The 144179-nt window shown below is 44.0% G+C and overlaps 2 protein-coding genes and 1 long non-coding RNA gene across 4 annotated transcripts; 1 reads left to right on the top strand and 2 right to left on the bottom strand.

The window, feature by feature from the left end:
* Positions 1-37942: 37942 nt before the first annotated feature.
* On the bottom strand, positions 37943-51258 carry LOC137847805 (uncharacterized). The gene is made up of 3 exons (XR_011091080.1): positions 50963-51258; positions 40139-50835; positions 37943-39999 (listed from the first exon to the last, which is right to left on the bottom strand). It is a non-coding gene; the product is annotated as an uncharacterized lncRNA (long non-coding RNA).
* A 162-nt stretch (positions 51259-51420) lies between these two features.
* Positions 51421-91149, top strand: RAD23B (RAD23 homolog B, nucleotide excision repair protein). The gene is made up of 10 exons (XM_068666338.1): positions 51421-51622; positions 67162-67243; positions 70015-70094; positions 72111-72358; positions 75765-75820; positions 79459-79586; positions 84641-84764; positions 85789-85916; positions 86883-87059; positions 88942-91149. Exons 1-10 carry the CDS (start codon positions 51557-51559, stop codon positions 89053-89055), a joined length of 1203 nt encoding a protein of 400 aa, XP_068522439.1. The 5' UTR covers positions 51421-51556; the 3' UTR covers positions 89056-91149.
* Positions 91150-137246: 46097 nt separating this feature from the next.
* KLF4 (KLF transcription factor 4) lies at positions 137247-141598 on the bottom strand. 2 transcript variants are annotated; one of them, XM_068667101.1, is made up of 4 exons: positions 141196-141596; positions 140132-141086; positions 139868-140032; positions 137247-138374 (listed from the first exon to the last, which is right to left on the bottom strand). In XM_068667101.1, exons 1-4 carry the CDS (start codon positions 141289-141291, stop codon positions 138199-138201), a joined length of 1392 nt encoding a protein of 463 aa, XP_068523202.1. In that variant the 5' UTR covers positions 141292-141596; the 3' UTR covers positions 137247-138198. The 2 variants fall into 2 exon arrangements, with proteins under 2 accessions (XP_068523202.1, XP_068523201.1); XM_068667100.1 differs by having other exon boundaries at positions 139868-141086; positions 141196-141598.
* Between the last annotated feature and the right edge of the window lie 2581 nt (positions 141599-144179).

Below are 144179 nucleotides of genomic sequence, written 5' to 3'. Positions count from 1 at the left end.
TTTTGATAATCAAATTAAAAGCTACATATGGACTGCTCAGCTCTGCCCAGGATGGAGCTGGGAGCTGGCGTGTGTGCTGCTCTGCTGTTAGCAGAGGTGCAGGGTGAATCCCTTGATCTCCAGCAGTGCTTCCAAACTGGGGCACGTGAACCAAACTGTTCTGCCCAGCGGCTGTGTTCGGAGGCCCACTCGCAGACCCAAGGTGCTGTGACCTCAAAACCCTGCCAGACAGCTCCACGCACATACCTTGTCTCAGCAAGGATGTGAGAGGTGGGCATGGGGGTGTGGGCGTTTGTCACAAAGTCACATAACTCCTGCCTTTAGTGACTTTCAAGCAAATGCCAGATACCTGAGGTTTTGCAATCCAATAGAAACAACTTAGCAAAAATGGACGTTAAGTGCAATGTGATTGGCATATGGACTTTCCTCTAGCTGTTGCATGCATTAAAAGATCCCTTAAACATGTTGGAGCATGTGTGTCTCGGTGCACTAACATCACACCTTTTGTCTCAGTCTAGACAAGCCTTTTCTTTAGCTTTCCAACCACTCCATCAGAAATTCCACATCCTGAGGAGAGCGGTGCCCTGGAAGTGTCCTCACCAACTCGCAAAATCCTCTGTCCATCTCCTTTATGGAAGCGAGAGCCTTCACTCTTTGTAGCAGATTTTCAGTGCAGTACAGAGCTTCCTCAGCAAAACTTGAGCAGCTACAGCAGAAACTGACACTACAGAGAGAAGGAGAGATTTAGAAGTGAGGGCTGCTGGCGCATGCCTGCTCAGTGACTTGATTTTGCTGGGTGTTCCGTAACCACAGACATAAAAATATGCATCACAAAGAAAACAGGACAGAAGGGGGAGAAAGGAGAAGAAAGCCAGTCCTTCAGTATTCCCAGGGAACAAAAGGGGCCCTTTTGCTTCTGCGGCCTCCTGCAGCAGAGCGCCAGCTTCATCTGCATGCTGCTGCTCCTGTGCTTTTGTTGCACATACAGTTTGCCATCCTTTGTTGGTTTAAGTGATGGGAAAGGTATGTTTTTATTACGTGCACTCAGATGCTGTGGAAAATGTGATAGCTCACAGAATAGACCTCTGCCAGTGAAAAATAAAATAATAAAAAAAGACAGTGTAAGCCCCATATTTGCTTGCACAAACTTACCCTTTAAGCTCTTGCTGTCCACTTTGATGCTGGGCTGAGACTCCTTACTCAAACCCACTTCAAAGCTCCCACTTTGACAGCCTGTGCTAATGCAAGAAATCTTTCCCTAACACAGCTGAAATACCTCCATGCAGCGTGCAATCAGCCGGTGTGTTACAAGCATCCCCCTGCTTGGATGGGGGCAGGTTTAGGCACAAAGACAAAAGCAAACAAAACCCAATCACAGTTATTTCTGTAATACCAACATTTGAAAACACAAGTAAGCTTAGGGCTCCGTTTTGCTAGGACTCATAAGGTGCATGATAAAATGAAGGTTCCTGGTCTCTAGAGACAAGAGGAAGGATGGCAGAAAGTACCACACAGGTTCACTCCTGGGCTGGGTAACTCAGATACCTTGTAGTTAAGCAACTTGCCTAGTTTTACACTGGAAAATAACAACAACAGCAGAAGTGGGCAGAGACTGGAGATGAGCTGGGGCAGTTCTTTAAGTGTAAGGAGTCATTTCAGCAGGATCTGGCTTGCTGCTAGCCTGTCTCACCCACATGGCATTTTAATATGCCACAGCTTAATGCTACTGTCTCTTTCATCCGTGCACTCATACAAGATTTTTTTTTTTTTTTTTTTTTTTGCTTCATAACTCATAGTTTATCTCATAACTCCTGTGTTAAGGAAGTCTAACTGTTTCATCAGCTTGCAGTGGCTGCTGCCTATTTCATGTCAAGTGACTGCTGGTTATCACCACAACAGCTGTATGTATGGGCGTTTATTATGGGCACTCATTGATTTTTACCCTGACATTAGCTAAAGCCTTCAGGTCAGTTTGCTGCTGGGTATGCATTGCAAGACTGATACCATAGCTCAGCCCCCTTGGCAAACATCTAGGATAGGGTCCCAAAACAAATAATTTTCCACCTCAGTTCTCACTAAACTAGGATATTATTCTGCTTTATAATAAATAAGACAACCTCTTTCTCTGTAGTAATGCACCTTTAATCAATCAAACGAACACTTAACAACTTTCCATCTGACAGCCTTTGGCCACAGAAAAGTACTCACTTTACTCACCATTTCAGGAAGAAAGACCCTGGCAGGTCTGCTGGGCAGAGCAGATGAGGAAAATACAGGTTACATTTTACACAGGCTAAGTAGCAGATTTGTGTTTTGCGGCCATGTCCAGGTCCTGCCCGAACATTTTCACCTCTACGTTATTACTCTGGATTGCAAGCTGGAGACAACGTCTGAGCAACCACAAACTGAAGCACACCACTGGCTTTGCAGACTTTTGGGTCTAAAAATAGACAGGGAAGGTTAATACAGGCTAAAAGGGAGCAAGGCAGCTAAAGTGGCTTGCCAAATGTCACCCACCAGATAAAAAGCCTCATAAATACAAATAAAGAAGGTAGCCCAGTAAAGTAAATTGCATTTTAACAGACTTCTAGTCTTATAGCTTTTAGACCTTCTTTTTTTCAAAGCCAAAGACTCTGCTTGTCATCTTACTTCAACTAGGACATCCCCCGCGGTCAATGAAAACACTCTTGTGCTTGCCTAAAAGTTGATGAAGTGGCCAACAGCTGTAAAAGACATGGAAAAATTCCCTACAGAATCAGAACATAGATCTGATTTTGACCTTAGTTGCAGAGATGGAAATCAGAGCTATTCTGCTGCAAATGGGAAGAAATCCCATTAACTGAAATAGAAAAGCATTGGTACAGCTCAGGTGATTTCTAGAGTGAGATGTGGAAGATGACAGGGAAAAGAGTGCACCCTGGGACAACCTTGGTGAGGATCCACTGGGGCACCCTCTTGCCATGTCCATAAATGTCCACGAGTGCTGCTCATCACCTCTGGCACAGGACTCATTTGACTTACTGACTCATTGAGTCATTGACTCATTGCTCCCAGTGTGGAGCTGCCTGGTTGCTCAGCCAAAGCCACGTCCCGGCTGTCCCACTTGCCAGGATAAGCTCTCTGCACACTGAGCGTGCTGGTGGGCTAGCTCTGCCAAGGCACTTGCACATCTGCCTTGTCTGGCACTGTGCACAAATTTGGAGCTTGCCCCCTCCCCGACCTCCCCTCCCTGTGCGGTCTGCACGGCCCGGTGCCAGAGCATGGATGCAGCATGGCTGTATTGCTTGGAGAGCTCCAAGGGTAAAACAAAACAAAACAAAACAAACAAAACAAGGAGAAAAAGAAAACAAAAGAAAAGAAAAAAAGTCCTACCCTCTTTTCTGATAATGGGATGGTGCCCAACAGATGCAACAACAAGAAATTAAACAGTGCTAATTTGTTGATTGCTTACACTGCCACGAACACGTCCAGTAGCAGATTTATAACCTGACTGCATCCCAGCTGAAAAATCCCAGTGCTTGGAAGAGGAAAGGCCCTGAAGAGTGACCCATCTCCATGCCTATTTGTACAAGACATCTCTTTTCCTCTTCTGCTCCATTTCAATGGGTACCCTGAGCAGGAAAAGGAAAAGGAAATGAGGCAAACCTTGAGGAGGACAGAGGCAAGTGCGGGTGGAAGCAGGGCAAAGGGAAAAGGATGCATCATCTGAACAATGCACGGGCTGGGCAGATGCTGGGTTCAAGGTGTGACGAAGGCTGCCTGCTCACCCGCAGGAGCAGGAGTGGAGCTGGGGCCTCAGAAGGACAGCGCTACTGCAGGAAGCAGCAAGAAGGAGGTCAGTGTACCGACCCTTCCATTTTCTGGTCAGGCAGAAGGAAGCGAAGTTTCCTCTTGCTTGCTGCAGGCCAGCAGCAATGAGCCCCCTTAGGAGTGGGGAGAAAGCAGCAGTGTCTTGTTCCTGTGGTGTATCTTTGGATTTCAGGTTGGCTGCTCTGGACCAGAATGACTCCCATGTGCTTCCTCCCTGGGGGCTGCAAAATAATGGACAAAAAGACAAAAACCTGAATCTAGAAGTGCTGCATCGATGAGGGCACAACATTGATTTAGTTTCCCTTTTATTTAAAAAAAAAAAAAAAAAAAAAAAAGTTGAATATTGGCTCTTAATACCACAGCGAATAAAAAATAAATAAATGAGGAAGTGCCTAAATATGGCAGAGGGAATTAGTTATGGGAACTGTCTCAAGTATAAAGGGAAGCTTTTACTGAAATTCCCACTGGGAGAAGTGGTATGAGCATTACTCTTTCTTATCAGTATCAGCAACTCCAGTGATCAAGTGGGAGGATCAAGAGGAACTCAAGATTCCTGCCAGTAAGGATTTGGCTTGCTTGTGAATGAGACAGGAGGACACCAAAATTAATGATCTCCAGGACCAATCAATGTTAAATACATGCATATGTAGGAAGGTGTTGCTAACAGCCCATGGTAAGAAACAATGCCATCACAAGCTTGTTCACTTCGCTCTGAGGGAGAAAAATGATCAGCTCTTGCCCCTATTCTGGCTCTTGTTTATTTGCTCTTCTCTTCCAGGCTGGCTGTGCTGAGCTGCCAGCGGAACTGGAGATCACAAAATCACATTTCTCTCCCCTCTGCATCCTGTTGCCTGCAGAAGGAGTGCCAGGTTCTGACTGACGGGCTGCTCTGCCAGGTACTTGCGAAGCAGAGAGGCTATGCCAAGGAATAAGCAGCCTGTCTGAAAACTGAGCAAATGGATCAGTGTTTGGCCCTAAACAAGGACATTAAAAATATTATTATGTGTGAATGTAAGAGCTCATCCAAGTTTTCACATTCTGAAATCCTGAAGGGAATTATTTTTCTGATTTCAAGGAAAAGGACTGTTCTTCAAATGTGGTATCGGTTTCCTGATCCTTTATAGGCACCCCAATTATCATGTTGTGCAGATGAGAAGATTGCGATACGTTGCAAATGTCAGGCTGGATCTGGATTAGGTGTAGGCAATGACTCTGGGCTTGGACTGGGACCAAAGCAAGACTAGGGGTCGTGTTCACAGTCATCAGCACTGATTTTTACAAGCTGCTCTCAGAAGCAGTTGCCGGCAGGAAGCTCTAAGGACTGTTTGATCTCCCAAGATTGTCTCTACCTGGTATGCTGGCAGTTCTGCAAGATAGCATTTTGCTAAACTCTTGGAAGAGTTTCAGGAATTTCTACAGAAAAAAAAAAAAAAAAAAAAAAAAAAAGGAGGTCAGCCCATGAAGCTGGACTGTAGCAAAAATGACAGAGGCAAGTGTAGAGGATTCGCATCTGGAATTCACCGAGGTGTCTTGGCAAAGGCATTGCTGTCCTGCAGAGGTGATGTGGCTGTGTCTGCATGGCTCTGGGCAAGCTGATTCCTCTGTGTGCAAACTGCATTGCAAAGGTCTGTGTGTAGGAGACCTTACCAGGTGCTCGTACGGCACCTGGTCTCAAGCAGTGGCTCCAGGACCACTCTAACACATGCCCATGAAAGACATGGACAGAGCCCTGTCCTCCCCACTTCCATTTGTTTGCTTTGTGTTGGACTTCAGGAAGGAAGCTGGATCCTTGAACTTTTAAGCACCCTGTCTGAACTGGAAGGGGGGCTATTGAGAAGTGTCCTTATCTGGTTCACCTACAGCTGCCAAGGCTGCAATCCCAACAGAAGGCAGGCTTACAAGAGTACAAAACTGAGAAGATTATTAGTATAGTGAAAGGAACATTAAGGTATCCTCACTTCAAGAGCCTTGAGTAACTCCACAAAGATCTCTTTGCCTGAAATCACTACATTATGCTGCTGCTTTTTCACAGCCTGTGAAGTAAAGAAACCCACTGCAAAAATAGCCTGGCTAAAGGTCAGGAGGAGGCACAGGGAGGGGGGCTAGAATTAATTCTTTTGGAGCACAGTACATCCTATGAATGGGTCTCCTACCAGAAATAAGTACAGGATATCCAGCACACAAAAACATCTTTGCAATGGGATTGGTGTGCATGGGTATATCCTGGGACATTTGCTCCAGCTACTGGGTGCCCTTGAGGCTGAGAATGGCTTAGAGATGGCCTCTACTTTCTCTTGCTGGTGGGACAGTCCAATGGCTTGTTAAATGCAAATCAATGTCCTAGTCTGGCCTGAAATACAGGAGACAAAATGACTTCAGCGCTTTTTCTGAGATTACCTTCACGGTGTGGATTTCATCTGATGGTTATGAGCTACTGAGCTGAAGTGGCTTTAAGAACAGCTTGAAGTTGTTGCTCCTGAGATGGAAGTTGCCATCTCTCATTGAGCAGCAGTGCCTGGTGCTCTGACTGCTCCTACACTGCGGCAGAGCTAGCTGAGTGTAAGATTCCTGCAAAACCTCTGCCAGGGAGTAATAGACACCCAGGCATTTCCATACGGAGTGTGGCTCTACCAGACACAGAAAAAGAGACAATTCTCACTTCAACTTCAGGGTTAAGTGGTTTGCATTTTGTGGGGAAAAACAAAACAAAACAAAACAAAAAAACAAGGAAAGGAAATAAGAAAAGCAAAGGGGACAGTTAGGTGATCCTGTGCTGACTCATGTACATCCACTCTCTCATGACTAAGGTCTCATCACTCCCAAAATCTGAGGCCAGACAGTTTCTGTTTTGACCTTGAGACATCACAAATGCCAGGGCATAGAGCACAGTTTCTCGGAGAAGAGAGAAACTAGGAACTCTTACTAAGCAAGGAAAAGAGGTCTGTGTGTGGCACAACATTTATAGCTTTATCCCTTATAGCTCTGTTCACAGGAAAATGGTGTGACAGGTTCCTCCTTGTCTGCCAGGAAGAAAAATGTGCAATTATCATGTCCATGATAGCATGGGGCCCACCTGCATATCAAGCTGCTCTCTTGTACTCTATCTTTATCCAGGCCTTCAATATTTATAGCTGTCCAAAACAGGAAACACTTTTATTTGTTTATAGTAGTGTTGAGCCATCTTTAATGTATCCTTCTGAAGTTCTAATATCATGAGGATTTTCATAATATGATCATTTCCCTCTTTCTCTCTTTTTAATGCAGGCTCATGAGATTGTCAGTATCATTCTTACGCTGGGTACCATACATTAGCTATGCAGCACCAGCTGTCAGTGTGCATGCTCTTTCCATGGCATTTTGCAGCAAATGAAAGGCCTCATTTCTTTTTTTGCTGATAGAAGGTACTTGGCATTACTGTGCATTCACTGCAGGTAAAAGCATCTGACATGGCTATTAACACAGAGCATGGCAACTTCTGACCTTTTGGCAACCACTAGCTTCGGGCTACCATGCCACAAAGTGGAAGTGCATCTTAATTTCCTTTCTTAGGACCTCTGCCAGGTGAATAAGGCATTGTTGTGTTATGTCTTCCTTATGTCTCAGAGAATTTCTCTGTCACTGAAAGGGCTATAGCTGATTGTCTCTACAGGGCACATTGAGGGAGAAGGAGACCAGAGCATGTGCCTGTGCCATTCTACATGTGGTCAGTATTTTAGCTTTGCCTGTAGTGACCACACTGGACTGTCAGTGGTGGCAGCTGAGACAAGACACATGACCCCTTCTCCTGCCATGTAAGAAGAAATCTCTGGTAGCTAGAGACTGAAAACAAGCTACACCTCAGCCCATGCCAAGGTTGAGACAGGACACACACCAGAGTCTTGAAAAACAGTTTCTCAATAAAAGGCCAGCATCAGGTAGGCACAGCACAGAGGACTAATAATGAAATTTGAGACCATGGGTGTGATTATCCAGGTACGGCACACTAACCAAATTGTACTGATCCCCCAGAGCAGTTCAGTACTGTGGTAAAAAACTGCCGAATCTTCATTACTGGCTGTTGTTTGAGAACTGTCTCACCCTAAACACGCAGTCTCTGATACCTATGACAAGTTTTGCTGGATGTCTTACTTCGACAAATATTGTGAAACATCATTCCATTACTGCTGACTTGTGGTTAGAAAGTAATACCACACAATCTATTCTGGGGCGCTTCAGCTTAATCTGCAGCCAAATTTTGCTAGACAGATGCAACTTCCAGATTTGCACCTGCAGAAGTGAAACCAGATTTTGTTCCAAGACCGTCACTGAACAGTCGTATTGCATAGTAAGGGTGCAAGCTGCACTTGCTGCACCGTGAAACCAACATTGTGGTGCATTTCTGGATGCTGCAGAGTATGAAAACCAGCACAATGCAACTGGAGAAGGACAGGGTCAGATCTCAGAATGTGCTATTTGTCTAGTGCTGTTTTATCAAAAATATTTTTACTATAGAAAGGGAGGTACAGAGGACAAAATGTTGGCAGGTTCGGGAGCAAAAGTGCCATTAAAACTGCCTGTTATCTGGAAAACCAGTACTATTGGGCAGAAGCAGGGTACTTTTTTTCTTTCCAGGTTGAAAATTCTGCCATCTGTAAACTGCATAGCACACACAGAGATCTAGGCTAGACCATGACTTGCTGCAGTAAAATGCCATGCATTATTTGCTGTCTGCTTACCTAGACATCTCATGGAATATCAGTAGATTTTCTTGTTGCCTGTTGCCCTGAACAACCTCACTGTTGATGTGTTTACTTCTTCCCAAGGGGAGATCGAAAGATCAGCTCCTGCTCTGGTCAATGTTACCTCTTAAGAAGAGCTCCTTGTCTTACAGATCAAGACACAAACTGAGCTGTATCTAACCTTCATCAGCTTGACAAGAGTCACTGCTCACTCAGCAGTGACCTATGGGCTTTCTGAGGCTTTGAGCCTTACAACACTGGGGCAGTGGAGTCAGTTTTCAGCAAGGTTTAATACAGTGTATCAGAAGAACAAAAGAACTGCAGACCAAAATTGTACTCTTTTCCTATGAACTTAATTTGTTTGCTGTTTGATTTGGCTCCAAACGACTTCCAACCAATCAGTCTGTCAAGTGAAATGGCTGAAGAAAACTTGAAGAACTAAGTTAAACCTGGAAGAAGTCAAATGTTACTGAGAAAGAGGAAACCACAGAGGAAAGCAGCAGGTTTCATTCAAATGAAGGATGCTGACACGGATTTCAGGTGGTAAGACCCCTCCTCCTTTTTTTTTTTTTTTTGTCTTTTTGTTTTTGCTGGGACAGTTTTTCAGTGGCTGCACCTGTATGTGCTGAGAGCACAGCATTCTCTGAAGGCACCTCCCCAGCCTGTCCTACAACAGAAGTGCCCCCCTACTTGTACACCGCTCCAGCTCTGCCATCTAGGACAGGGGCTAGCTGTAGGGGTGTGCTGTGCCCCATCCTATTCCTGCCTGAAAGATCACCTTTGTGCAGTCTGTGGGCTTTTCTTGCCCTTCTGTGATGACTAGGTCGAGCAGAGTCAGGTGTTGCTGAAGTTAGACTCACTATGATGCTGTAGTCTGTGTGGGTCATCACCTCAGTGGAAGAGTGGCCAATAATACAGAACTACAAAATTTCAGAAAACCAGTTTTCTTTTCTCTGTGGACAGGAGCAGTGATCAAGAGAAGCAGGGAACTAAGCATGAACTCACATGGCTCTGGCCATGAAAGCATGGTCGCAGGTGTCCCTGGAGGTTCTCCACGGCCAGGTGTCCCCTGAGGTAGAGTTGTTATCTCTATCCTCCACTTTGGGCAGAGGTGGACTAGGCAGATGAAGAGGAAAGCATCTTCCAGACCATGGGATCTTTACTGACCCATGGACCACACATAGACTCATGTGAGCAAGATTCTGAAAAAGTATCTTCATGTAAGCTTAGTTCTGCTAATTCTCCCAATTACACTTTTTTTTTTTTTTTTTTTTTTTTTTATCTGCCCAACTGTCTTTTATTTAACAAAAATTACATTGCTAAGGATGACATAGCAGCATAGTGCTCCATCAGCCAACCTACCTGAGCAATGCCAGCTCCATCAGCCCAGATGCACCAGCACTGAAATACTCAGCCTGGCTGGAGACGTTGGCAGAAATCACCATGGTTTATCTGTTCAGCTTAGCCTTTCTTGTCAGAGTATTAAAATCTGCTAGACAAGATCTCATATGTTGCCAGCTTCCATTTAAAAGGAGCACTGAATTTTGCTTCACTGATCCTCGTCTGATAGATCTGTTAGAGCATACATCTCACTCCAGTGCTTTGTAGTTCTGATTTGCTATTTCCAGAGTTCTCAAATTCCACAGTCACTGCACATTCTGTAGGTGTAAACCTGAGATTTTTTCCACCAATTCTAGGTGATTACACCATCTGAAAACCTGGCTTTTAAAGTTGGACATCTCAGCATTTCTCTTGTGGCTATATCTGTTGTTTTTTGTTCTTAAATTGCTGCTGGAATCAACAAGATTATTTCATGTTGGTAAGATGTGACTTTTCCCTAACATCCAAATTAAGATGTGGTATCTGATGATGAAATGCAAGGCCTGATATTTGCTACATGAGAAAGATACCTATTTTAAATGTCAATTTGTAATATCTTTACTATCCATCGCTTGGACAACTGCATTCTCTTATTTTTGCTCTCATATAAAGGTCAAATTGTACTAGTGAATACAAGACCTCTACAAATAGTAGGAGCTAACACTCTGCATGACTAAATGCCTGATAGAGACAACACATCACTTAGAGCAGATCCAGACATAGCAGCAGAGTTTATAAACATCTTGGATCAGATTTTCTGATATGCCTGTCTGCAGGCAGCTTGCCTGAAGGGCAGAAGAAGTGGCATAAATGGCTTTTCGCCATCGTCTCACACTATATCTTCCCCACAGCTTTATCTCAGAGTTCATCTTATCTGAAACGCAATAGCACTTATGACATTAAAAGCATGTGTGCTTGCATCTCAGCACAGTCTTGAACTCACAAACAGTTGCTGCTTTTAAAAAATAGCATCTTATAAAAACTGTTCAATGGTCACACAAAAAACAAAAGAAAATGAAGGGTTCACATTTGTTTTAATCTTCTCTAAATTCATGGTTCAGAAGAGACATAAGGGAGGCCAGAATCAGGATTATCATGGTGTTTTTTTGTTTTATGGCACTATTTAGAACAGTTTAATCAGGAAAGCTGAGCACCAAATTGCATTACAGACAGCTTCCAAGAGCAACTTTTTGTTTTAAGACCGTAAAAGGCAAAAATAATCTGCCTTCTTCTATGTGATCAAAGACCCAGCATAAAAAGCATCAGGAGGACTTTAAATGCCAGTTCCTGTACTCCCAATGTGTGTATCTTGGACTCTTTCCAATATGGGAGCAAGATGGATTTTTATTTTTATTTTCTTTTTAAATGGAAGAAAGCTGCCAAAATACATAAGGAGAAGGATTAGAGCCAGTTGCTTTTTGTTGGTTCTTGGGTGGGAATGTTGCCAGGCAAAGCCTTATGCTGAATTCCCAGGGAATTTCACTTTCAAAAGCCAGCTTCTGGATTTCCCTCATTTGGGAAGCTGTCCCTGAAAGGGATATTCATATCTAGCAATCGGCTCAATGCAGAATTGTTGTGCTGGCAAATTGGCTGTTGGCTATTCAGACGCTGCTCTGCATAGCAGGCTTTGCTGATTTTTTTTTTTTTCTTTTTTTCTCCGGGTTGGGATGACTTGTGAGCCAGGCATGTTTCAAAAGCACGACTGCAGAGCACCCTGGGTAATCCAAAGGGTACTCTCACAAAAGCAGGAAGACAGCGTTGCTCTTGGTATCAATAGCTGCTAACACTGAATCTCCAGAGTTGCTTGCCAAGGCTGAACAATGACCACAGACACATTATTTCTGTCTTCTTGGAGCCTGTGATGGTGTTGCAGCTGTTAACCTATAAAGGGACAGAGAGCTATCTCTTCCTATTAATTTACCCTGTGCCAATCATTCTGTCTGTCCTGTCTCTCTCCTTTACTTTGCTAGGTGGGGGAGAAAGGAATATTTTAAAGGAAGCTGCATCTTCTCAAAATCTTTTTTGCTACATAAACAGAATCAAAGGATGTGAAAAATCAGACAAAAGATGCAATTCTGGGAACAGGTTTCAGGTGCCAATGGTTTTGTCAACTTCAAATACACTCTAGGGACAAATCACACTTAATATTTTTCATATGTGAAGGAGAAACAAGAGATCTTGAGAGGCTTCCTGGAGGTTTTGAAATAAAATCCAGCACTGTAGAAAGGCTAGACCCAAGACGAAGGATTAAACAAGGGCTCTGGAGTTCTGCAGTTCCAAGCAATGCAATGTATTTTTTACATGATTATGGATAAATCACTTCATGCCTTTGTATTTCTGCCTGTAAAATGGGTGTAATAGCATTTATGTATTGTAGGCACATTCTTCAGCTGTTTTGAGATGTTCAGATGCTGCAGCAATAAGAACAACAGAAACAGTGCTAAAAATAACAATATATATAGCAGATACTGCACAGAAAAGCTCAGCAACTTGCCAGACATTTCAAGTTAGCTTTAGCAGATAGCAGAGAAAGAAAGCAAGAGCATACATCACTAGCCAAGCATGAAAGCCACATAATTCACTGCTAGCCTAAAAACTTTGATTTTGAAATAAATTATTTCTCTCTTCACTAGTATGAGACATTATTTAGCTTTGTAACAAAGTCCAAATGTTCTTATTACTGCTGAACCCTGATGCTGAAATGTAGCTCTTTTAAAGTTAGCAGTAGTCATTTGCAATACAGTAAGCAGATGGAGACCCCATCAGAAATCAATGTCCCATTGTAACAGGTCCTGTGTGTCTAGACAGTCAGAGACAGTCCCAGCCTTTGAAAAGATTACAGGCTGAATAGACAAGAGAGACAAAAAATGTGGAGAAGAAGCCAGCAGACCACAAATGAAGTGTTGTGCTCAGGTTCCCAGTGCTGGTCCCTGGTGAAATGGAGATGAGGATATGCCTGGGGGTGCTGTGGCTGAGTGCCTCACACTCTACCTCCCACTTAGGGCCCAAAGTAAGGACTGCTAAGGGCTCCTGCTGCCAGAGAGAATAACAACGAGAGAAAGATAACTGGATCAGCCAGGGATTCTGCAGCTGAGGGGAGCCTACATGATATTTACCAGCTGTCTGCAGGAGGGAATCGTATTTCTTTTGCACAGATGGATGTGCACATAATCACCTTCTGAAGAAGCAAAACAAGATTTCTGAATCCTACCCAGGTTTACCTAGAGATTACATTAAATCCAACAATGTTTTTACCTGCACCTGAATAACTGTAATTAGCAAAAATCGATCTATGAATGCACACAGAAGCACCTGCAGGTGCACTGGACCTGCTGTAAGTAGGTCATGATACTTCCATGAAGATGGTCTGCATGACCTCCAAAATGTTTTTCTAATTTCAACCAAACTCGACAATGATGTTCTCGTTAGATTTGTGAAAATATGTGTATTGACAGGGAAGAGAGCATCAGTACCAGTATGTCTCCAACTCCATGAGCTTGTCCCACTGGTTATTGGAGCTTCCATGCAGGAAAACACTGTTGTGTTTCATGTGTTCGTGGAATGGCTTTTCAGTAAATTCATCCAGTGTACCTTGCCTAGATTCAATGTTTCATTACCTAGATATCTTATTTTCATTGTCAATAGGATTTAACATTGCCTAGATCATTTTTTAAATTTAATTTCTATTTCAGATACTGTTTTTCTTGTTAGAATATTATACTGAAGTCTTGAGAAAAACCTGAGCCCAGGAACAGTCCTGTCAATCTTGGTAAAGCCACTTATTAACCAACAATGATCGGTAACAGCCCCAAACCAGTAACGATGCAAAGAAGTACGATTTGTATTTATCTTGCTGGTCCAGGACCTTCATGTTGTGTCAACATGGTACACTCTAAAAAACTCTGCCTTTTGAGCTGGGAATGTTTCAGGAACGTGCCATTACATGTGTAAGCAGTACCTACAATACATAGGTATGAATGAGTGATAGCATCTTCTGCCTCATTATTTTGAACATAGTAGGGCTTCAGTGATTCAGTTTTTTCATAAAGAGGTCTTCAGATGGATGAATCATTGGTTGGCTCTTTGCAGTATCAAAGAATGTAGGAGAGGCAGCTTCACATGCACGATTGAGTTAATAGATCAGACCTACCCTGCAACTGTAAAAGTCAGTCACGTCAGTGCTGATGCTGAGCACGCACAAACATTTGCTGAAAGCTTTGCTTAGCAGAATGTACTATAAGGGCACCGTGGTTTCTTTTCTAAACAAGACACCGGGCCATTAACACACATTCCTGATGTGTTCAAGTGTGCTGGTTCAGACTGTAGGATAATTATCCACAATGCTGTAGTTTTGGTCTAAGACTTTAAAAAAATCTAATTTTGTAACAGTTCCAACATCTGAGCTACATATGCATTAAAGAAAACTTGCTATAGACACATTAAAAAGAAACTATGCCTTTTTTTACCATTATTTTATTTTATTTTATTTTATTTTATTTTATTTTATTTTATTTTATTTTATTTTATTTTATTTTATTATTTTATTTCATTCTGTTTTGTTTTGTTTTTCAACTTAGAAACAGATAACATGTCTAGGTTCTAGGAGATGGTTTTGGGGAAACAGATACTTATTAGTATAAGAATATTAGTCATAGACAAAGAATCCATCTTTCTGAGTGTATAATCATATATTTAACTCTAAGAGTATGTTTCAATCCAACTGGATCGTATACCAAATAACAGGGTTTTCTTGATTGGGAAAGAACACATAGTTCTTACACACAAGTCCACTATGTTCTTTTCTTATCAATGTGTGCGTGTGTGCGTGCAAAACAACCTGTGAGCCACTCTGCATATAAATCCTGTTTAATATTAGGGACTCTCTATAGTATTTTATATCACATTGCAAATTCTGTTCTCATTGTTGTGTTTGCTTGTCTCCTCTGTGACCTTTTGCCTCCGGATTCAGCTAGAGTCCCCTGGGAGGTGACAGAAGGGAAAAAAATCTTTAACTTGGCTAGATTTAACAGTGGAGGGTCATTAAATCCTGGTGATCAGCTATTCAATTACAGTCCATTTAATCATACAGCAGCAAAATAATTGGCAACGGCTCAAGGCAAACTAATTGTTCCAATCTGAAACTCGGCAGGGTGACAAGTGAGCTAGGGATGAGGTGGTGATGGATTTTGAACATCTGACAGGTTAGATCTGGGAGGCTCCTGACAAGGAGACGAGTGGCAATCCAAGAAGGGCTCTTTCTTCAGCCACATCAAAAATGAGAAAGGACTGGGTGCAGAAAAATGGCTGGAAGAAGGAGAGAGAAAGGGTACTTTCAGGAAGGAAAGGGGAGAGGAGGAAGGTTGGTCTGTTTAGAAGCGTCTAATCTAAACCCTGAGGTTCCTCTGCAACAAGGGCACAAAGGCAGGCCAACGTGTACAGATTGCCTTTTTTTGTTTGTTTGTTTTTGTTTTTATTTATTTTTATTTTTCCCCTCTGTATTTCCTGTATCAGCCAAAAAGTAATTAGGATTACTGGAACTTGTGTGTCCTGGGAGAACTTGGACAGAGAGCTCAGAGAGCTCCAGGGCTTGGAGCTATGGGAAGAGGAGTTAGCTGGAGCATATTGGGTATCAGCCCTGGTCATGGAGGCTGGCCTGTGAAACTATTCTGCCACAAAAATTTCAGTGGCAAGGCATGTGCAAGAGGCAGACACAGAGCCTGAAATCATACCCAATGTGGATCAGAGAATTACAGAAACATAGAAAAGCTTGGGTTGGAAGGGGCCTTAAAGATAATCTAATTCCACACACGGCCTGTCATGGGCAGGGACACCTCCCACCAGACCAGGCTGCCCAAAGCCCCATCCAGCCTGGCCTTGAACACCTCCAGGGATGGAGGCGCTCTCTGGGCAACCTGTGCCAGGGCCTCACCACCCTCAGGGTAAAGATTTTCTTCTTATATCTAATGTAAACCTACCCCTCTTTTAGTTTAAGGCCCTTACTCCTTGTCCTATCACTACATTAGTTTAAGGCCCTTACTCCTTGTCCTATCACTACACCCCCTGACAAAGCATCCCTCCCCAGCTTTCCTGTAGGCCCCCCTTAGGCACTGGAAGGCCGCTGTAAGGTCTGCCCAGAGCCTTCTCTTTTCTAGGCCCCAGCTTCCTCAGCCTGACTTCATAGGAGATCTGCTCCAGACCCTTCATCATCTCTGTGGCCTCCTCTGGACTTGTTCTAACAGGTCCGTGTCCTTCTTGTGCTGGGGGCCCCAGAGCTGAACGCAGCGCTCCAGGTGGGGTCTCAGGAGAGCAGAGCAGAGGGGGACAATCACCTCCCCAGCCCTGCTGGCCATGCTGCTTTTAGTGCAGCCAGGATGCGGTTGGCTTTCTGGGCTGCAAGCACACAGTGCTGGCTCTTGCAGAGCTTCTTGTCAACCAACACCCCCAGGTCCTTCTCCCCAGGGCTGCTCTCAGTCCATTCTCCGCCCAGCGTCTATTTGTGCTTGGCATTGCACCAGCCCAGATGCAGGACCTTACACCTTACATTGACTCAGTCTACTGGGACTAAAAACGGTTGTTGGGTGAGCATCAGAAGGTTTGTGGCAGCACAACCTTTTCCTTTATGTAAGATAAGTACACTAGTGCTGTCAGGTGAACCCCCTCAATTGGCTGCAGTGCATCTTAGATAAGCAAATATTCAATAATGGAAAAAAAAAAAAAAAAAAAAAAAAAAAAAGATTAGTTGGAAATAATTCTGGGTCAGAATGGAAATTCACATGTTCCTCACTAAGACCTCAAATGTCAGGAGACATGCCAAAACATTTGAGGGAGAGTTTTGAGGACTAAATTTCCTGGAACTGAGGTATAAATGCTTGCCTAGCTCTTTCCATGTAGTAGCACAAAAGCTTTCCAAAATGCAGAGACAGATGTACCAAAACAACACAGCCATAAAGTAGAAATGATTCAAGTGGGACCTGTGAAGAAGTTATCACATCTTGTTCTAGAAGGCATAAGCTGAGTAGCTGCAAACACCAGAAACAGGAACAAAATCTTACCATTTTTCACTGTCCCTGGAACAGAAGACAATAGCCTTTGCCAGAAGCCAAAGGTTGAACATTGTGAGCAAATTATTCAGAATAAGAATTTCAGTGTTTTGGGGAACAAAAACTCTTTCTTTACAGAATCTGATGTGGACTGTAACTGAGGAACACAGGATCGGGAGGGAAGAAGTGAAATATAGAGGAAACTAAAGGGATGAGTAGGCAAGCTCAAAGGCAAGCTGAAGAAGTGTGCGTTAGATGAGTGGACCTGGGAGTCCTGGTGACCTGGGAGTCCAGGCTGACCATGAGCCAGCAATGGGCCCTTATGGCCAAGAAGGCCAGTGGGATCCTGGGGTGCATTAGTGAAAGTGTAGCCAGCAGGGAGGTGATCCTGCCCCTCTGCTCAGCCCTGGTGAGGCCACACCTGGAGGATTGTGTCCAGTTCTGGGCTCCACAGTGCAAGAGGGACATGGAGCTACTGGAAAGAGTCCATCAGGGGGCTACAGAGATGATGAGGGGGCTGGAGAACCTGTTCTACAAGAGGCTGAGAGAGCTGAGCCTGATAGCCTGGAGAAGAAGAGTGAGAGGGGATCTGCTCAATGTATAAACACCTGAATGGAGGCTGTCAAGAAGATGGGGCCAGACTCTTTTCAGTGGTGCCCAGCAACAGGGTAAGAGGCAATGGGCACAAATTGACCGATTTTATTTTATTTTATTTTATTTTATTTTATTTTATTTTATTTTATTTTATTTTATTTTATTTTATTTTATTTTATTTTATTTTATTTTATTTTATTTTATTTTATTTTATTTTATTTTATTTTATTTTATTTTATTTTATTTATTTTTTTTTTTTCTCAACATAGAGACTTGGGGGCTGGTCTCACCCAGGAGAACTGAGGCAAGGAGGGGACAGAGTACTTCTGTCTTTCCTGCAGGCATCTGGGGAATGGTTTTAAACTAAGACAAGAGATTTAGGTTGGAAATTAGGAGAAAGTTTTTCTCTCAGAGGGTGGTGAGGTACTGGCACAAGTTGCCCGGAGAGGTTGTGGATGTCCCATCCCTGGAGGCATTCAAGGCCAGGCTGGATGCAGCTCTGGGCAGCCTGCTCTAGTGGTTGGCAACCCTGCCTGGAGCAGGGGAGTTGAAATTAGATGATCCTTAAGGTCATTCTATGATTCTATGGTATGGTTCTATGATACTTCTACTTGCTAATGTAGCTGTAAGAGCCTTTCTTGCTATGTTTGACATCATTTGCTAGTTTGAGCTCTTTCTGAGCTTTCACTTTCCTGACCACAGCTGCATGTGCCGGAGCAATATCTCTGCATTGCTTTGCAGGAGTCTTGCCTTTTCGATCTCTCTCATATTTCTCTTCCACACTGAAGCTCTCCAAGTAGCTCACTGTGTAGGAGTCTGTTTTCTTGTTATGGCCGTTCTTTTTTCTGATTAAGGGTGTGGACCCCTCTTAGGCTTTCAGGCCATCTCTGACAATCTTCCAGCACTCCTGAACTCTTCTGCCCTCCAAGAAAATCTGTCTCCCATTGCATCTCCCTTAACCCTTCTGTGAGGAAGCTAAAATCTCCCTTTCTTGATCTCAGGGTCTTTATTCTGCTACTTGTCTTCCTCAAGCCCCTTAGGACATTACACTTCACAATCTTATCATTGCTGTAGACCAAGCTGCCAAAAAGTATTCACTATTTGTGAACAGTAGGTCCAGAAGACCAACACTCCCAGACAGTGTATGTAGTATATTGCCTTAAGACACACTATGTCCTGTACACGGAGGTGTAAATCATTTGTGCAACACTACGTTGCTTTCCCAGCAAATGTCAGGGCAGATGAAGGATTTGTATCTGCTTGCATGTACCACATGTGTGAACTGCTGATAATGAGATGAAGGATCTTCTGACAAAAGGATGTTTTCCACACAAAGAAGCACGGGAACAGAGCCTGCCCTGGATGACTGTGCAGGATTTGCTGCAAGCCTGCATGCAATTTCTTGAGTAAGATGAAATAAAAGGGCAAAGAATTCACCAAGTGTGTTTGAAAGCCTATCATTTGTAGAAAGAGGGACCCAGTCCAAAACTATAGCTGCGGGTAAGCTCTCAGGACATGGAAACGTGCAGGAAAAAATACTATTTTCACTTACAATTAAGTTAGGAGAGTAGGACTCTGAATGAAAGCTACCAGCTGAAGGAACAGAGAAGGTCTTTTAATTGCCATTTACTTTGTACAGCTGACACTGAAAGAGACAATAAAAGCTGACTGAACCTTGCCTTCTAAGCTTAGTCATAGACAGGCTGCACTGCCTCCATGACAAAGAAAGAAGCTGGGGACATCAGTACAATTTGGCTGCAAGCAAGCCTCACCTCCGTTTGACCCTCCCTACCATTTTGCTGACTTTGATGATGGCAAAGAAAGAGCCTGCAGCTGAAATGTGCTAGCAAACTCATCTTGTTCTGCAGCAGAATTGGCAATCTGGGTATTACAACCCTCCAGCTCGCAGAAACGCGAGCTGTAGGAGATTCATCTGAGCAGGAATTCTGCCAGAACAAAAGGAAACACATTGTTATGTGCACTGCAGCAACAGAGAGCTCAGGTGGAGATGTCTGCCCATTCTGAGGTGGTTAAACTCCTCCCTGTCCCAAAGAGCTGGCCACCCAGAGCAAGCCAGCAGACTGGAGGAGTGGAGCTGGGGAGGAGCTGCCCTCTATGGGGGCCTTGAGAAGGTTTTGGATGGGCTTCTAGCTTCCAGAAGCAAACTACTACGTCAGCCACACAATTGTTTAGATTGGCAATTTTCAGCACACAGTGAATGCTTATCAGGTGGTATTTCCCACTTTTTTTTTTTTTTTTTTTCCCACAATTGTTAATTTTATTTACCTTGGTGGTGGACTATCAATAAAATAAACATATTGGTGAAATAAGTAATTAAGAAATCTAAAATCTTTTAGAAGTGTCCTTCAAGAATAAGTATCATTTGTCTTCTTGGAACGTTACACAAGTATGCAACAATGAAGATATGCATTAAAGGAATATTATTAGCAACTGACATATTTTTATTTGTTTACTAAGTATGTGATAAGTTAAGCATTCTGTATTTCTGAAAAACCTATGCCATTTTATGGGCATAGGTAAAAAAAAAATATTCCATATTTTGAAACAAAATTGTGTTGACACAAGCAAAAAAAAAAGATACTGAACTTTACAGTCAGAATATTCATCCAAAGCATGTTTCCATCTAGGGACAAATTGTTTTCAGGGTTGTCATTTACAGACAAATTCCCTAGAGACTTCCCTAATTAGAAAAGCTCTGAAAGAGTTAGAGTGTGAGAAGAGTAGAAAAGATAACCTTAAAAAAAAAGAAGTACTATAGCATGGTACCACTCAGACTGTCATCCTTTGAGGTGAAGTCTTACAGAATCATTCTGTCCAAGGTTGTTTGATCAACATCTTTGGGAACTTTTATCCCTCAGAGAAGCGTCACAAAAAGTCTTTGAAAGAAGAACATTTGAATTTGTGATGCAAATGGAACTGCTTGATCAGCATCCTGTAGGACACATTGCCTAATGTGTCCTATTCCATTTTTCTTAGTGAAGTTCTTCACTAGTAAAGGTCTGTGGCGGATCACTTGATAACCGGCAGACATAAAAAGGTCTTGCTGGAACAACAAATTAAGTTGAAACTAGCATGTCTCTGCTCATCTGCAAAGCCAGTTGCCTACTTAACAGCAACGTTTGAAAAAAGAGAATTAATTAGCAATTGATCTGATCCGGTGAGAAAATAAAAGGGCAGTGTCCTGAACTATAAGTGGAAAGAAAGTATAGTACAGCCTTCTGTAATTGTGGGAATCATTACATCTCTCTGCATATTTCATAATAACTCATGCATCTTACATAATTAAACATAAAGACTGTTGAATTCACATAGAGGGATAAGTCGTTCTCCCAGGTGGTATTAAGTTAGCTAAGCACTTACTCTATAGTTTCGGTGGGTTACCATTGAGTCACTTAAATCACTTCTGAAATGACTCCACACTTTTTTAGTCAAAGTTAATCCTTAAGGTGAGATGTTTCCTCAGAAGCAAAAGAACCTTTTTATATTTTGAATGATTATTTCTGAAGTGTAATTTCATTCTCCTTTCCCAGGTGACAACTGCTTTTCTGCCTTCACTTTGCAGAAGACAAAACCTGTCCTGAACTTGTAGCAGATGCATCTCTAGGAACAGCTACCCCACCATCCTTGGGATTTATTTTGATTCTCACTGTCCAAGTGGGTGAAATCATTAGTGGAGTTTGCTACTTCATCTCCCTTGCCTCGTGAGCAGGACTCTAACAAGAAAGTTCTGGTGGCTTTATGAACAAAGTCTAAAATATTCTGCCAGTCTGTTTGTGTGCCCGAATCACTAATTCTCCAATTGCTGAAGAAAATTTACTATAGCAATCTGACTAATATCTTAGTCACCTGGAAACTATTTGCAATCCATATAAACAGAGAACAAGTAAAAATGACTTATCCACTAGATAGTCATTCCTAGTCAGTCTAGGTCCAGTTTAAGAAATTGGGTAAGAAAGTCAGGCAGACTCCCACTGCCAGAAAATAAAGCTTGCTGCCTGATTTATGGGGACAGTGGATTTTCACCTCTGCTATCTTCTTAATAGTGTCCCCTGTTAATGCCGAGATGACACAAAAAGATATCTGAGTACCACAAACAGACTTGTTTAAATAGCACAGCTGACTGAAAATTAAGTTTGACTCAAACCAAAACTGAAGATAAATAAACTGAAGATAACACCTTTCAGTGTTCAGATTTGAAACCAAAGAATGAGCCCATTGATGATTTAATTGGTACATGAGGAAACATACTTCAATATCTTTCTACTATAGGACTGTTATACATGCATATTACTGTGTTCAGAAGTAAAATCCTCTATTGAAAATAAGTTCCATGGAACTGAATAAAATTTGACCCCCATCTCACATGTAACTTAATATTCCTTTGGTTAGATGTATTAAATTCTATTAAAAAGGAGAAAGAAGAAGAAAGAAGGAGAAGGAGAAGGAGAAGGAGAAGGAGAAGGAGAAGGAGAAGGAGAAGGAGAAGGAGAAGGAGAAGGAGAAGGAGAAGGAGAAGGAGAAGGAGAAGGAGAAGGAGAAGGAGAAGGAGAAGGAGAAGGAGAAGGAGAAGGAGAAGGAGAAGGAGAAGGAGGAATACTAATTTAGTACTCCTTGTTATCTTGACACCTATTAGAAATGTTTACTTGTCAAGAAACTGCCATAAGAGTCTTTCTGTGAAGATTAGTATCTGCAATATTTGACACAGACAGCCAGCTGTCTTTTAACATCCTGGGAATGAAAGAGCATTACAATTCAAGTGAAAATTACAATTCCTTTCCCATAACAAAGTATAGGAGTTAGAATCAGCTCAAATAAACATATAATGGTGTAAATTCATTTTTTTTTTTAGAGCCTACATGGTCAAAATAGGCTTTCGTATCACCTTTTATATTATTATTGATAAGTATAAGCAGTAGTTTTGAACTGGGTATTTATAAGTTATTGTATTCTATATATAAACTGGGCCACCACTGGGAAATCTAATATCAGGAAGCAATATGAGTTAGAAGTTTCAAAACATGTGATTAACAGCTGCTATGTCACCTTGTCAGTATTCACAATAGCTAGAATACTGAATATATTTGGAGTATGGACATTCATTTAACAGTGAACTTGAGAAATGAGACTCAAATTGAGGAATAAAACATAACTGCATATGAAAGTAATATGACAAATTCTTCTTAAATTTATTATAAATAGAACGAAGAAGAAATTTAAAATTCCCATTTTGATAGGTTCAGGAAAAGATCCCCAACTTATAAAATCATACAAATACACTACCATCATAAGTTTCTAAATTAACAGCAGACTAAAGTTTTCTAAAATAATTCCTTTAGCATCTTTTTAATTGAATATATCAAACAAAAAAAGAATCTGTGCAGGATCTGAGAGTATGAAGAAAGATGACCTTTTCTAAAGCTTAGATGCCATCTGCTGGATGGGTAAAAAGAATGCAATGAGCCTGACACTTCTAAGTGATAATTCTGTCACATGGAAATCTGAAGATGGACTGTCCCCAGAACTGCTGGTTCCTAACAAGATAACATCAGAATTAGGAAAAAAAAAAAATCCTTCTTGGGACTGGGCAGCTTACTAGGGAATGGAAGAAAAATGAATACAAGAAGACGTAAAACTGCAAAGCGACATCTTGCTTCCATTCAGAGAGGGAGCATCCATTTCAGGAAAGAAGAAAATGGGCACCAAATTCAATTCTTTTGAAAAAGAATTTATTCAGCAAGACTCCTTTCAAGACAGTGAATTTTGGGCCCTAAATCTAGCACTTAAGCTTTGCTTTGTGCAAGACAGCTTACTCCTTGAAGGTGAGAGACATAAAGAAGAACCTAGAGGAAAACTACAAGGACAGATGATCTAAGATTTGTGTTTTAAAGTATGGGATGATTGACAAATCAATCTTCAGAGATAAAAGATTTCTGAAGGAGTTTATGTCCTTTGAAGACAAAAAAGAAAGTGCATATTTTTTTAGTTTATTTAACTGGACTACAGTTTTCCACTCTCTGCAAATTTGGACTTTTGCACTGATGAGCTTTAAATACTTCAATGTATGCAAAAGCAATAACCCTTTCATGATTCTCCCTCTTAAAAGAAGTAAATGCAGCATCATTTGGGGAAGAAAAATGAAACAGTGCAATAAATGAGCAGTAAAATTTGGGAATTTTCCTCCTAAAGCAACAATCAGATACTTGAGGAATGTATGTTATGGCATGACCTAGCTATTTTTTCAAACCCAATAAATATTTGCATATTAGAATGGACAAAATCATCACTTATCATATTAAAATTACATTCTTACTGTAGAGGTGGCCACCATTGACTTTTACCCTTGTTTTCTGCAGGGAATGCAGACATCATTCTTCCAGCTGATCAAATTCATCTTTATTGCAGTCCTGGTTGTGGAGATCAGTGGTTCTTTTGGATTGTCCTTTGCTCTTTTTTTTTTTTTTTTTTCCTAGCTGGAAATGAAGAGTGGCATCTGCCCTGCTGGAAGTCTCTGATGAGACCACAGCATTGCTTGAGCCATGGCAACCAACTGCAGGTATTCTCTGTGGCTGCTGTGCTGAACAGCTACCCCTAAAAATTGTTGTGTCCATGCAGAAGGCACATAGTCTGTCCTGTCTCCTCAGCAGGTCTAGGTAGTTTGCTGCATGTGGAGTGCATCAGATGGCCTGTGCACATGCAGAAGAGTGCAATTCACATGTACCGTCCGTGATGCCTCAGGTGGAAACATGTAAGCCCTGTCTCTTGTAAGAAGCACACTGACGAGGGTTATTGCCAGTTTTGTTCTTTTGCTTCTCCATGTAAAGTGCTAACGATCATGCACTGGTATTGCTACACTACCGGCTTCACTCCATTTACCCTTATCCACCCACCATTGCTCCTTTGTATACGTGTGAATATCTGTGAATCCTCTTCCTCTCTCCTCTCACAGCAGCCATGCAGCAGCAGTGAGCAAGAAAGAATAATTTGTAACTGCTGCTACCTTCAAAAGTTTCAACTTCTGTCCCCAGTGCAGGCTCACTTGGACAACATGACCTCTCTGCTGCTTCTCGCTGAAGCTGGGTTCAGCTCTGCTTGCTTTGCCTATTTTCAAGTTTGCCTCTTATGCCTAACTTCTAAGAGTTTCTGGTCAGCTTTGTAGCTCTGAAGTCCTTCTCATCATCTTCTCTTTCACTCAGACCAAACCAATTATCCCTGTCGGTCATTTTGCTCCCCAATTATCTTATTTGTCTGTGACTATTGTAGCAGAAAGCATTACTGTAACCACCAATATTTGTAACCAGACATGCAAGAAGTGAATACTGCCCTAAGTCCTGGAATGGAATTGCCCTGGTTGTTCTGTCTTCTCCTTGATCTTAGAAAACACCATTTAGCCAAGAAAGTAGAGACAAACCCAGCAATACCTATCTGATTTTCCCCTTCATTGAACTTGTCTTCCGACAAACAATTAGTGGATGATTGTTATTTCTTGTTCTCAATGCTGGTGATTTAATTTGCTTCTTCAATTTAATTATTATTTTGTTTTAAAGTTAATTTTGAAGTCTGCACTTTGAAAATCTATTGAGTTCTCCCCACATAGAGAACAGAACCACACAGAGCTCAAATCAGAATTGGTACACAAGCAATTATGTTGGGCAGGATGAACAGGCAAGCTCCCTGATTTCCACTCAGATGCTCTACCCACTGGTCTAAGCCACCTCTTTTTGCAGTGGAAAGTTTGGGGACACAGTGGTGGAAGAGAAACTGATTGTCTGAGAGTAAACAAGGAAAAACATGCTGTGAAATCCCCAGAAACTTTTTTTTTCCCTTCCTTTTTTCCATATTTCATTGTAGCAGTAGTCATGTGAAATAGAGCCAAACCTGGCATCCTTGCTTGTTCTGTAATCACTCTCTGCAGTACAGACAGAGCTAAAAAGCTGTAATGGGAAGGGGCATATGAATTAAATGTTACATATCCCCACTTCGGTTAGCACTAGAAAAGGCTTTACACGAGGAGTTCAACAGTGACACAACCCTGTGCATCAGCTGAGCAGGCAATCCACTGGGCGCTTTGCTGAACTCAGGTTTGTAGCAGCACCCTAGGGCAGGAACCGATACCTGGTGTTGGCACTGGCCCCAGTGAGGTCAGGAATCCTGATGATAAGCTGAATATCAGAAACACAGTACACTAACTAAAGGTTTTACACTAAAGTGTTCAATGCTGTCTTCTCAGCCAGACTGCTGTTCATGGCTTCAGGAGGGAGGAAAGGTCCTTTTGAGCTAAGAGAGCTTGCTTTTAACTAGAGGCTGATTTTTCTTTTTTCTTTTCTTTTCTTTTCTTTTTTTTTTTTTTTTTTCCTCTCCAAGGTTGTCAGGGGGAAGGAACAATCTGTCCATCTGTTTCACATTTCAGCCTTTCACAATTCTGTAATTACTCCTTCTGCCCCAGCAGAATTGCTTGCTGAACCTTGAAATTTGGCTGGTAAGTAGTGCTCAACTGGAATGTGTACTACAGCCAGCTAAGAAGCCATACAGATCTCTTCTAAAAAATCAGAGCTGAGCATGCTTCTCAGTCACCTAATGAAGCAAGGCACACTCCCAGTGAGCCTGCTGCCCCATTAGCATTTAGACACTTGCTGTGACAGTTTACATGTGGATCTCTGTGACTGTCTTACTAAAAATGACAATTTACTAGGGACAGTAGAAGTGCAGAGCAGGGACGTGTGTGTGTGCACCCATCTAGGTGAGGGGGGCGCCTGGACACAACAGTATCATTCAGCCCAAGTCATATGAAGGGATCTAAAATCTGTGCTTCCAATCACAGCCTAGGATATACCACCTTCCATTATATTCGCATAAAAACAGTCCTGAGTACCAGGAGCCACCACAAGTTAATGGATGTTATGCTGACCCTCTTAGCACTGCAGAAACAGTATTCATGTGACTTGGTGTCATCTTAGAAATAACTAGTGACTCTGGAGAAAATGCGGAGAAGAGCTGCAGAGAGCTCTGTAATGACAGAGCATCAATTAGCTCAGAAGTAAGTTATGAGAGAAATACTTCAGGGTCTGTTGTTCAGACCTATTTTAATGAAAATTTCCTTTAAGGACTGTGTTGCAAAAACTGGAAACACCACGCAGAAACTTTGTGGCTAGCTCAAAGTTTACAGGCAGTGTCCACATGCAAAAAAAAACAACAAAACAAAACAAAACAAAAAAAAAAAACAAAAAAAAACCACTGAATTCAAGAACTGGAATAAAGTAAATAAATAAGAAATTGTACTGGATTTTTGTGGGAAGAGCTTAGTAGCAGGGGGCTGCAGGGGTGGTCTCTGTGAGCAGAGCCCAGCAGCTGCCCCATGTCAGACCAGAGCCAGCTCCAGCTACTCCAAAAGGGACCTGCTGCTGGCCAGAGATGGGTCAATAAGCGAGGTTAGTTGAGCCTCTGTGAGAGCAGATTTAAGAAAGGGAGAAACTACTGTGCAACAGCAGCTGAGAGAGAGAGGAGTGAGAAAATGTGAGAGAAGCAGCCCTGCAGCCCCCAGGTGAGTGCAGCGGGAGGGCAGGAGGTGCTGCAGGCAGGCAGGCAGCAGCAGTTCCCCTGCGGGCTGTGCAGGGAGAGGCCCCTGGTGGAGCAGGCTGTCCCCCTGCAGCCCATGGGTCCCCCATGGAGCAGATCTCCACGCTGCAGCCCCCCCATGGGTGGAGGAGCCCCCGCTGGAGCAGGTGGATGTGGCCTGGAGGAGGCTGCGGCCCATGGAGAGCCCCCGCAGGAGCAGGCCCCGGGCCGGAGCTGCAGCCCGTGGAGAGGAGCCCACGTGGAGCAGGGGCAGAGAGGGACCGAGAAGGAGTGGTGGAGATGAAGTGCTACAGACTGACCACAACCCCCAGTCCCCCTGTTCCCCTGCGCTGCACGGGGGGAGGAGCTGGAAGAGCTCAGATGGGGGGAAGGAAGGTGGTTTTGGTTTCTTTCCTTTGGTTCTCACTTGTCTAGCCTGGGAGTAGTAGTAGTTAGGCCGGAAATCTTCCTGTCTCCCTATGCTGAGTCTGCTTTGCCCATCACGATCCTTGTTGAGCGATCTCCCTGTCCTTGTCTCAACCCCTGAGCCCTTTGCATCGTATTTTCTCTCCCTTTCTCTTTGAGGAGGGGGAGGGAGAGAGTGGCCGTGATGGAGCTCGGCTGCCCACCCACCGAAAAGCACTGCAGCTGCAAAGGACTGGAAAAGTTTTCAGAAGCAACAAGGTGCTTAACAAGGAAATGTATAGTTTCCTTTTTCAGGCTTCCTAAATAATTGGGCTTATTTCCTATTCCCAACTCGGAGGAGGAGAATTGTTGATTTCACCTTCTTTTTTCTTCCTTGGAAATCAAAGGTGAACAGCTCTAAAAGGAAGGGGAACGTATCAGAAGCAAGCTTTTTTTGGCTTGTAATCCTTTCTTAAGGAAAAGATTTCTCACACACCTTCCACAGCTGTAGGGGGGCAGAGAATAATTTTGGAACTACTCCAATTCAAGTCAGCTTGGGGAGAGTGGTACTTCTCTACTTGTTTCTGAGACATTCGCATTAGCAACAGAGAGTGTTGTGTTGCCGCTGCCAGGGGCCTACGGTGATGACTTCAGAAACAGAATTGAACGATGTCACTGTGACACCTTGGTAACAGCTGCCTCTGAGCAAGTGTAGCGAGGAGGGACAGAGAAGTGTGCTGGATGAAACCACGTGAGGACTTGTGGATCCCACGTTGAGGTGCATCGAGAGGGCCCACCCTTCTGTAAGTGTTTGGATGCTTCATTTTAGTCTTCTGTAGTTTGTGTAAAGTCCTTTCACAAGCATGAAGTTTGGTACTTGGGCTCAGTGATGTAGCTGCACAGAGTGAGAGGTGCAACATGTGGCTGAGGGCCTCTGCACGTTCTCTCTTTCCCACACACGATCAAGAAAGAAGGGTAGACAAATAAGAGTGTGCTGTGGTCCTGCCATAGACCTCAAGTACTACAGCATAAACAAGAGACTTAAAAGTAGCCCATCACATGAAACTTCAGGACAGCAATGCACTTCATCAGCTGCTCTGGCCTGTTGAGTGGAGTGTCTCAGGATGGCGTGTATGAAGATGCACTCCATCTGCTTTCAGATTAACACTTGCAGTGAGCAAGCTGCCTGGCCTTAACATTTTTCATTTCATTTTTCACCCGACTTTTGCTGGTTCTTCTTGGTCTAGGAAAAAAAAAAAAGTGACCTCAGATCAAAATAGAAGGATTTCCTTTTCATTAATTCCATGTTCTTAACTTGACAGATTTGGTTATTGACGTAGAAGGGACATATCTGGCCTGACTGCAACACCCATGCTCGCAGTGTGGGACAGTTCTCATAAAGGTGATTCAGGGTAGTTTCTGGAAACGAAGACATCAGATGGCAAAGGTAATCTCCAAAATTTTTTTTATTTTTTTTTTTTGTGCTAATGCAGAAAAGGCAAGTAAGAGTAAAAGTAAGAGTCCAGATAGTGTAAGAAGCAGCAGCTGTGAAGGAAACTTGCTTCTGGCTGATATGGCTCCATATCTAGTTGTGGAGGTCATAGTGCAGGTGGAAGCATGTTCTCGTCCAAATACTTAGCTCTCTGTTTTCACAACAGGTCGAGCAGCAGAATGTCTTTGAAACAACTGTGCCTATGACCAAGTTCATGCATCGTGGTAGACAAGGTAAAAGCTCTGGACAAGCAAAGGGGAGGGATGGATGGGCATGCAATACGATCACTTCAATCTTATCTCTCTAAGAAACCTTACTGAGAAAACAAAACAGAACAGAACAAAACAGATCTACACCAATGCACGCAGCATGGGTAATAAACAGGAGGAGCTGGAAGCCATCGTGCAGCGGGCAGGCTACGACTTGGTTGCCATCACGGAAACGTGGTGGGACCAGTCTCATGACTGGAGTGCTGCGATGCCTGGCTATAGGCTCTTCAGAAGGGACAGGCAGCACAGAAGGGGTGGCGGTGTGGCTCTCTATATTAGAGAGTCTTTCGATGTTGTAGAACTCGAGGCTAGGAATGACAAGATCGAGTCCCTTTGGGTTAGGATCGGCAGGGACAACAAGGCTAGTGTCCTGGTCGGGGTCTGTTATAGACCGCCGAACCAGGATGAGGAGATGGATGAGGAGTTCTACAGGCAGCTGACAGAAGTTGCGAAATCGTCAGCGCTTGTACTCGTGGGGGACTTCAACTTCCCTGACATATCCTGGAAGCACAACACAGCCCAGAGGAAGCAGTCTAGGAGGTTTCTGGAGAAAGTGGAAGATAGCTTCCTGACGCAGCTGATTAGTGAACCTACCAGGGGTGGTGCCCTGCTAGACCTTCTCTTCACAAACAGAGAAGGACTGGTGGAGGATGTGATTGTCGGGAACAGTCTTGGGCAGAGTGACCACGAAATGGTGGAGTTCACTATTCTTGGCGGGGCCAGGAAGGGAACCAGTAAAACCACTGTATTGGACTTTCGGAGGGCTGACTTTGGGCTGCTCAGGACACTAGTTGGTGGAGTCCCATGGGAGGCGGTTCTGAAGGGCAGAGGGGTCCAGGAAGGCTGGGCGCTCTTTAAGAGGCAAATCCTAATGGTGCAGGAGCGGTCTATTCCCATGCGCCCAAAGATGAGCCAGCGGGGAAGAAGACCAGCCTGGCTCAACAGAGAATTGTGGCTTGAGCTTAGGAGAAAAAAGAGGGTTTATAATCTTTGGAAAATTGGGCAGGCCACTAAGGAGGACTATAAGGATGTAGCGAGGCTGTGCAGGGACAAGATTAGGAAGGCCAAAGCTCGTCTGGAGCTCAATCTGGCTACTGCCGTTAAAGATAATAAAAAACGCTTTTATAAATACATCAACACAAAAAGGAGGACTAGGGAGAATCTCCATCCTTTACTGGATGCAGGGGGAAACTTAGTTACAAGAGATGAGGAAAAGGCGGAGGTGCTCAATGCCTTCTTTGCCTCAGTCTTTAGCGGCAAAACCGGTTGCTCTCTGGATACCCAGTACCCAGAACTGGTGGAAGGGGACGGGGAGCAGGATGTGGCCCTCACCATCCACGAAGAACTGGTTGGTGCCTGCTACGGCACTTGGATGTCCACAAATCGATGGGGCCGGATGGGATCCACCCAAGGGTACTGAGAGAATTGGCAGATGAGCTGGCCAAGCCCCTATCCATCATTTATCAGCAGTCCTGGCTATCGGGGGAGGTCCCAGCTGACTGGCGGCTAGCAAATGTGACGCCCATCTACAAGAAGGGCCGGAGGGCAGACCCGGGGAACTACAGGCCGGTCAGTTTGACCTCAGTACCAGGGAAGCTCATGGAGCAGATCCTCTTGGGAGTCATCATGCGGCACTTGAAGGGCAAGCAGGCGATCAGGCCCAGCCAGCATGGGTTTATGGAAGGCAGGTCCTGCTTGACGAACCTGATCTCCTTCTACGACAAAGTGACGCGCTGGGTGGACGAGGGAAAGGCTGTGGATGTGGTCTACCTTGACTTCAGCAAGGCTTTTGACACCGTCTCCCACAGCATTCTCCTCAAGAAACTGGCTGCTCTTGGCTTGGACTGGCGCACGCTTCGTTGGGTTAGAAACTGGCTGGATAGCCGGGCCCAAAGAGTTGTGGTGAATGGAGCCAAGTCCAGTTGGAGGCCGGTCACTAGTGGCGTTCCCCAGGGCTCGGTGCTGGGGCCGGTCCTCTTTAATATCTTCATCAATGATCTGGACTATGGCATTGAGTGCACCCTCAGTAAGTTTGCAGATGACACCAAGCTAGGTGCGTGTGTCGATCTGCTCGAGGGTAGGAAGGCTCTGCAGGAGGATCTGGATAGGCTGCACCGATGGGCTGAGGTCAACTGTATGAAGTTCAACAAGGCCAAGTGCCGGGTCCTGCACCTGGGGCGCAATAACCCCAAGCAGAACTACAGGCTGGGAGAGGAATGGTTGGAGAGCTGCCAGGCAGAGAAGGACCTGGGAGTGATGGTGGACAGTCGGCTGAATATGAGCCAGCAGTGTGCTCTGGTGGCCAAGAAGGCCAACGGCATCCTGGCTTGTATCAGAAACACTGTGACCAGCAGGGCTAGGGAGGTGATCGTCCCCCTGTACTCGGCTCTGGTGAGGCCGCACCTCGAGTACTGTGTTCAGTTTTGGGCCCCTCGCTACAAGAAGGACATCGAGGTGCTTGAGCGGGTCCAAAGAAGGGCGACGAAGCTGGTGAGGGGCCTGGAGAGCAAGTCCTACGAGGAGCGGCTGAAGGAGCTGGGCTTGTTCAGCCTAGAGAAGAGGAGGCTCAGGGGTGACCTTATTGCTCTGTATAAGTACATTAAAGGAGGCTGTAGCGAGGTGGGGGTTGGCCTGTTCTCCCATGTGCCTGGTGACAGGACGAGGGGGAATGGGCTAAAGTTACGCCAGGGGAGTTTTAGGTTAGATGTTAGGAAGAATTTCTTTACTGAAAGGGTTGTGAGGCATTGGAACGGGCTGCCCAGGGAGGTGGTGGAGTCACCATCCCTGGAAGTCTTCAAAAGACGTTTAGATGTAGAGCTTAGGGATATGGTTTAGTGGGGACTGTTAGTTTTAGGTCAGAGGTTGGACTCGATGATCTTGAGGTCTCTTCCAACCTAGAAAATTCTGTGATTCTGAGAACAGAACAAATGAAACAAACAGCTAGCTTGCTGGAGACATTGTCTGGGAAACAGTGAAAACACTTGCAGACAAAAACATATCCAAGGACTAACACTTTGAGCTTAATTCTAAACCAACATCCTCAACTCAAACTCTTGTTTATGTTCATTACAGACTGGTAGAATAACATGTCACATTTGATGACTTTGCAGCATAGATGTCAGGAATGCAGCTTGGGATCACCTGATTCTACTTAGAGTTCAGTCTGAAGGGATGAGCACGTAATTGTTCCTGGGCTGATGGAAATCTCTTCTAAAGTCTGTTTTCTAACACTCTTCTAGATGCTTCTCTGTCCATCGCTCTGACCTGCCAACTCTGGTGCAAGTGTGCAGTTATGGCAAGAGGGATTTCCTAGTCCTGATTTGACCTGGTGGACACCAACTTTCCTAGTCAATTGCCGATGTTGCTGAGGAGGCAGCAGTATCAAAGCCCTTGTTGATGAAGATAGAACAAGTTTGGGGAGGCTTTGGCATTTCTGCACAATGCTGCTTCCTGATTGTGACCCAAGACGCAGACTCTGACCTAGGCAAAGTAAGCTAGAGTAAGCTAGACTGCATGTCCTGGTAATTTTCTTGTCTTTCTTTATTTTTCATTCGTCGCTTGTAAGAAAATCTAAATCTTTTAACCATTTGTTTGAAAACACAGTTTTACGGAAATGATTGTGGGTGTGCTCCTTAACCTTGTTTGGAACCTGTTTAACCTCGCTTCAGTTAGAGGAGACCTGTGCTCCAATTTATGCTTACCATGATCAAGTGGCATCCTTTTTCCTTTTGGTATTCTTGACTTTGGCGCTTGCAAGTGAGGTTGAAAAGAGGTCTCAGGATGATTCTTCTTTTCCTTTGCAGTATCCCAAACTCCAGATTACATCTGATCTTCATCTCTGATCTGAAAAGCTTCGCAGGCCAAAAGAGAATTGAGATGAGGAGTGAAATACAGAATGCTGGTGAATCTTTCCAGTTCCCACCCGTAAGTTTTGTGAGAGAAGCAGGTGCGTTGCTGTAGTGGTAGGAAGTCAATAAGATCACGATCATGCCCTTGAAGGCGAGTAATGGTATAAAGATGAAGAATGCAAGGCCCTGGTTAAAGACAGTCTTTAGGCTGCTTCTGGATCAGCAGTTTGTTTGGTTCTTGCACAGCCTCATCTCCACTTGCTTAGAAGCTGTGAAGATGGGAAGAACACTTGGTGTTTTTCATCCACTCTCAACCTCATCTCCATTTCGTCCGAAGCTGTGAATATTGGAAGTACACTTGGTGCTTCCAATGATGGGAAGAGCCAAGTGTCTTGGGTCTTCCATCAACTCAGAGATATCAAGAGAATAAGGTATTTGCTTGATGGGACAGTATTTAATGTAGGTATTTATGAAGTGAAGAAGAACACTGAAACCAGCCGAAGCCGTATCAGACATGGTAAGGCCATGCTTCTGTTAGGAAGTAACTCAGAGTGCTTCCATGGTGTACTTTGGACAGATGAACTCTGGTCCTCTGGACTAAGCACCCCCAAGGGACAATTCTCTGAAAAATCTCTCTGAATGATCTGTCCGTATCTCTTACACTGTAGTCTCCATTAGGAAAGGATCAATATTCATTGCCCATGTGGAAAGGAGGTCCTCATGTAGTTGTTTCTAACCAAAATCTCCTTCTTGTGTTCTGTTGACAGAAACCACTTGGCGAGCCAAGGCAAATCACCGAAAATGGAAGTAGTGGAACTACTTCCAAACCGTGCTGCTGCTTCTAAACCAAACTGCAGTGTAGGTGGGGACAGAGCAAGGGGACACAACCCAGCCAGGGCGAAATTGAAAGTCACCTGTCTGAGCCGCGGAAGGAAGTCAGCGCTTCCCAGTTTGAGACTGTTCCCTGACTGGTCCCACAGCAGCTGGAACGCTTCCGATTGCTGCTGATGGATTTCCATGGATCAGCCAGTGACACAAGCTGCCAGAGCGACTGAAGCGATCTGGAGTTACGCTTCTCCCCCTTCTGCGTTCAGATCCGTGAAAGGAAGGAGAAGAGGGGAGAAGAAGAGGGGAGAAGAGAAGAGAGGGGGAAAGAAAAGGACAAGAAGGGAGGGAAGGGGAGGGAAGGGGAGGGAAGGGGAGGAAATGGGAGGGGAGGGCAGGGCAGGGCAGGGGCATGTAGGGCATTGTAGGGGAGAGTAGGCTAGTGTAGGATAGTGTTGGGATAGTGTAGGATAGTGAGGGGAGTGTAGGGGAGTGTAGGGGAGGGGAGTGTAGGGGAGGATAGTGTAGGGAGGGGAGTGCAGGGGAGGGGAGTGCAGGGGAGATGAGCATAGAGGAGGGGAGTGCAGGGGAGTGTAGTGTAGGGGGGTTTGGGGGAGTGTAGTGTAGGGGAATGTAGGGGAGGGGAGTTTAGGGGAGTGTAGGGGAGGGGAGTCTAGGGAAGGGGAGTGTAGGGGAGGGGAGTGTAGCGGAGGATAGTGTAGGGAGGGGAGTGTAGAGGAGGGAAGTGTAGAGGAGCATAGGGGAGTGGAGTGGAGGGGAGTTTAGAGGAGTGGAGGGGAGGGGAGCTTAGGGGAATGGAGGGGAGGGGAGTTTAGGGGAGGGGAGTTTAGGGGATTTTAGGGGAGGGGAGGTGAGTTTAGGGGAGGGAAGTTTAGGGGAGGGGAGTTTAGGGGAGGGGAGGGGAGTTTAGGGGAGGGGAGCTTAGGGGAGTTTAGGGGAGGGGAGGGAAGTTTAGAGGAGGGGAGGGGAGTTTAGGGGAGGGGAGGGGAGTTTAGAGGAGGGGAGGGTAGTTTAGGGGAGTCGAGGGGAGTTTAGAGGAGGGGAGGGGAGTTTAGGGGAGGCGAGGGGAGGGGAGTTTAGAGGAGGGGAGGGTAGTTTAGGGGAGGCGAGGGGAGTTTAGAGGAGGGGAGGGTAGTTTAGGGGAGGCGAGGGGAGGGGAGTTTAGGGGAGGGTAGTTTAGGGGAGGGGAGAGGAGGGGAGGGGAGGGTAGTTTAGGGTAGTTTAGGGGAGGGTAGTTTAGGGTAGTTTAGGGGAGGGTAGTTTAGGGGAGTTTAGGGGAGGGGAGTTTAGGGGAGTTTAGGGGAGTTTAGGGGAGTTTAGGGAAGGGGAGGGGAAGGGGAGGGGAGGGGTGGGTATTGGTGGGAAGTAAGGAATGGGCTAGGGAGGGAATGGGAGGGGAGGGGAGTGCTACCCTAAATAAAATGGCCAAATAAGTGACATTTTGGATCTGGAGCCAAATATGTATGTTGCCATTCATTCCACAACGCGATTCATCACTGCAATGTGCGTTTTGCACAGTGCCATTAAGGGTTTGGCATGCACAGAGGTGACTGAGTGTTTTCAGAACTAACTTTCCTTCCTAACTGATTTGAGACTTTTGCTGGTGTTAGAAATGGCTCAGTCTTGCAAATAGGGCAAGAATCAAAGTTTACAATGTATGAAAGGAACGCATTTCCCTTCAAGCTCTCTATTGACACGAATTGCTAAAACCTTCCTCACACTGGAATGCAAAAGATCAGGTGATTGGTTAACGTAGGGTTGGCAGCTGAGCAGGGGAAACATCTTCAAAACTTCCAAATATTTCCCCTATGCAGAAGTCCAACTCCTTCTTCTCTGCTCTCTGCTTGTGAAAGTTTCTGTCACCTGCTCAGGAAGCAGAAGCAGTCAAATGGGATTTCGAGGGATCCAGCTACAGCATCAGTGCCAGTTAGAGGAAGCAATCAATTGCCAGGTAGTCCAGGCTTTGAAGAAAGTTTAAGCAGCTTTCCAAGGAACATGTCCAAGTGCAAAGCAACCAATTGATCTGACTCTCCAGTGAAAGAAAAGGAAGTGCAGAGCAGCAAATGCTTGAGAGAGGGCAACCTTTTTGAAGCACAGCCATTTTGGGCCGAGACCTGTTAATGTGCTAGGCAGTCCCAGGAAGCGTCAAAGTGTGAGCCGTGCTCTCCATCCAGCACTGGCGTCCTGCACTTTCTGGAGGATCTTTATTCTGTAATCAGAATTCCAACAATCTCCTCAACAGCATACAGATCCAAAACCCACAGACCCAGATCAAACAGCCTCCCATCTGGTTGTATCATTGTCAGGCATGCATTCTTTTCTAGTAACTGGTCCTTTCTTCCTTAGTTCAGATCAAACACAAATAACAAAATTCAGATGACTCCTAAACTCTCCAGACAGCTCTGGTGTTGCTGTAGGATGGAATACAATTGTTTTCCTTACAACCCCCCAGTTATTTCCATGTCTGTTCTGGACCTTGGGATCTCTTTTGGGAGCTACATTACGCAGACAACTACAACAAGGCTGAGATCACCGCTGCCTCAATGTAATGCAAAGGTGAAGGCCTTTAGGACAGCCAGTTTGGAAATGAATGCAGCCCCATCTTGTCAGCATCAGAGCAGAGCCAGCTCCAGATGGCTCCAAAAAGGACCTGCTGCTGGCCAGAGCCGAGGCAGGGAGTGCTGCTGGGTGGGCTTCGGGGGAGCAGATTTAAGGAAGGGGGGAAAATACTGCTGTGCAAGAGCAGCCGAGAGAGAGAGGATTGTGAAAGCGTGAGAGAAGCAGCCCTGCAGCTCCCAAGAGAAGTGCCGCAGGAGGGCAGGAGGTGCTGCAGGCCGGCAGGCAGCAGCAGTTCCCCTGCGGGCTGTGCAGGGAGAGGCCCCTGGTGGAGCAGGCTGTCCCCCTGCAGCCCATGGGTCCCCCATGGAGCAGATCTCCACGCTGCAGCCCCCCCATGGGTGGAGGAGCCCCCGCTGGAGCAGGTGGATGTGGCCTGGAGGAGGCTGCGGCCCATGGAGAGCCCCCGCAGGAGCAGGCCCCGGGCCGGAGCTGCAGCCCGTGGAGAGGAGCCCCCGCAGGAGCAGGGGGTCTGGGGGGAGCTGCCCCCACCCGTGGGGGACCCGTGCTGGAGCAGTTTGCTCCTGGGGGATGGATGGATGGACCCCGTGGGACGGAGCCGTGTGGGAGCAGTGCTTGGAGAGTTGCTGCCTGTGGGCAGCCCCCACAGTCTCTGTTGGGGAAGGAGGGACCCCACGGGGAGCAGGGGCAGGGAGGAACCATGAAGGCGCAGAGGAGGCAAAGAGTCAGGGACTGACCACAGCCCCCATTCACCCGCACTGCTTAGGGGGGAGGAGGAAGAAGAGGGTGGGTGTTAGGCAGGTGTTTTTAGTTTGTTTCTCACTTCTCTCGATTGTTAGTAATACATAATGAATTTCTTCAGTCTCCTTGTGCTGAGTCTGTTTTGCCCATGACAATAACTGCTGAGTGATCTCTGTGTGTCAGAGCTCTGAGATCTTTGAGTTATCTCAACCCCTGAGTCCTTTTCATCATATTTTCTCCCCTGTTCCCTCTGAGAAGGGGGAGTGAGAGAGCAGTTGTGGTGGAGCTCAGCTGCCCAGCGGAAACCACCACAAAAGGCATGAATTGTGAATGAGGTTTTGTGTGAGGTACAGTTCAAGTCCAAGGAAGATTAAATCAATTTTGAGCAGGTGTGGGAAAGGACAACTAATCAGAGGAATGAAGGCAAAACTACAAAAGTTCAGCATATTTGGAATCACAAAATGAAAGGCAAGAAAAGTGGTATGCTTACATCTCTTTAAGTACTTAGTGTATTTACATGTACTCACTGTTCATGAATACTGTATGAATGCCGAAATGCTGGAAGGCCACGCTAGCCCAACAGCCAGTGGGTTTAAATTGATCAGAATACCTTCATGTGTAAGACAGGAAGAGAGTTTCTGACTGAACGTATTTTATTGCTTGAACAATAATGACAAACTGTACAAACCAAAATCCAACCAATGAACCAAACTTCAGAACACCCCACCTTACTTTGTTTTCTGATGTTTTAAGGGAGTATGTTTGACCCCTGTTGACCCCTGAGAAAGGTTCTCCAGGTACTGCCTTCTTATATTCCCTGTTGCTAAGTTTGAGCTAGAACACCTGTGCTGGACACAGAAGTACAATATTGCTGGCATGACTTGCTCTCCAGTCACTGACATTAGTTCTCCTGGCAATCTTCAACCTGCCTGGCATCTGCAGCAACAGAAAATCTATCAGGGTGATTTCTGGAGAGAGTAGGGGCGACAGACGCTGGATCCACCAACCTGGGGTGATGCCATCTTGGATCTGTAACTCATGAGCATGGAGGAACTGGTCAGACTTGTGATTGTCAACAGCAGCTTTGACTGTAGTAACCCTAGTACAGAGGAATTCAAGATCCTGTAGAGAGTGAGGAAGGTGAGTTGCAAGAGTAGCAAAACACTCCCTGGGCCTCAGGAAGGACAGCTTTGGCTTTTTCAGGTAAGAGGTAGCTGTGGAACAGCTCTAGGGGAGCCAGCTCTGAAGCATAAAGATCAAAAGGACTATCATGACTTGGATCTTCTCCAACAAGAACAGGGCATCCTGATGCTCAGGAAAACAAACGAACAAACGAATGTATCAGAGGGCTGGTATGGCTAAACTGGGAACCCAAGGTAGGGCGTTATTTGCTCCAACAGCAAAACTTAAGCCATACAAATCCCTTGGCACCGATGGAACGTGTCTGATGGTGCCGAGTGGGCTGCCTGGTATCACTGTGAGGCCATTCATCTTTGGAAGGTTGTGAAGCGTGGGGGAGGAACCGAAGACCAGAGATGGCCAAGTGTTGCACCCATTTTTAAAGGCTAGGGGATGATCTGTGGAACTGTATGACACTCATCTTCACTTTTGTCCTTGGCAGCCATATACTGATACGGTAATTTTAATGCCTTTGTTTTATTATGTGCCCATTACTTCTAGGTTACTAAGGAAAGCCTCCTGGTCCCCGTGGACCAGCTTGTTTCACCAGCTTCTGAAGGACCTTTCTAGTGTAGATGATGTGGCCTCTTGCTCGGTGGTAATGAGGCTCTGCTGCTGGTCCTTCTGCCTGCGACAGGGCCTCACAGGGGTAGGTTCACTGCACTGGCTGGAAGTGGAGGGGACATGGCTGGGATCCTCAGGAAGGCATTTGAGAAGCTGGTGAGGAGCTCCCGTGTGCTGGACACAACAAAGCTGCTGGACGGCTCCACTCCAGGGGCAGGATTCCCTTCCAGGGAAGCAGCAGAGCTGCCCTCCTGTCTCCTAGCAGCATGGCTGTGCAGCACATGGTGCGCCTTCTCATTGCACTGCTCCACGGCAATGGTAATAAGCCGGCGAACAAAACCTGCTGTGTGCCTTTGCAAGCAAGGCTGCAGCAGCTGCATGTGGTGCTCCTCAGACAGACCAAAGAAGCTCAAGTTAAACACAAGGCTCTCAACCCCAGATGCTTCCTGGTGATTATCCCCAAACATCTGCCCCAGGTGCGGCCAGGGTAGCAGGGGCTGAAATAAAGATGGGTGCTCCCTGAAGATGGATGCAAAGATGTGGGACTGGAGACCACCCACAAGAGCCCTGGGCAGCAGGCTTGCAGCCTCTGCTTGTAGTGCTGTAGCTTGACAGTGGATGAAAACACTCTGTCTAAGGTGGGCGCTGAGCGGTGCCTCCGCAGGTGGTGGGATGACGAGCTCCTTGAAGCTGTTGTCCGCCCGCACCGAGTGCACGATGGAGCTCACCCTGCGCTTGCACAGGGGGCACTCGGGCTTGCTCTCAGCCCACCGCTGGATGCAGGCGAAGCAGAAGCGGTGGAGGCATGGCAGCACGTAGCTGGGGTTCACCTGGCTGTCCAGACAGATGGGACAGCGGGCGTCCAGCTCCGTGGCCATGCTCTCCACCTGCTGAGGTGAGCTGGGGAGAAGTGGCGATGACGAGCCGCTCCCTCTCACCGGCGCTGCAGCAGCAGGAGTCACGCTGCAAAAGGCAGACAAGAGGCCATGGGCATGGGCCGAGCCGGGGCCGGCTGCAAGAGTTGTGCAGCTCCCTCAAGGAGGAAACCCTTCCAGCTGCCCAGGGCCCAGGGCCCAGGACAAGGTGTCCCCAGCGCGCTCACCTCTGCTGCTCTGAGCGCTCGTCCTGGGTCTCCCGACGGCCCGAATGACACAGGGCCGCCGAAGAAGCTCCGATGGCTCTGGGAAGGGCACTGAGAGCTACTGCAGCATTAATCTTGTGTTCAGCATTGGTTTCCCAGCAGTCACTGCAACCTTGGCTGTATTTTCCCAGAGCACCATCAGTTCACCCCAACCACGACACATCTCCAAATCCATTCAGCAAGAGTTCAATAAAACCTCACGCCTGCCTTTGAGGCAGTGTGACAGTCCCACAAGCTCTCCACACACTCTAGCACTGCTGGCCAGCCCTCTGGGCTCCCATGTTTTTTCCCATGCCAGTTCAAAAGCAGCCCTAGGCTTGCTCTCAAGGATTTTCCCCTGTATTTCTCCCTGGGGGCGGCAGGAATGATCCCTCTTTTGCTCAGCACCCATGATGCCTTAACCGGGCTCTGCAAACCCTATGAGGTCCAGCCCTTCTGCAGCAGAGAAGGCTTCGGGGCACCAGACAACATCCCCTTGCCTACGGATGATCAAGGATCAAGGAGATGGGGATGGGCTCTTCCCAGCAGTGCCTGTTAGGAGGGCAAGAGACAGTGACATTGCCTGCAACTAGAGTGGTTCAGCATAGACAGAAATAAGAAAAAATGACTGTGGGAATAATTAAGCACAGTAGCAGGAGTCAGAGAGGCTGTGGGGTCTCTGTCCTTGGAGGTTTTCAAATCCTGGCTGAACAAAGCTCAGTGCATTAGGGTCTGAATTTGTTCTTGACCGCACTCTGATCAGAAGTTCAGAAGTGAAACCACACATGCCCCTGCAAACAGCAGTGATGGTGTGGTCTCTGTGACCTAGGAGTTAGCATTATTTTACAAATGGCTTGAAATGTACTGAGTAGGTGCACATAAAAGCCATTTCCTGATGAATCCAGAGGGCTCACACCCTCCAGCTGTTAGGTTATGCATATGCCAGGAAAGCAATGCACTGCAGCAGTTACGTTACACCACAGCAGGTGGCCTGTACGAGCTATGCACACTGTCACGGAAGCCACAGAGCATGGCATACTGTTCTCTTTTATCCTAAAGTAAGGATAGAAGCAAACTGCTGTAAAGTGCATGCTCAAAACCAACAAATGCATAAATCCATAGTCAGATATGTACGAAAAAATATCTATGTTGGTGTCTAATTCTTCACACCATGCTAGAAAAGATTAATCTGTGTGTGAGGCAGGACAATTAAAGCCAAATTTGTTTAAATGAGTTTTAACTGTATTTTGATTAAATTAAAATACTTTCAGATAACCACAGTGATGACTGTAATATGATTAATGACTCATACAAAAATAAACTGTCTAATTTATTCATAGTAGGCCCAGTTAGACCTGCATGATTTGATTCAGTATTTTTCAGATAAATATTATTCTTGGAATCAACACTCTAGATTAATTGGTGCCAATTTCTGATGTCACTTCCCTAGGAGCTTTTTGTAGTGCTAGCCATTCCACAACTGCTTAGTCCAGCCCTGAAGCGGGGAAGACCCTTACTGTGATATTGTCTGACTGCAGAAATAGCAATGGGCTGCATTATTTGTGTACACATTATTTGTGTATACACATTATTTGGCATTCTAATGTCTCATGCAATAATTGGTCTTGTTTTGGAAGCATTCAGATGTCTAGCCTTTTCACAGCAGCTCTGCTGAACTACGGAAGGCCAACACGCAGCTTCTGGCTTCCATTTGTGCTTGTTAATACAGCACAGACAGGGACAAAGACAGGACAGAAGTTGAAAGTAAGCCTAAATACTAAAATAGCTGGCAAAGAGTCTGTACTCTGAAGCGCTGTAAAACCTCCCTACAGCGAGAATAACCCTTCCTCCTAACAGCCTCAGCCATCAGCTAACTGTCCTCAGAGACACACACTGGCATTTGTCATGTCCAAATCATTCTTATTTCCTTCCCTTTCAATTGCCTAGTGCTCCAAAAGAAAATACTGATTAAATAAACTATTAATGGTTAAAAGGTTTCATTTACTTCCACATAAACTTTCTTGAAGAATGTAGAATTCAAAGCCTCCCTCTCTTTATCGACAAGTAGTCTTTCTGCATACAAAGATGCACAGAGTTTAATTTTGATGTCCAGTCAGTAGTCTCTTCTGCGCACTGATACTGGTGGGATAAACTTCCACAGCCACTAGCTGTGGTTGTTACAAGCCAGAAAGACGATACTTGCTTTAAAATGCTTTGGGCATCAAGTGGTATGCAGCCTGGAATTCAACTGCAAGCTCCCACACAGCCTTTCTTGGCAAACCTCATATCCAGGAGCAGCAAAGTGACACTGATATGACCACAGGAGAGCCTGTAAACAAAAACAAATACTATATATGAAGAGATTACATTCTAACTGCAGGCACAGTGCTGGCGTGAAGCTGGACTGTTGGAAGCAATGCCCTAGGAATAGCTTTCAGAGGCAGCATGCCTTGCAGCCACTCCCTGAAGTAACTTCTCCCCTCACCCCTTGCATCCTGAATAAATGGGGTAAGATGAATTAACAATGATTTCAAATTTGGAACTTAATACACTCGCTGTATTTACTGCAGCTGAAACTCAATAAAGAAAAAAAAAATCACAGGTTTTCATACCGAGTGAGAAAAATTATGTTATGTTTACGGCAAACTTGTGGATTTCAATCAGCTGAGAAGTCTTTTGTCAGCTTCCACGTGCTAGGTAGTGATTTTATAGATGGAAAATATCATTGAGATATTCCTAATGCAATTATTACACCCACATAATTAGTGTAATAAATATATAAGCCTGTCATGGAGATAGACTAATGCACTTGCCATGCTGTTATGTTACAGTGAATTGCCAATATTCTTGTCAGCTATCTGAGCACCCATCAATCTAAAAGGTTAACAACAAAAAACAAATTGCTTTCAAATTAAAAGACCCCCAAGTATGAATCACTGCTTACATGAAATTTAAATCCCCATGTAATACTAAAGGCTAGGCTTCCTTTTGATCTCGTACTACCCACATGTTAGCATGTATGAACTACAGCTGCTTCTGTGCATGCTCCACTGCTAACATCTGTGGTATCCCAGCGCTGATGGAAACTCTAATGGAATTTCCATGGTTGTGGGTGTGGTGCTGAAAACACACACGAATCATATCTTTCATTCAAGCAGTACCACTGCTTTGGAGTGGGATTTCTCAGTCTGAAGGCTATGGTCCCTTTTGATAGCTTTTTCAGACCTTGAGGCACCCATGTGTGAGAGGGCACTGATAAGGCCAAACAAGTCACATTCAGATCCTCTTCTGGCTGTGGCTGGTAGCAACTTAAGAGGTTGCTGAGAGTTACCAGTGCTTCCTCAGCCACTGCCTATTACCTCATGGTCTAACAACTTGAGTTAACCTGAACAGCTGTGCTTCACTACTGTGACAAACACTGAAGCAGGTTCAGTGCTGTCTTTAGAATAAATGAGTGGAACTGAGTGACTGTGGAAGGTTAGAAGCAGCTTCATGGGTACTAAAGTAGAAGCCTCTCAAGGAAACATCAAAATCATTGCTGCTGCAAAAGAAGTACGCTGCCACCAGGAGATAAATAAACCTCCAGAACACATGTAAAATTAGATTAAGCGTAAATTAATTTATGCTGTACCAATTCCTGCAAACTGGAATCTAAGTAATGGTTCACCTACTCCAGGACTTGTAAAAATTATGGTAATGTAAATAATGATTGACAGCCTCAATAAAATGCAGTTATCTATGACAGCGTGATGACCCAGGCAACAGGGTCTAGGTACTTAATGCAAATCATTGCAGAGACTGAATGCACTGTTTTACCAGGCTGTGCATCAGGGACTGATAAAAGTATCTGTTCATATGTGTCCAAGAGGAAACACGGTGCCTTTTACCAAGAGTAACCAGCTAGACTGCAGTAATGTGCAATAGGGACTTTTTAGCAGTTAAAAAGGTGAAATACACAGAATTTGAGGTGAAAACACATGGAGGTACTCACACTGATCTCAGTTTGCACAGTGCTGGATAATGCTGTTGTGCCTAAAGATCTGTAACAGTCAGGGTCCTTGAAGCCAGAAGTATGCTGACAGCTTAGGACTGGTGTGTGTAGCACACCCTGTGGTGAGATCTTACCCTAAGATTTTTGACTCTCTAAGCAAGTTCTTAGCCTTAGGCCTCTGCCTGCTGGAACTCATGCTGTGCACTGTTTGAAGGTGTTACTTCCCCAGGTTGTCAGGTATGTTATCCTGTTGCTCAGCCTTTCTCCTGCTTAGCTTCTTCCTTCTTTTTTATTTTTTTTTCCTCTTTATGATACTTACAGCAGTTTTTCTTAGCTCAGGGCCATATATCCTGACTGGTAACTGCATTTAAGTGATTTTTTTTAGATCTTTGGACGTCCTCTTTCAGACTACATCCGTGTTTTCAAGGCCTCTGCTACTGCCTTAAACTCCACACTGTAACATGAGACACTCACTACAAAGCTTCTTTTCCCAAAGCAGGTTCTGATAACAAGTTGCTTAACAGGCCCTGCTCCTTAGGCCTGACAAAGCTAGCAGGAGCTAGCTGTGGTCTGTCAACAGCAATGGTGATACTTTTTTATTGGGCCGCCAGTAGCTCAGAGAATCAGGACCTTGCACACACTCTGGAAGTATGTAGGTTTGTATCAGTCCTGTTTACTGTCTCAGCTGCCAAATTCTTTTTCCACTAAATGTAACATGGTGGAGAAAGACCTGGGAAATCACAGATGCCAGCTGCTAGCTAGTTCAGGCTCTGCATCGTGTATATGCAGTCAGACAAATACCAGCAAGACCCTAAGCTTTGTATAGCTGTTCCAGTCAGAAAGGGACAGCAGTGACTAACATCCCTGTCTCTGCAGGGGCTTACATGTACATATCTTTTCAGCTTCCAGATGCGATGGGCTTATGTAAACAAATTTGACTGTAGGTAAAGGTATACTGGAGACACAAATACTTTCCAATTATCTCCCCTAACATATTTTGGTTTCACTTAGTAACTTGGTAGACATGAAAACGATATACCTCCATCTGGGAGACATGAAAGAGTAACATCACAGTAGTTACTAGGGAATCACCGGCAACAGAAGAGAACTGAGAAGGACAAAACCATATGGTGGAGATCAAGTTACTTGGAAAAGAAAATCCAGTTTTGAAAAACAAAAAAATAATCACTGTTTCCATTTGCCACCAAAATCTCTTTCTAACTTTTAGGCTCCATTTTACATCTCTTTCTAATCAATATGAGCTTTGTTATTTGCAAAGAAGAGGCTTGCATGCCAACCAAGTCAGCACAAAAAGTTTGATAAGTGTGATATGCCAGTTTGAACACGGGACAATTACCCACCACAGAATGAGTTGTCCTAAGTTTCTGTATGATTCAGCCGGGGGACAAAAATCACAGCTTTTTTCCTTCATTCTCTTTGCTCAAAGCTCAAATAAACAGTCATGAAAAACTTCATTCTTAGCAGTTCACAGCCTTTGGAGCTGCTTCCCAGTAATGTTAAGGCTCTCACAAGCTGTCAGAGCAGAACTGAACAGCCTACATGTAAACGAACCCTTGCCCCACCACAAACTGCGCAGAACTGTTTCACACTACAACCAGTAACCACAAAAATGAAAATATGAGTAGTTTACTTTTGATATATTCTGAGTAGGAAAGAGTAGTGAAACCAATACAACTCTGCAGCACAAAGTAAATTTTCTCACAAAGCTCTACACAACATAGATTGGGCTGCTGAATGAGAAGTTGAAACTAAAAATCCCTTTTATGTTATTATATAATTATTAGATTATTATGTAACTAGATCTGGTGTCAAGGCAATAGTGAAAGTGTGCACTCAGTGTATTTTTGGTTGTAAACAGCCATGCAAAAAATAGCAAGTGGTATTTCATCTCACGCCTCTACTTTTGAATGGCTCTCCTTGCAATGCAAGCAAGTTACTCAGTGCTGCCAAGAATACTGGATTCCTACTAGCAACAGTCAGCAGTTTCTTTTTGATTGCGAAAGCCCTAAGAGGCTTTCGCTGGCTAGCAGCTGCGTGTCGGAGCCTGAGGTGGATGACGACAGCAGCAGCACCACCACCTGTGCGTGTGACACATGTACACATTCATACTCCACAGGAGGGAGAGGTGTCTCCCCCTTTTCCTTTGCACTGCAATGCAGCCTGGCTGGCCTCTGCTCTGCTGTGCTTCCAATAAGAAATTACTGTGGAGCCAAGTTTACTGTGGTAACGAATTAAACCACGATTTTTGTTGAAAAAAAATTACACTAACAAAGCAGCCAAGTAGAACTTCTCAAAGCATTGTATGACGACCAGAAATCTGGGGTTCAATTACATTACACTACCATGTTCACCAAGTATTTGCATCCTCTTTGGCCAGAAAAGACAGCCATGGTTACCACGGAAATGCTTTGTAATGCCCCATACATACTGATGGAAACAGCTCTAAGAAATTATAGAATCATAGAATATCCCGAGTTGGAAGGGATCCATAAGGATCATTGAATCCAACTCCTGGCACCACACAGCTCTACCCAAAAGTTTAGACCATGTGACTAAGTCCAAATGCTTCTTAAACTCCAGCAGGCTTGGCACAGTGACTACTTCCCTGGGGAGCCTGTTTCAGTGTGTGACCACCCTCTTGGTGAAGAACCTCTTCCTGATGTCTAGCCTAAACCTCCTGTCACACCATTCCTGTCGGTCCTATCACTGGTGATTAAGGAGAATTGGTCGGCACCTGCCTCTCCACCCCCCCCCACGAGGAAGTTGTAGACCGTGATGAGGTCCCCTGTCAACCTCCTCTTCTCCAGGCTGAACAGGCCCAGTGCCCTCAGCCACTCCTCACACGTCTCCCCCTCTAGGCCCTTCACCATCTTCGTTGCCCTCCTCTGGACACTCTCCAACAGTTTCATGTCCTTCTTGTGCTGTGGTGCCCAGAACTGCACACAGTACTCGAGGTGAGGCCACACCAGCACAGAGTAGAGTGGGACAATCACTTCTCTCGACTGACTAGCAGTGCTGTGCTTGATGCTCCCCAGGATATGGTTGGCCCTCCTGGCTGCCAGGGCACACTGCTGGCTCATATTCATCCTGCTGTCAGCCACAACCTCCAGATCCCTCTCTGCAGGGCTGCTCTCCAGCATCTCGTCACACAGTCTGTACATATAGCCAGGGTTTCCCCGTCCCAGGTGCAGGACCTGGCACTTGCTCTTGTTAAACTTCATGTGGTTGGTGATTGCCCAGCTCTCCAATCTGTCCAGGTCTCTCTGTAAGGCCTTTCCACCCTCATCTGAGTCCACAACTCCTCCAAGTTTGGTATTGTCGGCATTTGCTCAAAATACCTTCCTCTTCTAAAATATTGAAGAGGACAGACCCTAAAATGGAGCCTTAAGGGACCCCACTAGTGACCATCTGCCAGCCAGATGTGGGCCCATTCACCTTTTGAGCCCTGCCTGTCAGCCAATTGCTCACCCATCATATGATGTTTTTGTCCAGATATATGTTGGATAGTTTGTCCAGTAGGATCCTACGGGAAACCATGTCAAAAGCCTTGCTGAAGTCTAAAAAGATCACATCAGCTGGTTTCCCTTGATCGATTAGATGGATGATCTAATCATAAAAGGAAATCAAATCTGTCAAACAGGACCTACCCCTCATGAACCCATGTTGCCTGGGACTGATGACTGCGTTGTCCCCCAGGTGCACTTCAGTAACTCCCAGGATAATCTTCTCCATGATTTTACTAGGCACTGACGTGAGACTGACAGGCCATTAGTTGCCAGGGTCCTCTTTCCTGCCCTTCTTGAAAATTGGTACAACATTTGCCAGCTTCCACTCAACCGGGACCTCTCCAGATTCCCAAGACCACTAAAAAATAATTGAGTGATGACGTCAGCCAGCTCTCTAAGCACTCTGGGATGAATTCCATCTGCACCCATGGACCTGTATGGATCCAGGTGGAGCTGCAAATCCTGCACATGTTCAGGGTGAGTTGGGAGTTTGTCATTCCCATCATCACGATCCTCCATCTCAGGGCACCGGGGGTCCCGAAGCCCATCATCGGTGTTAAAGACAGAGGCAAAGAAGGCATTAAATGTCTCTGCTTTGCCCGTGTCCTTGTCTGTGAGGTAAGCATCCCCAACAAGTAGCGGACCTATGTTTTTTTTGGTCCTCCTTTTTCGGTTCACATATCTGAAAAAAAAACTTTTTATTGTCTCCCACAGACATGGCCAGCTTCAACTCTAGTTGGGCTTTGGCCACACAAATTTTCTCCTTGCAAGTGCGAACAGTGTCCCTGTATTCCTTCCATGTTGCCTGACCCTGCTTCCAGCAGCCATACACTTTCTTTTTACGCCTAAGCTCCAGTAGAAGATCCCTGGTCAGCCAAGACAGCTTTCTGTATCGCTTGCTTGACTCGTGATATTTTGGAATTGCCTGATCCTGTACTTTTAGGAGGCAGGGCCTAAAGACTGATCAGTCCTGATGCACCTTGCTAACTAGTTCCCTGAGCAGCCTGTGGTCTGCTCTCCCCATATGCAGGGCTGAAGTTTGGGTGGCAGTTTTCCTTCTGTCACCAAAAATTTTAAGCTCAACCACTCCATGGTCACTATAACCAAGACGGCCACCAATTGCCACGTCTCCCGCAAGACCCTCTCTGTTCTCCAGCAACAGCTCTAGGAAGGCACCTTTCCTACTTGCCTCCCTTAGCACCTGCACCAAGAAGGTATCAGAGAGGTGCTTTAGGAACCTCCTGGACACGCTTGGGCTGACCATGTGGTAATTCCAGTTGATGTCTGGCAACTTGAAGGTCCCCCATCAGGACAAGGGCAGTTGATCTCGAGGCATTTCTTAGTTCCTCGAAGACTAATTCATCAGTGTCGTCATGCTGGCCAGGTGGTCTGTAACAGACTGCCACAACGACATCCCCTTTATTTGTTTGTCCCTTAAGCCTTACCAGGAGGCTCTCAACTTTGCCATCACCAACAGCAAGCTGCACACAGTCCAGCCCCTCCTTTACATACAACGCTGCCCCACCGCCTCGCCTGCCCTGCCTGTCCCTCCTGAGGAGCCTGTAACCATCCCTTGCAACACACCAGTCACAGGACTCATCCCACCACGTTCCGCGTATGCCAGTGATGTCGTAGCTGTGGGACTGGGCCAAGACTTCTTGCTCAACCACTTTATTCCTCATCCTGCATGCGTTTGCATAGGAGCACTTCAAATGTGCTTCATTGGACACAGCACCAGATGGATCAGACCAAAGGACCTCCCTAGCCCACAGTCCCGCTGATTCTAGTACGTATCCCTTAGCTCAACACCGGCAGGCCTGGTTTCATCCCTTTCCCCTTTTGACTCTGGTTTAAAGCCCTATCTATCAGCCCCACTAACTGCTGGGCAAAAATCCTTTTCCCCCTCTGAGAGAGGTGAATCCCATCTGGTGCCAGCAGGCCTGGTATCGCATAGACCCTCCCATGATCAACAAACCCAAAGTTTCGCTGATGGCACCAGTCTCAAAGTCACATTTTGATGCGCCAAGTGTGCCTGTCAACACTGATCCCCCCTATCGGAAGGCCAGAGGCAAACACAAACTGTACCCCTGAACCTTTAAGTAGTTGCCCTAAAGCCCTGAAGTCTGTTTTGATCACTCTTGGACTTCTCCTTGCTACCCCATCATTACCAGCCTGAAAAACCAGTAACGGCTAGTAGTCAGTGGGCTGTACCAGGCGAGTGACTTTCTTAGCAGTGTCTCTCACCCGAGCCCCAGGGAGGCAAGACTTCCGCGTGGGTTGGGTCTGGTGGGCATATTGGGCCCTCTGACCCTTTCAGAAGGGAGTCTCTCATGATGATAACCCTTCTTTCTTTATTGACAGATGTAGAAATGCAGGGGGTAGGTTGCCTTGCCTTAGGTACCCTCTCCAACTGGATCAGGCTTTCATCTACAATGTTGTTTTGACTGTCAAGTTCTAGAGCCTCATACCTGTTATATAAGGGTAGATGGGCAGGTGAGGTGGGCAGGGAGAGGGCCCACCTACCATGCTGATCAGAAACCTGCTTCCATTGCCCCTCTTGGCTTAGGTCCCCTTCTACTGCCTGGTGGGATGAAGAAACTTTTGTCTCTGTGTAGCAGGAGACATTTGTGCTGTGGCAGGTTTGAGGGTTTGTCTTAGAGAAGGTAAAGTATGCTTCTACCAGCCAGTTTCCCTCTCTGACTCCCTGATGCTCCTCAGCACCACCTCCTCGCAAAGCTCTGCCACCAGGCTGAGCAATTCTTCAGCCTGGGCACACCTCCCACAGGCATACCCAGCGCTGCTGCTGTCAGACACTGACAGAAGACTCGGGCACAGCCTGCAGCCCAAGAGCGGGACGGCCGCGTGTTTCCCCGAGACCTCTGTCTGGGTCGCCACGTCGCTAGCTGTGGCTGGAGAGGCCGCGAGAGCTGCGGAGGCCATGGCTTTCTGCGGGGTGGATACCATGGCTGGGCTCTTTGTGAGCAGGTTACAAGCTGAAAAACTGCTGCAAAAGAGCGGTGAGGGGTCCTCCCTGCTCGCCCTGCCCAGAATGCGTTTGCCCTGGAGCCAATCGCCTCAGAGAGATCAGGGCCGTTACCTCTGTTCCCCTGTGTAGCTGCCTCAACTTTAAGCGTTCCTTGTGGCTGGGTTCTCTTCACTGCCTGAGGAACATTAGGGAAACAGATTAACAACCCGTGGCATGGGAGCAGTAACCATTAAAAGCAGCGCTGGCAGAGTTCAGGCACTGCACCGTCCCTTTCTTGCCACCACTGCGAGGGATCCGCTCACCCGGGCTGGGGGTCTGCGCGCGCGGGGACGAAGTTAAGGTGGGGGGCTAACGGTGACAAGATGACGGAAACTTCTGGAAAGCCTCACTACCACCTCACAAACAGCGGCAGTAACACCTGCGGCGAGAAGACCCAGCCCGCTTTTCTGAGGAGCGCGCAGCCCAGGGAGCAGGCGCCATCCTCCACCGCCCCCTCACGCACACGACGCCGCCCGTTCTCCTCACGCCAACCGCCACCACCAACCGCCACCGCCACCCACCGCGCATGCGCCACCCGCGGCGGGCAAGCCCCGGCGCCACCCAGCCGGGCCCACTGCGCACGCGCGCCGCCCTCCCCGCTCCCTCCCCCCCGATCTTCCCAGCAACACACTGCGCAGGCGCACTCCGCCCCGCTCCCTCCCTCCCTCCCGCCTCAGCCGCGGCGCCCCCCGCCCCCCGGTTACCGTTACCCCCCCTACCCCCCCCCCGCCCTAACGGCGTTCAACCGCCGCTCGCAGCCGTTAGCGCCGCCTCACGCCGCTCCTCCGCCAGGGGAGGAGGAGGAGGGGGAAGGCTCGGCTCGGCTCGGCTCGGCTGCCGGGCGGCCCGCCGCCGCCATGCAGATCACGCTGAAGACGCTGCAGCAGCAGACCTTCCGCATCGACATCGACCCCGAGGAGACGGTGAGGCGGCGGGGGGCGGTGTGTGAGTGTGCGTGGGGGGGGTCGCGGCTCGCTCCCCTCACGGCGAGGCGGTGTGGGGGTGAGGGGCCGCACCGGGCACGCCGAGGAGCGGCGGGGACCGGGCCCGAGCGCCCAACGGCGGCCGGGGGGGTTGTGGTGGTGGGGGTGAAGCCGCTGGGGGGGGGGGAAGATGGGGGTTGGGGGTGTGTGTGTGTGTGTATTTGGGGGGGGGTTGCTGTAAGCTGGCCTCTCGAGTTGGCAGGTGGCACGGCTTGCACGGCTCCTCCCTGCCTGCCAGGCTGGGGGAGGGGGCGAGCAGGCGGTGTGGCCGCAGCTGAGGCTTTGCTGGGGAGTCTCCAGGGAAATGCAGGGCCCTGAGAGGAAGGGGGGGGGGGGACCTGAGAGCGCCTTGTCACTTGTCTGGATGGCTCGCTGCCGCACATAGCCAAGTACGGACATCCTCGTGGCCTTCTCTCCAGTGGCGTGGTGAGTTCAGCTTCTGGAGGTGTCTGCAGCAGCCTTGCACGTGGCAGCAAAGCTGTGGAAAGCTCTGGTACAGTGTGCCTGGTTGTGTGAAGCTTAGCCTCTTCCACCTCTGTTTAAAGCAATCAAGGAGGGCAGCTAAAACTGGAGGAAGAGCTCATTTCGTCGAACAGCGTGACAGAGGGAGATGGCAAAGTGTCTCACTGGAGCATGTGTTTAGAAACCTCCAAGGATTTAAAACATCATTCTTTGCTTAAAACCAAGAAAAGTTCTCTTTTAATCCTCTGTCCTCTGTTTTGAGTAAGGTCCTGGAAAATAAAGCAGGGGGAGGACCAAAAGAATGTTGCCAGTCAAACACGCTTGCCAGCCTGTGAGACAGCAAAATGCATTAGCTGCAAGTTGGATTGTGGGAAACTGCCCTGCACTCTGGTTGTAGCTGTAGTTGCTACAGTAGTTCAGTGACACAAGAATGCCTCTCCTGAGCTTAATAGTTTAGGTCTTGGCTAGGAGTAGAAGAAATGTGGTTAAGATTTGAGAACTTTGTGTTAAAAGTGTGTAGTATGAAGCCTTGACTCTATTAACTCTAGAGGTGTGGGGCTGAAAATGTATTTAAACTTTCTTGGACAATTTTTTTGAAAATTAAATTACTATAGAAAGTGTTGTAAATATTAGATCTTAAAGGGAAGAACAATCTTGAATCCTCAATTAAGTGAGGAAAACTTTCAAATATACTTTGTTAACCAAACGTTTGGAAGTTCTCAGTCAGGTTTTTTAAAAAAAAGCTAATTTTTGATAATTGCACTGGTTTCTTAGATTAGTTTTCTATCATTGTGAAGCAAATGTGTGTGTTTTGGGAAGTTCGGGAGACGTTGCTTTTAGTGTTCAAACTATACGTACATGTTTCACTGCTAGAGGTAGCCTTGTTTACTTGGAGCTTTGCCCTATACTGTGACAAGGCCAAAAATGATCTAGTTGTAATAGGCCCAGGAAACTTGTTGCTCTAAAATTGGCTTCTGTTTCTCGCACTTTCTCCCTTTAGTCTCAGTCAAAAATGAATCTAAAGAGACATGATGTTACAGTACAAGGTAGTATTGTAACAAGAATTATGCTAGTAACCGAAAGCTCTCATTAATAGTAAAGAAAATATTTAAATATACCTTCTGGAGGGAATATGAGTAAACACACTTTGTAATTACTAATTGGAATTGTTACAGCTTCTACAGAAGCAGATGATTATTCTCTCCTTTATCAGACTGTTTTTTAGAGTTCAAAACATATTCTTAATATTGTGACTTTGTTTTCTGTTTGTGTTTGAAAGTGTTAGCCCACCAGCTATTTTTAATGAACAAAAAAACAGATTCAAAGAGTGAATTATTCTTGCTGGTGGAAGTGCTAGTGCTAGGCAAAAGACTCTGTTGTGTGTAAAAATAAATGTTGTACTCATCATGCTCTGTACAGAAGATGGATTTACCAGCTGTAATCGTTCTAGTGTTCTGCACCAAACAGTTCAGTACTCGAGCATTCAGACTTACCCAGGGTAACTGAAAGGGTGCATTTATCTACACAAGTTCATTCTCACGTCTGTTAATTGTTTGTGAGAGAGTAAGCATATTAAGCTACGTGTTAGAAGCAAATAGTGATGAAGACCTGTATAGCTGCGTCTCTTGTCTGAGGTCATGCCACTGACGCTGTAGGCTTCTAAACCTAGTGCTTGGTTTGTAGGGATCACTACGTAGGTGTGAAATAGGCCGAAAGAAAACTCTACATTTTTAACTTACGTTATAAAGTGAAACAACAATTTTAAGTAAGACTGTCCTATTTCTTTTTCAGTTTCCCTGTGCTGTTAACACTAACATCCTCATTGTCAAATGCAGAGGAGTTGAAGGAACATTCAGGATGTCAGGAGTCCTTTAACATCCTCCACTTCATGTAATACGGTCTTTCACATTGCACTGTTCTGCCACAGCGAAATGCCTGCTTGTTTAACACAGTGTCAACAGTACGCTTAGTTATGGAAGTTTGACCTTCTGCGTGTTCTGATATATCCTTAATATGCTTATACTTTATTGTCAAACATGCATGTGGACTTCTGGATGCACACATAATACCCCCCCCGTGCTGGAAGGTCCTGTTATTTAAGTTTAGAAATGTAGGGTAGGTACTACTGTAAGCCATGTTAACTGTCTGGGGAGCGTGCTCCAGCAAAAATGAATTACAAATGAATCAGGATCCAAGTAACATGTAGAGAAAATTTGAGGTGTGACATACGTTTCCATTCTATGGATTAAACAGGCAATCTTCAGTGGAAAAACAGATACAGCTTTTATGGAGATTTTTCAAAACAAAATCTTTTAGCAAAGATGTTTCTCGCTTGTGGGGAGCTCAGAAAACATTCTGGTTATGTAACAACAACAAGGTAGTACATAAAAAGGAGGTGCTTTTAAGTACATTTGTGAAGGACATTATGGTAAAGGACAAGCCACTTTAATTCTCCTCAGAGAGTACAACAAATTTCTGAACTGCTGCAGAAACTGTCATCTGAATAGTTAAAGCATTATTCCTGATCTCATACAAAAGTGAATACTCTTCCTGAACCCGTAAAAAAAAAAAAAGTTTGATTAGTTTCATCTGATTGTATCTATTCAGTATATTGAGAGCTATACTAAAGCATCTTTTTTTAAAAAAAAAAAAAATATATATATATATATATGTATATATATATCTCAAAACCCTGTGTGATTTTGAAACATACTTTGCATTCATTTTTATTCTCTCTGGGACAAGGAAAGATACTTGGAAACAAAGACAGTGTTGTTGTAAACTGTGTGGGCAAGACATACAAAGAGTGACTGAAGTCCCTTGGTTTGTCCAGCCCCGAGCAGAGCAGGCTGAGGGGAGGCCTCGTGGCGGCCTGCAGCTCCCTCACGAGGGGAGGGGAGCAGAGGGGCAGGCGCTGAGCTCTGCTCTCTGGGGACAGCGACAGGACCGAGGGAACGGCATGGAGCTGGGACAGGGGAGGGTCAGGCTGGGGGTTAGGGAAAGGTTCTGCACCCAGAGGGGGTCGAGCACTGGGACAGGATCCCCAGGGCAGTGGGCACAGCACTGAGCCTGCTGGAGGTCAAGCAGCGTTTGGACAGTGCTCTCAGACATACGGGCTGAGTTTTGGGTGGTCCTGTGTGGCACCAGGAGTTGATGATCCTGGTGGGTCTCTTCCAATTCGGGATATTCTCCAATTCTGGATATTGATCATGTTTCTTGGAGCCCTCCTGGTAGCCAGCGGGCTTCTGTTAGAAATACGCTTGTTGATGTAGCAGCCTTGAATGAAGAATAAAGGTTAACAATGATGAGTGTATGAGTCAGTTAATTTTAAGTAGAATTACTTTTTCTCATAAAATTATTTTTCTGTCATACAGAAATAATAGATTTAGTTTTGTTGAATATGCAGTTTCCTGTATTTATTAGCTTTAGAAAGAGCTTTGCAATAGCAAGAGTATTTCAGGAAGAAATGGTAAAATCAGACTGTATGAGGCCTGTAAACCTTGAAGAAATGTGAATTTATTCTGACAACCCCTTTCTACATGTGTTTCAGTGTTGGTTAAACCTGTAGACATCTCTGATGAGAGGATTGTTGTATTTCCCTGACAATTTATAATCTTAGTGGTTGGTTAGAGGAAAAATGCTTTCACTATCTTTTTCAAAATCCAGAAATATCCATCCAGAATAGAGATGTCTTTATACATCCCCAAGTCCTGATATTTTTTCTTTAATTCCTCTTTGATTTTACAGCAGGTATCCTTCTCTTCTTGTGTTGTTCTTGTCTACTTGTATTTCATATGCAGTTGCAGAAGGTGTGAATTTGCTGCTTGAGGTTTGATAGATGACTCTGCAAAAATTGTAGCTTCAGAAATTACCAGAGTAAGTGTTAGGGATAATCTGCAAATTTTTTCATTATTTCGATACTTTCTTTACAGACGATAGCATTTCAAAGTTATGTTTTCATAATACATGTTTGTGTTCTTTTTTTTTTTCTTTTTTTCCTGCAATTGCTTGTCCTCTGTGGCTAATCTCTTTCATTCCATGTTTCATGGCTAGAGTTAGACTTTTCAAGCAGAAAGTTTTAGTTTTAGTTGTTGGCTGAAGAAGATCTAGGCTGTTGCATCTTCAAGAATATATTTTCTTATAATCCTGGTATAATTTCCAAAGAACTTTGGATAGGATGTCATACATTCTTTAAAATATAATGAAGAATAAGTTATGGTGGTATAAATTCTGAATACAAATAAGTTTACTCATATTAGAATGTGTTTTTCTCTGTTAACTATTTTTTGTATGTGTTAACTCTGTGGTCATAAGTTTAGTTTTATTTTTGGAATATTCTTCTCCAGTTTAACTGCCAGCAAGAAAAAAAGACTTTGGTACCGTAATAACAATTTTGTTAATATTATATGCTATATCTCTCAGCAGTCCCAACTTTCTTCGAGCGCTATTTCCAAGATGGCCAGTGAGTGAACTGACAAGTTAAATATATAGGTTGTATAGATATTTCTGTATCTAAGTGCAAAACAGGCTTTAAATATGATTGGTAAGCCAAGGTGTCTGTACTTGATATGGATAACAACAGGCTAGAAAGTGTTTCCTTCGTAATCTATGGTCAGTGGAGGGGTGGACATGTATAGGCTCATTAAAGAATAGTATGAGTAAACAATCATTCTATAATCTTTCTCCTGCCCTTGTGCATACATACTAGCAGGTCTTTTGGAAGTATTTTCATTGTGTTTCTGAAGCACAGCAAAATGCTTTCCTGAAGGGAAATGTATATATCTATTTAAACACAAGACTAAAGGATGTGGCTGCCAATGTTTTCTCCTGCCAAGGGTGACAGGATACTTGGATTAAGTAGACTCATTGAACAAATCTGTTTTTATCTTACAGGACATAGTGAGGTGCAGCATGTCTCATCCGGGCACTGTCAGAACCAGACAGAGGCCTTGCAGGCTCTCCTTTTTGCATGGTGCTCTGCAGGAAGCATCAAGTGAATGCAGAAAGCAGAGGAAAGGGCTGGTGGCTGCTATAGGTGTACTGAGTCAGAGTGTAGTATAAATGCTAACATCTCTCCCTGTCTCTTGTCATTCCCTGTACCAGGGGTAGAGTAGACTCAGGACTGGAAGGGAAGTGAGGCTGAAATACTTTTCTTCCATGCCCCCAGCTTGAGTGCCTGGGCTTCATATTTCTAACTATTTTTTTTGGTGTCCAAAATGAAGGCCATTAGAGCGTACCTAAATAAAGCTTGTTTTACTCTTCTAATTGGTTTGTCAGTATGCAGAATTAAGAGTTTTGTTTTTTAAAAAATCATCTAATTACTTAAAATGTCTTACCAGTTTTCCTCATATTAGAAACTGTTCAAATAGAGTAAAAGCAATAGAACCAGTCTGAAGGGAATAGACTTGTTCATGCTAATCAGCATGACCATGGAAGTGTCACCGCTTAGAGAATGTAAGTTTTCTCCTTAAGGCAAGCCCCTGTGAGTTCATAGGGAGCACTGAGAGCTGTCAAAAGCCACATCTTTCTACTGTTTTTGCAATATATTGACAGCTTAGCATTTTTTCTGTTGCTTAAAGCTCAGCTTTATGTTGAAATCTATTCATGTATCACTACAAAACTTCATGTGTACAGCCATTTCAGTCATCATTTAGCATCAGAATGTTGACCCTAATGTCTCCTTTTTTAAACAGTGTTCAAGTCAATTTGGAAATGAAGGATGGAAGTGCCTAGAGGCCAACTGTGAGATTAGAAATTCATTTTGTTGATCTCCAGGCAGTGAGTAACAGCAACTACTCTACTGATAAACTTCACCTAGGTGTAAATGAACTCAGTTCTGGAGAGGAAATTAGAATGGCAGAGATAATTGCTTAGGAAGTAAATGGCAAAGCTAAATTTTGGATTTTTACTTTGCCATTTCCAGGCTATTCATCTACTAGGCCGTGCTTTCTTTGTATGCAGACTTTAACATCACACATGCGAATGGCAAATATGGTAGTTTTTGAATGCTTTATATTGCCTGTGAGGCTGTTTTAAAATATTGTCATAATTCTCTAAGTGCCTTTTTTCTTGAGTACATACTATTTTTTTCAACTGCTTATGAAAAGATGAACAGATTCACAGGACTCTTCCTCTCTTATGGTCCTTCTCAATTACTGCATCTGTTATACCTCTGGAACCCGATGCAGGGCAGTAACCTGTTCTTGCAACTCTCAGGGTGGTTTCCTGACTATTGAACGTCCCATTAAGTAAACACGCATGAGAGATTTCTGTAAGTGTAGGTTTGCAACAACAAAATCTGCTTTTATTATTCATAGGAAAAGTTAGGACCAAATGTGGTCTTATCAATGAATCTATTATAAAACCTTTAGTTACTAGATATGAAGCATCTTATGCCCCAGACATTTCAATAACAGGCAAAATGTTTGCCATTAATGTGTGATCATGGAGTTTGATTAAGGATTTTAGAATTTGTGACACAGATCAGTTTGTTGCTTCATTATCTGGATTACTGTTGGATACAACGTTATCCTCAACTGATTGAGCAGTTTCTGTATATACTATCTGTACCATACAGCATGTGGTATATGTGTTTTCAGCAGCAGTGGGAGGGAAAACTTGGGAATGTTAGCCCAAGCTCTAAACAGAAGCGTTCAGAGTAGCCTCCACATGTCTTAGCTCAGCAGTTGGGGAGAAGAGCAAAGGCCTTTGGACTGAAAGCTTTTGACCGTGTCTAAAGATGACTGTTTCTCCAGTCTGGGATAAATTTGTTAGTCTGTTGCGGAACAGGTGAAGATTGGTAGAGGAATTGCAAAGGGATTAAAGACCCCCCTCTGAGTTCCTTCTCGAAACAGTTGGATTGTAGGCAGGTGGATAGTGCAAGTCTCTAGGAGTTAGTCTTGGGATCCATCTATTTATAGTATTTTTATTAATTTGATAAGAATAACACACTTGAGTACAAAAGCAATAGAAACATGGTGGAATTAAAGGACTCAAAGCTTGTGCTTGGCAATCTGATTGGAGGGCCTGTTGTTTGGAAATGTCTGTCCAAAAGATGAAACCCTCAAGCTTATAAATCCTGGAATTTCCATCAAGAGTAGTAGTGCCACTGTTCCGCATGCTTGCTGGCCACCCATTCCCAGGAGGAATGAATTTCCATTGGTATAGCAAAGAGGTGCTGTGATGGTGTGGAAGACTGAGACTATTAAGTGAAAGTAAGCGAAAGGGCCCAGGCTAGCTTAGGTTATGAGCTGGGAGGAGGGCTTGGTAGTGCTAAGCACAGTGGTACACACCAAGCGAGGTGGAAGGGTTATTCATGCTTAAATTGTAACACTGGCATAGAAACTGAAGAGTATTAATACTCAGTGAATTAATTTGGGCTGAAAATGAGCAAAAAGGCTTTGAAGAAACTTTGTAGCAACCCTGTAGTGGAAGAGGTAGCAAAAAAAACTTGGTTTTAGATCCACTAATCTGTGAATCAGATTCCTGATGAAGATTGTGGTGTGACTTGATGCGGGAAGACGTCCATTTTGGTTCTAATATCTAGTTTCTCTATTGATCTCAAGAAATTCAGAGTTATTATTTTGCCTCTGTAGTTAAAAATGACAAGTATACTGGTGACTTTTTTTTACTGGAAATTAAGAAATGTGATTTTATCTCACCTGATTTTTCCTTGTCTATTTTGGCATAGTGTATAAGGTAAGAAGTTGATATCAGTGTGTGAGAGAGAAGGGAGTGAGTTTGTTTAGTATACTTGAGTTATGTGAAATACTTGCCTAGAAGGAACCCAGCACTTAGGTGGCTAAAATAACTGTAGGGAACAGCTGGGCATCTGTTGTGGTTTAACCCAGCCGGCAGCTAAACACACAGCCGTTCGCTCACCCTCTGGGAAAGTGAATTGAGATAAAGACAGTTTATTAAGACAGGAAAATAATAATAATAATGATGATAATAGTACTACTAACAATAATAATAAGTAAGAAACAAGTGATGCACAGTGCAATTGCTCACCACTCGCTGACTGATGCCCAGCCTAACCCCAAGCAGCCTGCCACCCCCACCCTGGCTAGCTACCCTTATATATAGTTCAGCATGACTCCATACGGTACGGAATACCCCTTTGGCCAGTTTGGGTCAGCTGTCCTGGGTCTGTCCCCTCCCAGCTCCTGCTGCACCCCCAGCCTGCCCGCTGGCAGGACAGAGTGAGAAGCTGAAATGTCCTTGGCTTGATGTAAGCACTGCTCTGCAACAATTAAAACATCAGCATGTTATCAGCACTCTTCTCATACTAATCCAAAACATAGCACCCTACCACCTACTAGGAGGAAAATTAACTCTGTCCTAAGTAAAACCAGGACAGCATCTTAGCACTATCAATTTCACATAACCTGTTTTTAGGATGCCCATCTGGGATGCACTCTGGGACTGGTATTTCTTTGGAATAGCTGTTTTGCAGTTAGGAGTTCAGCTGTGACTCTTAATTAAACAGATTTCATGGCAGGTATTCTTACGGGCATTGTGTTCAGTATTCTCTGATTAGCAGGGATAGTCACACATCTGAAATTCATAGGGGGCATAAAAAATCAGTTAATTTGTAAATTTGCTATCGTAGTGTAAAAGTGTTCTGTTTCCAGATCTTTAAGGTACTGTTTCCAGTGCATCAGACATCAAGAGCAACAAGAAAGGCTTCTGCAAGTGCCTCAATGGCAAAAGGAATACTAGGGAACATATGGGCCCTCTCCTGAAGGAAACAGGAGACCTGGTTACCTGGGGCAGTGCAAAGGCCAAGGTACTCCATGCTGCTTGCAGTGCAGACAGGCAATGTTATCATGGTACTCAAGGCCAGGGAATACTTGGGCAGACTGACCATTCCTGAGACCATGGGCCCCAGTGGGTTGCACCCGTGAGTGCTGAAGGAGCTGGCAGATGTGATTGTGAGTCTGCTTTCTATAAACGCTTGGTCACAGTAGCTGGGAGAAGTGCCTGAAGACTGGAGAAAAGCAAATGTCTTGCCCTGTCTTCAGAAAGTGTGAGAGAGAGGACCCAGGGAACTACCAGTTCAGCCATACCTCGATCCCTGGCAAGGTGATGGAACAGCTTATTCTGGAAACAATTTCAGACGTATGAAGGAGCAGAAAATCAAGATCAGTCAGCATGGATTCAAAAAGGGGAATTCATGGCTAACTGTCGTGGTTTTGTTTGGGACAGTTAATTTTCTTAATAGAGGCTCCAATGATGCTGTGTTTTGGTTTGTGAATGAAAACAGTAGCGATAACACACTGCTGGTTTTAGTTGTTGCAGAGCAGTGCTTACACAGAGCCAAGGAGTTTTCTGCTTCTAATGGTTTCCTGCCAGTGAGGAGGGTGGGGGTGCACAAGAAGAAATTGGTAGGTGACACAGCCAGTACAGCTGGCCCAAATTGGCAAAGGGATGTCCCATGCATGTGGTGCCGTGCTCAGCAGTAAAAGCTGGGGTAAAGGAGGAAGGGGGGTTGTTTACAGTGATGGTGTTTGTCTTCCCAAGAAACTGCTATGCTTGGTGAGCCCTGCTTTGCTTGAAGTGGCCAAACACCTGCCTGCCAATGGGATGCAGCAAGTGAATTATTTGTTTTGCTTTGCTTGCACACATGGCTTTTGCTTTACTTAGTTAATTGTCTTTTTCTCAAGCCATGAGTTATTGCGGTTTCACCTTTCTGATTCTCTCCCTCATCCAGCTGAGCAGCTGTGTGTTGCTGAGCTGCCTGCTGAGATTAAACCAGAACATGGACTAACTCAACCAGCTTCTGTAATGAAATTACCAGTTTGGTACATGGGGGGAAGCAATGGATGTTGCCTACCTGGACTTCAGTAAGGCCTTTTACCCTGTCCCTTGTAGAGAAGCTGTTGGAGGTATGGGCTGGGTGGGCAGATTGAGGTGGATCAAAAACTGGCTGAAGGGCCTGTACCAGCAGGTTGTAGTCAGTGGTGCAAAGTGTAGACGTAGGCCAGTAACAGGTAGAGTACCCTAAGGGTCAGTACTGGGTCAGTCTTGTTTGGCATTTTCCTTAACAACCTAGATGATGGGGTGGAGTGGACTGTCAGTAAATTCATGGATGACACAAAGACATGAAACTTGGGGAAGTGGCTGACTCACTAGAGGGCCTCACAACCATCCAGAGGGACCTTAACAGGCTGGAGAAATGGCCTGGCTGGCTGGATCTCATGCAGTTCAACATGGAGAATTGCAGTCCTGCTCCTGGGTAGGAACAGCCCCAGGCACCAGGACATGCTGGGGGTCACCCAGCTGGAAAGCAGCTCTGCATAAACGGACCTGGGGGAACTGCTGGGCACCGAGTTGAGCATGAGTCAGCGATGTGCCCTTGCCACTAAGAAAGCTATCATTATTCTTGGCCGCATTAGGCAAAGTACAGACATTAGGACAAGAGAGGAGATCTTTCCCTCAGCAGTGGTGAGGCCACACCTGGAGTACTGTGTCCAGTTGTGGGCCCCCCAGTACAAGAGAGACCTGGACACAATAGAGAGTCCAGTGCAGGGCTACTAATATGATCAAGGGACTGGAATATAGGATCATGGACTCATAGAGTGGTTGGGACTGGAAGGGACCCTAGAGATTATCTAAATCCAGCCCTCTGCCATGGGCAGGGACACCTTCCACTAGGCCGTGTTTCTCAAAGCCCCATGCAGCGTGGCCTTAAATGCTTCATGTTGAGCTTCTTATCAACTAACACCCCCAGATTCTTCTCAGAGCTGCTTGCAATCCATTCTCCACCCAGCCAGTTCCAGTTTCCCTGGAACCTTCTCATGGCTGAACAACCCTGGCTCCCTCAGCCTGTCTTCACAGAAGTGCTCCAGCCCCTTGATCATCTTTGTGGTCCTTCTTGTGCTGGGGTCCCCAGAGCACCTCTCCTGGGACTATACAGCAGTCACAGTGCTGCAGAATAAATACAATTCATATTCTGTGAAACCATCTTTAAGAATAAGCATCAATTCAAAGAATGCGTAAGGTTGGAACATGTCTCCGGAGGTCATGTGGTCCAACCACCCTGCTCAAGCAGGGACACCCAGAGCAGGTTGCCCTGGACCATGTCTAGGCAGCTTTTGAAGATCTCCAAGGAGGGAGACTCCACTACGCACATAGTAAAGAATTCCTTCCTGATGTTTGGAGGGAACCTCCAGTGTTTTGATTTGTGCCCCTTGTGTCTTGTCTTGACACTGAGCATCACTGAAAATAATTCATGTTTGTTCCCAGAGGAGGGCCATGAAAACATTCACAGTACTGGAGCATCTCTTCTGTGAATAAAGGGTTGGGTTTCTTCATCATGGAGAAGAGAAAGCTCCAGGGAGACCTTACTGCAGCCTTTCAATACTTAAAGGAGGCTTCTAACAAAAACCGAGCAAGACTTGTTACCCAGGCCTGTAGCAACAGGACAAGGGATAAGAGTTTTAAACTGAAAGGCAGGGTAGATTTAGACTGGACATAAAGAAGAAACATTCCATTGTGAGGGTGGTGAGACTCTGGAACAGGACAGTGGGCAGTAGCCTGGAGAAGTTGTGGACACCCCGTCACTGGAAGTGTTCAGAGTCAGGTTGGATGGGCCTCTGGGCCTCCTGATCTAACGGAAGATATTCCTGTCTGTGGCAGGAGTTTTGACTTAAGTGATCCTTAAAGGTCCCATCCAACACAAATCACTCTACAGTTCAAGCTGGTAGTTAGGAGCTGGCTTAAGTTCATTTATTTTTTCCGTTAAAAAGGTATGATTGCTTAAGTCAATTCATCTGAGATACAATAGGGTTTCGCATATATAAATTACTCTTCTCTATAAACAGTTGCCATGTTTGGAAATGTAAGGACATGTTTGGAAATGTATCATCTGGAAATTACTTGTATTTATGTTACATTTCCAATTTAATAGGAACAACCTGAACCACATTCCAGAATTTCTTAATTTATAGTGTGGAGCTCATGATGTGTCAAGTTAACTGTGAATCAACGTACCACATGATGTACCTTTGCATGGCAAAAGTTTTGCTTTAGACTAGAGTGCATGTCCTGTTAAATGAGAAGCTTAAGTTAATGGTCTTTGCCTTTGCAAACGGCAGTGTCTATGCATATAGTTAGCAAATTACTGTAAATTAGTTGAGCTATGTTAAGCTTAAATTTGTTTTAGCTCTGTGTAAACTGTTTGTCAGCTGGAGAAATGTTAGAGGTCTGAAGTAATTTGTGTTTGAATTAAGTATATTATGTGTTCCCAGAATGATTGACATATCTAGCAAGTACAGAAAATACAGGAGACCTATATTGGAAATAGTAACAGCCTTCTCTCCTGATTTCTTTTTTTTTTTTTTTTTAATTCCTGTAGGAAGCAACTCATAGCCACTGTATTGGCGGGTTCCAGCCAGAGTGCCTCTGTATGTGGGGAGCAAACACGTTGTTTCGTCCTACCCAGTGTGCTGCTGTGATTCTGTGAGAGCTGCCTGTGGAGGACCTCTAGGGATGCATGGCGGGGGGGGGCTAAGCTTGCACAGCTGGAGTTACCACACTCCAAGCTCATGCAGGTGGCATCACTGTACTCGCAGGTGGCATCACCGTACTCGGTGCTCTGCTCCTGCTGACCACTGACAGCTCTGCTCCTGTCACACAGCAAAGGTAAAGCAGTGGTAACTGCTTGCGTGTAACTCTGTAATGTTATCTGCATTTACAGTCACTATTTCACAAAGGCAATAAATACCAAACTCCTAAACACAGTGCAATTATTGTGTGTTAGTGTGTTTAGCTTGTCCTGGCCATAGTCATGACATCAACAATAATAAAAACTTTCAGAAAGTCAGGAGACATCTGAAAACAGTAGCTTGATAGAGTGCAGAGGACTTGAAAAAAGCCTTAGTTTTCTCTGTCAAAATAGGTAGTACTTGCTGATCACATTACGATATTTATTCTATATCTGTAGCAGACCTAGTGACTGAGTAAAGTGCTTTGAGGTGTCATCGTTGAGTCATTAGTACAAGTACCTAAATACATGAATAGTTAAGGAGTATGTTAAAATGTGGGCATTTAAACCACATATTTTCAACATGGTTTTGGAGTTAATGTTCCCTGATGGGAGCAGGAAATTTAACTGGCATTGCCTGAAGAACCTAATACTTTAAAATTTTTAGAAAAGATGCTTGATAGCTTATCCATGGCTTAAGTAGGTTGTTGTTTTATGAGTGACTGTCAGCTTTAAATAATAATTGGGGATGAATTCACAACTTATATTTTTAGTTTTCAAGGAAACGATCTTCTTAAGCTATTAAATAAATGTAAGTCCAGGAACAGAACTGACTTTTGTACAAGGAAGTGCACAGACTGATGATGCTATCAGCAAAACAGTAGTATTACAGTAGTTAATGCTTTGACCTTCTCGAATACTAATGGATAGTAGTGAGCTGCTGTTTTGCTGTGGAAAAGCAAATGTCCAGCTTGTGTTCTGTATCCTTGTGTGTCTAGTGGTTCAGTCACCTGTGTCACTTAGGTGCAGGCTTACAGAATGGATTATATTCTGCAGGTCTCCTTTGATGGGTTAAGAAGTATAGTAAAACAAGCAAGCTCTTACTTGTTTCTGTTGAAAAGATGCAGCTTCTCGTCAGTGTTCAAGTTTTGTCAATCCCTGCTGGACCAAACATCCAAAATGTGAAAGAATTAACCCATTAATAAACCTCAGAAGTAAAATCTGAGAGGAAGAGGGAGGAGAGGAGGCCAATGAAGGAAAAGAAGAAATAAAACAGGTTATTTACAGCATTTACAAAGGAATAATAGGAAACCAGGAAGTATGGCTGGCATGTCGAGTGGATGACAGGTTTTAATTGTGTTGAAAAGCTGGCTTTTTTGAGTCTCAGTAAATACTTATTTAACATCTGAAAATGATGTTTCAGTGTATTTACTATGTAAGCAACCCTAGTAGTGAGCTACTGCTTTAAAAAAAATGAAATTAAGAGCAATGATACTACTGCAGCTACCTGTGGTACAAATAATTCCCAGTCCAGCTCAGCTGTCAGGACAAATGCATTTTCTCATGCTTAGCTGGTTGAATTGTAGATACATGCTTATTAACAGCAAAGCGTTGAATGAAAAAAGCTTATGAATATGCAGGAAAAAGAAAGCTCTAGAAGGTGGAGTTTGGATCAGTAAGTTCATAACAGATTGGCAGCATCTGTCTGTCAGGAAGCAAGAATGAATGTTTTGATATAGGTATACGATTTCAAATGTGTTGCTACAGACACTGTTCTACAAGAACAACCTTTGTCTCTTCATGATGTTGTTACGCAGTCTTTGTGGAGAACGCATGCCCCCTGGTTCATGGCAGCTAAAACTGTGTCATTTGAGCTGTTGTTTGCAGTGCTCTGAAGATGTAGGCTATAAATCAGTGGCCTGTGTAAACAAGTAAATAGGGCAAAATGATTTTGGGGTAGGCTTACATTTGTTAGGCAAAGCTCCGCATATTATCGGGAAGGGGAAATAATTGAGAACTATGTCTGTAAAATGAACAACTGGACAATTTGCACAAGTTGTTGCTTATCAAGGTTTCACGTGATTCCAGCAAGTTAAATCAAATGTCACTGTGACCTTACAAAAAAAAAAAAGACATTCCATGAAGAGTCATGATAAAGAATAATTTTAGCTGTGCATAGTATGTGTACCCCTGCATTCAGAGAAAGAACAGGGAAGAGAAGTGGGTTAGAAGATAGAAGCATTTTTGACCAGATTTCTCAGCTTCTTACTGTGGTAGTCTTGTGCTTAAGAATTTTTATGGATAAATGAGTTGTCTCTCATCTTTGTATTTGAATTAGAGTATTTGTGGAAGGGTACACATTGCACTAGGAAAGTTTTTGCTGACATCTTTGAAAGACCGATGTAATTTAAGTGCATAATCAATATATGACTGAAAACTACTATTTAGAAATAAAAGCTTAAGAACAAAGTGTACTTAAGGTTTTTGTTGTAAAGCAATTTTTTTCAACAAGACTGTTTCTGTACCCTAGGTGAAGGCGCTGAAAGAGAAGATTGAATCAGAAAGGGGGAAAGATGCTTTTCCAGTAGCTGGACAAAAACTAATTTATGCAGGTAATAGATATTTTCAAGATGTTGTATCTGAACCTAACATATTTTTTCTATTCTTCTTTGACTTTGATTTGAATGTTAAGTCTTCTAAAGACGTTAAATTCTGAAAGGCAAACAAGTTTAATCAAAAAGAAAACCAGCAACAAACCTCATTGTCAATGGGACCTCTCAAACTTATATCAGATTTTTGAGGGTTTTAATTCTGTGTTTCTGTTGTTTGTGCTCTCATGGCATAATACGCTAACAGCTTTAGTCTTGGGTTCTGTAAAAAAAAAAAAAAAAAAAAGTATTTAAGCAGATAGCATTTTCTGTTATGGGTCTCTTGTCTTCTATTTGGTTTATTTTGTATATATACCTGAAGCATCCTTCCTGTACCTCAGACAATTTAATAGGTTATTTCTTATAGGTTGACAACAGACACCCACTGCCAAACCCTTGTCTTTTTAGTACAAGTACCTTTGTTTCTGCAATTTGTAATACTTCTAAATTGTCATTAAAAACATGTATTATGTAATAGCAAAAAGCAGGCTAAAGTCACATAAAGGCATGAAATTACTAGGTTTGTACTAACATAGTTTGGTGAAATTTTATGGTAATGTTTTTCTATCATCTTCAACCTGACTGCTCTATTCTGTTACTACTAATGCATAGAGACAGATTTTGTGTTCACTTCATATCAACATTCCATCCCACAACCCACACTTCTACTACTTTTTCCTCTCAAGTCATGGCTAAAAGAAATTTTGGTGGTCTTCTACTTTTCCAGCTTTCTGCTTTGTAAGCAGTACTGGCTTTCCACTTTTAGTAAGATAAAGGCACTCGTCATAGTAGAAAGGTGATAATCCCAACATGAGTCCAGTCTTCACTTGTTTGTAGGAATTCCCACAACTATGTTTCTTAGCAAATTTTGTTCCTTGGCCTTGAGTGAAGATAATGCACATCAAGAATGTGAGCGTGACAGTCCCATATATAATAAAGACATATTAACAAGGTGGAAGGCCTCATGTAATATGTATGTAATTGTATGAAATCATTAATATTTGGTGATTAAAAAAAAGCCAGAATTGTTCTGCAGCATTGTATAAACCACAAGAAGTAGAAAATGTAAAAAATAAGATTTACAATTGAAGTGTACTCTTAGTAATGGTTCACTCCATATTTTCATAACCCTGTCTTTGCTCCTCAAAGATGAATTTTATTTTTTATCTTGTACAAGGGGTACGACAAGGGTGCAATGGTGACATTTTTACGTGGATTAAAATGAACTTTAGAAGTTTCATGCATTGGTAGAGTGATATCCCAGCTGAACCTGATAAGAAATACCCCATTTGTAACTAAAATGGTTTCTTATTTAAAAAAAATAAATCACTGCTAGTCAGCAGTGATTAGTAATCTCTAGTGTTGTCATCTCTATCAGTCTATGAACCCTGAGAGCAGTATGTCTAGAGAAGATTGGTTGCATGCATATATGCGTTGTGCAAGCTCATTCCCAAAAGTGCTTATACAGCAGAAAAGTGGAAATAAGCCTGTGTAGGTTGTGAGTCAGATTCCACACCACCTGCTACATGTATTATTACTACTACAGTATACATAATACGTTCTTGATTATTTGGCCTGAAGGGCCAAGATAAAACCAGTGGGGACTAGGACAGTACCACCTAATTTGTGTTGTAAGTGCCATAGTATTTGTGTACACTTCTCTTGTTTTCCTTGCAATCATCAGTATAAGGATGTCTCCTACTAGTTACAGTTAAATGGTATATTCCACCATGACTGAGGATGGTTTTGAAAGTGTGTATTTTAATCTTGAAATGGGAAGTGATCTTTGGCACTTCTTTGGAAAATGAATCAATTTGGAAAATTTGGAATCTTCCTCAGAAAATGAATCAATTAAAGCAATAAAATATTTTCTGAAAACTCTGTAGTAGAAGCAGCTTTAGAGCAGCTTTGCTCTAAAACTCACTGCAGTACAGACTTCATTTTATGATTTGTGGGATTTCCTTTGAAGTAACTAATTCTACAAAATGCCTATGTGGTTTAATATATTCTTAAGTTCTTGTAGAAGTGAGATAAATAGCCACAGTGCCATCTCTGTTTATAAAGTGTAAGAAGTGGTAGTATAAGACGAAAAGATTTCTACTGTTATCTGATCATTGTCTTTCATCCTTCTATCAAGGTAGCAGGATGTGGAACAGTCATAGCTTTTTCAAATGTTTTAGCCTTCTTTTAAGAATAGATTTTTAAAGTTGTAAAGTCAAGAACTTATCTCAAGTAGATAAACTTAAACTGTGGCAGGGAACCATAAACAGTTCTCTAAATTTAAGTGCTAACAGAAGAGAACAGACAGGAATTTTCTCATTATGTCTAGAGTATATAAGCAGGCATAAGATACTCAGTTCAGCTTATTGTATGCTAAAGTCTTTCCTTTGCATTACTTGTATCTCTGTGTTAAAAGTTAAATCTAGATTTTACACTTCTGTTTTAAATGACTTGAAGCATATTCAACACTTTGAGCAAGTGTCGGGCATTCTACCAAAGTAGAAAGACTGTCTCCTAGCTACCTAGTACTGGGGACATCATAGGAGGAACATTAATAGGAAATATACTGCCAAAACTTAATGGCTGGAATCTTTGTACAGTTATTAGTGTTCGTAAGCCTGCATAAGACTTGTTTTTCTGTGTTTGTGGAGGTCTGTTTTTATAAGGGAAAAGCAAGCTCGTGTAACAATCTGTTGAATGACCTCTTACAAACTTGCATCTGATTTATTTGCCAGGTAAAATTCTTAATGATGATACTGCTCTTAAAGAATACAAAATAGATGAGAAGAACTTTGTGGTGGTTATGGTGACAAAAGTGAGTAATATTTATTTTTGAAAACAAAATTGCATTCACTTTTTTTATTATTATGATGAGTGATTGATTATACATGCCTTGAAACCAATGGATAGTGGTTATCTGAGGATTTTGGTCAACAGTAAAATGATTATGTGAATAGATTTGAAATACTACTTCTCAGACCTTGTGCAACCAAGTTGATTGTTGTTGCTGCTCTGTTCTGAATGTTTATACTGGAGAAAATATTTGCCACTGACAGACTTTGATTTTGCTATTCCTTCTTTATTGTCTCTGGGATATCCTTCCTGGGATTTGCTTAAAAGGAAGACTGGATGCTAGATTATAACTAAATTGATTGTATAGAACTTCTTTCAGTCTTGCCCTGTTGCTTTTCAGCAGCTTAAACCTAGTGGCTTAACAGATAACATATGTCAAAAAATCTTTTGAAAGACTGCAATGGCAAATGGAAGTGAATGATTGTGACACATATTTGAAGTATTTCTACTCAAGCCACTGATTTTCTAGGCATTCCAGATACTTGGAATTTGAATAAAGCTGTCTTCATCTAAGTCTTGAGATACAAGGTTAATTTTGGAGTTAGAGGTCTTCTTCCTGACAAAAAAAAACAACTGTGTTCCTCTGAAGTAAAAACATGTTGCTCCTGTCCAGTGTTGGTTCATTATATTCTCAATTTGAATGCGGCTATTGTTGCACTGTTCCTGAACGAACAAATGTTCTAGTCTGTGGTTTGCCTGGAGAATCAGTGGAAGCAAACTGGTATTGATAGGATTTCAGAGTTCATCTGTCATTTATTTATAGCATAAGAAACAAAGATCCCAGGAAAAATTCATAAATCCAATACCTTGTCATGTCAAAGGACCTGTACTTTGGAGTTGGGCAGTTCTTCAGTATTATGGTCCATTTTTTAAGTCCTTAAGTTAATTTTTCCTACTTTTGAGTCAATTCTGTGCAAAAGATATCTGTTGCATAAGCACAACTGCAAACCTGTTCGGATGCTCAGTACTATTTACGTTTGAGCTTTTTTTCCTATGAATACTTGTTAAAATCATGTTTACCATGTCTGCCGTGTTGGAATCTATTCATTCTCAAACTCTCAGACATAAGGAGGAAATATTTTTTCCTAGTTTAAGAAAACATTATCTGCAAGTGATTTGTCTTGAATAAGTAGTTGTGTTATGCTAAATTCAATAGTTCCTCTTGGTCAGGCAGGAACATGGCTCTGCTGTGTCAGTCCATCTGTAGGTAAGGGACTATAGTGATACAGTTTTCAAAAACTTAATTCCATTAACTTAGCCAGGGGCTGCAATCATTTATATCTAATATGATTAATACATGTTTCCAGTAGTGAGGCATGAAGATTAAATCACAGCCATGTGAGTTTTTGCAAATCTAAATTTTTTTGCTGTAGATCTGGTAACCCTTGATTCTGCTGGATTTTTGGTGGTCACTATTGAACTCAAGCATGTGAAATGTTTTTTATGTAATGCTTTAATTGCAAAGACAACATAATTAAAACTTGTTTCAGGTTAAGTTTAAATCTGTTAGCCTTAATTCTTACCATCTCATGTTACAGAAAATAGCATTTATAATGAAATGTGATTTCTGCCTTTATCACTTCTTTCCAAATGTGAGTGGTGAGAAAACCTTACGCTTGTTACACTTGTCAGAGTCTCTTGACAATCTGAAAATGCACTTTTGTAAAACACGATATTGTTTTCATATTTGGAGTATTGCAGTCTATAAATATTTAGATCTTATCTCTGCATTTCACATCATATGCAAACAGTGTGGATGCTTAGATGTCTGAATAAGCATGGGTGACACTACCAGTTGCCTGTTTAAACACAGAAAGGGGCACTGTAGTTGATATTTTGGAATATTTTAACATTATACTTGTTTAGGCAGCAATGTCAAGCACAAGTGGTCTTAACAGAACTTAATCAACATATTGACTTTAGAAAGCATTGGTTTAGGAGTTTTGTGCTGTGTCTGAATTTTGTTGTCCTCCAATAGCCCAAAGCAGCAGCTGCAGCAACTCAGCAGTCAAATTCTACTGCCACTGTCAGCTTGACAAGTGCAGCTCCCACACCAGCCTCTGCACCAACCCCTGCAGCTGCTCCTGTGCCAGCTCCTGTCCCTACCACTCCAGCACCAGCTGCAGTTGCTTGTGAATCTGCACCTGTGAGTACTCCTAAAGATGAGAAGCCAGCAGAAAAACCACCTGAGGCACCAGCTGCTGTCAGACCATCATCAAATGACAGGTATGAACGAGCTTTCAGTTTGGCTTCTCTGTCCATTTCTGTTGCTTCTAGTTTTGGCTTTAAGTTGAATTTTCCATTGCAGTGTTAGTCCAGTCATTTTTTCTGTTCTGCATATTTTTTCTTTTTAACTCCAGTCTCTGACTAAAGTACAACATTACTGACTGTAGTGTGTACCCCTTTCCCCTTGTACCTTTTTGTGTGGGAATGTGGACTTTTGACTAAATCTATGGAGTGGGGAGTTTAATGACACAGGGCTTATACTCCCTTTAGGCATTTCAGAGTTACTGTGGCCCAGATTTTCTTTCAGATTGATACTCCCCAGTGTGGGGAGCTACTGTTAGCAAAGCTCTTGAAAGAGGTGTGTCCTGTCTTGTTCGTAGACCTCTGGCTGTGTTTTCAATCATACTGGTTAGCTTTGAACCATGCTACTAAGTTCTGTGTTGCTGTAGGACTCTTAATTTTTGGAAAGAGCTTTTTCTTCCAAAATGTAGGCTATAGTATTACTCTTAATCATGTATTATATTAAATCCACAAACTCATTCATTCTGAACAATACTTGGCCCATCTGCAGATAGTTGTGGGAGTTGGAATAGTTTTCAACCTCAATTCTCAACATTCAAGAAAATCTAGTGTGAGTTAGAGATTACGTACATTCCTGTCCTATACTTCTGGCTTTGCTCACCTAAAATTGCTTAAGCACTGCATGGGATAAAAATGTTAACTATAACCTAATGGCCCTCAAAGTACTTCATAACATCAGATCTTCATTTTTCATACTCTGGCTTGCAATTATTTGTATATTATTTATGCGAGTGCTATTGCACAAGACATTAATTTTTAAAATTGTGGTATTTAAATACCATCAAATATTTATTTGATTTGGTGATGAGGAAACAAAATTTGCAATTGGCAAGTATCCTGAAAATCTCAGCACAGATATCTTGCACTAAATATATTAACTGTTGGTTTAATTTTGTAATTCTAAGAAATGGACATATTTTTAATGTGGGGTACAAATGAAACTTCAGTTGTCAATAGAATAACTTAAGTTTTAATGTTAACAAGTAGGATTTTTGCTGCTCACTTTGTTCAGTGGGTTCAAATATTAAATTAAATCTTCAGAACTGGAACACCTTTCCAGATTTTTCATGTAGAAACTGCAGTGTTTTAAAACCTGCATGTGGTAAGGGAGTCTTAGTTTAAAGACATAACGCAACAGAGTAATCTGACAAATACACTGTAGTTATCACCTCCCTTGATTTTTTTTGACTACTTCTTAGTTTTGATTTGCTTTAGAAGTTAAATTACCTTCACTGGTGAAGTTTTTTTTGACCCTTGGCTGGTCAAGCTGGTGCCCTGTTTTGTCTGATTTTTTTTTTCAGTTGTTGTTAAATCTTACTGGCGATAGATACTAGTGAGGTATTCTTGCTAGAACGTTTTTTTTTTTCTCACCAGAAAAATGCATCTATGTGCCTTGCCAGATTTTTAATGGCATCTTCTGCACGCTTACTCAGGTTAATCTGATGATCTTTCACTAGCTGTTGTTATGAGCTGCCAGCTTTGGTAGCCTGATAGACGTGAGGCTGCTGCAGCTTCATGTACCCAGGTCCCTGAAGTATTGAGATCAAGCATGTAGTCCCAGTAGAGCTATACATACACACAGTATGTATATACCTACATATATGGCTGGCTGCACAGGTCATCACAGACCAAAACAGTAGTCGAGCAAGTGTACAGCACCAGCAGTCTTGTCCTGTTCCCATCTGGCTGCTCAAGGGTGAAGCTCACTAGTGGAAAATACACGCATGCATACGTTTGTATAATATGAATCCATCCAGTAGCTGGCCTTAGTCTATTCCAGTAGCTGGACCTAGATCTCCCAATCTCTCCAATTAACATTTGTGCATGCAACCACCTGAGCTCTGCAACCCAACTCCAGCTGCTGATACTCATGCTGTCTTTGTACACATGCACACATGTGCATGGTGAGTCCATGCAGGAACTGTCTGTAGACATGCATTATGCCATGTGGCTGGTCCCTAGGTCCCCTGGTTGCCCAGTTGCCTCATGCATAAAGATGTGAACAAATAGATCTCTTCACTGCCTGGTTGAGGCCTGTGACTGTACCTGTAGCTGACCCCCAGACATTACGGGCCCTTCAGCAGCTGACTCTGACTCGCAGCCCTTCCATACGTAGCTCTCAAGCCTCTTAGCCTGCTCACCAGTTTACTGGGCTTGACGTTCACTGGTGAATGCACACAGATATGTGTAGGCATCCACACAGTACACATGCACTTCAGTCTCTTCAGCTGCCAGCATCCCAGGCATGTGGGCCCCTGTGGCTCCTTCTTCAGTGGCTGGCATTTGGACCTCCATACACACACATGCACAAAGGACAGACACTCCTAATCATGAAAAAATGTTAAAAATCAAGTTTAATTAGAAGGTAGAAAAGACTGGTGATCAGGTGCAGGGCATGGCCAGTCAAGTGCCGTTTACATGTGACTGACCGTTTTTAATCCTTTCTTCCCTCTTTTTTCCCCCCCTCATACTTCTCATCCAGAGTGCCTTGATACTTCCCTTTCCCTGCCTTTTGCTCTTCTAGATAATCCATAATAAGTCTTGCACAATTTCCAACCCCTTTTCCTGGCAATCCATGTGTCCTATCACCCTGTAAGTAGCAATGCCCTGAGTCTGTAAGGAGACCTGGAGAGCCTCTCCACTCCTGTTGACCCATTGAGGGTGTCACCCTCAGTCCATGGGGCTAATCAGCATCAGCTTGTAGCCCTGTCAGGAGCCAAGACGGGCTCCCTTGGCTCTGACTGGGCTATTGGGGTTCCTCAGCCTTCTGTTGTGCCTCTGTGCTCCTTGGTGAGTCTTTTATCCTGTAACATAACAACTTTGATAACCTGAAAAAGAATGATTGCAAATATTGGCAGTTTATTTTACTGGACGAGTGGGATACTGAGATTTTTAATAAATGCTTCCCACTGACCTCCTTGGATACTCATTAAGGTCAGACTGAATTACACCAGTGACTAAGGAGAAGCAGTTAACGAGACTGCTGTGTGCTTTTGAAAAATCCACAGTGTTCTCCCACCCTTTGAAGTATTCAAGCAAACAGATGGCTAATCCCTGAACAGATGGGTAAGAGCCAAAATATTGGGGAATAGAGGGGGGAGGTTGGTCTTTAAGTATTAAAAATGGTAGTATTGTAAGTTTGCAAAATCTTGTCTCACTGTAAGTCCAAGAGAGAGATCTTTGGAAAGCCTATTTTTTTTGGTTGCTTTTTTAAAAGAAAAAACAAAAGGGGCCACTTAGAGTTACAGCTGCTGCTGCTATTTTTGAAAAATAGGAAGTTTTCCAAAGTTTTGTAATTACCATTGCACTTGTCTTCATCTTACAGTACAACAGGTGATACATCTCGATCAAATCTTTTTGAGGATGCTATAAGTGCACTTGGTAAGTGGAGTGTTTTTTTAATGTAGACATTATTTTGGTGCAGCAGAAACAAATGACGGATTAGCAGATATTGACATTCTCTTCTGTATCTGTCATTGTTAAAGTTATAATTGAAGTACGCTTCTTTAAGAATTAAAGTTGATATCTTAGAACCAGCATCAAGAATTCCTTACTGAAGAATATTTCACTTCATATATTTTTATTGTATAAGAGGAAGATCCTTACCATTCCTTTTTTTTTTCATTTTCCTTAATTTCTCTTCTAACTATTCAGTTTGAAGTGGCACGGGTAAAACAGTGGACATAAATATGTATATGCTTTTCTTTTTACCTTTGCTTCCCGTTGAGCAGGTCTGATTAAAACAGCTGATAAAATGGCTGCCTTTATAATTTCCATGTTTTAGCTTTGACAGCATTTTCAAAGTCTATACTTTGATAAATTTATATTAGACAAATTTACCTGCCTCTGTCTGGGTTGAGGAGTGGATGTCTCTGTATACTTATACTTAGTTTACTTTTCTTTGACAGTTTAAGTATCTTCATTTTTTAGTGGAATAAGCAGCATTAAAAAAAAAAGAAACTTCTGCAGCTCAGTTATGCTTACTTTGGTAGATAGGAAATTTCTAGACAAACCCACGCACTCCTTACTACTTAGGCAAATTTTTAGAGTGTTTTTTTTTAGAGTGTATTAAGTTAAGACACAGAAATAAAGAGGAAGGTAGTTTTTTTTTTTCATTTTGTCTTTCATTGTGAACATTAAGCGGCATCCTGGTGCAAAAAGTTAAACTAATCAAAGAAAGTTTCACTTACATTTTTGTGTAGCAGTGTGGGTGCAGTGTAGGCATATGTTGTAAGAAAGAGTTGATTTAGGAGCAAGTATTGTTTAACCTGTACTGGTGGTAGCCACCAGGTTTAGTCTGTCTAACTGCAGCTTACAGTCTTGTGTTATGGCTGTTTCAGACTGAAGAGCTGTATAAGCTGAAATAGGTGATAGTTACTATAAGAAACAACTAATTGAGTTTTCTTACATTCTAAGAGTTACTGCTGGTACGAAAGGTCATGCAGGCTTCCTTAAACATTCATTATACCTTAATGGCAGAGATGTGGTTATCATAATTGTTCATATAAACAATAATGACCAACAAGTTAAATTAAACTGATGGTCTTGATTCATTTATCTTCAGAGTTGACCGATATTTTTTTTTTTTTTAGTGTAGCAGAAGGAGAACACCTCACTTACCTAATTTATATGCAAGTTCTTTGCTTAGTTTCTAGTGTAATAAACCCATGTCCTTAACATTTTGGAAATACTGGGCATTGCGTGTAGTTTTCTGGCTGAGTGTACTGGAAGGGTTAGATGCTAAAACATTTTCAAAGCTAATAGGCATGAGCTCTGTGCTCCCTTTTCTTTAGAAACTGTTTTAAAAGGAACTTGCTTGCACAAATTCCTGTAGTATGTTTTTTCATCCTAAGTGGGATCCTACACGTGTTCTTAGTGTCACTTCTAAGTTACGTTGTCTGAACATAATTTACTTCACTTCAGAAACAGGGATTGTTTTCTACTGAATTGCTTTTGTTTTCAAACATTAAGTCTGACTGGAGATCAGTGTGGCTTTGTGTATTACAGAAAGATCTGCATGTCTTGCAGTTCTGTGCAGACACCTCTTTTTCAGGAGCAGCTTGAGTTTTCTTTAGGCATTGAACAAGAATTATTTTGGGGAGCATAATGAATTGGATTTCAAAGCTCATCCAACTTTAGCATGTTATTTGAAAAACAGAAGCAAAGAGCAGGATCAGTTCAGCACTGACCTCACAGACATTCTTAGTTAACACTATGTAGAAAGAGATGTGACTGTATCATGATATGGCTGATGTGCAATTCCTGAATTATTCTTGATGTTACTTCAGCACTTGTGTAAGTAGACTGTGTATGGAGTACATGTGTCTAGATGCACAGTACTTCTGTTTCCTTTTTGCTTCTTTTTTTTTCCTGTACATAATCTATCATACTGTTCTGGTCTCTACATAGCCTGTATTGAAAAAACACTACGCAAACAGAAATGTTTAAGTGACTAATTAGATCAAAAGGTTTTCTGTGTGCTGTCGACCTTTGTTAGTTCATTATCAACAGTAAGGATAAACTGGTAGTATGCTAGAAAACATGAGCAGAAAGCAATTCAGATTGATACTATTATTTTGAAGTCTGAACAGTAAGAGCTCAGATTACCCAAGGGACGTCAATTTATCTTAATGGGTAATGCACAAGTATCTTTAAGCTAGAGCTGTTTTATTATTTGTTCTTGAGTATATTGCCCTCAGTCATGCATCTGATGATTATTCAGAAGAATTCTTAAACAAATTAAAATGAGCAATGTGCCTGTGCTACTCTTGGGTTGAGTTGAAAAACTTCTCCCTAGTGGTATAAAACATGAGATATTCTTTGGTTCTTCTAATTGCGACTTAGTGGTCTTAGTAGAGTACCATTTGTTTCCTCTACATTTTTATAATCTGTTGTTTTTTATGGTTACTGTTGATTGTACCTTTTTCCTCCAAGTAACTCAGTAAGTTTAAAAAGTCAATAGTAGTGTTCCACTAAAATCAGTAATATTTTTACCTGGAGAAGGAACTGGTGTTTTAGTTCCTGGATTTCTTTTTTTCTTTTCATTTTTTTTTCGGTTTTGTGTGGGAAGTAGCCTTTAAAAGGTTGCTCAGCTGCAATTCAGAATATGGTAATTTTTTCATTGGTGTTTTTGATTTTTTTTAAAGCCTGCTGTCTGCTTTTAACAAAAGAAAATAATGTATTTTATTTAAAAATCATCTTACCTATGATACCATTAGTACACTAATCAGCTCTCCTCTAGTTATTCATATATAATACATGTTATAATATACTGTAATACTTTTTTTCTTGATGTCTGCAGGTATGGTCCAGTTTTAGTCTGTTTATACCCTAAAAGGTGGAGAATTTGGTGTAATGGACATCTAGTCAAATATGCATTAGCTTAGATAGTTTTTTCTCCTTAAACCTCACTAAGGTTGAGAGATTCTTCTGGATATAACTTCCAGTCTTCTGCCTGACTTGATTTGGTTCATGTTAAGTTGATTAAATTACTTTGCTTGTTGTCACCAGCACATAGACAATAGGCTGTTATAAATTTGTTATAAGTCTTTGTCATCTATCTAAGCATAGCTTAGTGCAAAGACTTTATCTGGGAACCTCTCAGTGGCTAGTTTGACAAGCAGGTTTCTGTGTAGAAAGCTTCATTTCCAAACTTATGCTGCAGGAGACGTTTCTTAATTACAGCAGGAATGGAGTGGTAGCTGTAAGGATTGAACAGCATAGAGAGGGAATATTACCTCAGCTATGAAGACAGAAGTGTAACAAGTTCTGCTTTTTTTAATAGAATTTCACAGTGTGGTCATTACCTTGGAACTCTACTATTCCAATCAAATGCATAATGAAACCACCACAATATATTTCGAGTTAAAGCAGCAAAGCCATGGCAAGGTTAATATGAGCTCTTCTGTACTCTTCATTGAATGACTCAGATTTGGATAGAAGTGACATTTCTCCATTGAAACTTTTTTGTGCTTTTCTTTTGCCTTATTCCCTTAAAATGGTAATCATGTTACTTCTAGTGACAGGTCAGTCCTATGAGAATATGGTGACTGAAATCATGTCAATGGGCTATGAGCGAGAGCAAGTAATTGCAGCATTGAGAGCCAGCTTCAACAATCCTGACAGAGCGGTGGAGTACCTTTTAATGGTGAGTAGTTTATTTCATGTGTACTCTGCTCTTTCATTGTTTAGTTTGTCCTCATTAAATGAGAATTTTAACTTTGATGTACTTGTTATTTTGAATATTGTTTTTTAGGATCATAATGTGCTATTATAGGAAATAATGAAGTTGTCCTTAGCTACATTTATCACTTCTTGTTTTTATTCTGTGTTGATTGTTGTGGTTATATCCGTAAAGGATGCCCAGTTTCAGTGATAGTTGTAGCTGCTAATGACTGGCTCAAGAAGTCATTGTTGTGACTTATTAGTGACAACACTAGCTGTATTTTTGTATTAGTATATGTAACTTCACAAGGGCATCTTAAAAATTCCTGTTTATCATTCTTACGAATCATGCACAATGTTTATATTAATATATTCTGCAAATAGAAAGATTCATGATTTTTTTTAAAGTGTGCTCAATTTTTAACTGGTATTTTAATTTAAGCAGGGTTCTGGACGAGAAACAATTTCTTGTTTTACAGACATAGTTTGAAGGGTTAAATGAACCTTTCAAATACCTTGAACAGAATGTGAGATAGACCGATAGGAAAGCTGGTATCCTGACCTCTTGTGAAGCTTCTATTTTGTAAATTAATTTTTTTCTTCAGTAGTTACAACTAGACAACACCAGCATAGCTGCTACTCACATTAACAACGCCAAGACTTTGTAACCCACAGTTTTTAAATGGGCAACAAATGTTTTGAGTATATGGTTGTAGACAGTTGTAGACAAGTTCTCGTGTGGTATTGGGCCAAACAAAGGTGATGAATATTGTATATTGTGTTGCCCTAAGGGCAAATACCAGTTCAGCTGCTGTTTGTCTGAATGTCTCAAATATTTGTTCTTCATGCTTTACAAGTGTTGGTATTACTGTAGGTTCATTGTGCATTTGGTCTGTGCGTAAATCCAGTGCCTCTTAGAAGTGTTGCCATTTGCTGTGCATGCATCAGTCGTGCATGCTGTAGTGCCTTTGCAGTCAGAATGGTATTTCTCTGCTCTAGCTTATTCCCGCTCAGAAAGCAGGAAACAGAAACAGAGCATCCTTCCAATGAAGTTCAATGCATGGCATGTCTACCAAACTGATTAGGTCTGTTTGTATTCAGCAGTTCATCTCTTTCTCAGTCGGTCCTTACGTTTGAATGAGTCTTCCTGTTAACACAAGTTGATCCCTTCCTGTTTCATGTTATCCCTTACTGAAAATATGTTCTCGTCATTCTTCTTCTAGCAGTTGGAAAAAGGAGTAGGGAGAAGGAGTTTTGCTCTTAGAGAACATATTAGTGGACATACTTCTATTTTCCTCCTAGAAAAATGCAGTTACTGCAGAAAGTCTTTTGGATTGTTCTAAGTCTGATCTAAAAATATTCCTTACCATCCTCCTGCATCAAGAAAGCTTTTCTTTAGTTGGTACTGATCCAGTGATTACATAGTTCTTTGATCTCCTATTGTCTACTCCAAACAATCATCAGAGTTATCTTTTAGATACTTCGCAGAGTAGTGTTAGGAATTTGAGCTCTTAAGTGTAGTCCACTATCCTGCTTTAAAGAGTCGGTACGAGAAATGTGCCTGTAAACTGTTGGAAAGAAAAGGTCAAGAGAGTATCAGTGCTTAAACTGTAGCTGTTCCCTAGATTAGCACTGAAGATTCCACTTGCTGTCAGTAATTCAGATGACAAGCTGTTCAGTTTTCATGGCTGGGGATCCAGATTCTCTGTAATCCTATATGCCTCAGCTGTGTTTGTAGGAGGTTCCTGTTCCAAAACACACTGTTTCTTATGCTTCAGATGCGTCTTTGGGAGGCGTTTAGATTCAAATCTGCTTTTGACCCAAGGATTTCTTAATCATTAATTAGGAAGGAGTTCTGTCTTTCATCCAACCATCAGACCATTGGTTGCAAACTCTTTGTTTGGAAATGTGTGTATTCCTTGGGCTGGGCCTGATGTGGTTATTATGTGTCCCTGTGGTGAAAAATGTCAGCTAAAAACTGCTCCAGTGCTTAGTTAAACTGTAAACAGATTTAATCCACCATAAGGCAGAGATGCCCTTCTCACAGTCCAAGCACTGTTTACATTACCAATTAATTTTATGTGAATTGATATCATGATTTATTATGTTTCATATAGCTGAATAAACCAGGTGTATACATCTCACTAGTCTCATCTGAGTACCATCATATAGACTCTTGTTTTTTTTTTTTTTTTTTTTTTTGGATAGTGAGACTTCAAGATTCTATTAAAGGATTGAGACAATGTTCAAAATGATAAATTATCTCCTAAGTAAATTTGGTTAGACTAGTTTCCATAGTGCTTCTATTTGGGAGCAGCCTTAAAGTTTAAACAAACATCTGCGATTTGGTATGGATACAGATCGCAATGACTACATAAGCCTGTGAATACATGAAGTCAACCTGCGATTTCAGGAGATTGATCCCCAATTCATAGAATCATGGAGCCATAGAATGGTTTTGGTTGGAAGGCACCTCAAAGATTGACTGGTTCCACGCCCTCTGCCATGGGCTAGGACATCACCCACTAGACCAGGTTGCCCAAAGCCCCATCCAACTTGGATTTCAACACTTGTACTTCCAGAGATGGAGCATCCACCACTTCCCAGGGCAATCTGTTCCACCCTCATAGCAAAGAATTTCTTCCTAATGTCTAATCTAAATCTATTCTCTTTTAGTTTAAAAACATTACCCCTTGTCCTATCACAACATACTCCATCATACAATAGTTCATATATTATGTTTGGATTCCCAGAGATAGCTGATTTGATGTGAAAAGGTATTTAAGTACTGCTTTGTAAAGCAGTGCTGAAAGAGAGAGTTACAAATCATGTCATGAATGTAATTTTCTCCCCCCTCTGTGGAAGGATGGAAGTGTAGCAAGCTGATCAAGACAGATAAAGGTAATAAAATGCGTGACTGGAAAAAATGCATTTATTACACTGAGTGGCTTAAATATGGACTCAGTGTGTTAGTTGGCTTATATCTTGATGTACTTCTTTAGGTAAGGCAAGGTTTTTCATGGAACACTGTGCAGTTCCACCCTTTTAGACGTGGCTGTTATATTATCTGCATATTTGTCCCTTCTGTTCAGCTACAGCAACGAACATATCATGGGAAGAACCCGTTATAGCAGAATTTTCAATCTACATTACGTACCACTTGACTTCTATGGTAGGTTTACCTAACTGCTTATTTGTCTGGTTACGGTGATGTGGTGGTTTAACCTTGGTACACAGCTAAGCACCATGGGTTTGCTTGCTCACTTCCCTACAGTGGGATGGAAAAGAGAATCAGAATAGTAAAAATGAGAACACTTGTGGGATGAGATAAAGACAGTTTAATAGGTGAAGCAAAAGCAGCTTGCACAAGTGAAACAAAACTAGGAATTCATTCACCACTTCCCATTGACAGGCAGATGTTTATCTGTTGCCAGGAAAGCTTCATTATGTATAAAGGTTATTTGGGAAGACATATGCTGTAACTCTGAACATCCTCTCTTTCTTACTCTTTTCCCAAATCTTTTGAGTATGGCACCATGTGGTATGGAATATCCTTTTGGGCAGGCAAGGTCAGATGTCCTGGCTGTGTCCCCTCGCAGATCCTGCTGCACCCCTAGCCTCCTTGCCAGCAGGTGTGAGAAGCTGAAAAGTCCTTGGTTCTGTGCAAACACGGCTCTGCATCAACTAAAAACATCAGTGTGTTATCAACACTATTTACGGATCCAAAACAGACTCATACACCTACAGTGAATAACTCCATCCCAGTCAAAACCAGTACAACTGATATTCTGTGTTGTATTTTTTTTTTTTTTTTTTGTCCACTCTCCCTGTTCCTTATGTGTAGTTGTTTCCAAATGGAAGGGTGCTTTTTTTCTTCTGAGTTAGGTGAAATTTATTCTGTTACACCAGTGTTGTTGCCTTCCCAGACTGTTCTCAATTTTTTGTGCCCTGGAAATCCAGTGCTTTGAAGTAGAGGATCTTGTATAGTCTTGTCCCTTTGGGGTTGGGTTCAGCATAGCTTCACCAGTTGATTCTGTCTGTGTGTAAGGAGCTTTACTGCTCTTTGGAGTGTGCCTCTTTTGGGTTCCTCTCTGGCAATTCTCCTTACCTGTACCACAGGGCTGTAGTCATATAGGAATCTTTCTCGGTGTCTATCCCATGCTAAGATGCAAAAGGTTGCTCTGAAGAAGGGCACAAAGGTAGTTCGTAGGCTGCAGGTAGGAGGGTGGAAAGGGCAAATGTGGTGCAGGAATTCAGTGACAAAGAGCATGGTTAGGGTGGTAAGCGTTTTCTTGTAGGACAAAGGTAGTAGGGTAAGGTCTGTCTGGGCTGCATAACCTGCCTTTTAATGTGGTATAATTTGTAATTTCTAGATTTGTTAGGTTAATTACCTTGAGCAATTCATAAATAGGTAACGCTATTTGCATGCAGCAAACTAAAAAAAACTAAATACAAATTAACTATTTCTCTTTACTGCTGAAAGTTTGATAACCTGAAGTCCTTTCCACACATAAGATAGAGTAAATGACAACCGTCAAGCTGTTCAGTTGAAAAAAGAGGTCCAGAGAGCTATGATCTGATCTCTCCTTAATATCTTGCCAGAAAAATGGATCAACTATATAGCTATAATCTCAGCTAGCATTGTGTACTATGATTCTGTTGCTGTAATGTAACTTTAACTAAATGCAGTGTTATAATATGCTATGGTGTTATGAAAATAAACTTCTCTACTCATGTCAAATATTTCGGAACACAATTCAAAGCAAGTATTGTTTACAGACTTAAATGTGTTTTTAAACCAATGCATTACATGGTTTACTAGCTAGTTATACAAGCCACATATTTTCATTGTCAAAAATAAATCATTCTTGTCACAGTATCCTCTTCCACCTGTAAATGCACCTGTCACAGCATCTTGCGTCGTATTTGCAGTAAAAACATTAACATTTTCGCTTTGTTCTAAAGAGTAAATAATACATGCAGTAAACCAAATATTTTTTAGCGTTCTGTAGGTAATAATGTCAACTGTGGCTTTAGGGTATACCTGGAGATAATCAGGCTGTGGCTGAACCCCCTCAAGCAGCGAGCACTGGTTCCTCTCAGTCTCCAGCTGTGGCAGCGGCTGTAGCAACTATACCTACAACTGCTAGTTCATTAGGAGGTAAGAAAGATTATATGTGAGAGGATGTGATAAATATATGCTTTTAAGCACTTTGTGCTTTAGTGAATTTAAGTTCCATGGACTGATCAAAGTGAATTGGATAAAAACCGTAACATGAAAATTTCATAAGTGTGGTACTTCCTTAGAACAGATGGCTTTTTATATGTGCTTAAGCTATAGCTTCCTACTGTTGTGTTTCCCTGTGCACTGTTGAGTGTGACTGTTCAAATACATTTACCGCCTGGAAGTTGGAATATCAAGGAGGACACGTACCAGGAGGCAGTCAAATGCAGCACCTGTGAGACCTACCATGAGCTGGGACTCCTTGCGCTGCAGTGTGCCATGTGGATAGAGGGTTTAGGGCCTGCTGCAAAGAACACTGTCTGAAGGGGAAATAAATACATGAAAGGAGTATAGTCAGTGACTAGGAAAGGTCTGTCTTGGTCTATGGCAGAGACAGTGTCCAAGGTGTAAGCCTTGTTAGAGGACAGAGTATTAAACACACAGGTAGGACTGACAGGTAGTCATGGCATCATCTGTAAAGAGAGAGTTGGGGAATGGGATGGTGCAGAACACTTCTAACTGTTATAAATCGAAGACAAGACCTAATAGCACTAGGCAAGTGGGATGCTAAGACTTCGCTTGAGAAGGAAAGAAGTGACTGATTGCAAGAGGTGGAACTCACTTTTAGATGTAGAGACCAGACATTAGCTGGCTACGTGTCTCAGAATGAGGTTACTCAGAGGTAAGAACTAAAGAGAAATCTGATGGAGATCAGGGACAGAAGCCTGTTGGATCTTCAGAGAGAGCTGGGTGAGAAGAAAAGACTTGGTTTAACCTTAGTAGAAAGAATTCCCGGTTAAAGCTATAGAGTTAGTGTGAGGAAATAAATTCATGTATTTTTTTAATGAGGGGTACGTTGTCCACTTCTGTGTTCTGTTTCTGTCTACAATTATAATGTCAGTATGCATTTTATAACAGTCTTGCTAACTTTTTAAAAGCATTTTAATTTGCTGTTTGTCAGGACATCCACTTGAGTTCTTGCGAAATCAGCCTCAATTCCAGCAGATGAGACAAATCATTCAGCAAAATCCTTCTTTGCTACCAGCATTGCTACAACAGATTGGACGGGAAAACCCTCAGCTACTACAGGTGAATCTTTAAATAACAAAATGTTACAACTAATTTTGATTTAGACTTAGAAAAAAGGGAGATGTTGACATTACCTAAGATAACATGTTAGTAGCAGTTCCATCATGCTGTTGGCTTTTCATCAATTGTTGCAGTATGGAAAACAGAATCACAGAAAGGTTGGGGTTGGAAGGGACCTTAAAGATCACCTACCTCCAATCCCCCTGTCGTGGGCAAGGACACCTCCCACCAGACCAGATTGCTCATAGCCCCATCCAACCTGGCCTTGAACACCTTCAGGGATGGAACATCAACAGTTTCTCTGGGCAACCTGTGCTAGTGCCTTGCCACTCTCTGAAGAATTAACTTCTTATATCTAATCAAATCTACCCTCTTCTAGGCTCAAGCCATTGGCCCTTGTCCTATCAGTACTCCCCCTGACAGAGTCCCTCCCCAGCTTTCCCATAGGCCCCCTTTAGGCACTGTAAGGCCACTGTAAGGTCTGCCTGGAGCCTTCTCTTCTCCAGGCTGAACAACCCCAACTACCTCAGCCTGTCTTCATAGGAGAGCTGCTCCAGTACCTTGATCATTCTCATTGCCATCCTCTGGACTCATTCTAACAGGTCCATGCTCATCTTGTACTGGGGGACCCAGAGCTGACAGCGCTCCAGGTGGGGTCTCATGAGAGCAGAGCAGAGGGGGGCAATCACCTCCCCAGCCCTGCTGGTCACGCTGCTTTTAGTGCAGCCAGGATACGGCTGGCTTTCTGGGCTGCCAACCCAAGAGGGGAGGGTCACTGCAACAGAACTTAAACATGAAATTGAATTTCCTTTGGTTTGATTTAATCATATTTTACTACACATTTTTACCCTTGCTTTTGACTGCATAATTTACTGAAAATAGTAAGTGTTTTTACTTGCTTGTTGGCAGAACTAAACGTGCTTTATTTCAGTATATTTCTTCCTTTTATTCTCCTTTGCATCACAGCAAATAAGCCAACACCAGGAGCATTTTATTCATATGCTGAATGAGCCAGTTACAGAATCCCGCCAGGGCTTAAGTGGCAGTGATGATGGTGCCAGCACTGGAGGAGTAGCGGAAGCTGGAAATGGTCATATGAACTACATTCAAGTAACACCTCAGGAAAAAGAAGCTATAGAAAGGGTAAGCCTTTCTGCTTTTAAGTGTTATTTGGCTATTTTTTTAAGGTGTTCACTATGGTTTTTTTTTTTTTGCATGCTTAGAATATACTTTAATTAATGCTATGTTTATTATTCTGTGTTCAGTAGTTTTGAATGATTTTTGATAACTCATAGTTGGTGTAGCCTAGTTTGTCAAATCACATCTTCTTGCTCTGTAGCCGGTGAGTATAAGATCTCTTGAGTCCTTACTTGAAAGATGCAGAACCTTGTAAGTGATCAGAGGCTATCTCTAATAATTGATGACTGAATGAATTTCCCAGAGGAAAGGGATCCTCTTGCAAAAGTCTCAGACAGTACTGTTTAAGGTAGTGCTAACTATAATGCATTTCCAGGTACAAAGGAGTGCCTGCATGGTCATTCTCGGCAAACTATTGGGATAGTTAAAGCTCTCATAGTTAAGTAGATTAGTTAAAGTCACTTCTTAACCCAGTTATTTGTCTGTCCATTAGAATTAGTTAATTACAGCTTTTACACAGGTAAATATGTCTATAAAAATACGCTTTTGAGGGTGTACCACATTCATAAATACCATGTGTAACACTCACTAAATATGGATTTACATAGATAGCAATGCCTCTGAGATGTTTTGATTTTTTTTTAAAGAACAAACTGTGAAGAATTGTGTCATAGTGTAGTAACATTTCTGTTGTTTATCAAAGAGATTTTTTTAACAGAAAGGTTTTGTAAGGATTATCAGAAAAACCCTTTAATATAGATGTCAACCTTCTAAATATCAAGAAAATGGTCATTAGACAAAATTAGCCTAATAAAACTGCCCACTTCTTGACAAATCATCTCTAGTCTGCTGCATTTCCTTTTAAAGCCATTTTATGCAGTAGATTATTACCTCTACAACCTGTTGCAAACTCCTACGAAGTGGGATGTGTGCTTCTTCCTTTTTACATGAAAAACACACCTTAAAACTTAAGTATCATAGTGCTACAGCTGATATCTTGATGCTGTTTGTATGCACAAAAATCTAAGAATGGTTTATAAGTGATAAAAGAAAGTAGTTTCTTGCAGAGATTTGATCTGTCCCATATGTAAAAATGTCTTGCAGGTGAGGATTTTCTTAAAATCCTCACAGCACTGTCATCCCTAATACTAGCAAGTAAATACTGTCATCCCTAAATGACAGTATTTACTTGCCTATGGCTAAAACAAAGATTGTTTTGCTGAGTTTCTTTAAGTGCAAGCTAAACCTGTTTCCACTATAACAATCTCTCCTCTAGTATTCTGATGCCTGTTTGTCACTGTGTCCCAGACATTAGTCCACTGACTTCTGAAGAACAGATTACGCTCAGCTGGCTTGTATAGCTGAAATGTTTAGTCATTTTTAAAAACAATGAAAGCCAGTTAAAACAACTGGAAGTATGGCATAACATGGTATGTTGTGCTCTGCCAGTGATGCACAAATCAGAGGCTGGGAGATACTGCTCCAGGCAAGTTTTGTTAAAATTACTGAGCTTTGTATAATTAATAGCTTAAAATAAGCATTGTTTCAATGTTTTTTCAATAGCAATGCAAAGTGCAGTTACTTCCTGACATTACTGTGACCCAAGTCTATTTTAGTGACTTACTGTGTTAGTGAAAGAAAAGCGATATAATTTATGGTGCTTCCTTGGACTCATGTACATTACATTTTTCAAATAAGAACTTAGTTCTGGTTAGTAAGGACAGAGACAACACCTTCTAACTCTGCTCACTAGAGGCTATATTGAGCTATACAGCAGTGTTGTTTCAAAAAAAGCATTAAATTGCTTAAGTGGCATCTGAAGATAACTAGACGTACAAAGAAGTTTATTATACAAACTTTGCTTTCTAAACATGTTTCTTTTCTTCAGTTAAAGGCATTAGGATTTCCTGAAGGACTTGTGATACAAGCATACTTTGCTTGTGAGAAGAATGAAAACTTGGCTGCCAATTTTCTTCTACAACAGAACTTTGATGAAGATTGAGAGACATGTTTGTTTTTTTTTTTTTTTATCTCACACCTCACACCAGTGCATTACACTAACTTTGTTCACTGGATTGTCTGGGATATTTGGGCTTATATTCATAATGCTTGGTGTATGGTATAAGGGTGGAGGAGAAGAAAATGTTGGAAACAAAGTAAAGAGAAAAGTATGTAAGTCTGCTTTAAATTAGCAGATGCAGCAAATTACACCATGTAAAATAATATACAACCAAAAATCAGCTTCTGCAGGTATTTAGTTCCTTCTATAAACTGTAGTTTAATTTTTTTTCCTAGGGTTTCATTCTTACTGTACTAGTTCCAGAAATGTAGTATAATGCCCTACTTCGTGCTCCTTTCTACTTAATATTGGTATTGGAAATAGACTATACTACCTAGATTCTACAATCTGTATTTCATGGCAACACTGGATAGCAGCTTTGCGAAATCTAAACAATCTGGGCAAATGTAAACATGAATGCCAAAATATGAGTAGTTATTTTCCTGTTTCAGATTATCTCAATTGGTGCAAAAAAAAAAAGTTAATTTTGTTTAATGCTGGATTAAAAAGGGTTTTCTTCAAATGAAAACCTATTTCAGTTAATCATCTTGATCATTAATTGAAAAATCCCTCCACCCCCCCCATAATCTGAGAAGCTATATACAGACAGGTAAAATTATTCTTCTGTTTACATCGTTTCTTTTGGGGAAAATTGATAGATAACTAATTACTGTTCACTTTAATGTTATGTTGCTGTAAAGGTTTTAAAAGCAATAGATTGCATGTTTGGTTTTGTTATATGCGCTCCTGTGAATTGAATATTCTTTTTCTGCCAACAAACAAAATGCAAGCTTCAGTTTTGTCCGTAGCAGTGGGACTTCATTTACCATCAAATCAAATTTCACTTTCATACTTTTGTTGGACCAACTTTTACAAAAGAAAAGAAAAATACAGTTGTAAGCATCTGAAGATACTGGCATTCTGATCTTGAGTAGATTGTAATGATCAAGCTATTTCTGACCATTAAGGACTTTTTTTGGATGAAGAAAAGAGTTTAGAACTTGCATTGTCAAGCAAACAATCAAGTTATTGCAGTCCAGAAAGAGTCTGCAGACATAGCTTCCTCTATAATGAAAATAAGCTCTGATTATATAGTTTGAATTTTACTTCTTGTACCTACTTATCATTTACTTCATTTAGTCATCACAAAATGTGATGTCTTCTTTTAACATACGTTGACTTTCAGAGACAATTTTGCCCATCAGTGCAGTACTAGTGGTGAAAAAAAATACCATTTTTTACTAAAGTTATTTTGTTCATTCTTTGTGTGAACACAACTTGGGGATCTTTGACTTTTTACTGTTGTACTCCAATTAGCTGGATTACAAATTTATCTCTATAGTAACCAAGAAGATATTAGTATCATTAGTGGTACAGCAGTGAACTGTTGTACCACTAATGGTATTAATGATTTAGTGGTATAACCAAAGAAGGATTTTCTGCTTAGATTGTGTAGCAGTGGGTTTAACAACTACTTAAGCTAAAAATACAAGTCAAGTGTCTGAGGAAAAAGGTGCAAGAAACACTGAAGCATTTGTATTTTGTTTCCTCGTTGCTTGGCCATAGTCTGTAAATAATTATCTGAATCAAATAATTAAATGTATTAAAACCTTTTTCTTTTTATCCTTAAACATCTGTGATATTTTTCCAGATAGTGTGTATGGTAGTTATTCAGATTTTATTCTTTTAAGACTTCATAGGTGCATATTGTTTATCGGTGATGCAACCAAAATTGTATCGGTAGAAGTGATACTGCTAAACAGAAAATAAATCTTTCATAATGCTTCATTTTGCAGAAGTTAACATTAAGACCTGAATCATCCAGTAGGTTTTAACTAGGCAGAAATATCAGTATATTTATGGATTTCAAGAGATTGATTTTAATGATGTAACACTCTGCCGTTAAAAAGGGGATAATTGTTATCTGTAAAAGGAGCAGCTGCCAGATGCTTGAAAAATGCCAGATAGATTCAAGTATTTCCTGAATGTACTTTACTACATAGCTGATACATAAATAAAACAAAAGCTTTTAGTTTGTGGGAGTCTTCTGTACTGATGAAATTGTTTGCTATCAGAAATAACCATTCCTTCTCAGGAAGATGGAGAGGAAATGAAGAATGTCTGTGGGTGTTTCAGTTTGCTCTCTTCAGTTACGATTCTGAAATGCTGACTCATAAATACATTTGAATTAAAGATTGTTCAGCTTTGTCTTTGTAAAAGAGCTGGTCAGCTGTAACTCTGTATGCAGACTGACTGATGGGTTTGTAGTTGCTATGACTGAAGCCTTACCAGTAGTTATGTTCCCATTTTCCAGAAGTGGAATGGTGTTCATACAACTTCTCATGACCCGTTGTCTGATTTCTATATGCTAGCAAAAATTGTACCTGTTCTCTGGGGCCCCAAGCACAAGAAGGATGTTTTTCTGTTGGAAAGGATCCGGGGGAGGGTTACAGAGTTGATAAGAGGGTTGGAGCACCTCTCCTATGAAGAAGGGCTGAGGGAGCTGGGGATGTTCAGCCAGAAGTGGCTCAAGGGTGACCTTATTGCTGCTTTTCAATACTTAAAAGGGGGTTACAAAAAGAGAGAGTGACTTTTTGCCTGGGCAGACAGTGACAGGACAAGGGGGAATGATTTTAAGCTAAAAGAGGGGAGATTTAGATTAGAGGTTAGGAGGGAATTCTTCACTCACGGTGGTGAGGCACTGGTACAGATTGCTTAGAGAAGCTGTGGATGCCCCATCCCTGGAAGTGTTCAAGGCCAGGTTGAGTGGGATTTTGGGCAACCTGGCCTGGTGGGAGGCGTCCCTGCCCATGGGATGGGGTTGGGGGGTGGAACTAGGTGAGCTTCGAGGTCCCTTCCAACCCAAGCTGTTCTATGATACGGTGCTACGAATACTGGAATACTTGCCAAGGAGAACCAGTATCTGTAGCTGCAGCTGAAAAGGAAGAATATATGAAACTTACAGCGCTGAAGGTAAGTGTGACCTGAACAAGTTGCGCGGGCACACTTCTTCCTGCTTCTTACCAAGTACTGCCAGGAACTGTTTGCACAGAGTGCTTTTCAGCTTGTTTGCTGAAGATCTCTTAGGCCTTTGGGGATAGTTATACTGTTGTATATACTTCTGCAGCTGTGTCTAGAGACCTAGAATGAAAAGTTTCTTTTGCTTGCAAAATAGGTACCTTTCTATTTTGATAAGGATTGGAACATTAATGCAATACTTTGTATGACACAAAGGACAAGGAGCAACATCTTTGAGATTCCTGTTGCTTGAGATAGGGATTTGAGATGTGATAGACCAAGAATAAACACACATTACAGCAGGCAGCTGTTTGCTATCCCAGGGGAAGGTTTCACAGTTACCCTTGTAATGTGAAGCATTTAACTCTTAAAATGCGCAGCAGCCAAAGTTGAAAAAATGGGGCAGCATCTTCAAAGCCCTTGCTTGCCTGTTTCTGTAAAATTGGCAAAAATCTTTTAAAATCAGTCGTATATTTTTAGTGATATCTTTGAATTAAGCTTGTATCCCCCTTCCATACATGCACCCATGTCTTTACCCCAAATCTCTCTCTTTTAAAATTCTCTCTTCTCTGTTGGAGAAAAGGTGAGCTGCAAAGGACATGCTGTGAGCTTGTGGTAGAGAATGGAAGAAGAATTCAGAAGCAGAAGTGAAGGAGTTGGATAAGGAAATGGTCAGTCTGTGTTCTGAGTTGCATATTAAACAAAACAGTGGGTGCTGAATCGCTTGGACAGTAGAGGTTTTCTCTGTAGAGAGGTTAGGCTGAAGAGTAGAGACTGCATCTGGATGAAGAGCAGTAGTTACGAAAGGGCACTCCTGAAAGAGTTAAAAAGTATTGAAGGTTGAGAGGAGTGGTGTGGTGCAACAGTACTGAGTGTAGAGTCAGCTCATGAGTGATCTTTTGATGGGACTCTGCATGTAGATATGAATAAGGAATATTCAGATTGATAGAGAAAGCAGGAAGGGAATTAACATATTCGAGAAGACATCAGAGGCAAAGAAATGAAGGGCGCCTTTTCGGCTGCTAGCTCTTTGTCTAAGTTTGCTTCTAAAGCTGGTTCTGAGAGGTGATAAAGAGGTTACAAAAGAAAGAGTGTGATAAAAGGAAGCAAATCTGTTTACATGTTTGTGAGAACTCTGCCAACAAAAAGTCTTGGACAGTCCAACCCCATTGAGGTGCTCTAGGTTAAAGCTGCAGAAAAAAAGTAGTAATTTGATTTTTATTTCTAGCTACATATTACATTATTATGACCTGATGTGCTTTTTGGGTCTCTCCAGAAGCTTTTGTTGTACGAGATGAGAGAAATGGGTGATCCACCTAAACTACATTTCACAGTAAGATTACTGTTTGGTTTATTTTTACCCCTGTAATGGGTGTACGTGGCAAGGTTTTGGTAGTGGGGGGCTGAAGGGGTGGCCTCCGTGAGCACAGCCCAGCAGATGCCCTGTGTCAGATAAGGGGCCCGCTGCTGGCCAGAGCAGAGCCAGTAAGTGGTGGTATTTGCACCTCTGTGAGAGCAGATTTAAGAAAGGGAGAAACTGCTGTGCAACAGCAGCTGGGGGAGAGGAGTGAGAAATGAGAGAGCTATATCCCTGCAGCCGCCAGGTGAGTGCCGCAGGAGGGCAGGAGGTGCTGCAGGCAGGCAGGCAGCAGCAGTTCCCCTGCGGGCTGTGCAGGGAGAGGCCCCTGGTGGAGCAGGCTGTCCCCCTGCAGCCCATGGGTCCCCCATGGAGCAGATCTCCACGCTGCAGCCCCCCCATGGGTGGAGGAGCCCCCGCTGGAGCAGGTGGATGTGGCCTGGAGGAGGCTGCGGCCCATGGAGAGCCCCCGCAGGAGCAGGCCCCGGGCCGCAGCTGCAGCCCGTGGAGAGGAGCCCCCGCAGGAGCAGGGGGTCTGGGGGGAGCTGCCACCCACCCGTGCTGGAGCAGTTTGCTCCTGGGGGATGGATGGATGGACCCCGTGGGACGGAGCCGTGTGGGAGCAGTGCTTGGAGAGCTGCTGCCTGTGGGCAGCCCCCGCAGGCTCAGCTGGGGAAGGACGGCATCCATGGGAGGGACCCCACGGGGAGCAGGGGCAGGGAGGGACCCTGAGGGAGCAGCGGAGACTGCAGCCCCCATTCCCTGTTCCCCTGCACTGCTTGATGGGAGGAGGTAGAAGAGGGTAGATGGGAGGGAGGGTGTTTTTAGTTTAATTTTAGTTCTAACTGGTCTAGTCTACTAGTGATAGGCAATAAATTATATTGATCTCCCTATGCTGAGTCTGTTTTGCCTGTCGTGATAATTGTTGAATGACCTCCCTGTCCTTATATTGAACCTTGAGCCCTTTTCATCATTTTCTCCCCCATTCCCTTTGAGGAGGGGGAGTGAGAGGAGCTCAGCTGCCCACCCAAGAAAAACCACCACAACCTCCTCATAAAATATCAAATTTCCTGTTGGTAAAGGGTAGGATTATGCAGCATACCAATGGACCAGTGCTGCAAGTTCATTTGGACAACTAATTCTGATGGGATTATGCCATGAAAGTGTGAATGTAATTCACGACTCACCAGTACATGTGTTAAATTGTAGGAAGCTGCAGCAGAAACTCAGAATACTGAATCTCAGCAGAACAGCAAGGTCAAGATGAGAAGCTATCAGTGTACATGAAATAGGGTTATAAATCAAGAAGGCCATATCGTTTTTTACAACTGCTGTAAGAAAACGAATTGTTGTTAAATGAGGACATAGCTGTATTGGTTTTTCTTTCTCATTTCTCAGAATTGGAAGCTCGCTGGTTCACAAATAGTAACAAGGTAAAATAAATGAGATCTTTTTTTTTTTTTTCTGTTTAAAGAGTGTGTGCAGTGTCTAGGTTCCTGTTCAGAATCAGTAACTAATTGACATCTGTAAGCATGTAACCTTAGTTGGCCTTGAAAAAGAGTGATGACTTCACTCACTTGCAGGATAGCTCAATGGGGAGATGAAATTGCTGGATACAACTGTTTGGTATGACAATCTGTGAGAGGGGAACATAAATAACATTTAATAGTGTCTTTGTATGCTGCTGCTAGCAATGAGGCTCACCCCGTCTTCCTGAATTCTGTTTAGAAGTTCCTATACTCCAGTTTGTCTAACAGTTCGCTTGAAAGGATCTGTTGCTTTGCAAGCTTACCAAAGAGTCAGCTTCATCAGTTGAGTCGTATATCCTACACTGCTTAAAGGGGATTCTAATTGAAAGCTCAGAATGCAAGTGAGGAGAATTGAGAAGGTCACTGGCTTCTTCATGAAGTGTTAAGAGCTTAGCCTTTTTTTTTTTTTTTTTGAAAGAGTCACATTACTCCAGCCTCACTTTGCATTTCTATGCTTAAATTGAATTTATCCATTTGAGGCAGTGTATCTTGTGTTCATGCCATCAAGTGGGAGAGAGATAAGGTGGTGTTTTTAATGAGTTTGCAGAGTATAGTTTGAGGGGAGAGAAGGCAAATTGCGTCCAAACCACTAGTCATGGATCCTCTTGAATCACAGCAGGTCAGCTAGGAGAAAAATCCTACTACTTCTAAGTTTGTGTTTAAAAAAAGTGTCCTTTTGTCAAGTTTTCATCATGAAAGTGTTACAAGCACATATTAGTGGAGATTACATGATCTAGTTATTTCTAATGCTGTCTGTTGGTGGAACACTGGCTAGATGTCCTTTTTGATGTGACCTAGAAAGAAACAAAAAAGAGCAACTAAGAAATACATTGTTAGAAGCTACTTTAGCAAGAAAAAAAAAAGTTTGAGTGCATAGGCAGAGTTGTGCCATGTTCTCTCTATTTAGATTTTGATTTGAAGACATTGGTGCTGTAGTTTGTGTTGCTGCACTGCTGCAGTTTGTGGTTTCTTCAAATGCCTTATTATGCCTTAATAAGCCTTACTATGCCCTAGTAATGCCTTCAGAATGTCTTATTAATATCCAAGTGATTTAAGTCTGTGTTTACATCAATAAGTACCTTGGTAGTAAGATGTCATTTGCACGATTGTAGTTTGTAGGCTGAGAAGCTGCAAGCTTGTCATCTTACTCCTTCCAACTGAGAAAGATCTCTACTTGGCTGTCCCATCATCTTCATAGCCTGTATGGGACAATTAGTATATTTCACAAGTGTCTGGGAGAATGTTGCTGTTCTTTATGTGTAGCTTCTCTTTGGGAGTTTTTCTTTGTAGAGAGAGAAAAACAATTATTTTAAAGTGCTGAGACAAATGAAACCAGTCTTTCTGTATTCTTTCTGTTTATTATATTCTGCTAATCTCCAGTTTTTTGTATATGTGGACAATTCAGTGCCCTGAAAAGGACTGAAATGTTTTTCTTTTGTAGAAACAATTGCAGGGTCATCATTATAAAGTGGCTGTAAACAGATTTAAATACTGGTTGCTTAGCTTATTGCTCTCCCTTCATCTCTGACCCCAGCAGCACTGTTGCTTGTTTTCATATTAACAATTATATTTTGGTAATTGTGTAGTAAACTACACTAAGAAAATGAATTTTGTACAGTTCATCTGACATTAAATTAGCAGCTCCAGATGTGTAGACAGAGGCTACACAAAGCTGTCCAGGATTCCTGTATGGCTGGCTCACAGTGCTGCTGTAAGGAGAAAGGGACAAGGTGATTCTGCATTTGGGGCAAGAGAAGGTCAAATGCTTGCAGGTTGCTATATAGGTCTTCAAAGCTCTCTTGGGACTGTGGAGTTTAAGACCTAGGTGAGGGATTCTAACAGCATGCAAGCGAGGTGGCTAGATAACTGAGGAAACCTCTATCTCAATTGTTTATGAGAGAGTTTTTATGGAGATAAGGAATTATGCAGCTTAAAGTATCAGAGTTGAGGTTAAGTTCTTATTTCTACTCAAAGCTGCATCACTTATCAGAAAAACATTGTAACCTCAGGATGCCAGGATGTTGTCTGGACATCATCATTAATGGAGTCTGTTTGTCCAAGTCTGAATATGTAAATCTAAGGACAAATAACAGTTTGGAGAGCTTGAGTGCATTGCTGGGAATCGTGGTGATCTTGGTTTGTCTGAGAGAGTATGCTAGAGTTTTGTCCTGTGCTTGGTCAGAATACAGGCTGGCAAATTAGAGTAGCTTGACTAGTGTAAAGGGCTGTTAAAATCAAAATAGATAAATAAGTAAATAAATCGTGACTAGGAGGGAGGTGAGATCGGGCTTTTACAAATACTTGCCAATCTGTGTTTTTTTAGAAAGCTGAGGAAAGTACTTGCATTCTCTGTTACAAGATTCCCTAATCATTTTCTTCTTATTTTTCAGTTTAAATTTGTCTGGAAGGAAACTTTCCATGCTAGATGTCTGCCTGTACCGTCTGTTTTTTGGTTATGTTTCATGTAAAAACAGTTCTGTTGTTTTGGAGAACAATATTGAGACAAGGGGAATCCATTGTTTTCCAATTTAAAATTTGTTTCACTGAGCAGAGGCACTTGATATGTAGATACTCTTGGGTGTGGTGTCTTTTTCCACCTGTGTGCTTGGGGACAGAAAGAGAAAAAAATGAGCCTTTATTTTTTTCCTTGGCTTCCAATGCTCAGTGTCCACATAGGTCTTCTGTGGTGTAAGAAGTCTGAAAGCCTTGGCTATTCATTATGCCTTCTCAACAGACTTGACAGCTTGTGTGTAGCAAGTTAATACTTCTAGTGTGTGCATGAATGATTATCTGACCTCTTCAGATTATGCTGATTTTACCATTCGTGTAAGATCACTTGGCATGGAAGGCAGATTGTTGACCACTGTGAGAAAATGCAGCACTTGAAATCTGTAGGCTTGAAGTTTGAGCATTATCATTGGAAAGGAAGAGATTACAGGGAATCAAGCATTGATTAAAAGAGGACACTTGGACTAAAAACAGACACTAGCAAATCAGGAAAAAAAACACCGCTACCTTGTGCTGCCACAATAATTGTTGTTTACAAATGTGTAAAACTTGAACTTTCCATGGATGCTATTTTTATTAATTTCTTTTTTCTCCTCCCTTTGCCTCCTTGCACATGTGCCAGTTTATGTTCCATTTCTGTTTGGCAGCAGCTTGTGGGGTTGTTTACAGATACTGTGCAGGTTACAGGGTGTTAGTGACTCACCAAGCTATGGCACATTCAGCTTTGGAAATGAATCTAAGAATCACAGCATTTATCTGCTACCCACAAGTGTCTGTGGAGGCTTTTGACAGTTTCTCATCTTGTTCTTTTTACTATTTTGCTTAAAGGATAATGTCCTATAGCAGTTACAAGCTTAATCCTTAAATGAAGTGGGAAGGCTGTATGGTTTTGACCACTATTGTAAAACCAAGAGTCAATGGGATTTAAGTAAGTTTTTCATATGGGTTATATTAACTTCATAGTTTGACAGATGGATGCTGCTGTTCACTCAGGACCATTTCTAGGTTTCAGGAACATTTGTATTTGAGCTTATATGAATATAATTGGAACAATGAAGCAGCAGATGCAGTTGGTAAGGCACTCTCCAAAATACTTGAAAAGTCATGACAGCCAAGTGAAGTTCCAAGTGACTGGAGAAAAGGGAAACATCGCACCCATTTTTAAAAAGTAAGAAAGCTCGGGAACCACCAACCAGAGAGGCTCATCTCAGTCCCTGATAAGATCATGGAGCAGATTCTCCAGGAAGCTGTGTATAGACATCTGGAAGACAGGGAAGTGATTAGGGACATCCCTCATGGCTTCAAGAACAAATTGTGCAGCCTTGTCGAGCAGGACTTAAGGGTACTGGTGGAGGAAATACTGGATTTGAGCTGGCAGTGTGTGCTTGCAGTGCAGAAAGGCAGCAGTATCCTGGGCTGTGTAAAAAGAAGCGTGGCCATTGGGTTGTGGGAGGTGATTTTCTCCTTCTCTGCTCTGCTCTCATGGGACCCCGCCTGGGGTACTGCATCTCGTTTGGGGACTCCCAGCACAGGAGAGACATGGACCCGTTAGAGCAGGCTTAAAGGAGGGCCATGAAAATGATCAGAGGACTGGAGCACCTCTCCTGTGAAGAAAGGCAGAGAGGATTGGGTTTCTTCAGCCTGGAGAAAAGAAGGCTCCAGGGAGACCTTCCTGTAGCCTTTCAATACTTAAAGGAGGCTTTAAGACCAAGAAAAGACGTGTTAACCAGGCCTGTACCAACAGGACAAGGGGCAAGAGTTTTAAACCGAAAGAGGGTAGATTTAGACTGGACATAAGGAAGAAACATTTCATTATGAGTGTGGTGAGGCACTGCAACAGGTTGGATAAAAAGGTTGTGGAGGCTGCATCACTGGAAATGTTGCAAGTTAGTTTGGATGGGGCTTTAAGCATCCTTATCTAGTGGAAGATACTCCTGCCTGGGGCAGGGGGTTAGAAATAAATGATATTTAAAGGTCTCTTTCATCCCAAACCACTCCATGATTCTTAATATTATGAAGTCAAAATTCATTTGGATCAAACATTGGAGCGGAGAGCCCATAGTGGTTGTACTTTCTCTGTCTTTGGAGCTCTTCAGGTACTTGTTGGTTGAAGCCCTGAGCACGCATGTATGACCCATGGCTAATGCTGTTCTGAGTCAGGCTGAGGACCTCCAGAAGCCCCTTCTAATCTGATTCATCCAGTATCTTAAGCACTTTTGTCATGCAACCTTGTTTTTTTTGGTGGGGGCATAACTCCTGAGAAGGCTTATCCTTGAGTTCTGTATCCTTTCCTTTATTTTCATTTTTTAAGAGTAGAGTCTGACAAAAAACTGCTGGAATGCTTATTTCTGCCACCTCTGTCCTTTGCCACTTCACATTTTATGTAGATACAGAAATTAATAATGCAAACATGTTTGTCATTTCTTAAAAAAAAAAATAAAATAATAATAAATCACCAGTGATGTCGAAGAAAGTTAGATTGGGCTGAAATTTCCTCCTTTCTGAGAAAACAAAATACCAGAATTAGGTAAAGAGTTAGGTGATAATTTTTAGCCAAAGATATATGACATCTACCATAAAGTGAAGGAAGGATTCTGAATAGCATATAATTTAAATTTCCTATGCATCTCATTAGTATTTCCTGTAAAATTGTCCAGTCTCCTTTACTTGGTGTGAAAGGAACTATAACCATCTATTCATCTTCCACAATCGGCTTGCATTCCCGTCTTTTCTCCTCCAGCTAAAGGCAACATTTAGTGTTTTTAAAATAAATAAATAAAATAATAATAAATCTTAAAAAAAAAAAAAAAAAAAAAGATGCTAGTCTATATATATTTGTAGCGTAGAAGTTCAACAAAAAAAGGCAAATGCCCTCCCAAAAATCTTGTGTTTTGGTAAACACAAGAACCTGAATTTTCTAAAACAGTAGACATAAGTCTTTTTTTTTTTTTTTTTTTTTAAGAAAATTTTATTAAAAATCTCTTACCACTTACAGATCAGCAGCTTCTTTCACTCTGGGTTTGGGTTAGGAAGAAGTGAACAGAATAAACCACAAATACCATGCAGATTTGAATGACCTATCTCCTAAAACCTGTTAAGTCCCCTTGGCGAGCTGCCAAAGGTAGGAGAGGACACACAGAAGAATCCAGGTAGGCTCTAAAAGGGATTTCATTAAAAACAATGTGCCAGGATGGTTCTGCTAGACAAACCGGGGTCATCTTTCACAGAAGACTCCAGGAAATTTTCTGCTTCACTTGGAAAGTTGAAGTGTGTCTGCATGAGGTTATGAGAACGTTTTGGTGAGCGCAGAACAAAGCAGATGCACAAGCCGGTGCTTGCTGTTCCTGTTTCCTGCCCTGGGTTGACTTCTAGCTAGATGTCATGTTCTTTGATGTTCTCTGACTGTGGGACTGCCGTGATGGATTACTGAGATGGGTTCATTTAATATGTGGGGTATTTTAGGTATGGTTAGTAACAGTGGTGATTGGGGGTGGGGAGAGGTGTATTCTTCTAAACAAAATTACTTTTCTGTGACAAAAATCTATTTATTTGGATGGAAGTTGGAAGAGATGGAAATATGTGCTACTTGCAATAGCAGGAACTAAAAATTTAGAAATAATCCCAGTCTTTCACCACTGATCTTTGTGCAATGACTTCTGTCCTGTCCTGTCCTCAGGTTTTTGTGCTTTCAAACTTGCAAATTCCAGCTGTCTAAAATAAATAAATAAATAGAAAGGATCTCATTATCCTGAATCAGCCTATCAATCTATGAGGTGTAAAACAGCAAAAGAATTTATCAAGACCCTTAGGAGTCGGAAGATCAAAGCTCCCTTTCAGCCACCAGAGTAATACATTTCCTTCTGGAGAGATGCTTGCTAAAATGTCTCCCGATCCTTTAAGGTTGAGCTGCTTTGGTCTCCATGCCTCTAAAGCACTGGCAGTAATTTTTCTCGGTGAAAAATGTCAACATGGAAAAAAAATGTCCATGTGGAAGCGTCTCAGAGGATTTGTTGACTGATAATCTCTGAACAATTAAGAGCAGATTTAGGATGGGAAGAGAAATTCCTACATTGGCATGACAGGGCAGGAAAGAACACCAGATGGGGTGCTTTAACCGTGTCCACTATCTCATTTCAGAGGACCCCCTCAGTATCAGACCTAAGTTATGCACCTTTCTAGCAAGAAAATGGAGGGGTGGTAGAAAGCAAGTAATTCTCAGTCCTGTCTCTCTTGCTAATGCACGCAGCGTGAATGATCATAGGCCAATATGTTTGAGCTCATTCCTGAGTGCTAGAAGTGGTTTGAGAAACCAGTGACCAGAACTTTCCTCAGTGGGTGTGGAAAGAAAAACGCTAGCTGAAAGACCACGCCGCTGTTTTCCTGAATGAAGCGCTACCACTGGTCTGCAGTTTAGGTGCCTGCCTGGGCTCCGTCCTACAATTTGAGCTTGAGCAGACAAGAAGGCAGTAACTCAATGAAAAACGCTGCATACTCGATGAGTACTCAGCAAACAAAAGAGCCATCTGCTGACCAGACAGTATCGTATTGTAGGGGATTTTCTGTCAGGAAAAACAGACAGTGGTGCTGCTGTTTGTGTATGAGCAGTGTACTTGGTGCTGCAAAGGACTCCAGATGCAACTCTGACACACTGGGAGTAATTCACACCGTTAGGTTACTCCCTAATGGCAAGAAGAGGGAACCAAAGTAGTCTTGTCTGCTTTTTCAACATCTATACACTATAAAGCAGTGGCCTATTTGCATGGTGCCTTTCTCTTTACATCTGCTTTATTATATTAGTAAATTAAAACAAACAAAAAAACAAAAACAACAACTGAACTGGACTCAGTGCTAGAGATCTCCTTTGAAGCAACGACACTGACAATAAACCAAGGGTTAGTGGTGAGTTGATGAAGATATAACTGCTATAATGAAGGAAGGTGGTTTTTCTCACCCTCCTGTCCAAAACACCCCCAAGTGTCCCCCACGTCATATCTGGTGCATCATGTTCTTGCCTTGTGAAAAAGCTGGTGATGCCTAGACAGAAGTATGAGTGTGGTTTACATCTGCTGTGTTGTAAGTCTATAATGTATTGTAGTGCAGTAACGGACCCCACTGTGTGAGGTCTCCTCCTGTCCCTGCAGGTCTCCTGTAGCCACTGGAAATCTCCATCATGTGAGGGACCAGCTGATCCAGAGGTGTTCTTGCTGTGGCAGGTGTCAAGCAAGGCAGGCACTTGAATTAATTACACCTCGGCTTGAATGTAATGCTGGATTTTATAGTTCACAGGAAGTAGAAGGCTTTCAGTGCCCAAATGACACCTGAGGGTTTTGGTGGGAGCTTGGTGTTTTCAGAAAAGACTCAGTTCTGTGAAAATCCTATCTGAAAGTGGTCAGTTTATGCTAAATTCTTGGTAGCTGGGTCATTTCTCTTCTCTTCAAGCTTAGTGACAGTGAGCTTTATTATTCACAAAAAGAAAAGATTTAGAAAGGGTGTAATTGGAGATTAGCCTTGTGAGTGTTTTTAGTAAGCAGAGCAAAGGACAAGACCTATTGTGAAGAACAGGTCAACTGACACCTAGCCTAATCTGTGCTCCTGATCCAGGTTAACTGCATCATCTCTGCTCTCTGCCAAACCAGCTGACAGTGCTGAAGTTGAGTGCCGCGCTGCTTTACGTCTGATGTAGGTCGGTAATTATCCTTCTCAGGAGGAAGGATTTGGTAATTATCCTTCTCAGAACATACTGCTGCTTGTTTTGAGACCGCCTGCCCCGTGAACGGCCACGTTGTACTTGGAGGAGTTGAGCCCTCTTTGGTGACCTGAACAACACATACTGCAGAAAATAGCAAGCTGGGGAAGTTGGTTTAACTAATATCCACATTATAGTAGGGAAAAAAAAAAAAAAAAAAAAAGAAGAGTAGAGTAGACCTTTGAGTGCCAGGAATAAAGCAGACAAGTTACATGTAGGACTGTGGCTTTAGGTACACATTAAGTACTCACAGAACCTTTATCCCTCTGTTGAGGTGTTTTAGAACTTTTCGTTCTCTTGTGTATTTTTTTTTTTTTTTGTCCAGCCACGTATGGATGAGTCTGCACTGAGCTCTGCTTTCCTACAACATTATGAATATTTCCTCCTTAGGCTGCTTCACCTCTTAGCGTTGCAAGCATCTGTCCCAGACAAATTTGTTGATTGAGTTTGTGGAAGGACTGGAGATGGTCAAATGGATAGACCCAAACACAACACACCTGACTGTGCTGATCTCATTGATGTGATTTATGTAGGAAGCAAGGTTCTCTTCAGAAATTTAGCAAAGACTAACAGCTAAACCTAACAGACAAATCTTCAGCCCTCACTTGAATGTGAACTTGTTGCCATCAGTTCTGCGTGTGCCATTTTGCAAACTTTAGTTTCTTCCGCATTCTAAACCCATCCAAAATCTTTGGATGAATAGCCATTATTGAGCTGTTCTGTCTCATTTGCTGATGAGTTTCTCCTCTAATTGTACTAACTGCCCTTCCAAGTTGGGCCCCTTTTTTTTTTTTTTTTTTAAGAGCCCTCTATTATTTTTAAGTGACTGATAAAAAAAAAAAAAAAATGCAGTGAACTTCACACTAAAGCTTGGAATGATCTGTGTTGCATAATTACATTGCATTCATTTTTTTCAAAACTTTTCCATATCTCCCATTAACCCCTCTGCAGCTTTTGTCAGCACCCCATTAAAGCAGTCTGCTACAAATATTTCCAGTATTCTTCACAATGGCATGCTGGCTTCTGCATGAGTTTCAGATGACATTGATCTTTTCCAGGAGGAGCTGGAACAAAGACCATGAGGTTCCCTTCTGGAAATCCCACTTCTCTTGGAGGCCTCTTCGCAAAGCCAGAATGATGTAAGGAAGGCTGAGCATAAATAAGAATCAGATGCTGTTTAAAGTGCAGAGGGATGACAAACACAGTCATTAATTTTCTTTTCGCAATAGAGCAACAAAGGATATTGCAGGGGCCAAAGCGTCTGCTGATGTAAATTATCACAGTTTTACTGGTCCAGGGATTCATATCCCTTCATCCCAGCTGGGAATGTGTCACTGAGAGATAGTTTAGTGATCTAACATCAACTTTGACAGATCTGCTTAGATTGATCTAAGCTATGTGCTTAGATCAATATGGGACAGTAAAGACCTGCTTTAAAACAAAAGAAAAAAAAAAAAAAGCCTACACATTTGTAGTTGATTTGGAAATGAAGTTCTAGTGACTCTTCCTACAATAGTGTGATTTTATGGACAAGTGGTCTTGTTAAATACAAGGCTTTTCGTTTGTAATTGCTGGTTTTATAAATGAAATAATATTAAGAACATGCCAATTAGTGCCCTGCTCTTGCAGATTCTTAAGTGCACGCATAATTAGGTCCTTAGACTTCAAAGGGGTTACTCACATGAGCAAAAATGAAATGAAGAATTGTTGTGTTTTTATTATATTCCTGGTTGGTGTCTCTCCTAATGTAATGTCTGGTGCATTATCCTGAAAATCAGACCAGTGTCCTCTGGAAATACCCTGGGAATTCCTAGTATAATCCCATTACCTGCTAATAATGTTTTTTTTTTTTTTTTTTTTTCCTCTCCACATAGTAGACAATTTTTGCTGTGCTTCCTGGGTATTAATGAAAGGCTGAAATTAACTCCTGGCTGGTGACGCTCCTGCTAGAACATGCAGCCTGACCAGTCATCAGTCACAGCCGTGACGGATGAGTTACTCACCCCATTCTGGGACAGCCAACCTCTGTATGCACAGGGGGCATTCCTGTTCCTGAGCAGGTGTCTGAAGGAGGCCAGGCTCACAGCCACATTGGCAAGGTGCAGCCTGTATCGCTGCTGGTGAACGTGATACAGATCTGCCTTTTCCCTGCCTCTGCTGCTTTTCTTACCGTGATGCTCCAGTCCAGTTGTACGGGGCTGGTGGCGAGTGCAGGGAGGAAAAGCAGCCAATACAATCGTGCTGTGGGCTGAATTAAGCCTGTGGGCTGAGAACTAACCAAACCTGTTTAACTCTCTTTTCTGGTGCAGTATTGTTCTTCCAGTGTATTTACTGGTGTGTTTTATATTCCGAAAGCTCAAGTGACTTCGTTTACAGACCTGGCTCCGAGAGTAAGTCCATGTGACCTAACCAACGAGCATTATAGTGTGGTAAATTTGGGCTAATTAGTTCTGGTTGGGTCAAAAACATTAGTTTTCCACCAAAGTTGTGAGATGGATGTTGCTTCCATTATTTCCCAGAGAAGCTCTGTAGTAATTCTGTGTGCTCTGTTGCAGGTGTAGATTTCTGCTTCTTATCCAGATGAGAAATCCTGATTTCCTTGTCCCCTCAGTCAGCAGTAGACCCCTTATGTCTGATTCTGACAATACCCAAGTATATCTGCGGGCTCGCATCCGCACTTTTGTTGCTTCGCCGAGGTAAATGCAAACAAGTCCTTCATCCAACTTCCATTAAAGTCAGTGAGAGTCTTTCCACCTTAATGGCGATCTGAGAGTGAGACTTTCATCTTTCCTTCCTAGAAACAGGTTGTTCCAGACCCATTTTTGTTGTTCTTGCCCTGGCCTTTGTTCCCATCATGTCTGAGTGCTTCAGTCTGTAGTAGATTGCTCCTTCTTGTTCTGGTACATCCTGCGTGATGAGGCTGGGAAACACCAGTGTCTCCATTATTCTGCATATCCTCAGCTTTGACTGGGGATGAGTGGCCAAAATGAAAGACCAGATTTTCAAGATGTGAACGACAGTGTAGTGTGATTTTTAAAGGCATTTAGACACTCCAAAAAGTACTACTTTTTTCCTGTTTCTTTAACCCTGTAAGTGTCCTGAAAAGACCCAGCATTAAAAGGTTTGACAGGGGTCATGTGAAAAGTTTGTTGCAGATGAACTGAAGAGCCATAAGCTGCATATCTTCTTCTGAGTGGTTGGATCATCCCTATTCTGAAATATGGACACCTCTCAGCCTTGGGCTTCTCTGTGCAATGGATCTTCAGGCAAAATGTGGCAGCAAAACACCTCAGAAGAGCCCAGTGGGGAAAAGCCATCCTCCTGCAGTGTATGATGGTGGCTGTGACCCTGTTTAAGAGTTTGAGTGCTCTTCTCCCTTTCTGTAGTTATCTTATGCCTTTTTTTTCAGTTCAGGAGACTGCTTCTGTGATTTAAGAAAAATCTAAATAGACTAATTTTTGCAAGACTCAAACCTCACAGAGTGACCATTAAGTGAGTAAGCTTTCAGAAGTAAAGAGCAGCCCTGTGACTTGTTCCTTTCATATAGGAATGATGTAGGAGAAACAGGGACGTGACAGATGAGAGATTTGCAAAATCCTACAGCCTGTTGACAAAAACAGCTTGATCCCTTAGCTTGCTCACAGCTTACCTAGTGGATTTTGCCTGGTTTATGGCTTCCCTGAGGTGCTCAGATATCCATGCCATAGCACTGGTGCTAACAATTAGTTGTACCTCCTAAAATGGAGTCCCTCATTAAAACTTGGCCCAAGATGTGAAGACATAGCATTTCACCTAAAACCTTTGAAGTCTTTGAATGTTGAAAGTCTAATAATAATAATAATAATTATATATAAACCCATAAACACTTCCTGAGTGTGTCACAACCACATGAAGGAGAGACTAACACATGTTGGTAAGAATGCAAGAAGCAGCAGAACAGAATTTGGAGAAACCCACTGCACATTTTCAAAACATCATTGTTTTTAATAGAAAACGTGTCCCTTTCTCTTTGGGCAGATTTTATTCTCTGTTACACCAGTATGTGTTCAGGGGACTTTGTAGCATAACTGAGTCATTAAGATTACAGAGAGAAGGAAGGAGCTGTGTTTTTTTTTGAGGTGTGCTCATGACTGTTCAGCTACCACCAGCCATTGTATGAAACTGTTGCTTGAGGATCTCATGAAAAGTTCATGGAAATATATCCTTGCAACCTCACCTAGGAGGTAGGAGATTAAGATAATCTCTGGAGTATGGCACTGACCAAACTTTTCTCCAAAAACTACTGCTGTATTTAGGGAAGAGAGATTGAAGATTTAAAAAGCAAGCACTACCATCATTGTTTAAGGTTGGTTGTGGTCACCTTCACCTTTTTAGCAGTCAAACAACATTATAGTGTTTCTGAGTCTGGAGTGAATGCATTTTAAGCAGAAGGCTATTATTTTAATTTTGTTGTGTGAAGGAAATATAACCCTCAAAAGAAAGAACAATCCTGTACTTATTCCCCAATGGCCATTAGGGTCTCAAAATAATTACAAAACCATGTAATACTGAATAGAAAATGAAGCCTGTTTTGAGAGTGGCTTGGGTTCCAGAGCTGGACCAGGAAAACATTTCCAGGCAGCCTGAGATGTCTTTCCAATAGACTGCAATGTAGGGGGTCAGACTGAATGGCTTAATGAGTTATTTTGACCACAAAAATCTAAGAATCAGACCTTTTTTTTCTGGACAGAGGTTTCTGGGAGGCTTGCTCTTCCTTTGGAAGTCTGAAGGTTTTTCTTCCAAAAACACAGATCCTAGATTAATCAGTTTTTATTGTATAGTAATTTGTAACAGTTTGTAACACATGAAGGGAAAGGGGACAGATTTTTTATGATACAGAATTAAGTCTGCAAGAAAGAAGGTATCATGTCATGTCATCAGGAAGGAACAGTGATTTTAGAATATTGTTTGCATAAACTTCAGGAGGTATCAGGCCCGCTTCTAGAAAATCTGAGGCCTCATGTATAAAACTTCCTTGAAACCATTCATTACTTTTGAAAATGTAAGTCCTTAGGGCTTCTGGGTCATTCTGAAACCTCAGGTCCACCCAACTGTCCTGTCACTCAGGCTCTGCCACAAGATCTGCAGAACTGGAAACCAGGGAAACTGATCAGCATTATAATAAAATGCTGTGTGCTCTCCTGCCAAGAATTTTAGCCTGAACAAATTTATTACCCTTTTTAGGAGATTAAATTATGCCAACCACTGGAGATCAAGTCCTGGGGACTTTGTTACTGATACTTTGCCACATTATCCTAGCTGGCAATCTACGTAGTACATTGCACAGGGCAAACAGCCCACTCACGGTGTCCATGCCAGCCTGACCTGCTGCGCGGGAGTAATTTGTTTCTTCAGACCTATAGACAGTCTGTTTTGTTTTGTCTGACTTTTCAAAGTGTAATGAGGATGAGGATGTGTTTCTTCTCAGCATCAAGTCATGGTTAGTTTTAACATCATGGTTGGTTTCGATATCCTCTGTGCTTCTTGTACCTGAATTCAAGCACTAAACTTGTCTTAAAACATGGGAGATGCATTAATAAACAAAAATAAAAAGGAAGGTGGAGGGGGGTGTTTTTCTGGAATTTCAGTGTAAAATAAGCAAGTCTCTATATGCCTATAGTTGACAACATGCAGATGTGTAGCCAAAATCTTAAGAATTTGCTAGTTGCAACCCTAGTCACTTCAACAGCTCTTCTTTTGGCAAGCATGAGATGTCCTCTAGCATCTGATGTCTTCTCCATGTGCCAGTGTCTGGACCGAGCTGTTTCTCAGTCACAGTGGTTCCCATTCTCCCTCTACACCTTTTTTTTTTGGTACACTATTTATTCTCCTGTTACCCATGGGTCTTCTTTGGCCTATCTTTGTCTTTTGAGCTCCTCATCATGGGTATGGGCATCGGTGAGCGGTGAGGAGGCACAGGACATCCTCCTAGCCTCTTGGTATGACTTAAAGCTCTGTGCCCAGAAATAGCACCTAGCTGTTAGCTCTACAAAAATGTGTTTTTGTTGTCTTGCAATTAATCAATTGCTTTAGATCATTCTGTATGGATGACCCATCCTCCCTAGGTGTTACTGTCCTCCAGCCCCCCAGTCACCCACTCTCTTCACCAGTGAAGATTTGGCATTGTTGTATAAATAGAGAGTAGTAATACAAAACAATATTGCAGCAAGGATCACGTCTGGGGGTGTTGCTAAAACAGGCCCACACAGTTCTCATGATCTCATTAGCAGCCGCAGAACTCAAAGACCTGTCAGTGGAGAGGGTGTTTATTCCTGCCGTATCTATTCTCTTAAACATCCATAATGCAAAATCTTGCAACAGACTGTAAGGTAAGACACCTTGGAAAATTCAAGTATGTCAAGTCAACACAGTAATCTCATCGAAATAAAATGCTTATTGCATAAGGCGTGCTGACTGGAATTAATTATGTCAGTTACGCTCTGTCAGTATATCCCAGGAGCAACCGTTTCATTTCACTCCCTGCAAGTGGCATTAGTCTGAAGCTCGTGCACCAGAAATGAGGCAGCGCTTTGTGTGCCAGCTGTTTTCAAATTCTTCCACAATTTGAAAACATTTGCTCATTCCTTGCAAAACCAAGCATTCTTATACCAGTCACTCCTTTCTGCTGCAGATGTCCTCAAACCAAGGACAATGGAGCGGGGAGGAATGGAGGAGCACATCCCCATGTCAGTCCCACCACCTGGCAGGCTGTGTGGTTGGAAGTCACTTGTGCCTGCACCGTGTGAGCTCTGTCACAGCTCTTAGGGTGCTGTGGTTGGCTTGGCAAGAAGGGAGTTGGTGCAAGTGTGTGCCCATGCATGCTTGTGCACATGTTGCACTTACGGAGTGAGTAGGATTACCTGAAAAGCGTTCTGTGGTTCTGAAGCACTCTTCTGTGTCCAGAGGATGGCTGAAGGGGCTGGCAGGGTGATTTCTTTGCAATACGAAAGACAGCAGATGTATGTGGGTAACTGCAGGCCGTGGGCTCTCTCAGTAGGCTCTCTGCATGTGTGCGTGCAAGGTGACAAGAGGTGTTAGAATTTATGCTGTCAGTGTTGCCATGAGTAAAACTTAGAGGGCAAAGAGGCTTCAGATCCCTCTGCCACACGCGCTGGATGGCTTTTGCAATGCCTTATTTTGTAGTTTCCTCCAGCTGTAATATTCTCTTGCCTGCTCTGTTGTGGGGGTAAAAAACATTGAAATGCAATCTATCCCTAATGCTTACTGAACATCCAATAGAGTCCTGTCTGATATCTAGACATGACACACACCAATTAGCCAAACTACGGCGGAAGAAGTCTCCATAATTTAAATGAACAATTTCTGCAGACTTCCTTTACTCGTAATGACCCTATATCAAGGAATAGATGATGTAAAACATGTAATTAAGGGCAAAGGTAGGTGGTGATACCCCAGGACCTCCAGTATCATCTTTCAGGTTGACAGCAGAGATCAGTGTCTTATAGCACCTGGGGCCAAAATCTCCCAGGAGCCCTTTGGAAAACCAAAGTGCTTATTTAGATGCAAAGTTATTTTTAAACTGGTTTCCTAAGGAAATCAGGGATTAAGCATTCCCCCTGCCTATCCCTCTCTGACCGTTCCTGTCTTTGAGGGCTCACCCCTGAGTAACTTCTAACTGGCTAACCACAGTTGACACAACAGTGAACAGCCCTAGAGCATGTGAACTCCATATCGTAACTGATTTTTCATTAATGAGGAGATGGAAAGGCCGGTGAAACCACCTCTTACCCCACTGGCTGGTGAATCAACATGCCTGGTGTTGTGAATCAGCTTCTGTTTGCTTATGCTGAGGGACAAGGGGTGTGAAAAGGGGGTATTTGCAGCAGGAGGGAGCCAGGGACAAGGAAAGGATAGGAGGATGTTTGTGGAGGTAAGGGGGATCAGAGGAGAAAGAGAGGTAAGACTGCTGGTACAGGTTGTAGGAAAACACTTTGGTGTGAGTGTTCCCACAGTGGCACCTTTGCTTGGGTTTTTGCTCCATGAACCGTGGGCCTGAGCTAACACCTTCCTCAGGAAAATCTGAGCTGGGAGTGGTGTGGTCATCCCTGTACTCCTGTGGCGCCCGGGTAATGAAAGGTGTGAGAAAATGGGCCAAAAATAAGTAGGGATTTTCTTCCCAGCAGGTGGCCTCAGGACATGCAACAGCAGAGCCAGGCTCTGCCATGAAACCTGTGCTGGTGGCACGGGCTGGGAGGGTGGCCATCCTGTGGCCATGCAAGCCTTGTTCCTGTCACCCCTGGCAGCAGGGGGGAGGTGGTGGGACCCTGGGGGGCTGCTGTGGCAGCCCTCCTAGCTGGGGTGGGTGAGGGTGTCCTCAGGTCCATGTACTGCTGGCCCTCGCTCACTAGCTCGGACAGGAGTGAGCTGTGTCTAGCGCATGGCTTAGGAAGGTGAAATTGGTCGTGTCGCCTCAGCCTGCCTCCTTAAACCTTTGGTCCACAGCTGACTGGCTGGTAAGGACCCTTAAATTTTCTCTCATCTGTATCTTTGTAATATAAACCAAGAATTTGGTCAAAGCTAACTGTAAAAATACAAATCAACCCTGTCTTTGAATATCCAAAAAATGAAATAGAGGAAAAAGAGACCTGAGTTCTGATACCACATCTGGTGTTCAGCTGTTCCTTTTTTAAAATTTATTTTATTTTTTTTTATTATTATGGGATTATGTCTGCTATTTCCCAAGGAGTTTCTCACTGTAACCCAGGTTTAGCACAGTGAAGTAGCTTTGCTCTAGTCCTCAGACCCAGAGGCTACCATCTCAGTTTCTGCCCATTACATTATCATTACTTCCCCTCTCCACCTTCCTCAAGCACCTACCTTAATGTGATCCCAAGGGCACAAAGGTGACCAAATACAGTCACACAGAGAAAAGCTATCTAATGTCAGAGCCAAAAGGAGTTTTAAGGAAAACTATATCAGAAATTGGATATGCTGGCTTAGAGAAAATTGCATTAGTCAACACTTGGTGACTGTGAAGCCTCTTCTCAAGCCTGTGCCAGGACACCCAACTCATCTCCTGGCAGCCCTGTGTGTCTCAGCATCTCCACAACCAGGTGCTTTCAGTAACCTTGTTCATTTAGTTGGATCATGAGTGAGTGGTAGGCTAATTTCTCCCCCAGAGACATTGCTTCGTCTCTCCACAAAAGTCAGGTTTGCTTCAGCCTTTGATTTTACGAGGCAGGGGATAGATCATCCAAAACTGATGGTGTGCTGTCAGCCTGTTTATTTCAAAGCTGGTCATGCCTGTCAGTACATTCTTGCTACCAAAAAGATCAGTGTTAACTTCATTAATGTCATGTCTGAGGGGACTCCACATCCTATGTGTAAACTCATGGGCATTTTTAATATATTTCAAGAGAGGGAGGCTTCTCATGCACAATGCCTTGGAAAGTTACCAAGTGGGCTGGCAGTCTGCTCTACCACCTGAATAAATACTATTATTCTACATATTGTGGCATAAATTAGCATTTTTCTGTCATAATTTTTATGTGCTATCATGTAACATGTAGATCCTGGCACTCCGCCCCAGTAACAGCTTGTGCGCTCTAAGTTTCATGGACGAAGAAAATCAGAGCTGTGGCTTCTGTCGTCAGTGGTGATACAGTGGTTGTCTTACTTGTCCCTGACAAATCTAAGAACATTTCAGGTAGGGACATCAGGAAATCTGCAGTCTAACCTCCCACTTGGCAGGGAGCTTAGACCAGGGTTCCCTAGGCCTTGTCCAGCCTTGAGCCCCTCCAAAATGGAGGTTGGACAATGTCTCTAGCCCTTGCTCCACAGCTGAGGTGTTAGAGTAACCTAGGACATGCTTCTGTTATTTCTCCTTCAGTGAATAATGAAAGGCCAGCGTGGGCCAAGAAGGAAGCCAGCAGAGCTGGTACCATTACAAAACAGGCTCAGTGGGCTGAAAGGTGAAATATCTGTCAGTACAACACTGCTCATGGGCACAACAAGACACTGGTCTTCATGTGCATGAGGAGTCGCTTAAAATATACATTCATCAGTCAATCTTTCTTTTGTGCTGGAGCAGCCCTTCCAGGATGAAGGCAGCAATGTTCTTGCAGTAATAACATTTTCTGGGGTGATGTGGAATAAAACCACTGGTTCTTGGACCCTGTAATTATGTTGAGGCTTTAATATAACAGAAATATTAAAACCAGTGGAGGAAGAAGCTTGTGGGGAGGAAGAGCGGTTTGTCTTTCAGGCTGTTGACCCACTCACTCAAGCAGCTGGCCTGAGCCTGTTTTTCACTCTGGATGAACTTACACAAGCAAAGGCAGACCCTGCTGTGTAGACCTGCGAGTCTGAAATCACAGGGCTACAGAGGGAACTGGGCAAATGATTTGCACAAGTCACCGGTCATTCTTGGCTGTATTTTCTGTAAGGTAGTTGTCATCTTACTCCTGCAATGCCTCCAGCAGCTCTGTGGCAGAGACAAAGCTCCACCATCCCCTCTTGCGTCAAATTCAGCTGAGGTCCTATGGTTAATGCCATCCCACTTGGTGGTGGTGCATCACACGGCTGATCAACAACCTGTTACCCATGGGTCTGTAATGAGCGCCATCTCATGAAATCGTTGCTTGTGGCATTCAACTGCTTTGTGCACTTTTCCGATAAAGAAACACAAAAGGAAAGAGAGGTCTTCAGAGCTCCTGTGTCAACAAGATACAGAACAATTTGCCGGCTGCAGTCACAGCACATTGCTTTTTCTGTGGACATCTTGTCAGGTGGGGCTTATTTTCTTATATCATCTACTTAGTCACAAAAGGAAGATGCTGGCAAATGATTGTTTCCAAATCTTCTGGTTAAGTCTGCAGTAGCAAAAACATTGGCTTTCTCTGTACTGATTTGCTTTTGTATATCAACTGTTTTGCTGGATATTTTGACTTTGGAGACTGGAGAAAAGCCAACTCACCTGACAGTGCCTGACTGGGAAACATACTTTTCTGGGAGCTTTCACACTGAGAAGCTGACGGAGCTAAAGAACAAAACCAAATAAAGAACAAAACAAGATAAAGAACACAACAAGTTCCTATTTGGGGCAAAAAGAAATAAAAAGAAAATGCCACAGCCACCTGCAGTGCCTTTACATGGCTGGTATTACCTGGGAGCACGATCCAAGAGTTTGGGCCTAGTAGCACTTGTCCCATGAGTGGATTCTATGATTCATATACTTCATAAATGTATGAGAGGCAAAAGAATGGTGAAATGAATCCGTGGTTTCAATGCCAATAAACAATTCATCTGCAGTTAATCTTCATATACTGGCTTGATGAAGCACACAGTTGCACAACTTCTCCTCACTAGGCACTTTAGAAATGAAGTCACAGGATAGCCAACATGTTGGGACCTTCTACCTTCCTGCTATATGATTCTTTTGTGCTAGCCTAAGCTGCTGTAAGCAGCCTCTGGAGCTCTGGGGATAAGCATGAGCACTTATCTGCTTCACTTGAGGCTTCACAGAGGGCTGATGTGGAGACTGTGTACCTTCTTCCAAATTATTTACTGATGTCTGGCACTTACACTGTCCATGAGGGAAATAAAACTCAGAAATTCTGTTGTGACAGTGATATACTTCTGGTGGGAATGGACCTCGCCTCTTCCAAGGGCCCAGCTCATCCTCAGCCTGCCCTGAGGAAACAGTGTCTTGCATGGCTCCAAGCAGAGACACGCTGCACACCACTCCCAGACCCTCTGGAGGTCCTTTTCAAAAAACGTAGGATGTAGATTTGGGATCCAGGTGAAAGGTAAACAGAGAAAGAGGATATTCTTTGAAGAGAGATACTTTTTTTTTCATTGAATTTGAAACAGAAGACCAGTAGGTCCTCCAGCCCTATTCTTTATCACCAGCTATTGAATTTCATGCAGGTGCCAACATGTTGAGATCAATGACTCGTTTTTCACTTGTACACATCTTCCTATCCTGCCATAATGTGAGGGTGTCAAGGGGCAGTGACTGTGCCTTCCCTCCACTGCTGCTTGCAGTGATCAGCCACCCGTCCTGTTAAATGGGTGGCCCTCAGTCCTGGTTTGAATGTGTCTACTTCCAGTTTTCAGAACTTAAGTTCCTCTTAAGCCTTTCTCTGTCAGATTGTTAAAGCCTATAGGATGTGATGTGCCCTTCTTTTTAAAATGTATGAATATTCCAGCATTGTACTGTAGTTCAGCAGTACCCAAAGTCTCTAAATGAACAAAGCTGGGTTTCAGAGAAGTCTCCATATAGCAACATATGCCTTGTTTTTTTAGAAGCAGATGGCGTTCATCACAATGGAAGAAAACACATGGAGAATGACGCGCAGACTTGGCTTGATCTATTGTGTCCTGGGTTGTTTTTCCAATCACTGTCTTGCTATGCAATTAGTGCTTTTCTCTGCCTCAGTTTACTGTCTGTAGAACTGGATGTGCTGTTTTTGCCTCAAAACACAGGAGTGCTGGGACTGTCTTACCATCTTTTGCTCTATGCTTCCAAAAATGTGACACAAAATGCTATAGCTTGCCAACACAGCAGTTGCAGCAACCCTGAAGTGTTTTGTTTCCTTTGCTTTAAGTTATTTTCATGCAACATGAAATATGTGGCTTGGTCTTCTTCAGGTGAGCATGATCCCACTCTCTGCACCCTATGCCAATCCTAAGCAGCGTGATACATCTTCCTATGGATTTTGTGTAAATTGCCCACTTTGCCGGTGTTGTGTTGATGTCATGTTTATTTTGCTGTGGGGAATTCTTTATTTTGGTGTAAGTGAACTTTGTGAAGATTGCGATGGTTGTGGTGTAAGAGTATATATTGTGATGGAATGTAATAATAAGTCTTAGAAATATATTTTTGGGCCATTTTCTCTTCTACAGTGTGGTCTCATGAACAAGCTCATTCTGCCACCTTCAGAGAGAGAAGCTCTCTGTTAACTGAGGCTGTGTCAAGGGCTGACGGCTTTACAGTAGCTTTGCACCAGGCCACAACAGCTCTCCAAAGCCACCGAGAGAGACGTGTGTGAAGGCAAACAAGATATAAATCTGATGCCAAACCTCTGCTGAGCAAGAAGAGGAATAACAAGAGTTATCAGCCCTGCTGGTCAGGCAACTTTCCTTGGGGCCTGGGGCAGTGAACTCAACATCTGAGGAGGACAGAGGAGATAAACCTGGTGCAGTGCTCGCTTTAAGCTCCCTCTACAGGGAGATTTCCCTCCATCTCCAAGCTGGGGTGCAGGTGACTGAAGCCTGGGAAATCCAGGAGCTGATCCCATATGAATAAAAATGGCTGTTTAAAGAAAAAGCAATTAAGAAACAGGTCCTTCTCCTCTTCCACATGCTTTTTATAGGATGGATCAGAAGCAAAGAACGGTGTGCTGCCCCTGTGAAGACTTGAAACGGTGAATGCCATTTCAGTGTAGTGTGTCTGCATGGGCTTCCTGGAGCAGAGAGTGTTGTATGTGTGGGGAATCAATCAGCACATGAATAATAACAAAGCTGACAAAGAATAGCAAGTCACCAGGGCTCTACGCACTGCTTAATCTGCCCGTGTTTATCTGTATCAACACACTTGATATATATTAGCTTTGCTGATCATGCTGTTTTAGCAGCCATCTGCCAGCTCTTCCATGAGAACAGCACCAGCAGCCCAAGCTCACATGGTCTTATGCCATATTTTTTCATTTATAGATCTTGGGTACAAATTTCAGATAAGTGTGACGAGACACTGGATCTGTTTTGTTTTGTTTTGCATTGTTTAAATACCACCCCAAAACATGTTCAAACACCTACTAAGAAGGAGCCGTCTGGGAGATATTCAGGTTCATGGCCAAAAGCAGGCCTTGGTTGCCTCAGATTTCAGGATGCAGACAGTGGAGATCAAGTTTAAATCCGAAATGTTGAACACTGAGCTCTCGTGAGGCAGGTAGAAAGCAAATGGCAGAAGATATTCACCACAGCCATTGGGAAGTGTTTCTCTGACTTTTTTTTTTTTTTTTTTTTTTGAGGAAATTCAGCATGACTTAGATCAGTGAGTCCCATCTTTGCTGTCATCCCAGTTGCATCCTTGTCTCACGTAGCTGTACTGCACTCAGGGTGGACAGCACATGGCTGGCAGTATGAGCATCGGGCTGAACACCAAGCTGGGGGTCAGTGGCTGAGGTCTGTGCTTTCCTCACAATGCTGCTGACACCCCAGCCAAGAGGACAACAGCAGGGCTGCTCCCAGCCCCACCACTAAGCTGCCAGGCATCCTCGGTAACCTACCTCACGTCCCACCCTTTGTCTTTTCTATTTATACTTTAAGTTCTTTGGGTCTCCCTGCAGTGCTAAGCCCAGGGGAATGTATATCTGAGGCCACTTGGCAATGCATTAATTACAATGACAACAGACATGACACAGAAGCGTGCTTTCATGTTCAGACTTGATGGGAGGTTGCCCAGTCTTGATACACCAGGCTGCAGCTGAGCATGCTTGTCTGCTGGCCACAGGTTATGGAGCTGCTTGTCTTGGGGCATGCACCTCATGCCACCAGTGCCCTTTGGGCATACGCATTTGGCCCCTCTGCTGTTAGGCAACACACAGCCCAGCCCAGGTTTGTTGGAGGACTGGGCTTTCAGGCTTGCTCATGGCTCAAGGAAGAGCCACGCTGCAATGTGGAGTGGGTCCTTCATGGCCCCAAATTAGTTTTCAATGATACATCTCCTTTCACACAGGAAAACCAGCACAGGGCAGAGCAGGTGGGTTGGTCAACCACATCTCTCTGTGGAGTGCTATTTATTCCCATGCCAGCAGCCAGCCCTCTGGCCCAGTAGCCCACATGATATTTGGGATACAGGAAACACTGCTGAGCAGGGGGTGGTTGAGTGACCTGATGTGGGAGACCCCAGGGCGAGAACAAGCAAGGTGCTCCTCCTGCACACAGTGTGGTGGAAGCGGGGTAAATTCACAGTCATTTACTTGGGGTTCTGAGCCACATCACCGCCTGCGATAAGCAGCACAGAGGTGCTGCAGGAGGCTCTTCGGCTGGTGGTGGCTTGTTTGTCTGGTGGCTGTTTGGGTTCCTCTACGTGCCAGATTTGTTGCTGCCTCAGACGTGTGCTGTAGCGGGTGCCTTATGAAGCATATGTCTGCCTGCTCTCATCAGCGTGTGCCGCAGCCCCAGAACTCCTTATTACTGATAGGACGGAAGGGTTTGTGTGTAAACATAAGTTTATAATGTGCATTTAAAGCGTGTCACTCACAGAGTGCAGCACAAACCTTCTCATCAATGTGGCAACACAAAAGCAAATATTCTACCCATGGCTTCCACACTGATGCTTTGTTTCCAGTTTGGCAGGGGTATGTGGAGGAAAGTTTCTTTTTCAACTCTGCTGTGTCCTGCACATCAGTATAAAGAGGTTGGGTCATTTTAAGAGTGGGCAGGGGGCAGCTTTTGTGTTTGGGTTCTACTTCAGCTGGTGTAAATAGATCACTGCAAAAAAGCAGAGACTCTGCTGGGAAGGGGAATCTGTAATGGCGTTTTCAGGACTTGTAAGGAGTAACTCTTCTTGTTGTCTGAGGCAAAGCAATAAGAACACCCAGATTACCCTTCTGGGAGAAATGACCAGGATAAATCACTGCTGCGCAGTTGTTTCTTGCCTTCCTAGAACAAGCAGGGATGGGAAGCAGGAAGGTGATGGATTCTTACCATCTCTACTGGATTCGTATGGTATTGGATCCATACCACATCTAGTCCTGCCAATATTGAGAAGTATCAAGCTGTCTTGCCCAGAAGCTGAGAAACTGAAGCCATCTTTCCACAGCTTAAAATAATCTCTAGGTTGGTGGGAGTTTACTCTTTGCAAGGAAATGCAAAAGCTTGCAATTCAAGCAGCGTGGCATTTGGGAAGTCTGACTGCTCGATCTTTTTGAACCACCTTGCGTGAAGCAAGTGTGAAAAGCCGATCCGTGCCACCCACTGCTCCCTGACTGTGGCTGGCCAGGAGGACGTTTCACACGGGGGAAGGATTTTCCAGAGGAGGCGAGGTTTCCAGGATGTTTACTCTCAGCGGCTCCTCCTGGCACGCTCTGTGCCAAACACATTTGTGAGCTGTGCCAGGGCTCTGGCGAGCTTGCCCGCCTCAGGCATGTCCAAGGCTGCACACAGAGGCATCCGAAATGTGCCGCCCCTCCTGGCCTGTGGCTCTGCAGCACGCTGGAGCTGCTCCACAGGGCCGATGCCAATCTGCTCTGGTGGACAGCCATCCCAAGGCTTTCCAGCAGAAACCTTTGCACCAGGCATGATGTGGTAATTTGGGCCAAGACCTCTGCTCTGGGGCATATTATGCATGAGCTCAAGAGGTCTGTTCTCGACATGCTTTCAGCTCGCTGGGTGATGCTCACAGTACATCCCTCCTCGGCCGCCAGGAATGGCGTGGTGTGCTCTGAAACAACCGTGTTTCTGTGGGGCTGGTGCACTGAGGCCAGCTGCAGGGTGCACAAGCCATTCTTTCCCTCCTGTACGTGCTGGTGTGCTGTTGAACAATTATCACGCTCTTTGAAGACCAGTCTGTGGTGCATGTTGCCTTCAAAGCAGTGGAAGCTCCCTGGGCAGCAGGTGAGATATCTCACTGAAAGCTCTGTGTGGCTGCCTCCACAGAGTGGGCGTGCTAACCAAGCATCTCTCTTTGCACTGAAAACATATTTCAGCCAAGCCAGCAGGGGGAAACATGATTCTGAGGCTTTCTCCTCGTTAATCCCACCTTGTAATTGCAATAGGCAGTGCCTGAGGCTTCTCCAGAATTGCTGCTCTGGGCTGCATGTCCCTCCTGCTTTTCGGGCTGTGCTACTCTGCACAGATCCCTCGGCCACAGGGTAACCTCAGCCACCAGGCTGCAATGAGGAGCCTGCAGGCAGCTGGCACGCAATACTGCCTGTCACACCTCCTGCGTGGCCTTGCCTTCACCTGAAAGTGCAGCACGAAGTTCTCCTTTGAACATCCTTCTCTGTTTGGCAGTAGTAGTGATGAATAGAGTCATTTTCCTGTGAGAAAAGTCGTATAATAGCTCAAATGACCAAAATGGGATAGCCCTTGCATGGACTGGATCTGCACAGCACGCTGGACATGGAGCTGAGGAGGCCCATGAGATGCTGCACGACTCATGGTTCCCAGCATCTGAGGGGACATAACATTATCTATGCTTCTCTCTTCTTCTTTATAGCATTGGCTCTGATAAACAGCATTCAGAATGATCCCTTACAGGGTCTGAGTGCCTTTCTTAGTATAGTAATGGACCAGCTCCTCCTGGCGCAAAACACCACCATGCAGGCAGGATTTTCCCATTGTAAACAAGTAATAAATATCAGGATAGCACACGGATGCTGATGTTGAAAGCTGAGTTCTGCAAGGAGAAAACTGATTTCGCCGAGCTGAGACTGCTGCTGGAGTATTTTAGATTAAGCTTGTTTCATGACTGGCTCTAAATATCCTGTGGGAGGCTCAGTCAAGCAGAGCCAGACCCATCAAACCAAATTCATGAATTTAAAAGCAAGCAAACAATAAGAGAAAAAATGATTATTAAAAAAAAAAAAAAAAAAAAAAAAAAAAAAAAAGCTCTAAATTATACCTAGCAGTGCCTTTGAACACAAAAATGGAAATAACAGGGGAGATCTGTCACTGTTGGCACTGAGCTCGCTGTCTCGGAGGGAGAAGAATTAGTGGCAGCCCTGGGTGCTCTGATTTCAGCTCCTGCAGTCAGGCATGGAAACAGCTCGTGTGCGTTTCCACATGCTCTACCACCAACTCTCTGAAGGTGGTAGTGTTCTCTTCTCCAAACGCCGACTGCAAACGAAAACGTCAAATACCGATCATCTGCTGCGGGGAGGAGGGAGAGCCCAGCGGGTGGGAGGGAAGAAAATCAACGGAGGGAAGTCCTTGCAGAAGTCTATCAGCACGGTCCCTCTGAGCTGCAAACTGTCCTGGTCGTGTGCAGGGCTGAGGTTTCCCTCTCACAGGTTACTAACTCGTTTATCTCTTTTTAGAGCAAAGCGAGGCAAGGACACAAAGATGCACAGGTCGCTGTGGTCAGTGCCTCGATTTGTTGCTCCGAGGAGTGGTGTGGAAAAGGAGATCCCTTCTGCTTGGGCCTGCCCATGGGTCAGGGAAGGGAACCTTTGAAGAGCAAAAATGCAGCACGAAGGTGTTTAAGACCATCTGCACTGTCTGTTCTCATTGTGGTGACTCATGTGGGGACAGGAACACCGTACTTTGTGAAGGGAATTGGAAGAGCGTTACATTTCGTTCTGCGTTTGCAGGTACCAGGCTTTGTTCAGAATAATCTCCTCTCCCGTGGAAGGGCTTGGTCAGTCCGAGCAAGTGTCCCTGGATCCAGTGGCATCCCACCAGCTGAGATGGGGCAGCCTGTGGCCACAGGTTCTGTAAGCCACCTTGTCCCTGAGCATACTGGCTGCAATATGCAGATAAAAATAGGAGTCTTTACTGGCAAACCTATAGGCAGGTAGGGAATCAAACATCCTGGTTCACAGCAGGGCAGTACTTAAACCAGCTTCTGAGGCTCTCAGTTTTGTTCATACACTGCCTCACACGGGAGCAAAGCCTGTGCGAATTGGTAATACCCCATGTGCAGTGTTTTGTTGAAATACATTCAAGGTGACACCTGGGGTAATTTATGTTGTAAAAAACAACTTATGATGTGAATGGCATGAGAGAGGACCCGTGGAGCAGCTGACCTGGGATAGCTTACTGTAAAGCAATGAGGCAGTGGGCAGCTAAAGCTCTTAAGTACCTGCTTGGTGGTTTGTGTCCATGACTAGTCATGAAGGCGCATGCAGGGCCAGACCTGTGATGTGGGCAGTAGCTTGGACTCTGTGATTGATGAACACCCGGACACTCATGTTCTATGCTAATATTGGTGGAAAATTAACTTAATAGAGGAAGAGTGTTCCAGATCTAAATCACTCTTTTCATATGCATAGAGTCTTCCTTACACTTCCCTTGTGCCGCACAGTAAATGAAGTTTGTCCTTATGCTTTAATAACAAGTCTCCCACTGTACACAGTGGTCTGGATTACCAACAGCTGGTCAGAGACAGGGTGACAGAGATGTGAACACTGAGGCAGTGACAAAGATGGGTTTGTGTCACTTGCAGCTTGTTTTGGAGGAAGAATCAGGGCAGGAAAAAGCATGTATCTTAATACTGTAACATCCTACTCCAGTCCTTCAAAACGCAGTGTTTTACATTTGGAAGCTTCAAAAGCAGTAAGAGCTCAGCTGCAGTTTGACACATAGTGGAAATAAAACAGTGAGACGAGGTGAAGCAAAACACTTCTCCAAGCCTGCGTCACTTAGACAAACAAACAACACAACAACAACAACAACAAAAGGGGGTGAAAAAAAAACACAGAACAAAACAAACAAACAAAATCCCCCAACAAAACCACACACACAAACAACAACAAAACAAAACAAAGATATGCCCCATGACTTCCTCGCAGCAGACGTCAAGACGAAACCCCACCTGCCCCTCCAGCCACAGAGACCTGTGCTTGCCCTCTGGCTGCAGGCATGAGGCAGAGGTGGCAGCAGGTCCCTGCTCCTCCGCAGCTCTTGACGTGTTCGGGGGCTGGTGGGCACCCTGCAGGAGACCCCTTTCATGTCAAATGAGCTCCTGCTGCTGGGCAGAGGCCAGCTTTATGCACAAAGTCTCAGACCTGAGGGCTCCCCTGCCTCTGTTACCTACTCATGTGGGTGCAACAAGAAGTGTCCACACCAACCAGAGCACCGAGGGACATTGATTTTGGGGTTTGCCCTGTGGGTGCCAAGCCCAACAGGGGGGAATGCGCCAAATGGGAGAGAGACGAAGTCTTTCAAGTTGCCTCAGAAAGGGCAACCATAGCTGAAGGTGCTTTAAAGGCCCAGCTCTTACAAGAGCTGCAGGCTGATAATTTGCCAGCTGAGCAATGCTGCTGTTGCTAATTTTCCACCCCTAAAAGTATGCCAGCTTGTGAAGGAGAGCAGGCATTGTGAGGACAGGAGATACTTTATTAATGATTATTCACTTGTCATATCAGATAAAAGAAGACAAATACAAATCGTAGCTGGAAAACAGGTTGCTAGGGCACTTCTAAGATATGCCAGATATAAAATAATTTGTCATTTCTTTGCTCACCAGCTCAGCCGCTGATCTGAAATCAAACCAAACAGAACAAAGCCTTGTGCTGCTGGCCTCTAAGTGTCTCTCCAGGAAGCAGCTTGAGATGGAGACAGGAATTTAGCTTAATCATATTCAGAAAACAAAGAAGCAGAAATTACAGCATCATTGGAGTCACTGAAAGTATTTTGAGCTGCTGCCTTCTCGGAGTCTTAATAAAAGATGGATAAACAGGTTCCAAAAATATGTGAAACCACCACACCTAAACCCTAACCCATTCCTGGCATTAAAATGTTAAATTAAAACAAAATGTTCTCAAAGGCTTTGAAATGTTCAGTGATTATTTGTATGATGGTAGTGCCTTCAAGCCCAAACAAAATCATAACCCTACTGACCAAGCACGGTTCGTGCCATTTACGCAGCCAGGGCTGCACTTACAAAAACGTTACTGTACTGCACCTTTTAAAGCTGGGCTGCTGCTTGCAGTCACTTGAGATGGCTTTGGGGCCACCAACAAACTTTTAAACCCTTTCACCATTTATTACATCCCTCCCTGGCCCCTCTTTCTTTCTAAATGCAGCTTCCCTGGTGCTCAGTGCATTTGCCAGCCTGTGTAGTGTGGCAGCAGCAGCAGCACGGGGCCTCTGCTTGGTCCCTGCTGGGGCTCGCAGCACTGCTGAGGGGCTGGCACCACCTGGGCTCAATTCAAGAGGCACCTGCAGCCTCTCTGCTTCCAAGAAGCATCCACAATTGTGGATAGAGATGGGTTAAGCTCTTTCTTACTCCATTTCAGCCTCCAGAGGTTGCAAGACCTTTTTCTTTTGTTTGTTTGTTTTGTTTTTCTACAATGTATTACCATCCCTACAAATCATGAAAAACAGGGCTGAAATTTCTGCACACTGATTAGAGCGTCCTGGGCCTGTCACTGAGTTTGACCCACCCCTACAAGCTGTAGAAAAAAGGCAAAAAAGGCAGTTTTTGTTTAATGCACCCCTGATATCCATTTCTTGTTGTTCTTAACATCTGCGAGTTACCACATCACCGTGCTTTGCAGGCATGGCTGTGTACACAGTGCTTTGGTGTGTTTGTACTGGGGGGAAAGCATGTGCGTATGGTTGCTGGCTGATGAAATTTCAGCTTGTACACCCTGGCAGGACAGCTCGGGTAGCCATTTGGCAGAGAAGTGGTGTCAGAATGGCTGCAGGTGGCAGGGACCTCTGGAGGCACCTGGTCCAGCCCCTGCCCAAGCAGGGACACCATGAGCAGGCTGCCCAGGAACATCTCCAGGCAGCTTCTGGAGATCTGGGCATCGTGACAGCTGTGAAGGTGTGACAGTCCACGAATACCGTGCTTTTTAAAACTTTGCAGATCATCTCTTCTTGGAGAAAGCCTCCATGCAGATAAATCTCAAAGCATGTTAGAAAATTTATACATGGGTAAATTCTGTGTGAGTTCCCAGAATTTTTGCAAACGTAGTAAGGGTAAAGTGAAATAGTCGATTGGATTCATTTTACCCACTTAGCTCCAATGTGTGGGCAAAGGTTATTTTACCACAAGTATTTATCTTGCTGCTTATGATTCAGTGCTGACTGTTGCCATATGACCAGAACAAATACATTCTCATAACTAGGAAATCATTAATAACCATTTTATCAGCCAGATGTCTAAAAAATCTCATTTGCTGTTCTAATGCATGTCCCCAGCACGAAGGGCTGCTGCGCTGAGTAGCCAACTCGCTCTCTACACTTTTCCACTTCCTCTTTGTGAGAACTAGACAGACTGCTTGGTGCATTTCATGCTGGAATCAAAGGCCCAGAGCAGAGGGTGAGGAGGTTGCTGCAAGTCCCACAGGGCCACAGTGGTGCTTGTGGGCTTGGTGTTGGCTGTGACTGTCATGTGGGAGCCACTCATGCCTACCTCACACTCCAGTAACCTGCCTCATGTAGGCTCTCTGTGGCTCCTGCTTTGCCTGTTTGGGTTGCAAGCAGAGGCTGCTCTGATGTGTGCCTGGCCCTGCTGGGGTGAGGGGAGGTGCGGGGTCTGCAGGAGCAGCTGCAGCCAGCACTGCTCACCACACAGCCCCTCTGGACATCAACATTTGCACGGGGAGTCCCGAGCCTCATCTGGGGCCAGGATCTGTTTTCCTTTCACGCAGGTCTCCAAAACAAATAAATAAGCAAACCTTGAAAGATGGTGTCATCAGAAACCGTCCTGAAACAGATAGCGAAAAGTTTTCTTCCTGATGCATGAGAAGTCAATTAGCGCGTTACTAAATACATGCCAGGAGAGATCATCATCATAGGAACAATCGGGTCATTTGAATAGCCAAATTTGCTTTTATGCCGTATTTGTTTACCTTGTAGGATGTATCCGTGATATGCATGTAAATGCCAAAGTCTACTTCTTGTTAAGCGTAGTAATCCCTCCTCCCCTCAGCTATCGGTGTGGTTCCTTGTTTGTACCTGTCAAGGGCTGCAGGAGCCTACAACTGTTGGCTTAAGCAAATAGGCAGCTCTTCGCCAACAGGAATATCCTGTTCGGTGGCACTCTCGAAGGAGCCAGTTATATAAACTTAGCTGTCTGCTGTCACAGCAGGCGCTCAGCGAAAAAGCCGAGAGGCATTGCACGTAGTGGAGCCCCTCACTGGAAATGTCACAATCTGCCCAAGCAGAGACACCTGATTATTCTCTGTTAGCACGAGATTAACTCCCAGCCACCTGCCAGCAGCAGGGGAAGCCCCTCTGAGTGCAAAGAGGCCAACAACACGCGACAGCATCCAGTCTTGGCCAAACACGAGGCCTCAACACAGCTGATTCTCTCTCCAGCTGCAGCCTGCCAGGGAAACGGGCAAAGGCGTAAGCGTGGTCCCAGCCATTACGCTCAGTCCTGCGCCAAGCAGGCTTCAGTCTAAACATGCAAAGTGAGTGGGAATAGGGAAGTGATCTTTGTTCCTCTGCTAGATGTAGGAAACTGAAACACAGGGAAATTCTGGCAGCGCTTCAGCAAGGTGCTTAAGCCTGCATTTAATTTTTAAGCTGACATGCGTGGGTGGGATCTGGCTCCATGAAGTCAAAGGCAAAACTCACATGAAGTTGAATTTTGCCTTCTCTGACTATGAAAGTGTTTTGGGAGGGAAATAGCTTGCCTAAGGTCACATTGGGAGTCTGTGGCAGAGCTGGGAACTGACGCCAGGTCTCCGCAGTCCCACATTAGTGCCTTAACCTGTTTTTCACTTACTGCACACTTCCTCTCATCAGACATACACAACAGGTATCTTTGAGTCACTACAGGCCTGTCGCTTTGTTTTAGTCACTTTTGAAGGGGTAAGATGAAGATACAGCTTTTATTTCATCCTCCAAGTGATGGCTAGATAAGATGCAAACAAACAAAACCCAAATACAAGGTCATGGAGAGTCCTGCACCATGATGTATGCTGCTGCAGAATTTCCCACCTGGTGTGTCAGTGAGGTGTACAGCTGAGAGTTACGGTGTGGCATCGGTTTATGCAAGCATAGTGCTGCTTTATTGAGCTTCTTTCCCAATTTTCTAAATCCAGAAGGGGCGGCGGTGTTGCACTGTGTGGATCTGCATGGGGTTGCTCAGGGACATCTCCAGCACCGGCTGCACCTTGCAACCCTTGCAGCTGCTGATGCTTGAGAGCTGCTGTTTGGCCCTGCTGGTGGTGCGGATCACGAGCTCAGAGCTCCCCAGGGCCAACATTAGCTCAAAAGCTGACTTTAAGGTGCTGCCTCATTGTCCTCAGGCGTTTCCTTTATTTATTTTTTATTTTTTAATTTTATTTATTTTTTAAAAATATGATTACTATTATTTCGGTGTAAGGAAGTGACCGGCAGCCAGCAGCCCTCACGGGGGCACTGCACAGCAATTAATCACGGGCCCCACCAGCCGGCGGCTGCGTTGCCTTACTCCGTCAGCAGAAAGAGACTTTTTGGGGGTGAAGGCTGCACCCACTCCACAGCCCACTTCTGGAATATCTCAATATTGCTAAGCCAGACAGATGTGAATGCAAAGTGCTGTCTGATCTGTTAATGCTTGCTGAAAGGCTTTCATCCAGCCTCCAAGTACCAGCAAGTGGTACCTCATGTTAATACCTTCTTTCATGTTCTAGCAGCCAGACTTCACGTTCTTTTCCTTATACAAAATACTAGCATTAAAAGAAAAAAAAAAAAAAAACCCACCACAGAAACACACACACACAAACAACAACAAGAACAAAAACACAAATCCAACCAACAAACAAAAAACCACACACAACCCAGCAGCCCAAACATCTGGAAAAACGATTATTCTCAGCATTCAATTAGTACTGCGGTTATTCACTCCCAAAAATCAGCATATGGGTTTTCCCACCTAGGAGAAAGGCAATAACTCTTTCTTGTTTGTTGCTGAATCTTCAGATGGGCCAGATTCTGCTCACGTGTCCTGTAGGAACCAGGGGCAGCTGTGTCTCTGTAGGGCCTGATTCAGCCAGGTAATAAAACATGTGAGCAGTCCCTGAGGCGTGATGAACAAACCCTGGGTTACACATGCCTGCCAAAAACAGAACGCGAGGAGGAACACAAACACAGCTGAAGGTTTTCACGAGTGACTAATGGTTTTGGATGTCTTCAGGACTGGAGATGCTGTGAGGTATGTGCAGTATGTGCAGTTACGAGGGTAGCCAATTGCTCTGCCTCTGGAAACCCAGGGCTCTTTATCAGGCTACCTCCAACACGTCAGAGCAGAGCTGTGGCCACTTCTTTCCGAAATGCAGGCAGCAAACCGCTCTTGAAAAGGAAAGGGACGGGTCCACTTCCTCCAACGTGAGTGTGCCACGCGCTCACTGTGCCACAGGGACTTCCTCCAAATCCCTACCCAGGAGGCACGCCAGCGGCTGGCTGCCCATCAGCCCCGAGGGTGGGCTTCTCTGCTGGATGGGGGCTGCCCCAAGGGGACGGGGCTCTCAATCCTGGACACCACCAGATGTCAAATCCAACCATCCCCGAAGCGCCTGCCATGGCCCCGTGCAGCAGGGTAGTGGGTGTGTGGGGGGACACAGCCCCACCAAGATCGTATTTGATCGTATTTTTCCCTGCTCATGTGTATGTGGAGAGATACAGCATTGCAAAAACAGTGTTTAATTGCAGGGCACAAAGCCCTTCCAAAAGGAGAGCTTAACTTTTTTTTTTTCTTTTTTTTTTTTCTCTGCCAAGAACATATGTATTTTGTATAGATTTAATTACTTGATATAAGAAAGGAAAGAAGGTTTGCCCAGATACTATGGCGATGAGTGCCATATAGATGCCTATAAATAAATAAAAACACAGAGCAAAACCAGACATCTGCAACAGAGTATGAAAGAAAAAAAAAAAAACAAACACACAAAACCAAAACAAAAAAAAAAAACATCCAACAACAACAAAACCAACACACACACACTCAGAGAAACACCCAACAAAACCAAACCAAACAAAGAAACCTGCCTGCAGTTTTGTACAGTCCATCACTTTAGAGAAACAAAAGCTCACCACAGCCTCTTTTTGACACTGTGATTTTAGGATCCAGTTCTCTTTTGGACTTGTTCCTCCCGTCACCCCAAGGATCACAAGGTGGGCACGTCTTTATTTGCATTCTCCAGTCTCTCCTTCCTGCTGCCTCTGTGAATCCTCACCACCTGAGAACTTGTTTGTGCATACTAAGTAATGAGGATCCAGAGCACTGGGAACCTCTTGAACTTTTATGTCATTTGAATTCGAAGAAAAATCTGAGCTTTCACACACACCCCAAGTTGAAAATCCTGTCCGTGTTATACGATTTCCTCACTGCAACAAAGGGAACGAGATGAAGCCCTACAGGGGCTTGAACGTGTGACTGGCTTTTTCTCTGCATCCAGCAGACATGGGGAGCACCTGCCAAGCTGCCGAATGAGGCCCCCTTCCTACCAGATTTCCGATTCCTCTGCTCATGTTTTCGAGCCCTTCGTCTCGATTCCTCTGTCCAGCAATGCGTTTTGTCACTTCACATAATCCACAGGACGCCAAGGGCTGGCTCTTTGTGAACAACACCCAGCCGTGAAGTGAAAGCTCTGACTCCCAAACAAAAGCATTATCTTGGCTCGGCAGCACAACTGCAAATTCCCTTGCACTAAACTGGCAAGGCAAAACGCAGAGAGAGAGAGAAAGAAAAAGATGAGAGCTGGAACAACAACAGCAGACCCAGTGTACTTCAAAGAATCATCATCTGCTCCAACTCAAAACAGCTCTGGTTTTGATTCATTTATATACGAAGGGGGAGGAAATCAGAACAGCTGTCGCTCCATTATACCCTCTAGCACTGCCGAGCCATTTCGCCTGTCTGCAAATTTTCTTCCTCCCAACCCCTCTTCTGTTTTCACATCCTTCTCTCAGGAGCCTTGCCCCCAGCACCCTGCGTGCTGCCAGCCACCAGCATCTTGCTGAGCGCTCGCTGTTTGTCCGCCTCCAAAAAGAGAGACGGGTGGCAGAGCGGGCAGAGTGTCGCTGCATCCGTCCCGGGAGGTTCGTCTTTCTGCTGCCACATCGCTTCCAGTGCAAAGCAGCAGACTGGGACAGGGGACTGAGCAATCTGCAGAGTGACTTCCTTCCCTGTGCTGGAGGAAATTTGTGCCTCAGGTTTTCTGTACGACATACACAAAGTGGATGGAGAGCTGCCTTTTCTGCCTTGTGTGCTGCTGTGCTCCCTAGGGAGATGTGTCCATGGACGGTCAATACTTATTCAAATGACTAACTTGGGTGAAGTTATTAAATGTAAACTCTGTCATCTTATGTTTAGCACAGAGCAAAATGCTGGGTGAAGCCAGCCAGAAAAAAACTCTGACTTACCCAGCGGTTTGGGCAATACATGAATCGTTCCTCTGCTCTCTATACCCCGATACCTCTCCTCCCGCACTCCTTTACCTCATTCACACATAGCTTCCAATTTTGGACCCTGAAGATTCAGATCTTAAACTTTTTCAAAGTGCTGCCTATTTTTATAATGCTTTGGATTTGCCTATGTGGTTCATTTGCTTAGCCCCAAATCAGCATAAACCAAAACCTCATCCCACCAAGGGGATTTACCTGTAACCATCAGAATTTGGTTTGCTAATGAGGCAGTCGGATTCCCAGACAGCTACGATTCACCTTGATCACTTCTTAGAAAGCTCATTCTGTCACCTGGAGTGGATTTCAATACCTAGTATGAAGGGAAACTACTTTTTTGACACTTGCTCCTCAAAATCCAGGACACAACAAGGAAAGACATGCAGAAAAAAAGGGTACTGGAAATATAAACCAGAGAAAAAGCTGGAGTTAATATCAGAAAGGTTAGATATGCACCAATGAACACTGCAGCTTCCCTTTCCACGTAACAATAAATGAGAGCAAATAGACAAACCCAAGAATTACTAACAATGCCTTAGTAATAAATGTGTGTAAGTAAATAATGAGTTATTCAAGCCCATGTGGATGTGTGGGTACATGAGGCGGGAGATGTTTTAACCAATGGTATCACAACTTGCAAAGATTCAAAGACCTAAAGAAAATTATGAAAAGTGTGTGTGGAGGGGGTGTGGGGAGTATCTGGGGGGGGGGGAGGGAGGGGGGAAGGGAGAGGTTGTTTGTTTGTTTGCTTTACTTTTAATAAAATGTGAAGAATTGCTCAGCCTTAAACAAGAAAACACTGATGGACGAGGGCTTCTCAAATGTCCTGGTGATTAAAAAAAAAAAAAAAAAAGTAAGCCAAAACATCTTTTAAATATTGACTGAAATATCATATTAGGCTAATTTCTCCTGGCACTCTTCCAGTGTACAGTAGACGAGATGAACTCATCCATATGTAAAAATGCACATATGTAAAAAGTTCGTATTTACTTTCTCTTCCCAAATTCATTAAAAAGTACAACTGAAGCTGAATGTTTCCAGCCTTTGGCAGTAAACAACAAAATCAGGGATGATTGAGAGCAGAAGCATACATCCTTTCCCTCTCTCGTGCTTGCAGAACGTAGAAAAGAGGAAATGGTAGGAATCTGGAAGGTGGCAGCCTCAGAAACTGAAGGAAGGAAATACTTTCTTCTCCTCTACCCCCACCTTTATTTTTAGGCTAGCACATAACTGTGAAACTGCTTGCCACAAAGGCTCTCTGAAGCCAGGAGCTCAGCACGGCACCAGAGGGGATCAAATATTTATTGAGTGAGTAGAATCTGCGGAGCTACAACAGCAAGTAGCGCAAAGCAAACACGGGGTTGACAGGGATCTACGGTTCTCAAGCTTCTGAGCCTGAACAAACCTGTAATCATCGGGGCTAGGGAGGGAATTTTCCGGGGAGAGCAAGGAGGGGTTACCCCGAGGTGTCCCTGCCAGGGTAACCTGGTCTCACTGTTAGGTTTCTGGCCAGCGGCTGAGGCAGGACGCCCGCGGCCAGGCTTGGCTGGGCACCGCTCTGCCCTCTGCTCCTCGACAACAGGGCTAAAGGGAACCCATTGCCCCGACCATAGCAATTAGCGAGCTAGTCTCTTTGCATACGAAGCCTTGCCAGTAAGTTTTACATTGTGAACATGGGAACTTTGTCAAAGCAAATGTTGGCTAGAAGGTGTTTACAGAAGGAAGGTAGTAAAACATCTTTGACAGGTGACAGGAACATTATAATATTCTCTAAGGCTGAAGAGAGCACGAGCAATTACTGGGGAGGCAGGAAGGCTGAAAGCAGTGAAATATTTTGCTTTCCGCTGGAAAACTTCTCGATATTTGGTAACACGAATAATAACCCATTGCACGGCCAACAAACTTGGCCATTCCTCGTCGGGCGGGGGGAGCCTGTTGCTGAAATAGTGTGATGCAGGAACTGGGAAAGGACAGCCAAACCTAGTGCATCCCAGTGCAAAGACAAACACTTCCCTTTGGGTAGCCTCCTTGAGTAGCCAACTGCATTATTGACTCAGTATGTTTGGAGCCTAAACACAGAACAAGATCTCATCCAGAGCTTAGAAAGTGAATTCCAACACGCTTCAGTAATCGCCGTCAGTGTTGCCCCAGTAGTTTATCAACATATTAACGTACAATGTTCATTTTATCAGAAAAGGGGAACATAACGATGACGGACGCTAGGCCCCAAGGAGACCATTCTGCTGGAATATCCTAGCAGGAACCTGGACATCAAACAGCTCTGACGCCCATGGCGCCCTCCCAGCAGCCCCGTGTGCACATCAAACTTGAGCAGGAACCTCGAGAAATGCTTTTGTGTACGTGTGAGCAACGTCTCCTCCACATGGCAGGAAGCACATGGCAGGCACAGGCGGGCAGGTGGCAAAAGCCTGGGGAGACAAGTTTTTCCATGTGGCAACTCCAAAACTGCTTCCCTGAGCCAGCACTGCCAATTATCCTTCCCTGGCTTTCCAGGGGTGGGAGGATGAAGCAGACCCTGCGCTGTGCTCCTACCAGCCACGAAGGCACTGACACAAGGATGTATGCCCACGGACATCACGCTCCATCAGGGAAGTGTCCAGTAAATAAATTTTCTGTGCTGGCAGTGTGATGTTGTGGACAGTGGGGGAAATCCTTCTAGACAACTGCAGGATATCTGTTTCTAAAATGAAGGGTCTTCAGCCAACCGGTACAGGGCAGCTCTATCATTTTGTTGAATAAAGACGGAAAGTGTAATAGCAGAGAACTTGAATGGCAAGATTTAAGCAAGCCTTAGCTTGTGCTTGATAAACAAGCACGCTGTACCCTGAGTAAAACCATGCAAAACTTTTTTTAGAGTTGCAGCAAGATTGCTGAGGTGATAGCAGCACATGATTACACTTCTGCTCATACAAGCTCGTGAGTGAAAGGAGCTCGGTGTTTTAACTTCTTGTTAACAAACGTGTCACAGTGTTTGTGACCTGTGAAAATGACTGTCTCTGTTACAAATGCATCCACAGTTTCCAGAGTTCAGAAAGCATCACTGAAGGGAAAAGGTACAGCTTCCAGGTACCTCTCAGGAGCAGCTGCTATGGCCACTCATCTTCCGTAAAACCTAGGGCACTCACACTCTAAATATAGAACAAACATTCATAAAGCACAACCCACTTTTTCCCCTCCTGTCTTTCACACAATTAAGGTTCCAGCCCTGAGGGCTCACAGGTAAGCATCCAAAGGTGAAAAGGAGTCTAACAGATACCTATCTGCAGCCAGGGTGGAGAACAAGGCTGCGGAACCACCACCACCACCCACTTCCATGCCGCAGAGACGACTTCTGCACTCGGTGGCAAGGCCCTCAGCGGTAATGGAAACGTCCCCCGGTAATTCACCACGGGAGAGGAGGGCAGACAACGAAACGTGAGTCATCCAGGTGTACTGCAGACAGGGGAATGTGGGTGTGTTACCCTGTGGCTCGAAGCCAATGTGACCTCAATTAAATTTCGGTGAATGATGGGCCTTCCCCTCTTGTATGTACATACTGCTCTCCTCGGTCTCCGAAGATATACCCACTGATCCTACACGCTGATACGTAATCCGGGCAGCTTTCCTGGCAAGTACAGGTCAACACGTGCTGTTGTTGTTCGTGGTTGTGGTGCTCCTCTTCCTCTCCAAGCGAGTTTCGATCACCGTGCTTTCTGCTATTCCTCCAACAAGCGCTCCTACCGCATCCAGACCCAAGCAAGCATCATGAGTATCAATCTATGCAAGCTGTACACATTTGCAACATGTTCCCCCGCTCCTCATTTGTGCCTTAGCTGACACAATCGGGTTGGACCCAGGGAGGAGGAAAGCCCAGGAAGGAACACAGTACGCAATGGGTTTAATTTGGAAATTCTTGCGCTCAGATGCCGTTAAAGCGCTTGCCAGCGACTTCAATGGGAGCAGGCTAGCTCTAACGCCTAGCACACTCCCATAGGAAACCTGTGTAAACTAATTCAGTCGAACCGTTAGCACTCGGGGTGATTAACCGCAGGAGTCTCTGATCTCCCCTTATTAAAGAGAAGGGGAATGAAATTCACTGATTCATATCAGCTTAATACAAATCCCTGCGAGATTCGCAGTTGACTTCAGCAGTGGCAGGGGTTGGTAAACTCCATGGGGGGAAAAGCAACTCTTTTCAAAGCACAGCTCCACGTGACAGGGGAAAGCTGAAGGCATTTGTGCCAGGTTGCATGCAGCAAGCAAGTTTGAAGCACACGAAGCTTCCAGCCCCGCAGTGTGCAGCAGACAAGTGCACAGAAGCGCTGCGGCTCTGAGCAGGTTTTTGTTCCGATGCCACTTTTGAACACTTGGCACCCGGTAGGCAGACGTGTGTCATCTTGTTTAAAACAGCTCCATCTTCACACGTTAAACGTGCTCAGGAGAGAGATTTGGGCGAGGGGTGAGCAGAATTAAGGATGGCTGCAGCTTGACTGCAGAGATCATTCTCTGCCCGGGGAGCTTTTCCCTTCCGTAGCTAAAGTCATGCTCCGGGGCAGCTCCGGAGGTGCTCACCCTATGTCAGAGAGGCCACCCCTAATAAACCCAGCTTCCAGACGCCCAAGCCTGAGCAGAGCAACACATGAATATAACTTTAGTAATGCTAAACAAATCCCGTTTTTCAAGACACCCTTACAAGACTGCTTGGTGTTTTACATACGCTTTACTAGATACGGCTTTTGATTTATGTGTTGCTCCACTGCACCCATTTATGATCTTGCACCTAAGTGCAGTTCCAGGAGGACAGACACAATGAAGCAGGTGGCGAACAGGACGTGCTATTTGTAGCTCTACCTATGCGAGCAGAGCACAACTGGTACGACTGCTCGTTTCAGTATTTCCCCCAGAGACCTCCTTAAGAACAAGCACTGCCTCTCCCGGGCTGCATACTGTGCGGCAAAAATTGACTGTTGGCTCCTGTCCCGAAAGTATAGGAATAGCATTTTGGAAATGGTTAAAGGAACAGCAGCATTTCTTTTTAAATACCAAGCTACAACTGCGTCGGTTTAGCTCTGGAAAGAAAGTCATACATGAGGACAGCTTAGTTAGGAACAGGGGGAAAAAAAGTCATGTGGGAGAAGAGAACAAAGCCCCATTTCAAGAACACTATTGTTTGTGCAACTATAAACCTAGGGTCTATAAAACCATCAAAGAGAAACTGAAGTTGGCATTAACAGATACAGATTAGTAAATGCTAGAGCACCTTATAAAATTCCTAAGGTTTTATAATGACAGCACACGGGGAACGCAAAAACAAAACAAAAAGAACCCAACAAGTTTCTCAGATGAAACCTGCTGATTTCAGTACATATGGATGTGTTAGGACATAAACCTTGCACAGATTTAGGACATGCTGAACAGCAGTACTACAAAGGTGATCCTACAGCTACCCAAGTGTGTACCAGTGTTAGAGACAGAACACTCCAGGTCAGCTACAACACTGACCTTGGATACCTTCCCTAGGACCCACATCCAAAGCAACAGAAAAATGTCAGAAATTACTGTTTTTAAGTTTCCACATAAAAAAAAAGCTTCAGGATGACTCATAACTTTAATTCAGCTTTAAATAGCTGATATTTGCAAACCAAACAAGACATTCCCTGTTCCCCATGTTACCTACGAACCAAACCAACTAAGATAGCTCCAGGTGAACAAAGCCTGCCTAGTAGATAAGGGGTGAGAAATAGTTTCAGCATCGCTGTGGGACTTATATAGCTTTAGAAAGAAAAGGTGCCAGTCACTACACAAAGAACACAAGAAAATGTGGAATTAAATGGGACATGTGGAACAAGAAGTTGATATTACAGCTCCTGCTTTAACTGCTGAAAAAATAGGAATGGCTCTTGCCTGTAATTTATTTTCCATGGTCAGCTTTATTCAGCATTATATATATATATATACACACACAGATTCCTGGCTGACGTACATTTTAAAATAGAGGGAGAAGAATCACTTCTTCCTTCTCTTTACAAAGAGTAGTTAGAAAAGCATGTCCTATTCAGCAAGTATTCATGTTGAAATCATCTTATTGCTACATGTTTGTAAAGAAAGTAGAGCAATGAGGTCCCTAAGGACAACTACAACAAAAGCGCTAACTACCCAAGCCATGCAATGGGCTCACTACATTGACTGCAGGAAAGCAAGTGCAGCTGAAGGTACACTGGAGAACTGGCAGCAACACGTCCCGAATGTGCATCTAGATTCTGCATGGTCAACATTCCCAAGTTACATATGTATACCAGGACTCCTACAGGAATTTTGGCTCTTCACATACTGTTGGCTTATTGAATTTCCAGGACAGAGCAGGCTTCAAATTAAATGAGACTGCATGTAGTTTATTGTTTAAAGGTGTTTTATGCATGCATGTTATTCCTTAATTCACGCTTAGTCTTCACTATGTTACTCAACTGATCCTTGTTCATTCACTTGAAAGTGACAGGAATTACACAAGCTTATCTAAGAAGCCCAAGAAAATGAAGCTAGAAGTCTTACATGTGAAAAAGACCACTACAAATTTTAAAAATTTGTTATATTTGTATATGCGAAGTCTAACGTGCCAAATGGACATGTCCTCTAACAGGTAATTGCTACCTTAAAAATTATGTTTCATGATGCTGGTAATGCTGGTAACACACACTTCAGTATGTGCAACAAAAAAATACACATTTTTTTTTTCCTCAGTTGTGTTTTTTTTAATCAGAACTGCACTTATCTATCCTACCTCTTCCAGAGTCCTGAGGCTACAAGCCCTCACCACCCCCTCTGCCTTGGGAAACTCAACCACTAACAAACACCTAAGCTTTCTTTGGACATATCCATGCACAGAAGAAAATTACAAAAGCCATTCAGATAAAATATTATAGGTTTATTTAAAACTTATTTTCCGCTTGAATATGCAAAATACAAACTCCAAAATGTTCTTTTTTTTTTTTACTTCGTAGTTTACAAATATACAAAATAGAAGTTTGCTTAAATTTATATTACATATTTATTATGTAAAGAACTATATAGAAAACATTTGTTCTGCTTAAGGCATATTTGGGAATAAACCATTGTACAAACTATTGCACATCGAAACCACAGTGCATTACAGACTGTCTGCATAAAGTTATTTTCTTTAAAAAAAAAAAAGATAAACCAGGATTATTTACCTGATTTAGGTCATAATTGGCGATCGGAAGACAAAAATATTTCCTTGTCAGATATGCAGCAGTTTGAGAACTTTGGCTTCCTGTTTTTGGTACCTCTAAAACCAACAGTCACTAAGCACCATGAAATAGGCTTTTAAAACATAACTCTGTACCTGAATTTTTCCTCCTCTTCTAACATCGTAATGGCTTTTAGAAGGAAAAAAAGGAAAGTACAAGATGACATTTACATCTAATATTGCATTGAAAGAAAATTTAAGGGAATGTCATTTCCCTGTGTAATATCCCCACCCTCCGAACTACACACAGTCTGTTTAACCCTGATATCCGTGACTTCCAGTCACTCCTTGGCATTTTGTAGTCCGGAAATAATTCAAGTTGGATTTACAAATGGAATGATAGAAGATCCAGTCATTGACCCCAATGTTTTTGGTTTTCTTTTAAATGTATATATATATATATATATATATATATAAAAAAAAAGTTGCAATGTCTATATGCAATTATCCCTCTTTCCACTCTTTGGAAGACTTCACCTTGATTCTGTGTAGTGCTTAAGCTGGGTTCTCCCCTTCTTGCGGAAGACAGTCCTTGTGCTGTAAAATACTGAATCTCTAAGGCAGTTGGGGAAAGATCCACTGCTTCCAATTAAAAGTGCCTCTTCATGTGTAAGGCGAGGTGATCCGACCTGGAAAACGCTCTGTCACACCGCTGGCACTGGAAAGGGCGGTGGCCCGTGTGTTTTCGGTAGTGACGAGTAAGTTCATCGGATCGGGCAAACTTCCATCCGCAGCCTTCCCAGTCACAGTGATAAGGTTTCTCACCTTTCAAAAACAGAAACAACATGTCAGCAAGGTTTATTTGTGGCTACCTTTGTTTCCACTCCACTGCTAACACCTGACTTTCAAGAGGAAAACAGAAAAAGTATCAAAAAGCAACAAAGTTGTTGAAGGGGTTGTAAGCAAACTACAAGCAGACTAAGTCTTTTCAAGACATTACAGGTATTATACAGCATGAACACCACTGAAATCTTCGCTAAAGTTTGTCTTGTACACGAGGCTTTAGAACACAGGCGTTAAGACTGTGTTTTTGCTGGCTAACGTTACACAATCAAATATCAACCAGAAATAGCTCAGCAAAAAAAAAATAAAAATGCATTTAGATAATTGTAGGTCTCAATTAAAACCAGTTGGAAACTGCTTTCATTAGCTCAGCTCGATTAAGAGCTCAATCTCTCAGTCTTCACAACAGCAAAACTGCTGTTGACTGCAAGACAAACTTCCCTGACAATTACGAACTCGGTCCTACACCTCCTGGAGACCACGCTGGCAGTCTCGGGACGGGCAGGAGGAACTGTTCACTTGACCAATTTTTCTTCCCGCTGCCGTTAGCCGAACACGTAGCCTAACCACTAAGCTGTTGTTTCTCCCTTTCCCACCTCCTCTTCGGGAGAAAGTTTTGAATCAAACTCACAATCCCGGGACTTAAATTATGCAAATTTCCAGGTTATTTAACCGCTGTTACGGAATGCCTGCACTGGCGAAACTGCGCATGATGTACCTGCTTTCACAAGCTCAGCTATTGCAATACGGCATTCCGCTGTAAGGCTGAAGTTTGAACTCAAGCTCAGATGCGCACTTTGGCAGATTTTATCCGAATTCTAGCAGTCACCAGCGAGCTGTTAAACCCCGTCTCTTTGGTGCTATAACCCTGGAGCAGATATGCTCCCACACGTAGGCGAGGCACTCCCGGCACTGCCACCAACACAGCTGCACGGAGCCTGTCACTGTTGGGCTCAGAAAGGGAACGGCAGCTCGCAGAGGTGTCAAGGCTCCGGTGAGTTATAGCTAAAGGCACCGTCAGCTACAGGAGCCCTTGAACCAGAGCAAGCCAAGACAAGAGGGTTGTGTACGAAGCACTTAACCACGAACAAAGAAAGCAGAATCTTAGAGAGAGGGCTGCTCCTTCCTCTGAAGTGGGCCAACAACATCTACAGCAACAAATCCCAACCGACTTCCAACTACCTGCTAATTAGCCAGACGCACAGCAAGAGAAGAGCAACAAACTTTGCCTCGGCAAGAAACCCACCCTCTCCCACATCTGAGTCATTCTGCACCATTAAGTGAAACGCAGAGCCAGTAAGCAAAGACTGCACAGGACTGAACGTAGCCAAGGGGAGAAGAAACGCGCCCAGAAACCCAGCAGAGAAAGGTTGGGGCTCGCTCCTTTTGGCTCCCCTCCTGTCTGCCCCCTTTCTGCTGTCCGTGGGGGCTCGCCCCACGCCCCAGCAGCCCGGTGACCCCACGCAGGGTCTCACCTGTGTGGGTTCTCAGATGCGCCTTGAGATGCGAGCTCTTGGTGTAGGTTTTGCCGCAGCCCGCGTAGTCACAGGTGTGCGTGGCCGTCCTTTTCCTAGGCCACGACCGGCGTCCCCTCTTTGGCTTGGTCTCCTCGGGCAGGCAGCTCCCCGGCGGCATCAGCTCTAGAGGCAGGGAAGGCGCAGAGTGAGCACCGCCACGGTGCCGGCGTGGGCACATGGCACACCCGTCTCCTGGGCGAGGAGGCAGGTGCGGGGACTCACCTTGGTACTGGAGCGTGCTGGGGGGCAGCTGCTCGGGCAGGAAGGCAGGGTAGCCGGGGGCTGGGGGGTACCCCGGGGGCAGCGGCAGCGGTGGGTGGCTCAGCCCCGGGGCGGCGGGGAGACAGTCCCTGCTGCTCAGCATCTCCTCGGGACCCAGCGAAGGCGTAGTCCGGGCGGGCAGCAGGCGGCCCATGGCGAAGTCGTGCTGGGGGGCTCCTCGGGGGCCGCTCCCGTGCGGCGGCGGCGGGGCCAGCGTGCAGGGCGGGGTGGCCTCCTGCTTGATTTTGGGGCACATCCGCGGCAGGGGGCTGTAGGGGGGCGCCGCGGGTCCCTCGGTGCCGGGCGGCGGGGCCGTCGGGGGGCCGCTCTTGGGGCTGAGCCCCGGGTGGCTGTAGTCGCCCACGGCCTTCACCACGAACTTGCCCTGCAGGCTGCCCAGCGGCGGCAGGGCGGCGGCGGGGGCCGGCAGGTACACCGGGTCCAGCTCGGGCCGCATCAGCTCGGCCACGAAGCCTCCGGAGGGCGACACGTCGGTGATGTCGGCCAGGTTGAAGGGGGCGGCGGCCGGGCCGGCGGCGGCAGGAGCCCCATCGCGGCTGCCGGCCCCGCCGTAGAGGAGGCCGCCGGGCTCGGCGCGGGGCAGCGGGTAGGCGAAGGGCCCGGCGGGGCAGGGGCTGGCGGCGGGGGCCGGGGCTGCTGCTCCTGCTCCTGCTGCTGCTGCTGCTGCTGCGGGTGCCACCACCACGGCGGCGGCGGCGGCGGGCTCCTGGTGCATGAGCGAGTTGGAGAGGATGAAGTCGAAGTCCAGCAGCTCGTTGAACTCCTCGGCGTCGCGCCGGGGACCCAGGGCAGCGGCGGCCGCCTCCAGCTCCGACGGCGGCGGCGGTGGCGGCGCCTCCACGGGACGGGCCGGCAGCGCCGGGCGCTTCAGCTGCGACAGCTCCTCCCGCCAGCGCTGCGGGGACACGGGCACGGCTCAGAGCCCGCTCCAGCCACACCGCCACCGCCCCCGCCACCCCGCGGTACCGACCCCGGCGCCGCGCCCCCGCCCCGCCGATACTCACGTTGCCGGGTCCCGCCGGCCGCGGCGCCTTCTCGCGGCCCGCGGCGCCCGCCGCGAAGGTGGCGATGGAGGGGAGGAGCGTGCCGCTCAGCGCCATCGCGCACCCGCTGCCTGCAGCACGGCTCCGCTCCGGGGGCACGGCTCCGCTCCGCACCGCACCGCGGGCGTCAGGCGGCGGGGGCGGGCGGCGGGGGCAGCGGCAGGGCGGAGCGGGGGGGTGCTGCCGGTGGTGATGCTGCTGCTGCTGCTGCTGCCCGGGGAGCCGCGGCCATGGGGGAACCGGTGTCGGAGGAGAGGGGGAGAGCAGCGAGGGGAGGGAGGGCAGGCAGGGAGGGAGGGAGGGGCCGCGCCGCGCTCCGCAGCCGCCGCCCGCCGCCCGCCGCGCCCCGCTCGGCACTGCCCGCCGCCCGCCGCCGCCGCCCCTTTTATAACCTCACCTCGCGCCGGGCCCGCCCAGCGCTGCCGTGGCGACGGCGAAAACAAACTGGGGACACGTGGGGACCGCGGGGGGGGGCGGGGGGAGGCGGGAAACAACGGGGGGGGGGGGCGGGAGCGCCGCGCTTCGCCCCGCCCCGTCCCGCCCCGGTGCGTGACGCAGGAGGGGCGCTGACGTCACCGCGGGGGGGTTGGGGGGGGGGGGGGCCGGGGATGCCCGCGCACCTTCGGCGGGGCGGGGAGGGGAGGGGAGGGGAGGGGAGGGGAGGGAGGAGGAGGAGGGAGGAGGGGGGAGGAGGGAGGAGGGAGGAGGGGGGGGCAGTGCGCGCTCCCGCCGGGAGGGATGGGCCGCGGGAGCGCGCCCCGCAGGGGGGGGCTTCCCCGGGGGTGGCAAGGCACGGGACGGGACGGGATGGGATAGCGTAGCGTAACAGCTGGAATTAGGTGAAATTAAGTGAAATGAAAAAAAAAAAAAATTAAAATGAAAATGTAAAGTAAGAAAAAAGTAATAAAATAATATAAAGTAAAATAAAGTAATAAAATAATATAAAGTAAAATAAAGTAATAAAATAATATAAAGTAAAATAAAGAAATAAAATAATATAAAGTAAAATAGTTAAAGTAAAATAAGTTAAATAAAATAAGTTAAAATATTTTTTAAAACAATAAATTAAAATAAAATAGTTAAATAGTCCTTCCCTTCCCTTCCCTTCCCTTCCCTTCCCTTCCCTTCCCTTCCCTTCCCTTCCCTTCCCTTCCCTTCCCTTCCCTTCCCTTCCCTTCCCTTCCCTTCCCTTCCCTTCCCTTCCCTTCCCTTCCCTTCCCTTCCCTTCCCTTCCCTTCCCTTCCCTTCCCTTCCCTTCCCTTCCCATCCCCTTTTTTCCTCCCTTTCCCTTTTTATTTCCCTTTTCCCTTTCCCTTCCCCCTCCCTTCCCATCCCATTTCCCCCTTTTCCCCTTCCCCCATCCCCTCCTCCCTTCACCTCTCTTTCTTTAATCCCCAAATTTCCTTCCCCCTCCTGCCCCTTTCCCACAGCACCTCCCTCCCGGGACCCCCCGTCCCGCAGCCCGCGGCTCCGTGCGGGCCACGGGGGGCAACGCTGCAGCCCGTCGGCGTTAAAAACGAATAAATAAACAAACAAACAGATATAACAACAACCACCACGATAATATCGATAATAAAAAATTCAATAATAAAAAATCAATAATATAAAATCAATAATAAAATATCAATAATAAAAATCAATAATAAAATAAATAATAAAAAACAATATTAATAAGCCAATAATATAAAACAATGATATAAAATGATCATATAATAATATCTACAGTGAGCAAAAGCGCACAAAACCCCCCCCAGAAAGCGAAGGCCGCTGGGGGGGCTCGGGAGCGGCCGCCCGGCTCCTGCAGAGGGCAATGGCGAGCCGGCGGCGCTCGGCCGCCCCCCCCCGCTTCTATCCCCGGGGGGAGACCCCCCCGGGGCCGTGCGGCTCCGAGCCGTGCCCCCGTCCCGTCCCGTCCCGTCCCGTCCCGTCCCGTCGGAGCGCCCCCAGAGCGGTCCCTGCCCGGCCGGGAGCCGTCGATGATGGCTGAACCAAAACCCCAAAATAACAGCGGAGCGCCCGGCTTTATTTTAGCGAACTGGTTTTACCAGTTCCGTGTTATAAATGTTAATTATTAATGACTCTGGCACTAGAAAATAGGCTGGTTTTTTTTTTAATTATTATTTATTTTCTTCTCCCCCCCCCCTCCCCCCCCATCCGTCTTGGATGTGCCGGGAGCCACCGGGTTAATCCTAAAAGGATTAACGTGGACAGATGAAAGCTGCCCAGGGATGCCCAAGGACTTCTCCCTGCCTGGCACCTCCCTGCTTGGATTTATGTCCAGGGCTTGTTCCCTCGCTCTCTTGGACAACCCCTTTATCAATTAGCCCGTCCCAGCCCCAACGGGTTTGGGATTTACGTCCCCCCCTCCAGCCTAGTCCCAGAGAGAGCTCCCAGTGTGGGAGCCCGCAGGTCTCTGGAGGGTTTTCCCCCATCATTTGTTCTTCTTTTGTTCCCTGTCGGTGTGTATGTTAATTTACAGAGCTCCTAAGCAATGCCCCGTTCCGAATTTCAAGCTTGGAGTAGCTCCGGGACAGCATCGGGATTAAAATTGCATCTCCTTATTAGAAATACGAGACCCAGAAAGCTTCAAAAGCAGACACGACCTCTGCAAAGTCAATGACAGAGCTTTGCTCGTGTCGGGAAGAGAAAGCCCAAGCATAGTGCAGGTGGCTTTTGCAGCTTTTCATTAAAACAGACTTTTTTCATGGTAATTCCTATGGATACGTGTGATGTATGTGTGAGTCTGTGTTAAAAAGATGTGATCTGCGTACATCTTGGTCTCAATTTTGGGCTGTATAAGTGCTGGCAGGTTGCTTAAAAAAGTGGATGTTTTGGGGCATCAATACAGTCAATCCACCTGCTTTTGGACACCCCCCATGAAGGTGAAGACATTATTTTTTCTGTAATCGAGCACAATCTGTAAGTTCTCCTTTTCTCCCTTAAAC

This window comes from Anas acuta, chromosome Z (assembly GCF_963932015.1).
Source record: "Anas acuta chromosome Z, bAnaAcu1.1, whole genome shotgun sequence".
Taxonomy (NCBI): Eukaryota; Metazoa; Chordata; class Aves; order Anseriformes; family Anatidae; genus Anas; species Anas acuta.
Note: the sequence above shows the minus strand (reverse complement) of the source record. Positions and strands in the feature narration are given on the sequence as shown.

Coding starts and splice junctions, on each gene's coding strand:
- RAD23B (XM_068666338.1), top strand. CDS start 51,557: ATGCAGATCACGCTGAAGACGCTGCAGCAGCAGACCTTCCGCATCGAC. Junction 67,244..70,014: donor ACAAAAACTAATTTATGCAG/GTAATAGATATT, acceptor TTTATTTGCCAG/GTAAAATTCTTAATGATGAT. Junction 75,821..79,458: donor GGATGCTATAAGTGCACTTG/GTAAGTGGAGTG, acceptor TGTTACTTCTAG/TGACAGGTCAGTCCTATGAG.
- KLF4 (XM_068667100.1), bottom strand. CDS start 141,291: ATGGCGCTGAGCGGCACGCTCCTCCCCTCCATCGCCACCTTCGCGGCG. Junction 141,087..141,195: donor GGCCGGCGGGACCCGGCAAC/GTGAGTATCGGC, acceptor GTGTCCCCGCAG/CGCTGGCGGGAGGAGCTGTC. Junction 138,375..139,867: donor GCATCTGAGAACCCACACAG/GTGAGACCCTGC, acceptor TGTTTTTGAAAG/GTGAGAAACCTTATCACTGT.